Source organism: Ixodes scapularis, unplaced genomic scaffold (assembly GCF_016920785.2).
Source record: "Ixodes scapularis isolate PalLabHiFi unplaced genomic scaffold, ASM1692078v2 PGA_scaffold4__175_contigs__length_147842914, whole genome shotgun sequence".
NCBI classification, from domain to species: Eukaryota; Metazoa; Arthropoda; class Arachnida; order Ixodida; family Ixodidae; genus Ixodes; species Ixodes scapularis.
The window spans coordinates 91367346-91511524 of record NW_024609879.1 but is presented as its reverse complement, the minus strand read 5'-3'; the positions used below and the strand labels follow the sequence as shown (position 1 = coordinate 91511524).

At 47.5% G+C, this 144179-nt stretch overlaps 3 protein-coding genes across 4 annotated transcripts in view; 1 reads left to right on the top strand and 2 right to left on the bottom strand.

Annotated features, from left to right (window-relative positions):
- Positions 1-8540, bottom strand: part of LOC120844933 — a 23333-nt gene extending 14793 nt beyond the window's left edge. For both annotated transcript variants that reach the window (XM_040216954.1, XM_040216955.1), the window contains exon 1: positions 8364-8540. In XM_040216954.1, coding sequence (XP_040072888.1) covers positions 8364-8414 — 51 coding nt within the window. In that variant the 5' untranslated portion in view covers positions 8415-8540. The remainder of the gene's footprint in view (positions 1-8363) is intronic.
- Positions 8541-43068: 34528 nt separating this feature from the next.
- LOC8043147 (AT-rich interactive domain-containing protein 2) lies at positions 43069-126910 on the bottom strand. Its single transcript, XM_029983890.4, is given in 20 exon segments — positions 43069-44351; positions 45988-46079; positions 46516-46701; positions 49569-49707; positions 54713-55834; positions 57393-58273; positions 60332-60484; positions 60486-60589; positions 65385-65527; positions 68694-69121; positions 70432-70785; positions 70909-70990; positions 71597-71673; positions 73708-73790; positions 76113-76235; positions 76952-77170; positions 79549-79700; positions 125433-125530; positions 126095-126188; positions 126338-126910. Coding segments are annotated over 20 exon segments (4734 nt in total). The 5' UTR covers positions 126427-126910; the 3' UTR covers positions 43069-44236.
- Positions 126911-127505: 595 nt separating this feature from the next.
- On the top strand, positions 127506-130628 carry LOC8043144 (protein GUCD1). The gene has a single exon (XM_002416060.4). The coding sequence runs from the start codon at positions 127672-127674 to the stop codon at positions 128365-128367; it is 696 nt and encodes a 231-aa protein (XP_002416105.2). The 5' UTR covers positions 127506-127671; the 3' UTR covers positions 128368-130628.
- The last annotated feature ends 13551 nt before the right edge of the window (positions 130629-144179 follow it).

Genomic DNA, 144179 nt, shown 5'->3' with positions numbered 1-144179 from the left:
AGCTGGACCGAGTTGCCGCCGGACACTGACACAATCCTAGCTCGTGCCCACTTCACGCTGAGAGTATATATACGTGCGCAAAAAAATGCAGACAGGGATAATTGGTGCAGCCCTTTTGAAAAGGGTCTGTTAACCATGAAAAATCAGTGAGTGCGCAGGCGAGCTGGTGGATACTGATCATAATGTACACTCTCAAGAAAAAAGGGTGTCAAAAGGTGTATTCTTACGCCCTTTGTCCCATATAATACACCCCCAAACTTCAATTCGACGTACAGTGCCCTACAGTCAAACAGACGGCGCGAAATTTTACGAGGGGCTTGATAGCCGTGTGGTACAACTTATTAAAATATCTAATGTACGTTTTACTGAAAACAAGAAAAACATTCGGGGTTTTCTCGGCCCTACTGTAAAAACCCGGTGTTTTCTTTATGTGGTCTTTGATACGTACTTTAGCTATTTAAAATATTGTACCACACGGCTATCAAGCCCCTCGTAAAATTTCGGGCCGTCTGTTCGACTGTAGTGCGCTGTACGTCGAATTGAAATTTTGGGGTGTATTATATGGGACAAAGGGTGTAACGATACATTTTTTGACACCCTTTTTTCTGGAGAGTGTAGAATACCCGAGACCGTGGTAAAAGCTGGGAAACTTGGTCGAAGAAAAAAGACAGGGGAAAAGAACATCTTGAGACGGTATTTTCCCCCGTTATAGAGGGGGCTCACGCGGTATCCAAGCGTGCGAAGCCTCATAGACGCAGCGCTTCGGCGTGCCAAGGAAGCTTTGATCACGCCGCGAGAACAGCGAAACTTGCTTTCGACAAGTCGTGCTTTTCTTCCTGGGCCACTGCGCTTCCGTAAAAATTTTCACGTACTCTGAACGGCAAGTCGTACGGTTTACACAGGGTGTTAAAAAACTAGTTCGGCGAATGAGAACGAACGAGTAGAAAACGTGTCTTTAGCCCGCTGCCTCCTTATCTTCAACGCTAGCAAAAAAAATAAAAATAAAACGGCATGCAAGATGGCCGTCCGGTGGCTTCGCTCGCGCTGCAGCGACCAAGCGGGGATGCGCGATCTAGCAATTGTCGTAGAGATCAGTGGCCGAGAGACTAAGGGGACATTTCGTGGCCACGCCTACTTCCGTTACACTTCGCTCCATCTATGGAGAATACGGACACGCCGCCTCCTGCCCCTTATAACCTCCTTTGGGAAAAGGTGTATGGCGAAAGTTTTGCGGTAGTTGCGAGATCAAAGTTACATACTGCCTACGAAAAGTGGTCATTTATAACATCAACAGAAGGTTTTCGAGACAAGAGAAAAAAGAAATATGCGCGAAAAAAAGATGGCCGAGGCTACATCCACGCGCGGGGACGTAGCCAAGTCGGGAGGAGATAAGGCTCCATCAACGAGGTAGAGGGGCTTAGAGTGATAAACCAGAAGTTCCGAAGTGGCACCCCCCCGGTTGCCGCCATGTTTTACGCAAATGTGACCACTCGTCACGTGACCTCACAAGAGCCGTGACGTCACAGGTAAGATGGCAGCACCCAGAGCTGGCGGATGCGAGTTTGTTCGGTGCGCGGCAGCCGTGATGTGCAGCTGCTTTCCGACGACTTCGGGCTTTTTCGTGCTCGCTGACGCAGGTATATTGTGAAAATATGAAGGAATGAGACTTTATACCCTGTTTGCTCAAGATCGCTCTGGATCATATGGATATTAACACCTGTGAGACAGCATCAGCCGTATCGCCGTACCGGTGCTCGGATTCCGGGATGTGTTCGAGGATCGATAGAACTTTGAGTGCTTTTAGCATGAAATTTTCGCGTTTTCTTAGCTTTGTTTGAACATTGAAATGTCTATGAATCGACGCGAAAGGTATACGTCGCGTTAGGGCCTAGGAGAAGTTGTTTCAGGCCTGCGTCACCGAATAACCATAGCAACTTTTAGCGAGGAAGCTCCTGCGCCCTTTGTGCTAATCGGCGATTCTACATTCGATCGCCTTTCTTCCCTTTTTGGTGAGTGCGAAGTGCACACTTATTTTCAGCTACGAGGATGACGTTTTATTGAGTGTGGGGATGAATAAATCGTTGCAGGCACCGGCTTCAAAGCTATTCGACTTGCAATAACAACTGTTTTGGTGTATGCATAGATTAACTCACCTTTTCCTCTTTCGCAGGATTTATTGCAGCAATACTTTTTTTCATAAAAACTGCATTGTATTAGTCAGTCAATTATTTACTTGGTCTAATTACCTGGATAAGATGATTCACATTTGTGTTCATCCCTTGCCTGAAGAGCAGTCTTGTTGAAAAATGTTGACCATTCCTTTCGGTCTCTTCAATAGCCTTTTTTTGAAAAGTGTGGGTTCTCTATACTTCGTATCATTGTAACCTGGAAAAGGACAACCGCCACAGCCCCCTCGAGCCAATCAGATAGACAGAGCGAAGGTGTGTGACAAATCTGTGCAGACGAGCACTCTGAATGACATGTTGTCATGTGCCTCTCTCCAACGTGCATATTGGCTCACCGAGACTGTAGCCTTTGCTGTTTGCCAAATTGTGATGAAACAAATTACAGTAGCTACTACTCTAATTACCCTAGGCTTTCATACTTTGGTCATTTGTTCGACAAGAATGTTACGTCCACCATCACTGTGAACTCGGCTCAGCGCCCATTGGACTCGAATGCTGCATTAGCATTTGACGTGAACTGGGGCCCATTTGTGTGCTTTACGCCGAAAAAAAATGGCAACAGTTGTGTTGCTTGATGGGTTTCTGCAAAGGGTCTACGTATAGGAAGTGTCCTGCTACATAACAATGCATCAACACATACGATTAAAGTACGTGCTCAGAGGTGTGTTCAGGAAAAGTGGAATGAGTGCAACCCAATGCAACAAGTCTGCCAGTCTGATATGTCCCATCAATTAATATTGAAGGGTCAGAGATGCGAGTGTCCTCAAAAGGACCTGCGCGTGTGGTGAACACAATTCTTGGTGTATAAACTCTCAAGGCATAAAGGCAAGCGGAAATAGGTTTATCTGGTTAGTGTATCAAATGTTTATTTCCACTGCATTACATAATTATTGATTCTTAGTTAATGGTTCTAGAACGAATTCTTTCTGCGACAGTCTCCTGTCAGGCGTTCAATCGTAATACCTGTGGACCTTGTTGTGGGATGACGCTCCTGGCACGTCTGTGTTCAGTTTGGTCGAGTAGCAACTTTGACCGACTGATGTAATCTTGTAATCCTACGTCATGTGCGCCTACTGACATCTGATGCACTGAAGCTGCAGGGCTGGCTTCTAATCCGCGAAATTTTCCTGGTAGTTTTCTGCATCAATGCAGCAAGCTCGGGCATGTATTGGTTATATGGCTGTGCCTTTTGCTGTACCGTTGACTTGATAGCTGGCAACAATGTTTGCTATCCAAGCCATTTCACTTCCATTTCGTAATGGAGATTTATTGTGCATCCCACGACCACTGCAACTTGTGCAAGTCTTATGTGGCAAAGTGAAGTCTCGTGATGCTTGCAGTCCACTTTTGAGAGAAACCAACCATTCTATTTCTTAAGGTCACTGAGCGGCATTCTCCCTCAAAGTTGGAAATTGTGTGCTTCATGGCGTGGACACAGATAATTAGTGCCAGCGAATTATTAGGTATTGTCCTTGGGCGACAACCGACACCAGATCAACTCTCCTTGCATTGCCGCTCACCTGCTTTGTCGTGCTTACCTCCCGTCCAGATGAAGTAGATCACGAGCTTCGGGGTAATGTCGGCACCAGGGACAAAAACCGCCGAAGATAATCCTCAATCTTCCCCGGACGCTCGTCAAGACGCGGTCGAGGGTCGTTCGGCACGAACCCTTGCAAGCCAATTCATTGGTACGGGCACCTCCAGTAGACAAGGTCGGCCTCATGCAGTGGTAGCAGAGTGGTTTTCGGTGGGCCATTCGAAGTACCTCCGTCTTCCTCGGTGTACTTTGTTCAGCGCGGACCTACACTGGTTCTTCTCGATATCGAAAATGCTTCGGCATTGGGGTATTTCATTGAATTGGCATTGAATAATAACAGGTAGCCGGTGGTGGTCGTTGTGACTTTGTGGCATAAGTCGCCCTCGTTTTGTCAAATGCTGCTTCGCTCGAAGAAGTCTCCAGTTGAAATGCCTGTCAAACTTCTGAAAAAATCTCGGCGATCAAAATTAAAGCCGGGCAACTGATGGCAGGAACTAGCTTCTTTATCTCCTCCCGGACACCGTTGTGAATGATGTCACGGATGCCTGGGGGGCTGGCGTCGAAGTTGCAACTTGACGACTTGAGTGTCGCAACGCTGGGGAGTTTTTAATAGTGACGTGCTCGGGCCTGCAGTGTGCATTCAATGTTGGAAGCTGTATTGATATGAACCCTTCGACTGTTGTCGTGGGGTTGCGGACAAGGCTTCTGAAGGTGTCCCTCACATGAAGACCATGGGATTCTTAGCTTCTTGTCTTCTGTAGCATCAGGGTTGGCGTGGGTGCTCGATCAGAAGCAAAACATCCTCCACGAAGGTGGTGACGCTCTCGTTGGGGCCGTGTCCTGGACAGAATCAGGAATTCGGCTCTCTCTTGTCAATGTTGGCTGATGAACATGCACTTCAGCTCGGTCTTGCAAACTTACCACGACGTTAAGGAGGATTCGCGGTTCTCAAACCAGTGCCTCACAGTTTCTTCCACGAGAAGTATAGGTTCTGCAGGAGCTGGTTGTCCATCTACCCACTGTGGCGGGCGACATGGTCATATTGTTCAATCCAGCCCTCGACGTCTTGTGCACCTTACGTGAAAGGGCATCGGAGTGCGAGGTGCGACGGGCGTGCAAACGATGGTGGGAGCAAACGTGGTTAGCTGCGACAGGGTTGTCATTGTTGGCTTAGTCAGCTTCGGTTTTTCTGGCAAAAGACCTGATTCCGTTGGTTCTTGCTGGTAGCAGCGCCTGGCTTGGATTTCAAGTTCTTCGTGGTGTATTTCCGAGTTTCGCCCTTGTAGTACTCGCTCGTATTGCAATTTTGCTGCCGGGCTCGGGATAGGACTTGGTTCACGGCTCGCCGGGGGTTTAAGACTCGGGATAATGTGCCACCCGTGTCTTGTTACCGGGCAACTCGGCTGAGGAGCCGCCAGAGTAGACACAGAGTGAAGGGCTATGGGTAAAGTGTGCAGCACCTCCACGAGAACATACAATGACAGCTGAGCATGACCTAGAACTTTCCAGAATAGTAAATATTGATAGAAAATAGGACTGGAGCAAGCATCCGAGACAATATAACAAAACAGACAGAAAAGAGTCTATCCTGACCACTAAAGAAGCTGCACTGCTTTAGTGGCATTCTGTCTGAATAAATCCTCTCCTTCGGGGTCTGGCGACTGCCGTGGACGAGATGAACTGAAATCGATGTGAGACCACTTTTCTGGTAATGAGCCGCTGCAGACTGCCGTCGCAAAGCGGCGTGAATGGGTGGACTGGGTAGGTAACGCGCGCGATGAAATGTCCACACAGCTTGCAATTCGCGTAACGAGTGTTGAAACTTTGGTGTCGACGAAACGTGCGACAGACCAGCGGACTCAATACCAACTGCAACACCTGTGCTCAGTGAAGGTGCAAGTCTACGCCAGAACATTTTAGTAGGCAGCACAGCATCACCTAAAGCACGGCGCAGGAACTACCAGCTTGAAGGCAGCTCTTAGGCGCGCCGCACACCTGTGCTCCGTAAAAGAGCACGTCTACGCCGAAACAATTTGGGAAGCAGCACAGTATCACTTAGCACGACACGGGAACTAAAAGCGGCAAGGCAGCTCTCCGGTGCACCGCACAACCAAAGTGAGCCTTGGGGCATTTGAACGAAGCGACACCACGATTGCACACTGCCAAGCACGACTCGCGCAATTTCCGTCGCTAAACTGTGTATCCAAATATATTGCACAAGCTTTACTGCAGATCTCGAAAGTTCCGACGGTCAACGAGAGCACAGAAACGTCGCCTTAAATTTTATCCTAGCGGTATTCGAATCAATCCGAGGTGCGAGCAACGTAGGGCAGATTGTCTCTTCCGTGGCAATATCGCCGTCGGTCACCAGCGAAATGCACACCGTTCCTCCGTATTTTCACCTTGTACCTACGTCAGACACCACGCTGAACTCTGAAGTCGCTGTCGACCGGCCTCATATGACGGCTTCTGCGCCTGAAATCAACTCGCCGAGACGAACGACAACCAACAAAGCATCCGACAAGCTCCGGCACAGCTGGGGCCAGCCGCTTCATGGGCGCTACCATCTTTCCTGTGACGTCACGCATTTGGTTTGGTCATGTGACGAGTGGTCAAATTTGCGTACAATGGCAGCCGCCTTATGGGGGTCACTTTCGAGTGCAGACCGGAACCCCGGTTTATCGCTCTAAGCCCCTCTACCTCGTTGGGCTCCATCCACGCAAAAGGTCACGTGACTTATAATTTAAAGACATAATTTGTTTTTATTTACATATTATGCTTTTTTACAAGTAAATATAGGATCTAAAAATAAAGAGGTTACTTTTTATTGTTGTTTTAAAGTTAATATATCACGTGACCTTACAAATTCTTAGACAATTTATCAATGTTTCACTGTTTTGTAACACTGATAGGAAATATCATGCATCATAAAAATAGTATCCGTAGATGTCTTTATATTTATGCTGTCCAGGAGTCACACACACGTGTGGGCAGCGTGCGTGCCATCCGTGCGTGTGGGCGTGCAGCCTCCAGCCATGTGGTGTGGGCTTGGTTGGCTTGGCGCGGCTGCGGCCTCTGGGGCCTTCGTCCATGTGCACATCGCTGCTGAGGCGAGGCGGCGAGGCTTCGCCGTGTATGTGATTGGCTTAATTCGTTTAAGGCGTTGTAGTGTGAGCTTATGTGCATCGAAGGGGACAAGTGCGAGCACACGCTTCGTATGTTCTTGACTTGCGCGCACGCTCGCTATCTCACAAAGATTGTGCGAGAAAGGAAAGCATGCATTAGACTCAGTAATAACGAACCTATTGAGAGCATTCAATCGAGAAAACTGGGTAAAAGACTCCAGAAACAGTTTATTTCATGACAAATGAAACAGTAGCCGATGCACAGATGCCACTCGTCCACGAGATCACCGATGGACACGAAGCCCTTCTTGCGGCAGAACTCCTGCAGGAGCCAGTTCACTTCTCTGTGCCGATCATTCTACGCCTGGATCACTGCACTCTGCCTACGCTGACACTCCTACGAAAAGAACCTGTTCTCCCAACTCGGAAGAAAAAGCGATCTGCGTCGTCGGATTGCGTTCCTAGATCTGAGCGGCCAGCCGACGGTACTCGTATGCGCAGGCACAAACGCTGGTGTTGTTTGTGCCAAAATCGAGCAGGGCGTCAGACACTTTGAGAAGCAAAGCCTTGATCCTAATGTTACTAAACACCCGCACTTCGACAGTCACCCGGTTATTCGGTGTGAAATACTGGGACAAGTATTTCACCATCGAATCCCCGGCAACCAAAACTCGAGGCATATCAGAAGCGCGACCGTGTGAATACACAAAGTTTCCTTGACCAAGAAAAAAAAAAAAAAAAAAACCACTTCAGATAAACCCGCTTGGGGAAGACCAGGCAGGAACAGCAGTCCGCGCACAGCAGGAACGCAAGGAGCAATGGCGACCGAGCAAAAGGCAAAACAATGGGAGACAAGACCGTAGGTTGATTGCTGCGTGGACGGAGAGAAGACGAAAAAAGAACTGCTTCCGTCCACGCAAAAAAGTGACGTGGGCGCCGGAAGTGACGTAGTGCGTGGATGGAGCCTTATCTCCTCCCGACATGGCTACATCCCCGCGCGTGGATGTAGACACTCCCAAAAAGGCCATAGGAAATACGTGGGACTGCCAAGTGCTCCACGGCTACACGATAGGTGGCGCGATAGGTGAAAAAGAAAGAGTTTGGTCAACGGGCGTGGCCTGCTTAACAGCTCGTGAATTACTATCGTATACTACGTAACTAGGTCGTTTTAGAGCAACGCACAAAATTTTAGCGCACGCTAGCGCTAAATTTAGCGCTTGCGTTAGCGCACGCTATGCAAGAGTTTTAGATTAGCGTTTTTCTGCCGCAACGCAAAAGACCAAGCATCTCGCGCTTGCAACGCCACCAAGATAGTAACAATTTTTTTTTTTTTTTTCACAGACGAAATGTTGTAACTTGAGAAAAAAACAAGTTTTTTGGTGCGAGTAACATTTTAGATTTGTTTAAACAACGGCCGCCTTGCCGGTCGTGGTTTAAACATGAGAATCTGACGTGAGCGGTCGTTTGGTTGTGTCCGCTTGCGTCGCCTCGGCAAAAGAGGTCTCGTATACTGACCTTCGCACACCATACCTTCGCCGAGAAATGTTCGTGCGTCACAAGCATCATGTTGCCGGTGATCGTTGCCCACCTTACTGGATTTTCCAAACCAAGTGCAATATCGTCCCGTATTGAAAATCGCAGTCGTGAGGATGCCGCCGAAGTCGCCTTCACGACACCGCCAAAGTGGCCGCAGCTATTGGGCCCTGGGAGTCGCCATTGTTTAACTGTGCTCGTCTTGGCTTTAGCCAACTCCTCATCACCAATCCTCCTTCGAGGAGCGTACAGACTCTTTGCGTACGCACGCAATTTTCAAAAAGCAGCGTACGCTAAAACTGCGCACACAAAGCACAAAGCGTGGTTAGCGTTCGGCGCGTGCGCAGTGGCGACGACGCTTTGCGTACGCAAAGTTTTAGTGTGAGCTATACTAAAACTCCCGACTGACACGTCACACGAACGCCATGACCACGCCCCAGTTTGCCATCTTCGAGCCCAGCCGACGTCGAGGAGCAGGACGTAGGTGCTTGGCTCTCGGTTTGCTTCGATGTGCAGTCTCCGGCGATATGAAAGACCCACTGGGAGCGCGTGGCCGAGGCGATGGCTGGCGGGGGCGCTGCGAGCGCTCCGGGCATTTCCATTCTGCTTCGAGGGGAGGACGCTCACTCAAGCTCAGCACAAACTGATAGGAGCGCGCTTTAGCTGAGCCCCGAGTGAGCGTCCTCCCCTTGAAGCAGAATGGAACTGCCCGGAACGCTCGCAGCGCCCCCGCCAACCACCACCTCGGCCACGCGCTCCCAGTGGGTCTTTCATATTGCCGGAGACTGTACGATTGCATTGTTCTGTTTTAAGTCAGCCGTTAGCGGTACTTATGCTGTCTCGTGTTTGTTCAGGAAATACGGTAGGTTAGGCTCCCGGTTACCTTGTCCATTCTCCCTTCGTACGTGCGGCGACGCGAGACCGCTCATACGCATCGCGTATGCCCGGGGCCCGGTGCGGCGAGCAAATTTAGATATCCTCAAATTTCGTAAATTGCTTCTCTTTTGCTTTTTCTTTCTTTTTTTTTTTTTTTTTTTTTTTTTTGCTTGTTTTTTTGGGCGGGGCACGACGACATTTTTTAATTCGCAGCTGACGAACTTTGGTCCGATTTTCGGGTCAGCGAGCACAGACAGGTCAGTACTTTACAGAATGCCATCGACACACGGGATCTTCTGGACTGCAGCCGTACTTTCTAAGGAAATTGTCCATTATATTGTAAAATTAGCTAAAGCCGAAACGTTCGTTTTACGAAATTTTATTTTTTAAGAGCATTTCTTGTCCACCATGCGTGAGCGTGTCAAGATTGCTTGCTCGAAGCGATACTCCTAACATGGGGTGATCGAGCCCTGCATGCCTTGTGCGATCCTCAACCCCGCCATTTAATCAGTGAGAAAGCGATCCTGTCGTCTAACATCATCATCGAAGAAGCCGGAAGGTTTCGAAATAAACTTCGAGCGGCCCAGCGTTAGGCAACTACTACCCGCGAATAGTAAGCTACCTCGTTTTGATTCCACAGATTAATATGCGATTGATTGGCCGTTTCTAGCAGTGCTGAGTACCCGAGTGCCTTACCGTATTACTATATAGAAATAAAAGGAACAAAAAAAACAGCTTTTTTAAGGGCTTGAATTGAGCTAGTTGGTACAATCGTTGTATTGGTCAGCTTGAACCTGTGAATAGAGACGAAGAATTAAAATGAGAGGAGAAGACATCAGCTCACTGTCAACTTGCTTTAGTGAAGAAACTTTGAATAGGAAAATGATACGTAAAAAAGAAAAAAAGACGAAGTTACTTCACTAAAGCAACTTGATAGTCAGCTGGTGTCTTTTCTCCTTTTAATTCTTTCTCTTTCTACACAAGTTCAAGCTGAACAATACGAAGCTTTTTTATACATAAAATAACATTTATTGGAAATAATCAAATGAAGTTTCAATTCATTTTGATTTGGGAAGGAAGACGGGTAAAATAAGCTGCACAGCGTATGTCATGTAGGATGTCTTTCGCTGAGAATAGTCTCACTATGGTCTGGACCACGGCAAGATCAGCATCATATAACTTTATAAGCAAGCAGCTAGTTAAAAAGCATGTGTCCCTCGAGATCAAAATTACTTATCACCATTTAAAAACCCACACGCTTATGTTCGCAACTGTCACGACAGCTCCATCTTATAAATAAACCTTTCACGCCAAAACAAGCCTTCTTACGTCTTAAAGTTTAGAGCCTGCCGAGGGCGGTTACCTGACTTTATCAACTTTATATTTTGACGTTATGTTTCCATCCGCAACCTTACGGTTGCGGTTGGATCATTCAACGACACAACAGACCGTTTTCTAACCAAAAAACTAAGAAATATATGGCACATATCTACTCAATCGCGTTGCACATGGTAAACTGTCTAGCATCGCAAACGTTTAGCAACACTCTGAGTTTCCAGACGCCTACGTTCACGGCGCCCTTCATCAGACAGTTTAACGCGTACCACGTGTACACTTCATAGTTGTTCCTAGAATAAAGCAATATACTATCGCTAATCGGGCTGATAAACATGGCGATCATGAAGAGCCTTCTATACTCTCGAGCTACTCTCCCTCCTCTCACTCCTCCTCGCCTAACCCTCCGGTCACATGACCTTTCCCGTTAACCAATAAGCGTCGAGCATCACTCTTCCTTTCCCACCCGGCAACCAATCAGTGTCGAGCCTCGCGGCGACGCTTTTATCCAGGCTTCAATTGTATCTGGGCTTCACGAAATGCCGAACACCTAGCCAAAGAACGTTTTCCGTTAAAACTAAGGTCGGTACACAAAACATGTTGCCCTGCACGTTCGCACGGCGTCCGCCGTTGCTAGGCAGTTGCTAGGCGCGACGTCACTTCTGTGTGAGGAGCCAAGAGGTCACCGAGGGCAATTGAGGAGTTTCAGCGAATATAGGGGGCGCTCCGATCGATCCAACATGGCGGACAAGAGGGGGATAGATTTGCGACGCCCGTAGACCGGTAACGTATAAGTAAAGCAAAGCGTGTCGTTCTCTGTTTGTTGCCGTGTGCGAGACGATCATCGTTTCAACCAAGACCCACCGTGATGCTACAGAGGAAGTGTTCAAGCCAGTCGAAGGCAAGAAATCTTGCCATAGTCAAGAAATGTGTGCAAGTGTTCGACGTGAGCTCTCACGCTGGTGCAACTGTCGTCAAGTTGAACCGAATGTACGCGGGTCCAAAGAAAGGTATACATATCAACAATGTTCGCGCGTTGAAACTATGACGCGTACTTTATCTAAAACTAAACTTATCGGTCTGCGGCTACTAACATTTTCGTTGATGTTGCTTAGATGATGTAACCATTCAGGCCTCGCATTAAAAGGTGTTGCGAACTCTTCGGTTGTTCTAGCTAATTGTGCTAAAAAGCGGTTGGATGGAAAGTATGACAACTACAGCATACAAGGGACGATTGAGGTCTTTATCCTGCGTTCTATGTATCGAAACATCGGTATCCTTGGTGTTATATTGCGATCAGCTGGTCGCCGATCGTCCTGTTCGAAACATCGGTATCCTTGGTGTTATAATGCGATCAGCTGGTCGCCGATCGTCCTGTTTTTACGCATAATGTAAACAAGCCCCGGAAGCGCCAATCTCATTTCAATGTGCTTGTGCACCCCTACAAGCCTCATTGTGGATCTTGTGCAAAGCCTTATTGTAATAGCAATAGTCTCTTCGGTCATTCGAGTTGTATGTGCCACGGTGATATCTGCTGTGTGTGATCTACTGATAAACAAGTCTGTATTAAATGCGAGAAGGAGAACGAAGGTAAAGCTTTTTTAACTGTTTTCTTTTTACAGAACAGGGCAAAGCTTCTAAAACAAGAGCAACCAAAGCCGATATTTGAGTGTGCTCAAGAATGAATGGCAAAAGGTGCTTATGCTAAGTGGTAGATGTACGCAGTTGATTTTCTGTTTGCCTCTGCATTGTAAATTGGAAGATATGTATCAGCAGAAAACACGTGTTCTTTTGAAAATGTCTTTTATCAGGGCAAAAATAGGTTTTCATACACAACCGAAGAGTTTCTCAACACCATTTAATGCGAGGCCTGAACGTTTACATCATCTAAGCAACGTCAACAAAAATGTTTGTGGCCGCAGACCGATAAATTGAGGTTATAGATAAGTATGCACCATAGTTTCAGCCTCAAACACGCAACATTGTTGATATGTACCTTTCTTGGTGACAACCGCACTAACGTGAGAGTGCCCACGTCGTCGAACACTTGCACACATATGTTGACTATGGTATGGCAAGATTTCTTGCTTGAAGTGAAGATCATCTCGCTACGGCTAGCCACAACCACCCACCGCAGCGATGCATAGGCGTCGGAGGGGCGCAACGCAGTCAGTTGCCGTCACCCGACGCTGCTCGTTTGGCATTCACGGCTTTCCGCCCAGGTGCTTCGTTTGTACTTGGCACCGAGTGTTATTTTCTGTGCTTGTGTGCTCAGTGGCTGGATATAAGCCCCAAGAGCAGTTCTTCAGGCTCAATGGCGTTCGCCGAAGAACTTCTGAAAAAAATGCCACCCAGGAAAAAGAGCACAAAGACGCAATGCACCAGCTTGGCGGACTATGCACTGGGCGCGGAAGTCGGGCCCTGCGGATTATACACCAAATGCAAACTATCCAAAGAAAACAAAAACATTTTTAGGCTCAAATTTGCTTCTGCGGACTATACGCATGGACACTGGTGCCTGTTATTATGCATTGTATATTCACTGCTGTTTCTTGTGGCTTGAGACTGCCTTCCTGTAATGATGCAGAGGGGTCCACTGAACCTTGAAATAAAGATATTTAAGCACATCTAGATGCAATGTCCCTTGAAGCCAGATGGTTAGGGAAAAGGTGTGCCATTACCTAATTTGCCAACAGCACACTAATGGTCACAATTAAAACTCACCGAGTCAATGGGCAGTTCTCCACCACAATATTTATTGCCGTGTAATCACCAATTTGATCCATCAAAAATATTGAGGCAGTAGCCTATAGCACATCCATTCTGGATCTGCAAAGCTTATGCTGTAGACATGCATCATCACATGAGCATGTTTCTTATCAATCTTAAGGGCACAGCTAGGGTAAGTCCTATACTCGCCATGCATTTGAGGCCATGTTGAGGAACATTTTTCTCGGTGACTACTAGGAGTATTCCTGTCATATATATATCATTTTGTTCGAAATATTGTGTTTTATCCACTGAACTAGAATTATTTGAACCAATCTAGAATAAGTTTTTTTTAATATTTTTTTATTCTAGTACTGAAATTTTAGTTCTTTTCATGTATTAAAAACTTTGTAACTCAAAAAGTGCTAGGTGCACATTTTTAATTTTAGTTCAGTATTTTTGAACACCCATGTATGTGGTAGGAATAAAAAATCAACCCTCTATAATGTCACATTAAGGAAAAAATGGTACCTATGTACCAAAAAACACTGTTTTGAGATAATTGAGTTTAAAGTAAAAAAACTGGTGAATAACGAATTTCTATTGGCACCAACTGCCTCAGAGTCATTTTTTCAATAGCCGCCAGCTTGAAAGGCATTGCTAAAGTCATGTCTTCGCCTTTAGGCGTATCGCCTGGCTTGCCGGGCCTCTTTTGTGACCTGCCATGTCGCTTGGTCCGTAAAGTATATTAGAGTGACGTCAACTTCCCTCAACCACTTGATGGTGTTCCACACAGGGTTCTATCCACAAAACTTCAAAACATTGGCTTCTGCAATGCTGCCACCATTGAATAAAGGAACAGCATTCAATGGCGTTATTTTGTCGTTACGAAAACACAAACGCTTGAATGTACACACGGTGCACACCTGGGAAAAACGTGCACAGCGTCTCGTGATTGTCTTGGTTGAAAAAAAAGCTATGCAATAGTTGCGAAATAATTTTTTTGAGATTATCTGGTACTGGACAAGCTTTTAGGTATTGTGTCGATTTTGTTTTGTTGGAGAATTCACCGATAAACAGGGAGTGTATCCCAAAAGGAGGCGTGGTCACCTGCTACTTGCTTTCGGAAGAAGGGATTTTCAGCCCGAAATATAGCTTTCTAGAAACACTGGGACAATGGAAAATGTGCAGAAAGAACTAAACTTTTCAAATTGCGAAAAAAACTAAAATCGATTTTTTTTTCCAATTTTACCTTACCCTGTGGCCTTAAACGTAAAACGCTAGTTATGTAACGAAATTCTAATATCATCACATTTTTAGCAAATTGAATGGTCCCACCTGTCACAGTGTTAGCTTTGGAAGTAAACCAATTCACAATACCACCAGTGGCATATATCGTGCCAAGCACAAGTGCCGCATGTGGCACAAATGTCCTAGCTAGGGAAGCAAACTTAATCGATCGTGTTGATTAAAACACTTAAGTACGGGAGAAATTATCAATCAAAGAAGGTCACTCGAAAGGGAAGTTTTCTCGCTGAACGAATATGACTTTTTATTGGGTTTTCCGCAATGTAAGGCCGAAGATATTCACTCCGTAATCGGCACAGAGGCATTTGCTTAGCAGTCGGTCGTGCGTGCTAAAAACATCAAAAACAAAGGTGGATTGGAAACGCGATAGATTCGCCTTTGCACGGAGTATTTACACTCAAAATCGTGTCAACATAAATCGACTATGGCCCACCTTGCTAGCAGGAATCTTAAAATATATCCGTGTAGTCGTCACACCCGCGCACCAACCGAAAGCGTTGCTGGCGTTGCTGCAAGCCCCTCCGCCGTCAACTTTGAGTCGCTGTTGAGTCTGAAGAACTGCTCTATGAGGTTCATATCCAGCCACTGAGTGACTGAGCACATACACAAGCACAGGAAATAATATTCCGTTCCAAGTACAAGCGAAGAACCCGGGGCGGAAAGCCCTGAATGCCAAACGACCTACGTCGGGCGACGGCGACTGACTGCGTAGTACACAGGTTGCGCGTTGCGCTTCTTCGACGCCTGCATCGCTGCGGCGGGTGGTCGTAGCTAGTCGTAGCAGATGTTGTCACCTCTGTTGCTCGTACCGGAACACTAGAGCCGCGTAATATTGTTGCTGTCGAAGTTTATAAGCCTACGTTCGCGGCCAACGCATTCACACAAAGCCAACGCCCAGCGAACCTATCCCCCTCGTTCTCATTCGGCGACCGGCCGCCAGGGCGGTGACACCGTCGCTGAAACTCCTCAATAGATGACCAAGCTCTTCCCCTATCTATGGCTCTGGTTTCGTTGGAAGAGATTTTAAGAACTTTTCAAGGCACACAGTTCTAAGCAGTCGCAAGTGTGTGAGAAGTATCCCACCGGTGGCAGGGCGCCTCTAGCGCGCCTATTTCACTGGGCGATCGGGATCGAGACGGAACTCGTCGATTTGGATCAGCTCCCACTCCAGATCTCGATCCTGATTCGACCGGAAGCCAGCCTGGCCAGCCCTCGGTGCGCACACGTGACTTCCTTTCTCGCCGGGAATCTCGCATCTCGCCTCGGAAGAATTCGTAATGGCTGCTCGCGAAGTGGCGCCCGCTTTACTGCTGCGCTGCTGGTTGATGACAGTTCGTCGTCAAGTTGCTCGAGCAGCTCCTCCAGCAGCAGCGGCTTGAGTAGCACGACGACGAGGATTGCCTGTATGTCACGCATAAATTCGACTGCCTTTTCGGACTTCCGCAGAAGAGGCTGAAGATCGTGACATGCTTGGACACCGTTCACCAGTATTCCAATGAAGAGGCAAGTGGGCTACGCTGATGCACGTCGCTTATCGACACGCATCTTTCACATCATGATTACCTCCGCTCGTGAATTGAACGCGTACTTTTCTTGGCAATGCAGTGGAAAGTACGTCCCGCGTCCCCTCTCCCATTTTGAGTGTACGAAGGCTCTCCTCCTCTCCCCGGAAATGGGGGAGGAAGAGAGCCTGCGTACACTAGAAATGGGAGAGCGGGCGCGGGACGTACCTTCCACTGCATTGCCAAGAAAAGTTGTCGCGGAGTATAGTTAGTGTCGCGATCGCGAAACCTGTTCTTCGACATTAGGGACCGCAGGAATGGGATTCCCGGGAAGGTGAATGACGGGAAGGCATCCGCCGATCCCGGAGGAGTGGTCATGTTCCACTAGGGATTCGGAGGCGGAGCGACTCCGTTCGGATCCCGTGCTCCATCTCGGATCTGGTCTACTGATCCCTCCGCGCTCCAAAACGACCAGTGGGATTCGCCATAACATGCACGTGCATCCAAATGCTGCAGAGCTTCACAGCCTAACGCTGCGTCTGAAACACCCCCAAATAATGTATGTTGTACCCATTGGTTTAGTTCTCAACTTCCCCACTAGAGGCGCGACGGTTGGATCTACTCCCCAAAGGGGTCTCAGACCCCCCGTCGAATTTCGGGGGGGGGGGGGGGGGAAGGGGGGGGGGGCGGGGGGGGCGGGGGGGGAGGGGGGGGGGAGGGGGAGGTGTGAGATCCCGGCCCCGAAACTCCACTGACTTTAAACACTGGTCGTGAATATGGGCGATGCTGTTTAGAAAGTGCACAAACGTTACAATATTATGTGACCAGACTAAAAAAAAAACAAGGGACATTAGTGAACGGAACTAATATGTTTGCGGTTATTACACGTGTCGGCTAAGACCCCGGATGCCCGAAGCGCGCGATAGTTTGTACTTACTAAAGTGGTCGTCACACGCTGAAAAGGACGCGTTCGCGTCCCTGGTACGGCAGAGACCGATAGCGAAACACAGAGCAGCAAGCGCCAGTTGCAACGTCCGTGCCTGCATGTTTCACTTTCTGAAATGGGCTGTTGGTTTCCGGCTCCTTCGCGTCAATTCCGCTGGATGGTGGCGCCTCCTCTGGAAATGCATAGAGAGCCTTGATTAAAGAGGGGGTCCATCTCGAATTATGGGCAGCGATTGTAATTTAACGGCGGACGCCTCCCGCGTCGATTGGTCGGAAGTGCGCATGCGCAGCGTTTTCACGTGGCGATAGGGAAAGCAGGCGGAAGGGATAAAGGATTGGGGGGGGGGGGGGGGGGGCGCTGGTTTTTAATGGCGAGGATGGAAAAATGGAGGAAAAAAGGATTGCCGTCAAAAAGAGGAGGTTACACCTTTCGTGGAAATTATCCAAGGAAAATGGAGTGAAGTAAAACTTACTATAGTCGGTGACAATTTAAGAATAAAGTGGAAGCTCCTCCCGATTCTCTCCCCTTTGGCAGAGCGAACGCTGGAGAAGAGGCGAACTCCTCTCCAGCGTTCGCTCTGCTAAAGTGAAAAGAGTTATGAGGAGCTTCCACTTTAACCTGTCAACGACTAGAGCACAGCTGTGGACAGGCGGGACAGAGGAAAATTGGAACCCCCTCCCGCGTTGCTCCGGTTCACAGTCTCTCAAATCGGTTTTTCGGGGCGCCCGGTGTTGGCGTAGCACCGACTAGATTTCACCAGAGGAAATTCGGCGACTCCTTCGCCGGAAAAAAAGAGGCGGGAATTTTTTTTTTTTTTTTGCCCGATTTTTCAAAGGTTATTCCGGCGATATCCTGTCTGTTGATAGTTACAGAACCGCAGAGGAAAAGCGAATTGGCTTAGAAAGGCGAAGGGAGGTATAATGTTTTTAGTTTCTAGACCAGGTGGCGCAAGCTACCATCCATCCAAACGGAGACGCTCGCAGACAATCAGCGCGTTTGTCACTGATCGAGCAGTTGGAAACACTCTGCTATCCAGGCACACTAGAGTTGCGAATAAGGCAGCCTGACCTCGTTCGATTAATAACGGCTATTTTATTATTTGATCAGCCAGCAGGCGATAGTCTGCGTGAAAAATGGTGCGTTCGGGTGCCATCATCCGCGTGTTCGCTTGAATATGCCCGTTTCCTCAAGCTGCTATAACTCATTAGGACTCCTGGGGATCTTGTCAGCTGCACCGAGAACCGATGACAATGTACAGAAGCGCTTTGAAGCAATCGAATTAAGAAGATATCGCAGCTCTCTAGGCATTATGCATTTCTATTAGAAATATTTTGGTCCGACCTCTCAGCGACCACCGGACGAATTGACTTCAGAGTGGTCTTTTAAAAATATAATAACAACGCAATTTGCAACGCGGTGAGATATTTCCCAGTTTTGGGGCTAGAGATTTTCTCTGGGAGCTTGAATTCACTGAACCTACCTCCTTTTTCAACCTGCCATCCATGATCACGTTTGAAGAAAACAGAGGCACTAAAACCTATTCTGACACAACGTTGCGGAAGCTAATTTCTTTCTTGACATACCTCCAGCAAGATCTTCGTTCCATGTATTTCAGTGATGAAATAGGAGGATCATGTTTGCACTCCTGTGAAAGCCTAAAAATTGCTTTCTCCTAGAGTTTACCTAGAGTTTACGGGAGCCAAAGTTACGCGTTCATCCCCGTAGCGCCGTCTTTCCTGCACAGCATGTTGATCCTGCTCCTCACGTGACTGAATTCGGCTATTAGCGGCGCTCAAAAGCAGGGGTGCGTACGGCGGGGCGTGTGCAACGTCTACTTCCCTGCGCGGCCTTTGATCCGGCTCCTCACGTGATCGAATCTCGGCGAATAGCAGCGCGGCGGCACGTGGAAAAGACGCGCAACTCTGACTCATTATTACCTATCTCCTGGCGCCGTCTGTGAACAACCTTTCATAGTTATTCCACAATCGAGGACATGTGGAGCGAAGTACTGTTTGCATGATCCCGTTTCTTTCGGTCGTGTTGAAGGTTTAGAAGTGCGTGCTTCGCATATTTTTTTTTCTTCTTCTGTATATGTGTTTTTCTTTTTGGTTAGAGATATGGGCAAAGCTGCGAGTTGGGACTCAAACCGAAAAATATAACGTTTCGTTTACGGTTACGGTATACCGTTTCCTGTTGATATCGGTTTCGTTTCGGTTTATTACGGTTTTAATTTTCACGGCTTTGGTTACCGGTTACACGTTCCTAAAAACCGCCTTTTTGTAGCGTGAGCTACACTGGCCGAGGTTGAGCAGTTTCGCGTGGCTCCCAAAGAGCCCTGCTGCGCAAGCGCGAGGAGCTGTGACATCATACAGCGCACAGCTGGCGCGCCGGAGCCGCCGTCGCCGCGCGCGCCAGGCCGGTCTGCGCATTCCAGAGGAGTGACGTCATATCCGCGGCAGACGCACCGGCGCCGCCGCTTGCCCAGCTGTGCGCCTCCGTTGCGCAGTAGCCAAGTCTGACACTGCACCGGAGCCGCTTGATAGCGCCTCTCATTTTGTGCGCTTAAGCTCACGCTACGTATATCCTGGCATAGCCGAGCTAAGCCACCCCAATTTTTTTTTCGGTTTCTGGAATATTTTTTTTTATTATTATTGAAATGATAGACAGACGTTTTATCATAGACGGTTTAAAGTAGTCCCAGATATCCAACGACGGGACATTCACAATAACATGAACTCAAAAACGTCTCATTATACCGCCCAAGTCACGAACCGAGTGCGCGAGAGCGTCACGCGCTGGCACATTCAGGGCAACAATGGATGTCTTCACCCTCAGAAAGACAGACATGTAGGCACTCTAGAGCAAGATAAACGGAGAATTCGAAGCGCGCTACCGCTATCTGAACCTCCTCTCCTGTGCATCTCTCCGGCCTCCCACCCTTTTCACCGTTTGCGTCTGGCCAAATACTTTACTAGGGGGAATACACTCCACTTCGCTCAATTGCATTAGACAGAACGCCAAAAGCACCGAATCCAGCCCTGACAGAAAAAAAGATCCGCGCCGAGTCTTTTTTTTTTTTTTTTTTTTTTTGCCAGATGAGCTATTATCAACATCAGTCGCAGACATTTCACGGCTACGCGCTATGCTACGCCGGCGGTTGATGCGCCAGTGCAAGCCAGTGTCTCGAGGTGTGATACAACGCCAAATGTGTTACGTGATATTTTCGTTTGATACTTCTTCGAAACGATGCCCACGATATACCCCGGCCGAGTTTCAGCAAACATTAGTTTAGTTTAGGATTTCGAATTTGGCTTTGTTATTTTCTGTATTGCGCATATGTTATTTCAGTGATGTGCGCCACTAGTATACGGTGCAGTTTTGGCATTCGTATCCTCTAAACGAGGAAACACTATTGTTCTTTCTTTTAAGGCGCTACCGGCTGTTGGTCAGCAAAGCATTTTGTCTTTAGTCCGTAGTTTTTAGTCTTTATTCGCAACTTTCACGACCTATAGGGGGAGCGCTGGGACCTATCAAAATGGCTGTCCTCTGGATGATCGTCGTAGAACGGCGGTACGAGGCGGGGTCTGCGAAGCGTAAATAATCGTAGTTTTGCGTTATACGAGCAGCCTTGCTTCATTTATTCACGCCAGGAATGTTTAGGCAAGCACCTTCATTGGAAACCGATCATCAAGGAGCTAGGGAGCGTGATTCTCACACCGTGGTACCACCATGACTGAAAGTTGCGAATTTATTTGGCTCTGGAGAGCCGCGGCACCGCGGAAAGGCAGCAAGCAGTCTGTACTATGGAGTCCCGCGGTGCCGCGTCTAGTGGACACGATAATGTGATGATTTTATACATGCATGATGACGACGACATGGATTGTTGGTATTGGGGAGGGTGGCAGTCCGATTCGCACAAGTCCAGACTTCGTGGAGGTGGGTTGAGCGGGTCAGCAGCGAGCCATGGGGATCTGGCACCAGAGTGTCGAACCGAAATTTTTATCGGTTCGGTTCGGGTTCGGGTTCAGGGCTTTCGGTTCAGTTCCGGTTCAGCTCCGGGGAGTAAAAAATAACGGTTCAAACCGGTTCGAACCGGTTCAAACCGGTTTGAACCGCTAAATTGAAAATTTGTTTTCCGCGGTTTTTTGCAATATGCACTATTTCCGCCGTGAAACGAGTAACTGTATAGTGGTTTATCGTTCGTACAATCTACTTTTATTTTCAGGTACCAAAAATAAGAAATTGCGTTATTTATTTTGACACAACAGTAAAATAGAATCTAGATTAACATAAAGAAATGTCGTGTTTATACGACTGAGCATTCATCTGTTTACCTCAGTTACATATATTTTACCTTGATCGAAAGGTAGTCACGAAGTACAGTAGGCCACCTAAAATACCCGTGATTGGTACAGCTTTGCATCGCAGGATTAAAAGCTGAATCGTTATTGTGTTCTTGAACTAGGGAATTAATTGCAGTGCCTAAAATCATGGAATGGGTATCTCGTCGCCGTAAATATCATAAAATATACTTTACAAAATACGTTTTACAATATACCGGGAGCGGCCGTAAGGAGCAACATATTTTGCACGCCTTGCAACATTTGAATTCCAAGCGGACATATCTGAAATTGGGCGCGCGGACGTAGTTTTTAAGAAGTTGTATCTCCAATTTGTTTCTTTAGAGCTCAATTTTAAGGTCGTGAAGTATTAAAAATAAAGCAAAATCGGAGACCGTGCATTTCCTGTGTCCTATACCAGCCTGTTTGTCGTCTGCACACTTGTTTCTGAGGTCACTCCCAGGTCACTTGCTGAACGCAACAACGCCGAAACTCAATAGCAGAAGCTGGCGATGAGCAAGATAATCGCGATAATTAATACTTTTAACGAAATATATAAACAATGTCTACTTGCGAGCAATCTCACAAACCAGTGCGAAGACGATGAACATCCGGTACAGGGCATAGGAAATGCACGATCGCCATTTTTGCTCTATTTATAATACTTTACTATAACCTTAGCTCTAAAAAAAAAAATCAACACTTTTCGCGAGATTAGGTTCGTATGCCCAATTTCAAGTATGTCCGTTTTGAATTTGAATTTCGCAAGGCGTGCCAAATGTGTTAGTTCATTGGCCGCACCCTGTATATGATGACGACGCGACTGAGCTAAAAGCAGTTGAAATATTTATGACGAACGCATGCATTTGTAGTCACTCTGAATCAGTGACATACCTTTTATAAAAACGGTGACAATCACAACACTCGTTTTCCTAACTAACACCCTTTACACTCAGCGTCGTGATGCAGGCGAAGAATCATGCCGATAAAAGGGATCCGAAATGGTGCACTATCATTTATACGCAGCTTCGCACTCAGGTCGAATCTGGCCTAAAATAGTGCGTACTCAAGTGAACATTTTTCTTATGCAGTATAAAGTGGCATAGCCGGGGTTTTGAGGTTTGTTCTTGAGTAGATGCCAGGTGAATTACATTTGAAAATAACAATCGCACTTGCTAATTGATATTTTATTTATTTATTTATTTATTACATACTGCAGGCCTTGATTAGGACCTTGCAGGTGTGGGGTACATTTCCAAAAGATGTAATTAATAAAAAAGGACACATTTCAATATTTCAAATATCGTTTTACATAACGAACAGTAAAAAGAATAGCAATGACTGTCGGAATAAACGATGAACGTACCGATCTAAAAGACGCATATATATATATATATATATATATATATATATATATATATATATATGAAAGGCACATTTGAAAATTTCAATCGTCATTTTACATAACTAGCAGTAAGGAGAATAGCAAAGACTGTGATAATATGCAATCAACGCTCGAATTAAAAAATGTGACAGAAAATATAAATATAAACTTCAGTTGCCAGTCAGCGTTGTGTTCGGTCACTTGTCGTTCTTGTCCCTTGTTTTTTGTGTGTGTGTGTTTTTTTTTTTTGCGCTGTTTCCAAGCTTGTATGATTTAGTGCTTTATTGAAGTCAGGGAGATAAAAACATTATAGGGCAGTGTGTTCAAATTAGATATAGTGCGTGGAAAAAATGACAACTTGAAAATGTTAGTTCGAGCAAACATAAGCTGGAGAGAAAACTCATGGTGGTTCCTTGAACAAAATAGTATTTTATACTCTACTCGACATGACAGCCCTGACGTTCTGCGTGCGTAATCGTCATAGTTCCGTCACGCTTCCCTGTTGACTTTGTTTTTGTCTTGCCCAAAGACGCATAAAATTGCTGTTCATGACATAAAGGAGGCAATAACAGATTTCTATATGTTTGGCAAGTTAGATATGGTGTGAGGAACACAGTAACGCTATTGCAAAAATCGCTTCGGGTCTATCGAGGATAAAAATGCAAAACAGATTTGCAGGGCATCTTTCAGATAATTTGCGGGTGAATTTACTAATGATATATATCTTCAAGGTGATCGACCTTTCATTTATGTTGTGAAACCTTCAGTCAGTAATTAAATATAGTTTTATTATCATCAATAAATGTGACTGTATTAAGTTCACATAACCGAACATAATGGATTGACGGGCTCGTTAGTTGTTGACAGACGTAATCAAAGAGCAGCGCATAGAAGACGAAATAAACCTTTTAGTTGCAAGTTAGCGCTGGTCCTGTGTTTTACTTCTCTGTCCCGTCTTTTATGCGGTACTCTTTTACCATGTCACACAACTGCTTGAGACCGACACGGAAGGACAATATTCGAATACACCGGCGGTTGAGGGCTGTGGCAACATTTTTTTTTTATTTCGCCGTTTGGAAGTGTGAAACATCGGATCGCCGGATATGCATAATAGGACTTTGTGCTAATATAATAGTTCTGAAGTGAAATACGCGAAATGGGAAGAAAGAGAACGAAAATAAATGGTAATCTTAAAAAGAATATGATGCACGACGCATTAACGCAAAAACAATTGTAGAGACGTAATGATATATCCATTACGCATAAATAGCCCAAAGGACAGACGAAGATTCTTATATCACTAACTTAAATTACATTTGGCCATCAGTTTGCATAAACTTGAAACTTCGGGAAATACCGCCTCGGGAGGTTAATGTTACATTCGGCCTTGACGTGCACTTGTTTTTGGCACTCACTTAACAACTTTGTGCTTTCAGTCATGCGCTTTAACATTTTGTTTGCCTATTATCTGCTTTTGCTAGTTTTGCGAACATCGCATTTCATAAGGAAACTGAACTGTTTAACATGGTTTGCATGTGACGTCATCGCACTATGCTGGTGGTATTAATAGACCTTTCCGGAAATATGTGGCGCCCCCATTGTGTGCTTGACGCATTGTGACGTTCCGATGTATGGCACGTGAGATTAATCAGGAGGTAGGGACGAAGTTGACGTTGGTTTAATGTTCTGTGGTTTAATAACACAGAGAAGGCAGAAGGAAAGCAAAACGGAGAATGCGATGAGCTCTTTTTGTGTTCGCAATATTTTTTGGGCGTTCTAAGCTCCTAATTATAAGAGAATGAACCGCGTCGCTACTAAAATATACGAATCGTTCAAGCCGGCACGAGCGTATATCGGAACAGCCCCACAATTCTCACTGCAGCGGAATCGTATGGGATTTTCCGGAAGGCTCTATTGCAATTGCTCTTAGTCAGAAAATAAAAACAGGTAATGCAAAATGCACGCTGCAGAAGGTTTACTTTGAGTGCAAGCCATGTATTTGAGAGACACAAATTATTCTTGCTTGGAGCAGCGTCGTGATGAACGGCGCGAGAACCTGGCACCACGAAATCGCGCTTTTTGGTTAGAGTATCTTTTGCAAAGATGCTTTTTTCCGGGTCCACGCTTTCTTGTCTATGCCGAAAATGCGGAGCAGAGAAACCGTTACAACACAGTACGCTCTTAAAAGTACCCCCCCCCCCCCCCCCCCCCGGCCCCATCTTTTTTTTTTTCTTAGTTTTTTTGTTGCTCCTTTAGAGACTACTTTTTCTTACTGAGGGACTCCCTACTCCGTTTGTGGGTGTTAATTCGGCTTATTAGGATAATTTTCCATCGCTTTTATTTTGCACCCAAAAGTTAACAAACTACGGAGATGGTCGAAGCTTGGGGGAAAATGTCCCTCCGAGGCCACTAGAATCTTTCTTTTCCGATATCCCTCTCGTACACAGTTGTAATTCTATATAACATATGATTAATTAATAATAAATTTCGTAAATGCTTCACGGGGACAACTATCTGAGGCAGTTGAGGAACAACGAAAACATGTTTGGGTGTCTCAGTGATGTATAGGCGTAAAATAGGTCGTGCAACAATTTTTGTACTTTCAGTAAATACCAAAAAGAGCTAATCCCTCACTTTGATAACTTGAATAAATAGTAATACCGATGAGACGCAGAAAAAATCAAGGAAAGAAACGATACCCCCCCCCCCCCCCCCCTCACCTCGCAATTCGAACAAGCGGTCGCGTGAACGGACGCTAATAAGAGTAAGGGGTGAGCTTCAGACATTGTTAAGGTTCTACTATTCTCATCTTTAATTGACCACGACCCATTACGCGAGAGTTTGGTGATGCTGTCTGTCATAAACCCGAGCACTCGACTCCGGCTCATGACAAGCGAGTACGCTAGGGTGCAACATGACTTGCGGTGCGAAGTCGTGATGTCATGTGACGTCACGATGTCAACAACGCCAATAAATCTCGTGACGTTCTAAATTTAAATCAATTTGACAAAGTGAGTCACATGAAGTCACTGGGCCAAGTGACGTGACATCACTTGACAGCATGTCTTGACACTAGGGTGCCTTGAGCGCGCTTTTGACTGGTGTGTTTAGAGTCCCATCTCTCTTAACAGCAGTCCCAAAGTGTTACCAAATGACGTCATAAAAGCTTGAGTATTCTGCTGTCGAATGACGCGATTCTGGCGGCTCGTCGAAGGAATGCTGGCGAAAAGCACAAGCGAACGCGAGTGTCGTGGTCGTCATGGCGTCCCAACTTCTGGCTGCCGAAGCTACCGTGAACTGCCGCACTGGAGAGCGACCTGCAGCAGAATAGGCGTCTGCCACATCAACCACCGCTGCTGGGACACCGCCAAGATCGCGACCGGCGACTGCACTACACTTCTATGATGTCATCAAGCGGACATTGAGGGACCACTTTTTTTGGCGCGGTAAACACACCAGTCGGAGACGCGTTCCAATCATTGTACATGACACTAGGCACGTCAAGTGACCACGTGACACATGATTAATCCTACTTCCAAAACAAAAGCGCTACGAGAACCCATAATTTCTCACAGGTAGCAGTTCTTAATATGACGATTTGATCAATATATATAGAAATTCAGCTGCCAATTTCTTATTCTCGAATATTTGTTTTGTGATACTAACAAAAAAAAATTGCGTGAACCGTTTTGAACCGGTTACCGTTATATTTTTTTTCGGTTCAGTTCCGGTTCAGTTCCAAGATGGCGGCAAAGATTTCGGTTCGGTTCAGTTCCGGTTCGGCTAAAAATAACGGTTCGGTTCCGGTTTTCGGTTCGGTTCGGTTCCGGTTCGACACCCTGTCTGGCACGCTGTTCGATCGGTGCATGAATGAGCCCCAGGAACATGATGGCGCTGTTGCTCACTGGGGTCCACTGGGGTCGAAGCATCAGGCTCCAAGGAGGTAGCCCAGTCAAAGTAGAAGCTGTCGCTTCCGAGGAACCAGGGGCCCTATGTTGCGCTTTTTGGACTCCCACGGCGACTGGGGAGAAGGAAGTGACGTCAACAACGCAGCAAACGCAGATTGTATGTTGATTCTTTCTCACCAATCCACATCCAATCTGCGCTTGCTGCCTTGTTGACGTCGCTTCCTTCTCCGTAGTCGCCGTGGGAGTCCAAAAAGCGCAACATAGGGCCCCAGGGCCACATCTTGCGGCCGCGGCTGCGACCAAGAGGGATTTTTCTGTCACGTGACCAGCTCAATGGGGACAAAGAAGTACCTAGCGTCCCTGCCTAATGGCGGAAAAATCCGTATCGCTTCAAGCACAAAAGCCTAATTTCGCTCGCAGAAACTGACTGGAAGGACTTTCAACTGGAGTCCGATTGACGGCACCTTTATACTGTATACGAGTGGCAGGTAAAGTTACGGGTAAAGGTAGGGTAAATATGAGCCAAAATAAAGAAAAAAACATGCGAGATAAAAGCGGTTGCAGTATATTTATATGCCTCCGCCTGCGCCGGCTCTTTTTGTCTCGTACGATATGCGACCTGTGTGAGCACGAAGTGTGCTGTGGCCTTGGAGCCGTGAGATTCGATCTGCGAAAAAGCGGATCGAGCCCGGGAAAAGCGACGGTGGCGGGCCATGTCTGTGCTGGAGAAGCCTTCGCAAGAAGTGTGCGTGTGCGTGTGTGGCTGGCCTCATGAAGCTGCCCGCTAGCCCACCGTGGAATCCACTGGTACCACCCTCTTCGGACAACGCAAGGGAAGAGGCCGTAACTCCCGTCCCGGACGGTGACAGATTAGACACTCTTTCCACCCGCTAGTTCCTCAGTATTGCAATCTGGTTGGTAGTGATTCAGGATTTTAGGAGTTCGGTTTTCAATTGTCTAGTAATTGTTTTTCTTGCGTGTATTCGCTAGGTATATTGGCATTTTTCCGTCAGCGCACCGGCTGGGTAAAGTGCTAAGATATATTTATTGCCACGTTTCGATACCTGTGAACCCCATTATATTATTTCTCTTTCTAATTAAATGATCGTTTTAATTAAACTCGCGTTGTTTAAAAACTTGTGTTACGTTTTCTTTATTGGGAAGGCCTCACCGCGGTGTAGGTCGATCGTCTGGTTAGCAGATCTTTCTTCCTTTTCTGTTTATAGTGAACCACGAACTTGTGCGCGTGTGACGGCTTACGGCACTCGGTGGCGGCGCTGGCTGATTCTCACCAAGAGCGTTCTAATTGCAAATAAACATCTGCAGGTTTTTGCACTCTATGACCCTCTCAGAATTTTATAAAAATATTTCCCCAGACCGATAACTCTCTCGCCCCCCTCAACCTAGTCACAGATCATGACTTTCTGATCGCGGATGAGGCGTCGCAAGATATCCTGTTGGAACGACTTGAGTAGCTCCCAAGCGCACACATGGCTTTTGCTTCCGACACTGAACCGCTTACACTACATAAATCCCCTCTAAATCTGCCTTGATTTGCACTTATTCGCCATTGTTTTTCAAGAAATACACTGTTTTCGTTTCAGCCAGGTACTAATACTAAAGTACTAACTTTAAATGGTTACAGAATGAACATCTAGCGAGCCGAGTATAACACCCTAATAAAGATCGTACCCGCTGCAACGTTCAGTTTTTATTGGCATTATCAGCCATATCAGCAATGAAACCAAGTTCCGGTGTTATTTTTAGAGTGCTTCATGGTGCTTGGGCATTAATATGACAAAGTACAGATACTGTGGCATGCGTCGCTCGTGTACCACTTGTCCACTGACAACCCCCAAAATTTTTTTTTTCCATTTTTGTTAGGCGATTTATTATGGAGTCGGAACACTACCCAATTGATATTTTGCTACAGAGTCAGGTATTTTTTTAATAAAGCCAAAAAACGCAACTGCTCGAAAACAAAACCAAAACTCCCGCACCGCACAAGAAGTAAAGAGGATAGAGTGAGTGGCGGAAGTCACGTGGTTACATCCAACCGTGGAGGTTATTTTTTTTTTTTTTCGTTTTTTCCCCGCACGTAGCAGACGAAATGAGTTCGTTCGCCGTGCGATTCCTTTGCAGGTATGTTTGTTCCGCTCGCTGTTTTGTACTTCAAGATGAGTTGTTTTGTACATTTAAGTGTTGGCAATTATAGTGAGTGCCAGGGTGCCTGGAACATTCTAAATGCGCGGGTCGTCCAGATTTTCGTAACTGGTGCGAGTTGCAACAATAAAAAATTCTCTAGCTAGTGCTGCGCGTCTTGGTCGTCTCGGTTCTTTGTTGGTCTATACCAAAATGTAATCGACAAAAAAAAAGCTGCTGAAGCTCTGTAGTTTTTCACTTATTACGTCCAAGCTGATTACTTTTTTTTTGTGATTATATTTTTATTACGTTACTAGAGCCTCGCACACTAACTCCCGAGTGTGCGATGCAAAATTAAAATGAGATACCCAGAAACCCGTTGCAGGTGCCCTGAGGTCGCTGACGCAAATCTTGAGGAATGTATTTGGAAAAGTATTTGGAGGAGACCAAATACATTGGGTTGTATTTGTATCTTGTACTTAAATGCTTTTTTTTTGGAAATGTAATTAGATTTGTAATTAAATACATTTTTGACGAAGTATTTTGTATTTGTATTTTGATACATATTTGCATGTATCTTGCCCATCCCTGTACGGGATGAATATCAATTCTTTTGATCGGTCCAAAATTTCTCTTTCGAAGGAAGACAGAATTCGCCGGCACCGTGAACGACAGTTCTGAAGTACAGGGTCGAACGGCCGTCGTCCGCTGCCATCCGCTAGTTCCACCACTGTAGTCCCACGATACGCGAAACGACGCCATGTTGAGAATGAACGCACAAATTCTTCCGGTTGTCTGTGCTACCTTGTTTTTCAATCAACGTGTTTGCAGCTTTTTGAAAGCCACAAAAATTGAGTTTCATATTTTTTTTTCTATGTTTAATATTGACTGTGTGCCTTCAATGACCCACGACTTTGATTAAATTTGGTGGTCGCGTCGAAACCTTAGAAAACGCCCGTGACCACGAGAAAGAGAGTGAGCGAGACTCGAACCGGCCAGTTCTTGATCGGCGGTTTTCGGGCGGAAAGAAACCGAATTTCGAGCCGCAAATTCTTTTCTGGGTAGTTGGGCTATCATATGTCACGTACAACTAAAAACATCAGCGGTAATTGATGCGACCACGACCTGGTTACACGTTTATTTTATTGTTTTTAAAACAAAATAATGCAACATCTCTTTGCATATTTGTGATTACCGGTCATCAAGGACCCATCGAGTAAAATTTAAAGATAATCCAGAATGATTATTTTTTTTAATTGCCGCACAAAAATCGCGAAATTTTGACTTTTTTTTACAGAACTTCCTGGCGCAATCCAGAAAAAGCTTTCAACTGTATATGGCTAATTAATTTGCTAAAAGTTCACAAGGAATGAAACACTCGACACAAAAAGTTTCAGCTTTAAAACATAAATTTAAAGCGACTTAAAAATTCACCGAAAAGTGCCTCATTATGTAAGATTTGCTCCAGAAGCCAAGTTTGGCATTTTATTTCTCTTGAAATGTAGGCTCATATAAGTTAACTTTAACTATTTACGGCAGAAAAGTATGCTTGAAGTAAACGTAAAAATTTTGACAATGTAGAAAGATGTATTCTTCATTTTTCCGGCCTTCAAAGTTGCGTCATCGCGCAGTTGGGAAAAGCGTTTTTTCAACCTCCTCTCGAATCCGATTTTTCTTACGAATACAAGGAAGTATCTTGCAAAAGTAAGGTCTGTCCCGCTGTGCAGTGATGTGATTGGCATAAGCCCTTTCGGAGCACCTTTCAGAGCAGCCAAAACAGTGTTTCGGGGCAGAAAAGGTGTTTTTTGGAGCAGATATTCTCAGAAAAATATAAATATTCGTTCTAAGTGCTGGACAAACGAAGGGTGCTTTGCTCGCTGCAATAAACAAATTGCGGCCAAGTTAGACCACCTGGGAGTCTTTCAACGTGTAACTGAAATACCAATGACCTGACAGATTTTACAATGCTTATATTAAATGATACATATATATGTACCCGTCATAAATAAATATGAACCAAACTGCACATATTAAACCTTATTTGAAAATGACCAGCTTAGTAGTAAATATCACAGCATTAAGTTGACCAGTTATATAAGGAAGCAGTGCGAAACACGTAACTACTGCAGTGCAATGCGAAATTGTACACAAGACAAAGGTGCATTACGACTAGCGGGTGCTTTTCTTTTTGCTTTTCGAAACTTTCAGCAAGGCTGCTGCAAGCCTCGCTTTGCCTTTGGCTAGTAATGAATGTCCACTAGCAATGCCTCCAAAGAGACATTGAGACATCCCACAAGTGTATACATACATTGCTGAAGCCATTGCCGAGCAATTCCGAGAAACCGCTTGCCATCGTTTTACTGGATCCCGGCGTGCCAGATTTTCGTCAAAAGTAAGCAAACGTAAAACAATGAATTGCAAGCGTCCCAGAAGGGAAGTTGTTTTACGTCTGCAAGCTTGCGGCAACTTCCGCAAGCTTGCAGCTGTACGTGACTCGTCGCGCGATCGGAGAGGGCTGTTCGATCGAAACGAAAACCATGACTCTCCGCTCCGTCACCAACTGGTTTCCAAAATTGTATGCAAAATGTAACTGTCCAGCATATATACGACAAATAAACGGTCTAGCGGCACGTGCTTGCGAGCCCGGCTAAACACAGAAGCTAAACACGCAGGAAACAAGAACCTGAGCGCATCGATGCACGACATCGCGAGCCATGGGGTTAAAAAGTTCTTGCAGCGCTTTGTGCAACAACTGAACTCGAGACAAACAAGCGCGCTGTGCGGGTTCAGCGTGCAGACATTGCCTTCTTTGATTTAGCTCTCAACTTTCTTTTGTGGCATATTTTTTTACTTACCGGGGTCCCTCTCGAAAGGAAGCCCACCGAGAGAAACCTAAACAATCAATACTTCGACACAGTAGACTGAGTTAAAGAAAGATTTTTGTAGTAGAGTATGATTTAAACAAGAACAGGAATGTTGGTGAACATGCGGGGGTCCTTACGTTACAGTTTAGAAAGAGCCATATCTGCAGCGACTTAGGGACGGCAACACCCGACGTCGGGCGACCACGGCGACTGGCTGACAGGGGCCAAATATAGTTTTCCCACGGCCTTTGTTTTCAGGAGCGAGTGCTTCAGCTCATAAAGTAACTCGCGCCGCGCAAAAACATGGTTTCGTTTCTCAGCATGACGGCTGGAGTCGATATACACCAAATCAAGCATTTAAAAGAATGTTGCAGATCTAAAAATTAAATTTGATTGTACTAAGATAGGCAATTACGTAAAAAAAAAAAAGATATCTACACTTCTGTTTTGTAGACTCAAAAAACGTCAGAATGATAACGAGTCCTGGCGCGTCAACAGCACGCTTACATCGGAGCGTACGCACAAGCCAGCGTCTACAGTTGTAAAAAAATTTAAAAAGCCGGCGAGACAAGACCCATGAGACGACGAGAGCGCCAAACGAGAGACGGCGGGAAAAACCATGTAAGACAGTGGACGATTGGTGCAGAGTACTTTCTGTCGGGCGCCCGCTCGCTCAATTACGGCCCTCAATTTAGTTTCGGTTTTGAAATGCAACTGAAATTGGTCCTTTGGCGTAGGCTTGGCGCAGATCACCCATATTTCGACAAAATGTAGCAGCATGTAGCAAGGTTAGGCCCTTGGCGCAATTAGGCGCAGCAATCACATCACTGCGTTGTGTGGACAGGTTTGGCTACATCGTATAAAAATTAAATTGAAAACAAAAAAATAGGCATGACACCACTAGGACCGTCCTTATCTGAACACACACCCCTAGAGAAGGGGACCAAGGGGGTTGTCGTCAAATATTTCAGACACAGCCGATCCTCGGCAAAAATCTGTCGTGATAAGCGAAATCTAGGCTCTCTATATCTTTTCTTTTTAAACGTATAATCCAAAGGCCGATTTTTGACCGATCGTTCTTTCAGAGCGAAATCCAGTCCACGTATTCGCCCATAACACGGTGGAAGAAATACATTTAGGTGATGACTCTGTCTCGCGCGGCGACCACATTATGTTCGGCGCACCGAGCGCGCTTCACTTTCACGGGGATAGATGGCGCGCATGGGCGCTGCCATCTTGGAATCACGTGACGCGGCAGCCATCAGGTTGTTTCAACTTGCTGTTCCGCTCTCCCCTCCGCGCCTTGGCGGATGCGTAGTATTCGTGTTTTTCGTCTCGTTTCACCGCGCTTTCTTGCCTTACTTCGGAAACTGTAGTCCAATACGTCTACTCGACAACTAAGACATCATGAGGGTTCAAAGGGCCTTATGACAACTGAGGTTTGTTTACTAATAGTAGCGGAACAGTTTCAGTAAGAAGCGCGTATATTCATATCACGCATTTTGGACCGGAAGGAGCGCAAGGAGATTATCTGTATTTCCTGAAAGTATCGTTCTTTGTATTCATAATATATTGAAAATAGTTTCTTTTGGTTATTTGAGGAAACTCGCGGAGGAGACAGACAACGAACGTTTAACTTGTATTTTATCTGCGGTTACAAGTAATGGTACGCCAACATCAGGCGATTTGTTTGTTCATAATATCACACCTACATGTGGATGTGGTTCTCATTCCTTTTTTGCGACGTAAATATTCGGTTGGTCGGTTTACTTATGAACTTAATGAAATTGTACACCGTGCTCGCTCCCATTTCGACAGTCATTTAAGTGATTTATTGGTTATATTTAGATAACCAGTGCCATCCACATAATTCATTTTAACACAAAGGTTGGGACTTCCCGCCTAAGAAACTGCCACAGACACTTAACAATAGGGGGGTTTAGAGTAGCATACACTAAGAAATAACGTCGTTTCTATTTGGAAATCCAAAACGCGGTTTGGGTTCGGCGCATGCGCAATAATAACGTCGCTTTTTTTTTTTTTTTTTGCGCACGCTGGTTTAATATTTGCCAGTATCTGGAAACCGCAATATTTGACGCAAAAAAAAAAAAAAAAGACGTCAGCATAGCAATTACTTGAGTCCAGGATTGTCGATGGCGAATAGAGGTTCTCTTTTGGTGGCTGCCGACCCCGAAATTTACAAAGCGAATCTGTTCAAACAAATAAATGTTTGTTCACACAGGTCCATGAAGTGGTGCCAAGCGCTTGAATTCAGCCAAACTTTCCGATGTATTTCTCCTCCTGCGCCCTTTAATTTTAATTGGCCAATTTTACGGGAGACAAATGGCAGCTTTAATTTGACGGGCCTGTCACTTGTATCATATCTTGAGTAAGCAAATATTCATATAAAAATAATTTATTTCCTAGGGCCAATATCGCGAAATGCTGCTAATGAGTTCTTTAGCGGGGTTGATAATTTAACAAATTTCCTACTCGGCCTCTTAAAACATGCTCGAGTACTGAATTAAAAAAGGGCCTGAGACGATACTACTTGTTGATATCAATTGTCTGCGTCATCACACGGTACGTTTTTAGTCTGCGAAGTTCACTAAAGGTTGGGTGCCCACGAAAACCAAAGAGTGAGTAGTAAATTCGCGAGTTCAACTTTTCTGGTCGATTCAGCACAATGCTAATCAAGCAGTCGATATGCTTCTTTACATTCACGTGTTAGTCTCTTCAATAGTTTGCTTTCCTGGAAACTGGTGTCATCGGTTACGGCCGTAGACGATGGTAATCTTCCCTGTACATCAGTCAGGCGTTTCGCAACCGACCATAATCAAATCATCAAATAAGTTGGCAAAAAAAAAAAAAGCCCGCAATTTAGGCTAAAATACACCTCGTAGTCCTCAAAGTGGTTCAGTACCACTGTTTCATTGGTTTTATGCTGCAATAAAAGTAATCGTATCACAAAATTAAGCAAAAACAACGTAAAACAGCAACATAGCCGCGTTGACGTTGCAACCGAAACCAATAAAATTGAAGCAACCTAATGGCGCCGAGCGCAGCAGCGCCCTCTATCTGCCAGTGAGGCAACTGCTAAAATGGAAAGGTCTCAAGTGGGCTCATTTTCGTCTTCTGCGAATGAAAAAGGAAGTAGCGGTGACGTCAGAACCCCGAGCCCTGATTGGCTGATCGCGACCCCCTATCTTGGCGTCGTCTGCTCCTTTGCAACGTCGTCTGCGTCTTCTTACCTTTCCTGCGACTTTCGGAAGTCCAGCGAGCTCGACTTCGCCTTTCAGAGGGGGCAGACGAAATAACTCGAGCGGTACGTTGTTTTTGTCTAACAACTAGCCGACGCGCATCAAGGAGGAAAGTCAAAGGACTCAATGGGCGCGTTCAGTAACGGCCCCGGAGTCAAGGAGTCACTGACTCCTTCCACTGGACGGCCAAAAGTCACTTCCGGTGCACGTAACTCCGGGGCTTCGGAGTCAAGCTCCGAAGCACCGAGTCCGGAGACGGTGCACGTAGAGTCAAAGGAGCTAAAATGACGTCATTTCCTGACTGGTGACGATTTCCGGCGCTAAAAGCCTAAAAGAGAACAAAAACAAACAAAATGGCGGGATAAGCTGCTTCGGTTCTGTCGCGGGTGTGCAGTTTGCTCGCTTTTGTTAATGAAAAGTGCTCAAGGTAAGACGAATAACGCGTCCGAATTTCTTTTTGAGGTAAGGCTCCTTCGGAAAATGCATTGGACCGTATTTTGCTTGGTTTGAATATGCTAATAAACAACGTAAACGTTCATTTGACGCCGTGTCTTGATCGCCGTTGCACGGAAACTCGGTAATATTGACGATAGTCCTGTCCGCGCTCAACAGAGCAAGGCAGGGTATGACCGCGACTTTGGAAGCCGGTTGGACACTCACGCAGAGCATGATACCGATTAATGTTTTGTTTGCGTAGCTAAATCGGGGTGCACGTTGGCTCAGGCTCGCTTCGGCCGACAAAACCTTGAACGCCGAGCGCGGCCGAACTTCCCGTGTGCATACGAGTTCGTTACGAAGGGCAGAACAAACGTATGGCCGTATAAAAGTATCGCAACCGGCGGCGTAGATTCGCTGAGCTCTGTATTTTGCGTGTGCTGACGACGTTTTTTGTCGGCTTTTATAACAGTAGCTGCCTTTGCACCGCCAAGCGAAGGGCTCGATCGCGTTGCATCGCTTCGAACAGCAGCGCTGATGTGTACAATCACCCGTTTTTTCTGCAACGACCTTGTAAAGACTTCAATACTGGCGTCAAATAAAAGCGATCGTGCTCGCCATCGTCTGCTTCCAGTTCGGAGACCGTCTGGCACAGGGGAGGAAGCGGAAATTGCGTAGAAGCAGGTTTGGAGCAGCGTGTTTTTTTGCCGTTCAGTAGGCGCTCCGATGACTCCGACTCGAATCACTCCGTTCGGAGGCAAGGGAGGCGCTACTGAACGCGCCCAATGGTGAGGTGTCTCGAGGCGCCGAGGTTTGTTTGCTAAGAACCGAGAGTGAGGGTGGTTAGTGTCCGCAAGTTCCCTCCCAAATACTTTTTCCCTTCTTTCGTGTGCGGCGAGACTTCTCACTCTTTAACGCGTCGGCGGGTTGGCGCAGTTAACGTCGTCTGCTTTACGTCTGCTAGTCAAAGCGATGGCTGCTTTACCTTTCCTGCGACTGTCGGAGATTCACCGCTTTTTTACCGGCGAGAGTCGCCGTTGCCTCGGAAAACAAGGAGATGACAAGAGGAAGAGATTGACCTCTTAATCTAAAATTGAGGTCAGCGATCAAAGTATAAGACGGGAAGGGTTCACAAGGGTCGCGCGGGCATATTCCATTCAGCACGCCAGCCGGTCGTGGGCAGACGGTCGCCGAGTCGGAGTGCCTGCTAGGCCTATCTGCCGTGCTCGCTTGGTCGTTGTCGGTGGAATCGTGGCCGTTGGAGCTTTTCCCGGGTGTTTGTGGATCCAGCGTTCTTGTTCCTCGTGGTCTGTTGCAAGCCCTTTTTTTTACTTTTTTTCTTGCTGCTTGAAGTCGGGACGCGTGAGAAGCGCATGTAGAAAAATAAACGTCCGTTGGTCGTCGCGACCGCGACGCTGTCGGCCATGCTGATTTGATTAAGACAGCTTCGGAGCTGTTGTAGGATTTCGTCGTAACCTGCGCAAAACTTACGAAAATTTCGTTTCGTGAATGCGAATTTGTTCTCGAGTTTTGTCTTACGCCTATTTTTGGCGTAAGATCGTTTTGTGAACCTGGCTTCTGCACTTTCGAAAGTCGCAAGAAATGTAAGACAGACGCAGACGACGTTGCAAAGGAGCAGACGACGCCCAGATAGGGGGTCGCGATCAGCCAATCAGGGCTCGGCGTTTTGACGTCACCGCTACCAACTGCGCAAGGAGCAGACGAACTTGCCCTCCGCATAGAGGGGCTTGTGAAGAAAATTATGAATTCTTTACTCGGTCCCTGTGTACTGTGTAGCGAAATGATGGATTTATGTTGGCGCACTGGCAGCGATTGCCTTTCCCCCGTGCGGTTCCTGCTTTTTTCTTTTCAAACGAGAACATTTTGATGATTACTCAACGTGACGAAAATACTCGTATAGACCTTTTCATTTCAGTAGTTGCCTGACCGGCGGGTAGAGGGCGCTGGCGCACTCGCCGCCATTATGGCGCGCTCACACTGAAAGCGGATCCGCGCGTTCTCAACCGCAAAGCGGCTAGGATCGAGCGGTTGGAGCGCGTTTTTGCCAACCGCTTCGGGACCGATTTCTCCCAACCGCTTTCACGAACCGCAAAGCGGCAACCAATCACAACGCGACGCTGACGTGACGTCAGTGACTTTCGAAACAAGATGGCACCTGTCGCTGGTGAGGCGTCCAAGGCGCTGTAGTCTTAGCTTTCGACAAATCAACGGAGAAACTTGATGTTCACGCCCGTCACTTGAATCCGCCGCGAAAAGAAATGACTCGTAATTTTAGCGGGTTTCGCACCGGTGATTTGGTTCGGGTAAGAGTTTATTATTCCGGGTGCCACAGCCCAAGCTCGCTGCCTTGTTAATCTCTGCCAGTAGAACGTCGGAACCCACCCCTGATCGACTGAGATGTCAGCTTTTCTACCCACTAGGATAGTCGCGTGAACTATTGAAAGCTTTTGACACCGTGCATGACCACCACGAAGACCGATAAAGACGTCGTGAACTTGATTGCGTAGCCAACGCATTACCGCGGAGGGGGCAGGGTATCTGTGCTAGCTCGACCTGTAACGTTTACTACTAATAAAATAAATAAAGGGAACCCACACAAGGAATAAAGTGTACGTACCAGACAATGCAGAGGTAATCCATACGGCGTTTATTTGAGATTAATGCCAAACAAACAGTAGACTCGATCGACGAGCGAGTGACGAGAGGAGAGTCCGCCACCAACGAAGCAACGACCGGCTAGCACCGAACACATTCCCCCGCACCACGGTCCACCCTACCGCTCACAACTTCGAAAATGATAAGAGCGAACAACGAAGGGAGAAAACTGGCCCTCTATCCCGAGAACAAGGTCAGCTATTCATGCGGGAAGGGTCCACTTCGAAGAAAAGGTCGGGGGCATCCTGTTCTGAGTCAGCAAGGCGCGCCTAGCTGGGCTTTGCTTTATGGACGAAGTCGAAGGAATCACAGGCGAGTTTGGCGGGTCCATGCTTCTTCTTTCCTTGCGTGAACTCGTGATGCGCACGAACACCCCGAAGAAAAATATTCCGAGTGCCAAAAAAGGCAAAAAAGCAAAAGTTTGGCTTTGGATCTTGAATTAAAGTGGATTTTGGATTGTAAAACAGGGTTGCCAAACGTAAGTCTCACAAGATCACGCGTGATCGCCGAGAAACCGCCAACCGCCTCTCGGTGTGTCTGAACCATAGAGATCATATACTAAATCTAGAGGAAAAGGTCCGCCATTTTCCCATACATTCTGGCTGCCGCAAGCGGCGGATCATGCAGGCAGACCCTCTGGGTCCCAAACACGGTTACATCATCAGAGCAGTTTCGTGAACTTCAACAATCCACGAACTTACCGGTGGAAAGATACTCGCGTTCTTTTCGAAGGTTTCTTTTTGCATAGCGCGCAGATGTACGGCCTCGCGTTAACGCTAAACTAAACCATATACCCGGCTTCGCTGGTGGGGCGCGGCTGGGTGCGGTTGAGGAATACGAAACTGCGCAACCACCAGATTTCCGAGATTTCGACAGAAGGGAAGTTAATGCAGCGTAATGACTTTATTACTTTTTATAAACGTTAGAATAGCTCAGAATTTAGTTTACAACGTTAAATTATCACTGTTTATATTGCTGAGAGTTTTCACTCTTCGTGTTTACCATGGCAACGTTGCTTTCTTTCTCTCGTGTTCTGTCGCTCTCTTTTGCGATCGTTCACTCGGGACCCAGGATGTCGGCGCACGGGATTTGCCACTCCTCCTCACCCACCTTTACACCCCTGGTCTGAACGGGGTCGCTCGCAAACCGCATCCGCGACCGCTTCGCGAACGCGGATCCGCTTCCAGTGTGAATGCGCCATTAGGTTGCTTCAATTTGGTCGGTTTCGGTTTCAACATGAACGCGATTATGATGCTGTTTTATGTTACTTTCGATTAATTTTGCGATATAAATTTCTTTCTTGTAGCACACAGCGAATGAAACAATAGTACTGAGCCACTTGGCAAACCACGAAGGGGTTTCGAGCCTAATTTGAGATATTTTTTTACGAACACTATGTGCGTCCGATTCCGTCCATCGTAAACTCGGGCGAGGTTCGGCGGTGAAACAACTGCGCTGATGCACAGGGAGGAGTACCATTGTCCACGGTCGTACCCGCAAACAATTTCCAGAAAAAAAAAAAAAAAAAAAAAAAAGAGCAGGACAAGTTCTGCCTGCAGCGTGCGCTCGTTGCCTGCAGCCGTGCCTTGGCTGTGCGTGCACCGAGCGGTACGGAAGGTAGATAGCTCGCGCTCAAGTCAGATATTGAACTGATCATCTTATATTGCAACAGACTATATTGCATCACTGCTTAGTGAAAGAGCAGGTCGACAACATGATCAACAATCTGCTGAATCACCAAAAACAGATGAACTGACGAGTTTACTGTTCGATGTTTGGTTTCCGTACACCAACATTTTCCAACTTCGAGACTGGAAACGTCTTTTATAATGACTAAAAAAGTTTAATATAATCACGTAGATAATATAAAAAAGTGATATTGTTTCTGCCTGTTTTATTTAAAGAAATTAAGCGCTCGAGAAATATTTTGATAGACCAGCGTAGGCTGACTAGAAGATGTCTTTAACTAAAGCACTCATTAACAGCATTTCAAAATATTGGCCTTATGAAATAAACTTTTTGTTATATGGACATTTGCTTACGACGTTCTCAAGGTATAAATTTGGTGAAATAAATAAATGCAAGACTTCAAATAAAGTCTGATATTCATCTTCTATAAAATTTACCGAATGAAATTGAAGAGTGCAAAAGAAATGATCTCCGATAAGTTTGGCTGAAGTCGAACGCCAGGCGCCACCCAATGGACCTGTGTAGAAAGCTGTTCACTGATTTGAAACGATGCGCTTTGCACATTTTGACGTCGCCAGCTACTGAAAGTAACTCCCTATTCGCCGTCGACAACCGGCTGCACTCAGGTGATTTTCATGCAGAAGGATCGTTTACAGCGTCACATTCTGTGAATCATAGGCACTATCAAGTTGTCTGTGACAGTTACTTACGCGGAGAGTCCAAATATATGTGGTGAAATAAATTAATTCAAACTGCATGGTTATATTAAAAAATGACTTAAGCAACTGAAAGACTATGGACATGGGACCAAGCACGATATACTATTCCGTGGAATTCATAGATGTACCGATAAAGTGAATGCTTATATCACACACGCGATTAAGAACGTAAAATATATATAGGTGTGATATTGCAAACAGACAAGTTGCGTACTGTTAGGGTACCATTATTTATAGCATAAAAAATAATTCGTACAGGTGTAGGCCTTTAGCGACCATGAGTGGAAGTCTGAAATAATCAATAAAAACGTGCTCTCCTGCCGCAATACACGCAGTAGTTGAGGGTAGTACTGCCGGCTGACTCAACTGCTATTTAAGTAACGGAAAAAAGATATGCTAGTTTATCATTTACAGAAATAGAACAACAGAGAGCTCTAGGCTGATTTTGGAGTGGCCATAACTATTCTAAAAACGCGAACCACTTCACAACGGCAGCCACGAGCGAGAGTTCGATGTTCCGTACAGCCCGCCAATACAGCTCAAAGATGGAGAACGGCAACCTCCCGGTTTGTCGTCTGCTAGAGGAGTCGGGCGCGTGCCCTCTCTCTCGTTTTACCCCGCCGAACTTCCCGGATGTATGGAGAGGGCGCTGCGGTCGAACAAAATGGTGCCGCCCAGAGAGCGCTAAATGGAATGGTCTATAGCAACGGCTTGTTTGGAGCGGCGACGTCCCACTTATGGGGACAATTTTTGCTAGGGGGAGCGTTGTCCATCTAAACCGTCCCCCCCGACTTCAGCTCTTGTGGCGTCGTCGCATCCTACCTCCATGCGTAAAATCGATGCGAGCGTTAGTGACTAGCCACGCTGGATGGCCGCGGCCTGCAGCGCCATTTATTTCGTGGAGATCTGCCTAGTCACACTAAAGGCTCGTTTCGTAGACACGCGATTATACTAAGCAACACCCGATACTTCGCGATTATACTAATTATTGATTTTTTAGCAGCCTCTACCAGCCATAAATTTAAACGACCCAACCCCATTTAACATTTCTGCGATAGAATAATATAGACGCTTCCGCCAATTTTGCGAGGAAATTGCACGCCAACCATTCGACAGATACCTAAAACTCTAATACCAGACACGAACTGCAGTGTGTCAATAAGCAAGTCTAAGCACCAACTTGAACTTTGCTTAGACAATTCTCGCTTTCAACAGATCGGCTGTGTGATTGATAAGAGCAGCTCGAGCTGAACGCGACGGCTTCTACTGCCCAAAGCCGATTGGTTAAAACAACTTAGTAGAGTTTGTAATAAAATAAATAATAAACAGATGCAACTGCGTCAAATGTGGACTAGTGCTAGAATTTGCACTATTTTTCCTGATTTTATTGGTGCTCCTCTTAGGACGGCATTCATAGTGGTACACAGCCGGCTCAAGCTTGTGGTTGTCACAGTTGAAGCCGACTCAACTGCGGACAGATACTCAACTCTCGGCACACGGCTGTAAAGTATTCCGAGCACAGGTGAGACTGGTTCGTGGGACACTAGTTCTCTCTGCAGACGGCTCGCACAAAATTATCTTGACGTGCCTCACACCCACCGTCCCAGGGGAGGGCATTTTTTTCCAACAAGGGTAAAAAAGCGAAGCTTTTTCTTGCACTGTTCATGCAGTCTACCGCGGAGCACAGATTGCTACCAACCGCAAAAGAAACCTTCAACCTTGAAGCTTTAAAAAAATCGTATCAATCACTGGTTCGCGACTTTCCAAGTCGCTAGTTTGCTTTTTTGCGGCAGTCAAACCCGAATAGGAAAACTTAGGGATTTCTCAATGCCGCCAGAAGAGTGTCGCCCCTGGAACTTAAGCAACCGGCATACTTTTAAAATTCAGCAACTCCATGAAAAAATATTTTTTATAAAACATTTTGTCTAGCAGTTGGGAAAGGGTTATTGATATGGTTTGCCAATATCCAGCCAAACGTAACACTATAAAGAAATCGGTGGCGCTCCCCTTGAAGAGTGCTTCTCCCTAACACAATACTTCCTTCCAATCCAGTCACTAGTCATTCAGAGCCCCCCATCCCCCATGAACCGTGCACATTGACAAACCACGCCCAGTGTGGATTATAAAACAGACAGGAAAACATAGCTCCCTTGCAAGAATTGGCACACACCAAAGCAAAACACAAGTTGGGATAACTATGCAACTGATGCTCGTCACCTGTGACTGTAAGCAGCGAGCACCCAGCAAAAAGCCTGCATAATGTTACGTGCACCAAAGCCTCCCAGTTCACAGGACTGAGATAAGACCATTGCAGCACTGCTCTTTTGTCCAAGCTCTGGAGGTATCTCAATGGACAAAGGACACAGAACAAACCCTTTAAGAGAACCTTGCTCACCAGATCCTCACTTTGTCACTGGTTGTGTATGTTCACACCAGACACTACCACCACCTCACTAACTACAATAAAAAAAAGTTACCGTAGTACCTATCAACCAAAACTGCAAAAGTTTTCCCCGACTGTGATGCCCGCTAAAAAAAAAGCACGTCCCGACCAAAAAAAAAGCATAGACTCGAATGGACAGAGACGCCAAGCGGAGATGGCCAAAAACATTTTTATTAACCAATTTTCTTCCTTTTTGTGTATAAATTTGTCATCACCATGTATGTATATATACAGAAATATATGTGTGTGGCAATAATAATACAATAATATCCTTAACTGCAATATAGCGTGGATTCGTGCATCGGGAATCTCTTTGTTCCTCTCACAGAAGCAAGATTACAAAAAAAAAATCACTAAAAAAGGAACCAAGGAGGGCTTGGAGTTCCCCTCTCCACCACGAGGGGGGGGGGAGGGCAGAGGGCGCCGGTGAACGGGATCGTGGTGAGAGCGGTGCATTCATAGACTCTAGGTACTTTACAAAGCTGCGTAGGTTCGCTTTGACCACTGCCCGCAAGACCGCGCCCGCGGAGCTTTTTTTTTTTTCTTCTTCATTCGCTATGCTACAATATTTATAAGGACGAGGTGACATCCTGCCATGCGTCGCTGCTGTGTTCGGCGTTTCGCTGTTGTTGCGGCGGCACGGATCGAACGAACACGTTTAAACTCCCTCCAAAAAAAAAAAAAAGACGAGTGTGACGAGGAAAGAAATGCACAGAGATGAGGAAGGAGGGAGGGAGGGAGGGAGGTGGGGGGGCTCCACGGAAACTATGCTGAAAATGAAGTTAACGAGATAAATACTTAAATAAAAAGACGAGGAAACAAAAACGGAAAAAATGGGGTGGGTGGGGGGGAGGGGGCGGCGGTGGCATTCCAAGTCTCTCGGACAGTTTGCACGCGCAGACGCGCAGCACATACACAAACACGGGGGCGTCCTCGCACGACCCTTCCCGAGGGCCGCTGCGCTGGCGACATTCGCGTCGACGCTCCTCGAATTTTAAAAACCGACCGACAACAATGTGGATGGAAGAAAAAAAAACAAAAAAAAACAACGGCGGTGCGTGCAGTTTGATATGCTGCCATCGTTCGCGTGGGTGACGAGGGGGTTTTCCGTTTTTTTTGTTTTGTTTCTCCACGAGTCCGGCGACGACGACGAGGCACGAAGGGGAAGATTCCGACGGCTGCCGCCGGCGGTGACGCGTGGTCCGCGCGGGGTGCACTTTGCTGGCTGGCTTCCGACGGCTGCTCCAGCAGTTCACTGGCTGCGGCTTCGACCGCGGTCTCTGTACAGGGCGGGAGACACGGGTGGCGGCGCACCTCGCTCAGTCTGGGCTGGGCACCCGCGACATCTCGCGCAAGCACTGGGCGATAGTCCGCGATGACTCCAGCGGCGACATGGCCACCGTCGAGAGCTGCTGTTCGTACCGCCGCAGGTAGCTGCAAAGGCCGTGCAAGCGTCGTTAGAGCGACCAATCGGACGGAGAGGTGCGACGCCTCTGTCCATCCATTTCGTGAACGGTCGCGAACAAATCGTGTCATGCCGCAGCCTGTTGCGAGATTCGCAGATGCCGACATTCGATCATATGAGTTTGCAATTCTTGACAGTGCTGTGCTCAGTGGAGTTGCTGAAAGCCAGATCTCGATGGCTGCTAATCTCGCAACATGCCGACACTTGTTGCAAGCAGTTCCTCCTACTGCCAACGTGACGCACATGCTTGCGCAGTTCTATGCTGCGTGCTGCCGCGGTTTCATTGGCTCCGTCTACGACCATACTATCCTTTCCGAATGCTGTTATCGAAGCGATTCCTGATAATTTCTTCCATCGTTCTAAGCACCTCTGCCTAGGACACTGCTTGCAATGACCACTTGTACGCAAAGTGTGAGGAATTTAAACCAACTTCATTGAAAAGAATGCCAGCGACAAAATGAATGAGCTATTGTACACCTAACTTCCAACAAGACTTTGTTTTTAGCAGGCTGTACACACACTGTAATATTCAACATAGCACATGTTTCATGTTGGAAGCCTGAACACAGTGTAACCATTGTGCCATAAAGATCTCTTATCGTACTAAACATGCGAGGAAGAAAATAATTGTTTTCTTCGACTTGGACAGAAAAAAAAATAATTTTATGTGAGGCTTATCACGTGTAAGTGCCACTTCACTACTAGGTAGCTTTCAAAGGTGTGCTTGACTACCTTGGTTTAAAACATCATGACAAAACTACAAAGTAAATATGAGACAGACGACAGCACTGCACTGCCCTTTGCTTGACTCTACAGCAAATCATCCCAATAGCACAGTAAACGTACAAGGAGAACGAAACCTTGGATGCCTGAAGAAGCCAAGTCCCTTAGCAAAAACTCCGACTGCAATTCGGACGCTTCCGCAATGTTTCTTTTAATGTTTCCCACGTTAGCTTTCGTCACCTTGTTTAGGCATGTTTCCTTTCCCATCAAGTTGTGGTGAGTATGCAATGTTCTACAGCAGGGGTTCTCAAACTTTTTGGCCTCGCGAAACCTCAGGAAGCCTCAAAAACTGCCGCGGAACCCCCGCCCCTCCTTATTTGCCGACCGAGAAGCAACAGATGTGCAATTGTAGGCAATTTTGCTTGTGTTGCTTCCCATATACCCCCACCATATCAATGGCGATGTCAGCAAAAAGTGAGATGAAGGCGCTTTGCATGGTCCTGCCGCACGCGCAGCCTGCGGCAGGGGGGGGGGGGAAGGGGAGGGGGGCAGAGGGGAGGGGGGTTGCAATTTGGGTGCTCGCGGAACCCATGAGACCATCTCGTGGAACCCCTGTGTTCCGCGGAACCCAGTTTAAGAACCCCTGCTCTACAGACACGGAACTCCTTCTGTAAGGTGGCTTCACATTCCACCGTCATTAACAAAATTTAAGCATTGCTCTGCGGTCTTGATAGAATAATTGACAAGATCGGAGTTGCCCAACGCCCAATTAGGTGAGATGGTAGGTCGGCAAGTGACCTATCTTCCCGGATGCTACCAGTGCACCCCAGTAAGAAAGAGCAATGCCAACAACGCCGCTTTTGCGGGGTGTGGCCAACTCACCGTCGTGCCAGGGAGGAGTGAGTGGCGAGATTCCGGATGATGAGGGCAGAGGTGAGGCGAATGCTCTTGGCCAATGCCGACTCTTTCTCGTCCTGCAAACGCAGAATTGCCCGTTACCACTGCACTACAAGTCACCCCGCAAAAAGGGCACCACTGATGCAACCAAAAAGAAAGCCACGAGACCTGAGAACAGATAGCTATTTCCAGAATCCACCAGGAAAAGAAAGAGCGAGAGAAAAAATTCCGAAGACACCTAAGCACTTCTTATGAGTTGCGAATGCGAAAGCGTAAATGTCGTTCTTCCACTCCCTATATTCGTCTGTTGCGGCCACCAGCCGCAACAGACGAACTAAGGAGGTTGCGGCCAGTAACCGAGTGCGCGCTCTCGTGAAGCGGCCAGTGCACGAGGCAATGAGCGGCTTTGAGCGCGCGTGCTGGAGGCAGGGCACATACCCACTGTCAGCAACTATGGGCACGTGCCCAGAGATCGGGAAAGTGCGGAGAGAGCCCCGAAATGCGGCGACTCACCGAGGCGTCCCTGTGGCTGTAGTAGGCGAGGGCGTGCCTGCGGATGGCCAGGAAGGCCGCATCCGGGGCGTAGCCCGGGTGTGGGGGCGGCTGAGCCGGGGGAGGCAGCGACGCCTTGCCGAACTGGGAGATCTGCTGCCGACGCACCGCCTGGATCTGCAGCACCTGCTCGTTGCAGTGCCGGTCCTGGAGGGGAGGGGGAGAGAGACGAGACGCCTGGGTGAGCCGGCGGCATTGAAGTCGCGGAACGCATTTTTGTTGGCGGAGGTGGCGAAAGAGCGCAAACTCCGTTTTGCTTGACGACGAGCTGCAGGGGTTACTACGAGCCGTCGAAGCCGATCCACTTGCCGCAAGTGTCGCCCGACCTTTGGGAGAGGTGGAGCGACGCACGAGGTGCGTGGTCACGCGAGACAGTTGCGGTACTGGATTGCCCAAGATGACTTTCAGCGTCCACTGCGGTCCGTCGTGAGGTGAAATGGGGTATAGCTGGCCGAGTTGATGCGCAAAATGAAACAATGCAAAAAAAAAGACAAGCACGAGGAGAAGGTACACAAACGCGGCACTGACCGTCTACCGTTATTTTCTTTCAGAGCGAAAGACATAAAGAAGGTGCAGAGAAAATTGGACAGGGCATCCCTTTTTCAAATTGTTCTGTACAACACTGTCGAAGAAATGTGCCCGTTTGATTAATAAGCGAAAATTTGCTGTCGGAAGAAGTAACCGATTTCATACCGACGCAAATGTCGGGTAATGAAGTTTAAACCACGACCCACCTACACACTGCTTTCCAAGCCGTCACTTAGAACATCACAGTCGCTCCGAAACAGCTCGCAGCCTGTCGTGCTCTACCCTACGCGGGAGCTTTTCTGCTGCTGTAAGTGTGCGGTAGACCCTCTCCAAGGTAGTCTATCTTCTCAGGAAGCATTATTATTTTCCCCCTACCATTAAAAGCACACTTTAATCTTGCCGCACCTCGTCCATATCTCCGCTACCTGTATCTTCACTACAGAGAGGCTCTGACGATTTCACACCTTGTTCGGGGCCTTCTCATGCCCCTGGTCATGCGAATTAAAAAAAAATGGCAAGACACTACCGCCATGTCGCCTGGTACGCGTCTTCCACTAGTGTGCTCGCAGCTTCCCTCAAGGCGGTCCCTCGATTTTCGCCACGAAGCCGTAGAAGCCTCGTGCCGTCGCCGGCTGTCCTGGCAGCGCCGCAGCAGACGCGGTGAATGTGGCAGACGTCTGTTCTGCTGCAGGTCACTCTACAGCACGACGGTCCACGGAAGCTTCGGCAGCCGGGAGTTGGGACTCCGCGATGACGGCAACAATTACGTTCGCGCGTACGTTTTGCCGGGACCTCCAGTGCCGGCCAGCAGGATCGCGACACCCCACGACAGAACGCGACTACTTTTCGGATGTCGTTTGTTGCCACTTTGGGAACGCTGCGAAGGTATGGGCTGTACCAAAAATATTTTCCACTCTAAAAATAAACTACAGTATAGACCACTTACAACGTAACCGCTTATAGTGCAGGACCGGGTATAATGCAGCTTTTTTAAACCACCGGTTCGCCTCCCATAGAACTCCATGTAATTACATACCGCTTAAAATGCAGGCGCGCAAAGGGAAATACCGGTTATAGTGCAGTTTCTGGAACAGCCCGCCGACCGCGCCGGCGCAGCGAGCACGCTTCCCTGTGCGACACTAGATAAGGGCGTTAGCCGCGAGCGGCACTCATGGGGCAAGGAGGTTGCTCGAAGAAGCGGGAAGAAGCAAAGAGAGGCTTCAGTTGCCATAGCGACGAAGGGACGCACGCACGTGTCACGTGCGTGCGTCCCTTTGCTGCGCTGGAAACAACGCAACGACAGACCAATCGCAGGTCGAAGAAAAGTGTTCGCGCGCGTTGCATGCCGGTCGCGGGCCGGCTTCTTCTGTCGGCAAACATGGCATCGGTTGTGATCGTCGACGTAGACGGCGTGGTGGAAGCTCATCGTTCCGCGTAAAAGCGCTATCCTTGACTGTGAATTTTCGTTGTCTGTCGCTATGATAACCCAGCACGTACTAGAAGGGAAGATCCAACAACTCATACGGCGTTGTCGTGGTGGCACTCTCAAGACAGAAAAAACGCCCGTGTCGTCGTGTTTGTTTACTTCGACTGCAGTGGACCTAAGCATTTGTGTCCTCGAACATCGCCCGGATTTCTTATTTGGAGAATTTCATGCCTGTGCTCAAGTAGAAGGTATTACTGGCGCGTACCGTATAAAGGATGCGAATTTTCACGCGTTTTCATCACTGGAGAAAAGTTATTAGGGTTAGCAATCATGAATGCTCGCAACGTCCGTCCGCAACCCGCGACACCGTTAAAAGGCTGCACCAGGCAAAAGTCGCTTATTTCTTTCAAAATGTGTGACACACTTGAGAGAGAAGTGTACTAGTCTGGTGAAATAAAGACTTTCCTCAAACTAAGCTTTATTTTTTATCTAACATAAAATAAATTATTTTTCAAAGGTAGGCTGTCTCATGGCATGTATTTTGGCCTGAAAAATTGGATGTTTTGGTTATAGTGCGGTACTGCTCATAGTGCGGATTTTCGCGACTCCCGCGACATACGTTATATGCGGTCTACACTGTATACGCCAAAGACCGCTCATCCTTCGCCCAGATGTAACGCTCCTGGTCCGAACCAAACGCCAAGGTTTCAGAACTTGCCAATATGCACTCCGAGAGTTGGCGCCGGTTACCGAGAACAGCCCCCATTTTCCCACTGAAATTTTTAGAAAATCGCTAGTCACTTTTGAATAAGACGATGGTTAGATCCAAAACTCTGCCATCTCGTTGGGACCTCTAGCGCTACATTTAGGCAGAGGACGAGCGTTTAGCGACAGATACTTTATCCTCACACACCCACACACACAAAAAAAAAAAATCTTTTTTTTTTTTAAAGTTTGTTTTACGGGGGCACCAGACACATTGGTGTCCCGGGCACCATGCCGTCACCCGAGACGCCGGCAGGACCAACACCAGCCGTGGCGACCCTCCGCGCCTCCTCACCTGCAGGTGGGTGAAGAGGGAGAGGCGGCGGCGCTTCATGTCGTCGCACGCCTCCCACTGGCAGTTCAGGTCCCCTTCTCCTTCAGGGATGTGCACCTTGCAGGCGTGGTAGAACACCGCACTCGGCGTGGAGAACGTCCTGCACAACACGCCGCGCCACATCCCAGTCAGTGCCCCATGTCAGAGACCCTTGCCCCTGCCACAATTACGTCTGCTCACACACGCTTGTGACAGATTGCAACCGAGAATCTTAAAACCTCTCGCAACCTCTTACCGACGAAAAAACCGGCTGGCACCACTTGTCGGGCAGTCGCGGGACACTTGGCATTTCCACACTTTTCGCATTTTTGTGCGCATCATGCTTTCTTTCTTGGCTCGGGAAACTTATGACATGTTATTAACGACCATTTCTCGCAGATGGTGCCTGCATTTTATTTTGCAAATACAGCAAAACCTTTGCTCTATCGAAATGCAGTTCCAGTCACCTCATAGATGAGCCAGAGTGTCCTATCGTCACAAGAAATTGAAAGAACTCAATCGTAAGCAAACGCAAGTGTGTGGATGGGCCTTAGCTCCGAGCAAACAATGAAGGCAGTCAAACCTAATAAAAAGAACATGAAAAAAAAATTTTTTTTCCTTTTTTTTTAATTGTTGGAATAGTAAACGTGGACAATATAGACGTGTTTGAAAAAAGTGCTTATCCCAACTGCATATTAAAAGTTAGCCAACTCTGTGATTACAATTTTATTTAAGTTATGTGTACTGGCATTGCATCTCACGCCAAACATGCAACTCTGCAGCAAAAAATTTATTGTGCCACGACTTGACACCATACTCTATACTCTGTCCCACTGAAACCATGCAGTACAGCCAAAGCTACAGGGGAAAGAGTGTATCCCGACCTGTTCAAGAGGGAAAGGAGGAACAGGGGAATCCCAGCCCTTCTCTCCCATTTTTCCTTTCCCTCTTCTTGAACAGATTGGCATACACTCTCTCCCCTGTAGCTTCGGCTGCGCTGTAGGGTTTTAGTGAGACGGAGTATAGTGTATTGCGTACGAATCATTATTTTAGGGCGAGTCAAAGACACCCCGAGGCTTCAAGGGTATTGCTTTTCAAACCCTTATTGCTAGTTGCACGTTAGAGAACAAATACACTTAATGGACCCTTTTCCAGTAAGCCTCCGACACGCGTACACCCTCTGCCCTGGCCTCGCTTCCCGCTGTCACCATTTTCAGAGGACATAGTCCCCCATGACCGACACTGTCCGAACCCATCTTTAATTGTATTTAGTCCTTTTTGACATCCCTTCTTAGAGTGTCGGTAGCCTGGGGTGTAAAGAAGCAATAAAAATCGATACCACGGCCACAATGCCAATTTGTTTTGATGGGTGGAGGATACTTGGCTGCCCTTCGTTTGTAGTTTGCAGTCAACCCCCCCCTTCCCCCCCCCCCCCCCCCCCCCCCCAAATGGTGCTCGTTACTCAAAAAACATCCATTCGGACTAACTTTGTCGTTTCACGTGACTTTGTGGAACTGGGCGCAGAGCGAGGCCTCCCAAAATTGAACCCTAGATCGGAAAATTCACTACTCCGAAGCATACACAGCCTCGATGAAAGTTTCATCACCACATTTCTGCTTTTTCAGACGTCGTGTTTTGAGCACACACGGCTGTGTTTTGAGATGTCTTTGTGTTGTCCCTTTTTCTTTTCCTTATTTTCTTTCTCCCTTTGTCTCGAGGTTTTATAAGTATCACCATTCACCAGCTACTCTGCACCATTACGCTTATTCCGAATTTCGCATTGTTCCGGCAGCCAAATTTAAAAAAAAAAAAAAAGACAGCACCCAAAAGAAACCACTTCAAAGCACGAAAATAGATCTGCAACTCTAAAGACATGACAGATACCCCGTGCTCCTGTTTCAATACTGACAAACATTCCACCAGTTTTCACTAGATACATCTTAGTAAAAAGTTGCTTGCACCTCTCAGATGCAACCCAGCTAAGTGACTTTAGTGCCGAGTTATTCGCTTACTACACCTGCACTGAAAATGCGATTTTCAGACCTCGTGAAACGTTTTGACGTCGTTCCTTCTAGCAATTGTCCGCATTTTTAACGTATCTTAAGCCTTGCATACATGAATGTCTAAAGCATACCCCACTGTGTTCCTCAGAGTGCCCTCTCCCCAAGCACCCAAATTTTCCCAATTGACCCAGCCCCAAGTGTTTCCCAAGTTTAAGCAGTATTTTGAAATGTGTTACTCATGCACCGATACATAAATACGAGCTAAACGCAACCTATTTTGTGGTTTATTGTTAACAAAAGTGTGTTTGCCTATGTAACTGCTTAAAGGGGCGATGCAAAACATTTAACTTCAAAAGAATTACTGTAAAATATTGCGGAAGCGTCCACATTGTTCAAGCACCCGCCATTAAAGAGGTGGTGCAACAAAATCCGGACTTCAGTCAAAGATTTCTGGAAGTTGTCCTCTGACACTTCTGAAGTAAAGAGCAGAAAACAGATTTCCCCTGCGTGTCCTAGTTGTTGCGTAAAAAAAAAAAGAGAAATATTGGCATTTCGGGCACCCCTCAACTCATTCCCAGTCTTCGGGGTCACACCTGGTCACACCCCTAGTGACGTCATTCGGAGTGCCGTGTGGGTTCCCCTCCCGTGTGCTATCTCAGAGGACGCTTCCTCTCCCTCTCTCTGCTGACATTAGCGGGCGTTAGGCTGCAGCTTAGAGCCGAGCGAGGTCACGTAATCTTTTCGCCGTAGTTCCTTCGGCTGCCACTTGGGGCTGCTGGTGAGGGAAAAAGCTCGACTTTTGTTTTGCGATTATGCAGCGGAATCGTGACATTTTTAATGAAGGAGGTGTTTTCTCTATCCTCCGGGACACGATAAACAACGTAAAAATGACGAGATGCAAATTTTTTTAATCATAAAATCGTTGCACCGCCCCTTTAACATTTCCAGAACTTGGGAATTCTACAAATTATACGTCAAGCGCCCGATTTAACCAATCAAGTGCCCATGTCTAGATTAACGCAGTTTTCAGTGAAAGTGGGGTAGGTGCTCCCCAGGTGTTTTACGGTAGCACTTTGATTTTTACATTGTTTATCTTACCGAAAGGGATGCAGAAACTGCATTGTTCTTTCAAAATATTGCAATTCCATTGCACAACAGCAAAGCAAAGAGCGGCAATATTTTGCGATATGCAGCCACGAGGCAACCATTAAAACTAAAGCATGACGCCAACCTGGGTATGTTGTAAGTTGGCAAGATGTGCAGTAGTGTGATTAACCTACGCCGTTTTGGAGCACCTTCTGGAGCAGCCAAAACAGAGTTTTGGAGCAGCAAAACTGGCTTTTGGAGCAACTAAGACAGTGTTTCGGAGCAGCGCAAGTGGCTTTTGGAACAGATATCCTTAGAAAAAAAAAAAAGGATATTCATTTTAAGTGGTGCACACACAAAGGACACATTGCTCGCCGCAATCAACCAATTATTGTCAAGTGGAGATGGCTGTTCGATCGAAACCCATGCCACTCCACTCTGTCTCCAACTAATTCCCAAAATTGTATGCAAAATGTAACTGTCCAACATACGACAAAATAAAAAAAAAAAGTCCAGTCCAAAAAACTGCCAGGTCGGCAGGCGAGGCACAAACTAAACACAGGAAAAAAAAAAAGAATGTGAGTGCATCGATGAAAGACATCGCAAGCCAGGGTCAGAAAGTTCTTGGAGCGTTTTGTGCAACGACTGAACTCGAGACAAATAAGCATGCTGTGCGGGTTCAGCATGCAGACGTTGCCTTCTCTGCTTTAGCTCACTTCTCTCCACCAACATCTTTCATGGCTGATTTTTCACATACCGGGGTATGTCTCGTAAGAAAGCCCACCGAGAGAAACTGAGGTAATCAATACTTTGACATAGCAGTCTTCGAGCTAAAGGGATGTTTGTAGTAGCGTACTAAACAAGAACAGGATTGTTGATGAATATGCGGCAGTCTTACGTTTCAGTTTAGAAAGTGCCATAACTGCAGTGACGTCGGGACGGCAACATCGGACGTCGCGCGACCAAGGTGGCTGGCAGGCACGGACCAAATATAGTTTGACCACGGCCATTGCTTTTAAGCGCGAGTGCTTCAGCCCATAAAGTAACCCCCGCCGCGCAAAAAAAATGGTTTCGTTTCACAGCATGACGCCATGGCTGGTACCCAAATCGCTAGCGTCGGAGCGTCCGCACACGCCCACGTCTATCATTGAATTTTTTTTTTTTTTTTTTAAAGACGAGAGACGAGAGACGGCGGGAAAAACCATGCAAGACCGGATGAACGGTTGATGCAGGATACTTTGTGTCGGACGGCTGCTTGCACCACCGAGCTATGTGTGCTCAATTACGATACTCAGTTTAGTTTCGTATTTCAAAGACGACCAAAATTGGTCCTTTGGCGCAGGCTTGGCGCAGATTACCCATATTTTGGCAAAATGTAGCAGGATTTAGCAGGCTTAGCACTTTGGCGCAGTTTGGCGCAGCAAATCACATCACTGGATGTGCCATTATGTGTTCAATTTAAGGCTATCTTTTATGAATATTGTTGTTTCAACATCAGTTATTGCATCAAAAACCTCATATCCACAATTTAAAAAAAAAAAAAAACTAATGCAGGCAGGCAAAATCTGTTTTCAGTTCTTTACTTCAAGCGTGACAGGGAACTCCCACAATTATTTGACCGAAGTCCAAAAATTGTTGCACGGCCACATTGAATGTAACAATGCCGAACAGGCCGGGCATTCCTCAGTCATCGTTCGAAGCAGATAGGCGTTCCTCGTGACCAAGAAGTTGCAGAATCTCTGATCCAAAACGACGCAGCACAAAACACACTGCAAGACCTGCACACTCCGAATATTTCATGAAGACTCATTCCCCGACATACACTCGCAGCTCTCCCCTTTGTTCCAAAACCTCCCCAACATTTCTGGGCCTTTCCTACCAAGTGACAAAGGCCTAATAGTTCTGCGTAGCCACTCAGCCGCACGCCGCCCTTCCCTTCCCCCTTTCTTCTTCCCCTTTTCTTCCCTTCCCTCCCCTCCATCCTCCCCCCTCCCCCCCGTTGAGGCAAGCAAACAAAAGCGGAACAGTTACGCTTACCGCTCGCAGCCTTTCCACTCGCAGTTGTACACCAGCTTGGCGGGCTTGTGGTGGTGATGATGGTGATGGTGGTGGTGATGAAGCGCCGCCGCCTTCTTCTCCGCCTCCACGGAAGGCCTGGATGCTGCCGTTGTCGTCGGCGCAACTTTTGCCTCGGTTGCGTCCGACGACCCAGTCGTTGCCGCACTCGGCACCACAGTCACGATGGTCGGTGCCGGCGACGCCGACGGTGTCGACACGGTCACCCTCGCGCCGGTTGGAGAGTCCGTCGTGCTCAAGAGCTTTACCAAGTTCGGCTGCGGTAGCGACTGCGCGCCGCTCGTCGCCGCTTGAACCACCTGAACCGTCGGCGTTGTTGTCGTCTGCTGCGCGACTGGCGCCACCTGCCGCACCACCGTCGTCTGAAGCACCGAGCCGGCACCCGCTGCCAACTGCCGCTGTTCACCCGCTGCCTGGAATGTCACCTGCTGGCCGTCGTCGAGCCGCAGCCGCTTTGCGCAACCGCTGTCCCCTTCTTCCGCAGCGGAGGCGGGCCGCTTCGTCGCACCACTGAGATTCGCACCGTCCGTCCCCACGATGCCCGCCACCGCCTCTACGTTCGACCGAGAGATCGCCTTCGACGCGCTCTCCACCGACCCCACGATGTCCGAAATCGGCGACAGGTCGGACGACGTCACCACCTTCGCAGCCACCGCGCACGTGCCGTTGGTCACCACCACACTCACTCCCGATGAGGGCGGCGCCGAGCTCACGGGAACGGTCGGCGCGTCCACGCACTGCAGCATCTCTTCGTCGACTCCTCCGTTCTGCAGGGACGGGTCTTTCGACAGCGGCACCTTGCCCTTGTCGAGGAGCCCGTTGAGGAGGGGTGAGCTCTTGTAGACCACTTCGGGCGGCTTCTGAGGGTCTGCGGCCACAACGGGTTCCTCCACCGGGTGCTTGACCGCTGCAGGGTCATTGGCGTCACCACCCGCAAGGCTTCCGTTCTCGCCCACATGATTGTGCGCGATGCGATCCGAGGGCGGCGGCGGCTCGGTGGCCGGCTTGCTCTCCGGAAGTGTCACCTCCAGCGCGATGTCCCGCTGGAAGCCGTTGGGACGGGCACACACCAGCACGGGACCCCTGCAAGGGAACTTGTTGCTCACTTGTCTACCGACAAATTCTATAAATTGTCTACCACAAATTTCTCGCCTGCCGCGCGCTGTCGTCGGCAACATTTTGCGGCTTTCACTACTCGCATTCCGAGATTCTAGGGGCCCACAATGGCTGGGCGACACTCCTCCTCTCCATCTCGTAGCCTTGCGGCTCATTCAAAGGCACTCCGCAACTGTCCAAAAGCTTTTTTTTTTTTTGCGTCGTGTTGAGGGCAAGAGGAAAAAGAAACAATGCGATCGCCTTCCCCTGGCCCCATGCACCTACCATATTTACACGATTGGCAGTCAACCCCTACACAAAGCTCAACAGCAACAAAAAGAAAAGAGATATGGGAGCACCTTTTACACTGGACACGTGAGAACGATGGGGCGTCTCTTTCGAATGGCCTCCAACGAATGCTCGATGCCTTCTGACATGCTTTGGCTGTGAATGCACGTGCGAGGCGCGCGAGATGCCCAAGCGTTATGGAAACTAGGGAGCTCACGCTGGAGGCGGGACTGAAGCTGCTCCCCGTCGTTCTCACTTTGTCTACGACTACAGACCGATTCGTCCGCACTGGTGCTGTCGTTCCCGTCGTCACCGTGGCTACGTTCTCCAAGCACGTTGTCATCTGACAAAATCTTGCACTTCACAAATGACCACATCAACCGCATCTTTCCCGCTCGCTCGGTGATCGCGTCGCACGTCACGGGTAGGGACTGATTGCACACTTTTGCAGCGTGGGTTGTAGGCCTGACCTAACTCCGGAAGGCATCCCAACCTACGCAGACTTTGGCCCGCAGTAGCCTCTTCGTTTGCTGTCACAGTTAAAATCCTGCGCTGTTGCAGACGCCACTGGAGCACCACCCGCTCCGGTGAGTCAAACTTGCATCCAGTAGCACAGGTGTTGGTTGCTTCTGGATGAAGAATGGCCATAAGCGAGCACCGAAAAACTAAACTGCTCGAATCACGCATGTTAATACAGAGAAACGTAGTTGGCGCTCAAGCGTGATCTCGACACTCAATCAAACAGTGCGTGACCATGGATATCGCGAAAAACTGAGAAAAGAAGCAGCAGGGAGTAAACCTGTTCCAGCAGCCATTCCGGAGTAGCTCTTACATGAATTGCCGCCAACCAAGAGTCGGGCGCACAGTGTGGCGTTCACCGCCGTACATTTCGGCTAATTTGCGAATTGCCATCAATAGTACTCATTTGCGCAAATAACGAAGAAAAAAGAACTCGTAAAATAAGCGCACAGAATGCTGCAACGCTACAGGTACAACCGGCTGAACACGTAACAAGTCAAGGTGTTCTTAATATCACAATTTTTTTTGTTTTTTGTCAGTGGTGGAATGCTTTATTTCAATTATAAATCGATTTTCACTAATTGAAAAATGGGTTGACCTACATTTGTGCAAATACGGTAGCTACCGTCCGCATGGAAACGCAAGAGTGCCTTTAGCAACGAGCTGCGAAAGTCACCGAAACTTTGGGGTCTCCGGGACCCGCAAGACATTACGGCAGTGCAGGGCCTGCAACACCCACCTGGTGCCACCGGCAGCCAGCGCCTGTCCCCTGGCCAGGAGGGCGGCGCTAATGGCGCCCCCGGCCATGGGCATCATCTTGCCCTGCTGCGGCCGCACCACCAGCATCCCCGTCGTGATGCCCGTCGCCGTGTTGGGCACCATCACGATCGTGGCGCCCGTCGGCAGCGTGGTGCCCGAAGCCATGGCCGAAGCCACGCTCGAGGCCAGGCTCGAGGTCATCGTCGACACCATCGTCGACACCACACTCGGGGACTGGCACAGGCCCGATGCCAGGCTCGAAACCAGCACCTGGTTCTGAGCCTGCACCTGCTGCACCAGCGTCGGAGCCGAAGCCGGGGCCGAAGTCAAGCTCGAGACGAGGGCCGGCGTCGAGGTCGTCGCCAGCAGCGTCATGGGGAGGGTGGAGGTCGGCGCTGCCGTCGGCGGCAAAGCCGACGAGAAAGACGGCGGGAGGGAAGCGGCCGCGACAGATTCCGAGACCTGCGGAGCCGCGGCTGAAGCCGGAGTCGACGTCGGCACGGAAACCGGCGCCACAACCGAGGCCACGGTGGGGACCGAGACGACCAGCGGAGCGCCGAAGGCCTGGTGGGTCTGGATCGGGGCGGGGTTGGACACGGCGGTTGGGGTGGCCGCAAAGAGCGCCGGAGCCGAAGCCGCGGCCGAAGCCGGCCCCGGCGCGTGGACTGAGGTCACGACCGGCGCGACGGCCGCCGGATTGGGCTCCCTGCGGACGACTTCGACCTGGCGGGCCTGCGGCACGGCACTGTTGGCCAAGACGGGTGTCCCTGCAGTCGCCGGTGTCATGTCCACGTCTGCAGCCGCTTGTTGCTGCTGCTGCTGTTGCTGCTGCTGTTGTTGTCGCTGAAGATTGCGGGACACCTGGGAGCGAGAAAAGGGACCCACTCATTGCTTACCTCCCGCGACGGGCTCCCTCAATCTTGTTGCGTGGCTGGTGCCTGGAGCGCAACTCCCACTCCCGCGTTTACTGCAACCTAAAATGTTGTCTCTCAATTTCTGCCCAACGACGTGGCGGAAGTGTCACGTTGTCACTTAGCGCGATCCTGCAGGCAGCGTAGCAGCGGAGGTGAATGATACCGGTGCCCATTCTGCTGTGGATCATTCGCAACAAGACGGTCCACGGAAGCTTCTGCAGCGACGGGCTGGGACGCCGCGACAACAGCGACTCCCATAGCATGAGCTCCTTTTTTATCCCCCGGAACAACTACGAGCAGTTGCTGGAATCGCAACATCCGACAATGGAACATGACGGCTCTGCGATGGCGTTGTTTTGCAACTTTCGGTCCACTTTTGATGCGCGGCTGGTACACAACGCTGGTTCAGATGCGTTCCAGGCACCCTAGTTAAAGGGGCCGCAAAACAATTTTGAGGTGCCTTCAGCAGAGTGCATGCTTTCGTTTGTCCGTTTCAATTTTACAATTGTAAAACGTAAGAAAATTACGACGTACAGTGGAATCTCTTTGATACGATTCAACATAATACGTCTTTCGGTACAATACAATTTTTTGTTTCATTTGCGGCCAACATCCCATGAGAGCAGTGTATTTTGATACAGACAATACAACCATATTTTTGCTTGAAATCGGAAAATACGACTCTGAAAGCGGGTTCTCGCGGACATTTAAGAAAATTATGCCTCTACATTCCAGTACACATACAGGAATCATAAGCTCGAATCACATTCTAACTAGCCACAAACGGCCCGCTGCGCAGCCACAGCAGGAGAGTAACAGTTAACGCTGGAATGCTCCAACATGGCGCCCCCAGTCGGGCGTTGCTGTTCGCCATCAAGCAGAAAGTAGCGCACCCTGGTTTCATGTGGCTAGGTGTGCGTTGCGCCCGGTAAGTAGCGTTGGCGGTGATGGCCGCTTCTAGCGCAATTTTCGTGTCTCCGCGCATTTTCTCAGTGTCTCGCTTTGCCTGTTTGTTCCCTGGTGCCCCCTATTCACAGCTTTCGTGGTATCGTTAACCACCGTGACAATGTCAAGGATATGCAAGCTGCTGTCTCTAAAAGTAATAAATAGACGTAATCTGCAAGGTCGGCAAAGACCCGAAGAAGAAACGCATAGACCTGGCACGCGAACTGGGCATCGTAGGCAAGCGGGAAGAAATCCGCAACAGGGTGAAAGTCTTCGGCGCAAGTGTCAAGCAAACGAGAGGTGCGCAGCATGCACAGATGGAAGAGATCCTCCTGGGTTGGTTTAAAGAAGTATGAGCAGCAGGTGTGAACGCCGACGGTAAAGTTCTCCTCGAGAGGGCCGATCAGATCGCGAGCTAACCAACCAAATTCTGGATCTTTCTTTTTTTTTTTTCTTTTTTAACTTTCAAAAGACTTTGTTTATCGATACTGAAAAGAAGAATACCCAAACCGAAGTGTCGAAATATTTGAAGGCTGGGGAATAAAAACAAGTTTCTCACTGGGTATGCATATTTTAAATTTTTGAGCTCATTTTGGATAATACGATTTTTGGGTAGTAAGTTTTATTTTTCGGTTCCTGTGAAATCGTATCAACGAGATTCCACCGTAATAGGGAAAAAAAGACGAGGGTACATGTGGTTTACAGGTGATAATGTGCCACCAAACGCAACACTTTCATAAAAAAAAAAAAAAAAATGTCTGAACTTGGAAGACACGTGACACTATTTATATTCAAGTAGCGGGTTCTTTTTAACATTATTTTTAAACATTAGAAGTAGGGTGGAACGTTCCATTATTTCAACAACAGGGACGTCATTTGCATGTTGCGGTATTTTATAGGCTGCGACACGGGAGCCATAATATTTTCATATTTTGGGTTCACTGTACAATTCATTTCTTGGTGGAGCACTCGCTCGTGGCACGTGGCTCAGGCATTAACGGCTGTCAGCGCTAGTAAGAAACACGAATTTCATTTGGGAGCTTCAGGTCGGCAAGGTCACCTTGTTGGCCAACAGGCTCTTGATGAGGTTGCTCGATCCGCCGGGGCTAGACGTCGTGGCGGTGGCGGGGGTGGCCGGGCTGGCAGGTGCCACGGGGGTGGCCACGGCAGGGGAGGGGGGCGGGGAGGACCCCTGCGCCGTCCCCGTGGGGGGGGGTGAGCGACCTTAGAGGCGCAGACAGCTGCGCCTTCAGGATCGGGCTGTGGCTCGACACCACACCCCCACCGGCCACGGGGGAACGCAGCGATGCTCCTGCAGCTGTACGTCCAGAGAGGCCGCCGTTAGTCGCCCGCTCAAACACCAGTTGAATAGTCCAATGTTAATTGTGCGTCGATTAAAACAGTAGGAATAAGTTGCCTCCGTGACTCATTTTTACTTACTCCTATACTCTGTTTTACGATAATCTGGCAAGCTGTGGAGGCCTCCCAACCCAACAAGAGCATCGAAGTGAGGCACGCGACGCCCCGTGATGGCAGCGTTTGTGTCGCTGCGCCACATGCAAGACCCGGAGGAACCGGTTGTTGTTTGCTGGCCAAGAGTGGTCTGCTCCAAAACCGACCAACTTTTCTCTTTGAGAACACTTCAGGAGACAACCATACGCCCGAATTACCTGCAAATCTGTGGCGGGTACTAATACCAGGGCCAAGTTTTGAGCGGAATCGGTCGGTTATGAGACTGTGATCATTCAAACATTGATCAAAAGCCCCCGTTGTTCTAGGAAAAGGGTTGATCCAAAATAAGTATCTTTGAGGAGTAATGTGTCTTCGTCTTTCTTCCGTGTTGTGCAGCGTAGTGTCGATAGAGATGCAATTGGGCAAGTTCAACTGCTGTTAAAAGGAGCCTAGAACTACTTTTTGTCGTGGACGGCACTGTTGTTGTGTCGGTAACAAGGCTTCCGTGGCCGCGACTATGGAGTGTTGTTGCGTGCCTTGCTCCAATGCCCTTACTGGGTCATGGGGGCCGCAGCCTGCACAGTCCACCAAGCTATTGTGAAATGGTGTACAGTCAAACCCACTTATAACGGTCCCACATATAACGACCTACCGGCTTTCAGAAAATATACAAACTCGAGGCCCTACCCATTAAAGGGGTACGGAAACAAAAATTGAAATATTGAAATTTCGTTCGGAAATGAATCAAGCATGACGGGTACTAACCGTAAATGATAATTACACGTTTTTATTTTGAACGTCTTGATATATTTTTTGTTCCAAACGGTGCGCTCGAGCACACGCTCGAAGAGAAGCGAACGGAGTGCGCGATGCGCCATGGGATATCCGGCGCAAACAAAAACAGAAAGAAAAGATTTCCCACGTTCGTGGAGTAGCAAGGCAGGCGTGGTTACGAGCTTTGCCCTTGGTGGCGTTGTCAGCGTTGTGGCGGTGTCAATAGCGTCAGCGCGTTACAACCGAGCCATTCGAAGTACCCGTGGGGTAACGAGCGTGTGGCTGGCCCAAGGAGCACGTAGCTTCCACAACACTGTCAGCTTAGGGCTGAACGGGGTGGGAAAGCAACTTTTGTTCGAGTTTTGAGCGACGGGCTAATCTTCTAGAGGGAGAGTGCCTGTGTCCGGTTGCACAAACTAGGGTCCGAGAAAGAGGGGAGTCCTTCCTTTCCGCCTTTTTGGACCGTTTGGCACAATGCGCGACTTGTGAGTTGAGGAGGAAAGCTAAGAGGGAAAATGTTGAAATGCCAAAGAGCGGCGCTGATCCGAAGGAATCTGCTACGTCACGACTACGTAGCAGATTCCACAACGTTGCTAGACTACCTCCCAAATAGGCTCCGCATGCATCCGCCAGGTGCACATTGAAAGATTGTTCATTTAGCTTCAAAATTAGTTTTCTTGTGCCTTTCAACGGAAGACTGGTGTTTGTGAGGTTAGGGTGCAACATGCAACACATTCAAGCTAGAAAATGAGCACTGGAATTTCGTTTCCCTATCCCTTTAAAACTGGTCCAGATAAAACAACCGTTTTTCAAAGCATCATACTGTTACAACGAACACAAAGTCCGCGGAAGCAAAACAAAACTCCCGCACGCGCAAAAAGAAAAAGATAAAAACAGCTACATTCCCAGCCGCGGCACTGGGAGATGCTCAAGGTCATTTCCACGGCTGCGTCGCAGGGGGAAAACAAAACTACAAAAGCAAAAACACCCTCCCGGGTTGCGTAGTCTGCCGATTGTGCATGCGCGGGAAGCAGAAGGGGAAAAGAAGGAAGTCAATTCTCACGCCGTGTTACGTTCGTTCGTTCAATGTTTGCAAACTCTGTATTCAAACTCTATGCCCGGTATAAGGTGGCTAGCCCCATCACCATCGTGACCGTTTGTTTACGTTTGGGATTCACGGTTGCCGTGGAGACCGTCGAGAGGGCGGACAGACGGGTAGCAAAAAGAGCCGAGGCCCTCGAGGACACAAAACGAAGACTCGAGGACTGGTGGCGGAAAAATAGTGAAAGCTAAGAAGTGAAATACGGCTAGAGCGGAGCTCGGTCTCTACTCACCCGATACAAAGGGAAGAGACACCACGATCCAATCCAATCCAATCGCCATTTTGCCAGCCACCTGACAAGCTCGCTAAGTGTTTGAAAGACCCTGCCAGAGGCGACGGCCGCGCACTCGTACGTGTGCAGGAAGTGCGGCACTTAAAACGCTTTAGACCAAAGCAAGTTTTAATTACCTCTGTTGACAGCGAAGAACCATCGTCGGACTAGTGTCGGTCGGACTAGTGCACGGTATTTGTTTTCATGTAGGCGTGCGTTTCACAAAATCTGTTCTATGAGGTATGTGGTCAATCTTCATTATTTTACTTGCGTGGTAGAATCGGCAGCAATTTACTTTTGGATTATCTGAAAGCTAAATCAACTAACGTGTTAAAACTGGGGGTGCGCTAGAATTGTGCAAACAGTTTCAGAGTGAAACTATCAATACCAGCTGCATTATCCTTATTTATAATGTTTTAAAGGTAAGTCCAGATATAAGAAACCACTGATAAAAGAACCACTATCGCATTTGCTATAAGTGGGTTTGACTGTATAACGGAGCATCGTCACGACTAAACCACTCATGCCGTGTATATTGGATCTCCGGACAATGTTTTTTTAACCAATCATTTTTTCCACATATTGTCATAGACTGTAATGACCTTCACTCTGACACTGTTTCAAAATGTTCCAATTTCTCATCTGTGTTAATAGCCTTATGTTCAAATTATTGTTGTTTTGCATTGTTTCTATTTTCCTATCCAGCACCGTCAGCAGACAACTACCAGTTGGATTTTGTTCATAATCTCTCTAACTTTAAAAGGTATCCCCCTCCCCTCCCCCCCCCCTCCCTTATGAAATCTTCCGAAATGGGACCTTCGAGGGTTTAATAAATAAATGAATGAATGAATGAATTAATTAATTAATCAACACTTGGCTAGACTCTTCGGAAAAATTGGCAGAGCCTTCCACAATGGCCGGGTCAGAAATCTTCTTCAGATGGATCCAAGTAACGACGACGGGTCATCTGATGTGAAACCCCTGATGGAGCAACCCTGGACACGGTTAGGATTTTGAACGCCAAGGTACAAAACGTTACCCAGAGTAAGTTTGAGTAAGTATTTTTTTTTTTTTCAATTATTATTATTGAGATTACACAACACATTTAACAATGTTACGTCAAGGTACGAAAGAAGACTACCAGCAGGAAGGGTCGTACTGCACCACAAGCACGGTGAGGCGAAAGTAACAGTGTAGTGATCTCAAAACATTACCAGGACCTCATGTGCTTCATATGCCGCGTGCCAATCTACTAGAGTTCGCCGTCAAGCCTGTCCCGGTGGCTGTGCCAGTAGTGCCTCCATGCAAGTCCCCACAATGTACCGTATTTACCCGAATCTAACGTGAACCTTTTTTCCGGGGAAATAGGTCTGAAAATCACATGCGCGCTAGAATCGAGTGCGACCCAAAACTGCGCTACCGTATCACCATCGACATTTCAAAATGGCCGCTCCATTATCGGGTTGCATCACGTGCGATGGGCGAAAGATGCGTGGTACACGACCCCGTCTGCCGTGGTTATCAAGGCTTCAAAGAAATGTGGAATTTCTAACGCTATGGACGGCACCGAAGATGAAATGCTTTGGGTCACTGACAGCGATAAGGAGTCGTCTGACAACGATGACGAGTGATGCGTACCGCCCCACGGGCGCTGCACCGGACCGTTGTCGTGATGACGACCTTGCCGGCCGTTCATTTCGTCGCAAGATTGAAGCATTTGGAATAAACCTTCGTTGTTCCAAGTGAGAGAAAGTTTCATTTCTGTATCCAACCTACAAAATCTGGTGCGCGTAACAATCGAGGTCATCGCATTTTTTTTTTTTTTTCTTCGGACCTTGAAAAATGGGTGCGCGTTAGATTCGAGTAAATACGGTATTGGCAATGTGCGCAGCCAAACATGTTGCTGTGGTTGGCATTCTACAACTGGCCAAAATCTCATTATGACATCTTTAGTCGCAATAATTTGGCTTTCAACCATTAAAAAAGTAACGTTAGGCTCCAGACTTCGACGGCGTTGCTTTCAGAAGGCGATGCACTTTCTACACGGGCCATCAGACCTGCCGTCCGCAACTGATAAGACAGTTGCGAACATAGTAAGCCGTCGCAAGTGGTTCTAGCGCGCTAAATCAGTTTCTACGAAAATCTATTTATGGTCATAACTCAATCTATGAGCTCTAAGCATCCTAAAAAACCAAACATTACATTTGGGCATGGCCAATTTATTTGTTAAAATTGGTACCAAAGACTGATTAACTCAGGAATATTGCAGACACCAGAGGGCGCCATCGGACGAGAAGCAGAGGTGAAGTCTGGTGTCAGTGATGGTTTCGAGGTAATCAATCTTTGGTACCGAATTAATAGAGAAACCGACCACGCATGAATGTAATGTTTGGTTCTTTAGGGTGCTTAGAGCCAGTAGAATCAGAGCTATGACCATAAGTAGATTATCGCAGAAAGTGGTTTAGTGCCCTTTTCAGCCTCCAGTGTGTGACAACGAAAAGAAGGAAGAGCGACCTTGAGTGGTGATGCTGAGGCAGCTGGTGACCTGGATGGGCACGGGCAGCGGGTTGAGCCGCTTGCGCAGCCCATCGTGGTGGAAGCTCATCATGCCGTTGGCATTGTCCACCCGTCGGATGCCCGTCTGGCTGTACACGGCCCTGGGGAGGAGGAGACAACAATGCATCCCCCCTACACACAACCAGACAAGGCTCCATACGCTGCTAGAAAATTCAGGGGTGGAACTCAAGAAATGTACTTGGGAGTAGCCATGCGAGCAGCTGAAACCGCTGCTTTGGAGCAGGTTGGGAGCAGCTCAAATCAGATTTCATTGCACTTCAGCTTGTGTTTTAGACGAGCATGGGAGCAATTTCAATTGTGCTTAGCAGCACAGATGAACATGAGTGGTTAGGAAGCTAGGTAGGTGGGATAACAGTGTAACAGATGTGAAAACTTGAAATGTTGTGAGCCTTAATGACAACCAAAAAGCAAGTACCACATGTTTCTGAAGATAGTGTCCTTGATATTTTCTGAGTGGCTTTCAGCTGCTCAAAATGCAAACCAGCACTGCTTAAAGCACAACCCACACATGCTCGACATAGTAATTATATGCGCGAACCACGTGACAAGCGTAAGCAACGGACGTGCAGTTGCGCAGGGGAACAGGGCAACAAATTTCGAGTTTCTACTATTGTGCAACTCAATGTCGAAGCAGCAGACTACGATTAACGGAGTTATCATATTCGAAGCGATAAGCCGGAGGAAGGTTAAGGTACACCGAGCAGATCTACCGCTTGTGTGAGAGCTGCTGGGGGGCAAGGTTTTGGATCGGACCGCGTTTCAGTTCTATCAAATCATGATTTATCTTGCAGGAACGCGGTTCCAACTTCTAACGATGAAGTACCATAAGGAATCTTTTGCTAATCTGTTTTCAACTGGCCGACGTCCTGAACCTGAGCCGCAGAGCGTTAGGCGACCTGACGCCTAACAACTTGACCTCACCTCGGCCAACTTGCTTAACTGCCTATGGTTAAAGGATACAATCCAGTCGTGGGTGGTGTAGTGCTTGGAATCCGACCCCCAAGTTTTTTCTCGCGCTTCCGACTCGGAATACAGAGGGAAAATAAACAACAAAGGATTGCAAGGCCGACCAAGCTAAACGCGCTCATTGTTGCCAATCGAGTCGATAAAAATTGAAACCAAGACAAAATACAATTTTTTTTGCGCACATTGTGCGATTTGGAGCATAATGGCACGAGGTATTGTGTGTGGCACAGTTCCCACAAAATGGCGTAGGATGGGGCAAACAATTGCGTCTGGCGCAAATGGCACAGCTGTTCCAGCCCTGAAATAGACTTTCCAACAAGAGCTACGGTTCTGGGCCTCTTGGATAAACTAGCTCAGCAGCGGGTTACGCAGTGCGAAGCAGTTGGCGCAAACACGACACATTACTGTACCTCTAAAGGCAGATTTACCTTTGCTGCCCGAGCATGAATGTCTACTTTGCTTTTGCTTGAAACACTGGTTGACCTAGGACAGCCAGTTATTAGTGACAGATTTTCGTGGAGCACGACGCACTTAGCGCGGGCACACAGTCTCCCGTTTTTTTCTTTACCACTTGGTAGGCAAAGTCGACTGTACAGCGTGGTGGAATGTCCACATGTGAGGAAACAAAAGGTATGGGGTGCACGTCGTAGTCATCGACGAAAGCTGCACAGACGCACGACCGCTCCCGTCGGAAATGCTACCAAAAATTTTCCCTGAGTATAGCTTGAGCAGCAAAATTTGTGTTGGACTTTGGTGTGTTAGTAAACTGTGAACACATACTGCACTACATCGTAGATGAGAAATTTAGCTACGCTAGTACAGCACGATGGCTAGCCTGGAGCTTTTAACGAGCAACACGCAGTAGCGGCTACACGAATGCACGCCAGTGCAACCCTCGTCCAGGTTGAAACGAGCTGGGGTTGGGTCTTTGGAGACAAAAACTTCCTAAAACTGCATTCTTTCGAAAACGGCGATGGCTGTTGTTCTTCTGAATTTACCAGGCTTCTAATTTTGTGGATGAATATTGGAGCTATAAATCAATTTTTAATGTCTATGCGGGCTGAATGTGCATTAAAGTTGACTCTAAAACATTGTTTTCACAAAACAGAATTTTTGGACTCGTTGAAAATTTGCAGGAGGGATATCTCAGCACCTACAGGAGTCAGAAATATAACCTTTCTTGAAATCTGTTGCCAGGTGTGTGAAGCATACAATGTTGAGAGCAGACTTTTTTAATATAAGTCTAGAAAATTTTCTATTTGATCTTTTGTTTTATTACTTGTTAGCCATGCATTGAGCACTGAACTTAAATATGTTGTAAAATCACTAATAACAGGTTTATCTTAAATCACTTCCAACATTGTGTTCTCTACACCTCGTAGTATCTGGCCATGTATTAAAAAGGATATTTCGTTGAGCAGTTTTTCCCTATCACTCCTCCAAACAAAGACAGGCAAGTTTTAATCATCTTCAGGACAATTCTGCTGACTGAGGAAATTATATGAAATCAGCATAAAAAGCTGAACAAGCTTGTGCAGTTTCATTAAATTTGGTCATAAAATAAAAAAAAAAAGCTCCAAAACCAGTGTTCCCCCGTAAACGCGGGATCCCCAGGTCTTGCAGAACAAGCTTTCGCTCTACATGCTTCGTCGTATGGTGCGCCGTAGTCTGTCATAGGTTTATGATGGCAAAACAGGCTCCTTCCAAAAAAAACTCTCCATCCTTTCTACTTAACCAGAGCCAACAGTCGGGAGGAGGCGAGTGAAGAGGGGGAAACCACCAATTGGAGAGCTTTGTAAGAAGCTTATCTTGCTGTCCTAAACCCGCAACATAATACAACACCCTCGGACGCCGCAACGGTAAATGGAATGGCGATTTGCGGACGAAGACGTCCGCAATGCCCATTTCTGCCGCCACGCCGCCGGCAGGATCGTAACAGGCGAAAGAGCGACACTTCCACGACGTCGCACGGCGAATCGAGGGACCACTTCCGAGGACACGGTAAATGCACCAATCAAAGACGAATTCCGGGCATCGCAGTCACTCAAATCAAGTTGGGAGACGAAGAGCGTTAGGGTGAAGATGATGGCCGGCATTCCGGGCAAGGACGCATATATTTTTCTTCTACAAGTAAGAGACCACTATCGTCATAAATTTGTGGGGCATTCTAAATGCGGCTGCCGTCTCGCGGTCTTTCACGTCGCTCTCGCTCTCGCAACGTCGCGCTCGTCCCTCCGAGTCGGTCAGCGCTTTCGAGCATTGAACAGGGGGCCCACTCACTTGACGCAGTTGGCGAAGACGGAGGCGCTGATGACGCTCTTGCGGCCCGCCTTGCTGCAGAAGGTGACATACTCTGCGTAAATGTCGTTGCGCGCCACCGAGCAGCCCGGAGGCGCCGGCTCGTACATTGCGCGCACCCACGTGCCCGCAAAGGCCTCAGTGTCCAGCGGGTCGGGGGAGGGGGCCGCCCCCAGGGTCAGCACAGGGGACGGGGAGGGGGCGGCCTCCGGGGGAGGGTGGGGCAGCATGGCCGCCGCCACCCGGGGGTGGGGGGGAGGCGCCGAGGAGGAGGGCCCCGTGACCGGCATGGCGGGGGGCAAGAGGGGGTCCACCGTCTCGATGAGTTTCATCCCCTTCTGGGCCAGGGGCCCGTACGCCAGGGGGTCCAGGGTCAGTAGGGACACCAGGATGCCGATGGATTTGTGCACCTGGAGGCGAGGGGGCGTTCATTAGCCAAGTTTTGGCAGCCTAACAATGTTGTACAGCCGTCAAAAAGGTGAAAACAGCAGCGACAACGTTGTACAGGCCCCGCCATCCGCGCAAGCTTCTGACTTTTCTCGACACCTCGGCGTTTCGTGCACCTCGAGTGCACGTGCGCAGCTCTAGAAAGAGACGCCCCGCCATTCTCACATTGCCAGCGACTATAGTGCTGGATTTAGCATGTCCCTTGACGGAAGCACACACGGGATGCAGAATGTAAACGAGCGCTACGTCTGCAATCGGCTCCCTGTTCAAACACAAGTCCCGGCCGAACGCCTACGCGGCGCTTCTGTCAAATCTGTGTCCCGCAACTGCCCAAATATAAATGACGTGGAAGATCCGGCAAGACGGCCTTGCCACCCGAGGGCTGTTAGTCGGGAAAGGGAGAAGGAACGACGTTACGGCAGAACTTCTTTGTAACGGGGCTAGATTACTCGGGAAAGCTTTTTAGTGTGCCCCAAAACATCCACATCAATCCGCACCTTCCATTAAAAAGAGTCTTTAGTAGAGAGTGCCTTAACTGTACCAGTTTCTTCGTTGTTCCAGGGGTCTAGCCCGATTTCGCCGCTTCTTTCAACGCGCCGTGGGCAGTATTTTAATGCGAGAGCATTAAGTGTCCCATGGAGCGAAGCTGGCGTTGTCTGTAGTCGTCTGTAGTAGAAAAACAGCACCTAAATTCCCATTCACTGCGACGCATCATGTGGCCCCATAGCAACGGTATCATCGTTGATAAGGAGCCAGCCGAACTGCTGACGGTGCAGTGGGAGGGGGGAAACACAGGATTAAGCTGGCCCGACATTAGGCCTGACGTTAGGCCTAACTTTAAGTTTTGAGGTTTAACGTCCTTTACCGGTACCCGCAACTAGGGAAATGATGATGATGAGACGACACATAATTTCAGCACGTGCTGCACCGCGCTTCACGCTCCCGCCGCTGCCTCACCCAGCGGCGCAACAGTCACCAGCAAGCCAGGGCGGCCTGTGCGGCACACCGCCACACTCTCTCTGCCAGCGCTGCAGCCGCTTGTGTTCCTCTCAGCACCGAGAACGCTTTCACATTCACAACTCATAAGAAGTGCTTAGGTACCGTCAGAATTTTTGTTTCATGCCTTCCAGAGTGCCGCAGCCAAAGCACAACAGAAGGCACGGAGTGCATGCTGGGGGCCTAGCGTCAAAAAGAAGCGCCATCCTCACTATCGGTCACCACAGCAGTCTAAATGCCACGTGTTTAAAAGAGTGCAGCCCGATCGGCCCCTCACCAGCAGCAGCCTCTCGCAGGCATCTCGGCCCATCTCGCTGAGCATGTACAGGGCCTCGAGGGCGTAGATGAGCAGCATGAGGTCGTGGACCGTGAGCAGCTCGAAGATGCGCCGGCACAGGGGCGCGTCCAGCTGGGGCAGCAGGGCCCGAGCGTTGCGCTCCTGGCGGCACAGCCGGGCCAGGATGTCCAGGCAGCGCACCACCAGGTAGCGGTCCTGCGACTGCACCCCTTCCCGGGCCAGGCGCAGGAGGGCGCACGACCAGCGCTGACGCTCCCCGGCCTCCTCCTCCTCCTCCTCCCCCCTGACCCCCTCCTCCTCCTCTTCCTCCTCGCTGCCGGGGTACAGCACCAGCTGCGGGAGTCACCCAACGTTCAGCACGAGAGAGCCGTAAACTGTGGCTGCATATGCACCATCTAAACAACTACCTAGAAAACTGCCTAAATTGCCTCCAGCAGAATACAAGAGCCCCCTCACCTTGGATGCCAAGTTTCCTATTGTGTCCAGGGCAACTTGCCGTAGCGACGACCACCTGCTCAGGGCACACAGCATCACAAACCTGAAAACGACCAAAGACGAAAACATTAAAAAGGAAAAAAAAGAGAAGAACACTGTCGGAAAACCAATCAAAGAGAAGTGAATGTGTAGGCCCCGCAACCGACGATGACCCGTGATACGCACGAGACTAGGCACGTGCAATGTGCAAAGCAATTGACCGCGTTGCGCGTTGTGTGTCGAGCATAAAAAAAAATGTTGGGATGAACTACAACCCAACAACTACAAAACAGCCTTCGAGGCAGCTTTTACGCAACGCAGTGACAAAAATCATTCGCACTCTCTGCTCAACTACACCATCTAGTTATCTTCCCTGCTAATTGAGGTTGTTGCTGGCTAGCGCCGCTCAACTTCGCTCAGCGTCTGTCGGCGCTCAAGTAGGACACGACCCAATCGGTCGAAAGAATGTCTACAATCGCACAGCGAAGCCAAGGTCCTCTGCGCAAGTGTATCTCTGCAACGATAGCAAACGTCAATCTCGTTTGTGCGCGTGAATATCGAGACAGCAAAGCGAAGAAAGTTTTTACGCTCACCGACGTCACGTTAGATGACCCTTTAGTAGTGCTCTTGTAAAGAGTCCCTACAAGCGAAGAACAGTGTGAGCACCCACCTGATGAAAGTCCTGTTCCTTGCTAGCACCGAAACGTTGCGCTCCTCAAACGAAAGGTTGTGGAAGATCAACGCAATCTGGGGTCGGACAGCAAAGGAGAGGAGAGAAAGAGCAATTGCTTTGTCAGTAATGCACCTTTGGCTAAATAGCATAAAGAAGCAGTGGCCAGGTGTGGTACTAGCAAAGCTTAGCCAGTAAAAGTTTGTATTCTTGTTGACGGCTTGTCTCGAAATACACAAGTCACCTGTATCGTCGACCCATAGTTCACATTCATCTTACGAAACTTTTACTAAATGCTGATGCATGAAAACACTTGTCTAAAATGGGTGACATGATTATGTTTATTTGAATGCACACACCACAGCATAAAAAAGAAACATAAATTAAAAGGTTAGAGGCAACGAAAGTGCGTGGATAAGCCAGTCTCTCTCTTGAAGACATTGTTAAAAACCCTATAACTAAGGAGATTAACCAAATTTTTCGGAAAAAACTTTTTGTCCACTTGCTCGATATTACAGTAAAATCCTGCGAAAACACCCACTTCGCTCAAGTGCCTACTATTAACTTTTCCCGAACTTGGGAATTCTGCTAATTACGCATTAAGCGCCCAATTTGACCGAACAGGCGCCCCCGTCTAAATGAACTCAGTTTTAAATGAAAGGTAGCTAGGCACTCTCCCGGTATTCTACGGTAGAGCATTATGGTTGTGTCCATCACCATTTGGAAGCGGTGAAAAGGTGTTAAGGAAAGATGCTGGGCGGAGACACTTTTTTTATAGATATATTTGCCCTATGATAATGAAACTTCAGCTAGTTGTAAAGTTTTCTCTTCTCTTTTCAAGACAATTAATAGTCTGAATGTAATTTTATAGTTTTGTGTTCACAGGCAGAAACAACCACATAGGAAGGGTTTTTGATGCAGACACCTAGGCACACTCATTTTTTTTTTATAAGGAGCACGGTGCGATAGCTCATTTTGCTCCCAGTAAAGTGGAGAATGCCAGTATCTAGCCAAGAAATGTAACTTTTTTTTTTTTTTTTTTTTAGAAAATAAAAATGTTAGAAGGCTTTTTTTTTAGAAGCCCTTTAGAAGTTAGTTTGCAAAAATATAGGATATTGCAATTTCAAGTAGAGGTCGGCACCTCCCCCTACCCTTTAAATAATACTTTTTATTATTATTGAAAGACGCTAAGTAACAAAAACTGAGTGCACAAACTGTGAAGACAACCCAAAGTTGCTAAACAATAAAACTGCATTTGAAAGTTTGAAAGATATGTACTCAAATATCGGCTGCAATTACATGAAATATTGCAAGAACATACGTAGGCTGTTCGGGAAACGTCAAGAGTCAATAAACCGTCCCACACTGTATGCTGTGCCTTTTACAGTCCCTACAGCACCATGTGCCGTCAGTCATTGGCTACATTGGCTGTTCCCCCTTACGTCAGCATTTCAGTCATCATAAGGTTTTGGTTGGCAGTTTTCGTGGCAGCGGCATCAACTTTGTTTTCAAAGGCAGTGATTTTCTTTTTTGTAGTGCTGACAATTGTGAACGAAGTATCGATTGTGTAAGGATTGCAACGATTGCACCGTTATGGCGGCTCAGCTTAGCAGGCCGCAGTAAACGTTCCTCCACCGGCGTTCTCCGCTCGCAATAGGGTTTTCTTCTCGAGTTCTAGACGCAAAAATAGCGCGTTTTAGTTTTGCCTATCACAGATCGAATCGGAGAAACGTAGAAAGTACTGCTGTCATGAGCAGCAGGCTTTCAAAGATGGCCGATATTCGCATGAACTTGAGATTTTTCGAGCCACAGCGAGTCGGTCACATACGTATTTTTCCAAACTTCTTGAACAAATATTGTTTCTATTTTTTAACTTGTAAAAGTAGTATGTCCGAGGATAATAAAGCAAGTGAAAACAAAATAATGACTATATAAAAGATAAACTTGATTCTTCGACGGGCATCTCCCATCCATAAACCGAAACAAAATCATTTTTCGACCAACACATGACACAGCACTGGACTGGCGGGACACATGAAAAGTACACTTGCAAAAGGCTGACAGCAAACGAGAAGGAAAAAAAAAGAAAGCATGAAATGAAATGGCCTTACCCTTAACACTCTTTGGCCCTCTATACTTCTTGTTCCAACCTCATAATTTAAGTTAAAAAGCTCGTCGTCGTCGTCTTTGTTACCTGCAAAACAGGGCGGACAGTCAAGCGTGTAAGTAAGAGAAACCCCAAAACATTGATTACCAATGTAACACGAACGGTACAAAAGAAAAGCATTGGCTTCCTCTGTGGACAGCATACAGCAATGCTTACTGCTACGTTGCTGGTAACAACTATCCAATGCAGCGATGCTAGTAATTAAACTTCAGCTCCAACTCAGCTTTGAGCCACGAGCCAATATCACAGTCAAACAAACAGTCCAGCTAAAAAAAATATAACACTCCGAGTAAGTTGCAAAAGTGCTACACCCTGTTCACCACCAAGCTGACACAGTGGTAAAAGCTTGCCAGGCCAATCGGCCGGCTCCCTTTCATTTCCAAACATGCCTTCCGCATCTGGGTGCGAGCAGAAACGCGATCATGTGACCAGAGACTGACGAATGACTGGTCTGAAGAGCACGCAGCTTCCACTGCTCTGCCAGCTTAGCGCAGAGTGCCTCAAGATTGCCGGGCTGGCGATTCTCCCAGAGTAAGGACAACTCTGTTGTCTGCCAGCCAAACCACCATCTTGACTCCCACTCGTACGTAGCCTTTTATGGGCTGTTTACGCAGTTACTGAGCATTACCACTTGCAAAAGTGATGCGGGAACCTTAAGAAGACGTGACGTCACATGTTCCATCAACCATGCACTTGTTTTTGGCGCTCAGTGATGGAAGCGCCATTCAACCTTTTTTGGAGCAGGCAACACTGGTTTGGAGCAGCCACTGACGCCTTTGGAGCAGAGGCCAACATCTTTTAGCACATCACTCAAAAATTAAAACATGATTGTGCCACTGGACGAGTTTATCTATACATGGCTTGCATGCGGCATCATTTGCGGCCATGTCAGTATTTCTGTGCACCACGAGCTTTCAGTTTGCCGTGTCAGTTTCACACCGCAGAAGTTTTAGTTTGAAGAAACCAGCAAGTAGAAATGACTGTCAGAGCCCAGCAATGGTGACACAAGCTCTTTTAATAATAACCGAGGCCTCCTCTTTGATACTGTAGGTACTTAACCTATTTTAATAAAATAAATAGGGCACAAAAGAAACAGAAGAGTAGGTTTCATTTAGAATGGGTATTAAATAAACGGTTGAAAATGAATTGTTGCACAACACTTCAGTTAGGACTTTCCCGCCTCCCCGTTTTACATTCCGTAGTTTATTTCACCTGTAGATACGATTTCTGTAAATAGCCTGCAAAAACCAGCAAGCTTGCTAATGGGTCTACTAATGAAAACACACCCCTCAAGTTTTATAAACATCCAAACTCAAATACTATGCTATGACCTAAGATCAAACGAACTATACAGTGAGAAGTGATGTTGTGAAATATGTATCTGAACCATTTTGCTCTTTTTCAAGTTCTCCAAATAATAACATCGGCCAATAATAAAATATTTTTATTTTTTGCTTTATTTAAGCCCATGTCGGCATGGGTGTGGCGCAATTCTTATAGAAAATGTCATTTTGGCGCAAGATGTGGCAGACCTTCGTTTATGGCACAATTTGGCACAAATGGTGAGGCACTTCCATCACTGAGCTGCATTTAATGATAGTGTAAAAGCAATGTACAGATGACAACATTTGCTGTGCTTCAGTGCATTACCGAGTCGAGGAAGCCTTTAACTGAAATAATTTATCACGATCTCAACGAGTACTTCATAATTTGGAATTTTCAAGGGCACAAGCCAATCCACTGGTCTCATGTACACAAGGTCAACACACTGCGGCTCTTGCCCTCCCAAAGGATATCACCACTGTGGCAAGGTGCAGCCAGTAAGCAACATTGAGGCACTCTAGCTTAGCGGCAAATGAAGCAGTGAATGTGCCCTTACAAATCGACCCAAAAGGCAATAAGAAGTTGAACTAGTTGAAAAAAGTGTAAGCTCCTTAAACTTTGCTGTTTCTGAGTGTGCAAGATGAAAGAAGAAAAAAAAAAGTATTTGTACAGTTGCGAGAAATAAACAATTCAGGTTCAAAGCAATTAAAAAAGTCACTCCAAGTACAACTTCCTGCCGTGACTGCTGACACTATTTATGTATCTTGTTCCTGATGTCACTAGGCTGCACCGCACAACAACTTTTCCCACCTACAAAAATCTCCACAAAGAGATGCTTCTTCGTGGCCAGTCGGCGATATTCAATCAGCGGTGCTCGAAGGCCGTACTAGCGAACGTGCACTGGAGGTACATGCACCTCCCACAAAAGCAAGAACACAAGAAAGTAAGGGCAGCGACAGCCGAGCACAATCTCCGACACAAAAGGAACGCGTCGCACAGTGAGGGGAAAAAATCCGGGGCACCCACCTCTGCCGATATTGAACAGGGCTACGGTGTCGGCATCTAAATTGTCTTCCCAGAACCGCTCCATGCGCCTGCCTTCCACACCCTGCCAGCACTCGAGCAGCGTGGGCCGCAGCGTAGGGTCGTCTGCAAACGGCCGCAAAAGAGAGCTTGCTGAGGCGGATCGCTCAAGCCCCCAAATTCCGTAAAACGACTTTAAATTACGCGTTACCACGGGCCTCGTAACTATCAGGCTGCGGCGAAGCCTCCGTGGTAAATTTAGTACAAATTCTTTACCATTAGTATATTTACATCATCCTCATACTAAATGCTGGTGCAAGTATAACAAGCCTATTGCAACTAACTTCCACGTAAAAAAAAAAAAAGAGGTGGCAAATTGTGTCTAACTCTGCTTGTGAAACCAGAGACATCTTGTAACGAAAAATAATGCCGCACCAAAGTTTTTGTTTGTTAAGGTTACTTTACAAAACAGGAACTGCATGTAACAAAGGTGAAAGTTCTCCCGTCTACCGAGGGGGGGGCCCTTTTGTGGCCACTCCGGCCCTCGACATGCACCGTGCATCTGTCCGACACCTGCTACGCACAAAGGTGGAATTGCCTAGAGCTCGCATGCTCCGATGACTGCTTTTGGGAGGGATCCGGACCGTCGCGTCACAGCAAACGACGCTCCGTTTCCTGTCAGCACTTTTTATCTTACATCCAAGTCCGTGGACCTCGTGGTGAGTTAACACCGGGCTCAGGAGAAAATGAGTTGTAAAGAGCACCCCTTCTACTTTGATCTCCTTGCCAATAAAAATGGACAATGTGAGCGAGAGGCGGGAGCAGGGTGGAGAGGCACCCACCATTGGAGAAGAGCCCCGCCTGTGCGAGGAGGAGGTCGAGGAGGCGGGGCACGCGGTCCAGGCGCAGGGCGTGCCTGCCCTCGTTGGACAGGAGGGTGCACACATTCAGGCTGAGGGCCTCCTCATTGGGCAGGCCGCTTAGCAGGGACAGGCACAGCTTGTTGTACTCCGACGGGGGGCCCAGGCTGGCCGCAAGGCCCAGGGCCAGCCGCTGGCTCTCTGAAAAGGGGGCCAGGTTCAACGGCCAAGAACTGCCTCCCATGGACAACGTTCGTATATCTATCAGTAGACAAGCTCGAGAGAAGAGCGTTGTTCGAAAACGAAACTTCGCTGTTGCCCACACACTGACAGGTACGGGCAGATAGAAATCCTAGCGCCACCAGTGGCACTGTTCGCACGGGCTACAGAGGAAAAAGATTTTTCCAAACAACGCTTTTTTTTTAGCAAATTTCTGCACAAACTTTATGTTCGCCATAAAAACCCCAATAGAATCACTTTCCACCGCAAGCAACATGTGTCCGACGCTCTACCGGTTTTGTCGTTTCCGTCCCTATGGGTTTAGCGTAGTGAGCCCCACCGAGCAGGTGCCCCACGAAGAGGCGCCCAGACGTTTTAGGAGGCTTGGCAACCAACTTCAATCTAGGAACGTTGTCCGCGGCATCCCCAGACTGTCTTGGTCCGCCACTTTCTAGGTAACAAGGCTGCGGTACTGGATTGGCTACGTTCCCTGCTGGAGGGCAGTGCAGGACACTGACAGCGGAGGCTCTTAAATTTCTGAACATCAGACCTATACTCTGGGTCAACGCTTTTGTGCTACATTGTCGGAGCTAGCGTAGCTTCCACTGTGCAGCAGTCTCGCACTGCTGCGAGAGCACATGGCTTTGTCTTTTGCACCTGATTTGCATGTGCACCTAGCGTTGACAGAGTTGCAGCACTGTGGAAGCTAGACTAGCTTTCACCAAGTAGCACAGAACAGTTGACGCTGAGTGTACACCAACGCGCGGGATTCAGGACGCTGAGCTGCGGCAGCGCTGCGATTGCGGTAGGTCAGCCAGGCGGGCGAGGTGTGGGCAAAACAGCGAGAATTTCGCACATGCAACGCAGCAATTTGGCCTGCCACGAAGCTACGTGGCTTTCGGTTGCGCCAAACAGTACTGCAAAAGTTGTGAAATAAGCTTCTACAAGTTAAAGGTGGACGCTGACAGACGCATAAAACAAACAACCTGCGTGGATAAAAAAAAAAAAAAATTTTTCTGCCTCGCACAGACGATTGCTTGTGTGGTTAGCCTTCATTGAAGGTTAGTGCGCAGCTTCCACGGCAATCGTTCTTCCGAGCACTGAGGCACGCCTATGCTAGGGACATCATCTGATCCAAACCACCCGGACTTCATTATTACAGTGTTTGCAAACAAGTTGCTGCCCAAATTTTCTCGGTTGCTCACTACACCCAGGCATCGTAAGGTGCATGGTGATGCCGTCGCAGGCACCGTAAGGTGCTTGCAATGGCATCACTTTGGCTCGTACAAAGCACAACGTGGAGCCTTAAGGCGTCCAGAACTCCCAGTCGCGTACCAGGCTTGTGGCGTAAAAAAGTGCAGTTAAAATTCCAACGCGAACAACTCCCGATCTATTCGCACGCATAGCGCTCAACCAGTTCTTACTAGACTCAAAGTAGTTGTATGCCTCGAGAGACTTGTACGCTGGCACCAGGTCGGCCATAAATTAGCTCGGCGAAAAGACCAGGCAGACGACAACGTGAGCCACCAAGGTTGGCAGCAGCAACCAAGCAGATTTGGCATCGGAGCACTAGCGCTCCTTGCTCACGGCGAAGGTATCCTCGAAGGCGACGCCGTCAACACACAGTTCTTCGCCGTATCGCTGCTGCTCAAGCTCTGGCAGTGAGCGCTGATAGTCCGACATAACAAATAACAGAATGAGACACAAAAAAAAAAGCTAAAAACGCTGCAGTTCAGTTAATGAGCGCACAGCCCGCATCGCAATGGGGAAAATGCGGCGAGAGCGGTAGCTTTTGCCCGCACCCCTCCTTCGCATGCGCAGCTCTCCTGTCGTGTTTGTAAACAGAGTGCGCCTCGTGTCGGTGTGTGAGAGCTTGTAAGCAATTTCACCACCACCGCAGTAAAATCCCCCCCCCCCCTCCCCCAAACCCCATCCAACACTTCCCAAAACGGGAACATAGCAGCAATCTGTAAACTTCTTAACAGAGGTGTTAGCACAAACTGGAAGCTGGACAGTTCAGGGGTGCGAGCTTGCTCATCATGAGAGTGAAAGCTACAGTTAATTCGACTCTCGCGGGGCGAGCCAAGATATTGTTAGCAGGCGATTCGTCCGCCATGGTCACAGACAAGGTGAAAACTGCAGGGAGGAGCTTCGGTTGCCCTGCCTCAAGCACGAGCTTTCTACCTTCAACCACGCTTCGTCTCGTGCATCTCGAGCGCGCGTGCGCGCAGCCAGAGGACGGCAGAAGGCCTTTCGCCGTCTTTGGGCGTCCGAAAGACGCGCCCTGCCATGCTCGTTCCGACAGCGGCTACGAAGCGGCCCGAGTGGGACGCCGCAAGAAAAGGCTTTGTTTCACCCACCGGGGATATCATGCTGTGCACGGTTGTAGAACATGGGCACCTGGACCAGCACCGAGGCGTTGGACTTGCGGTTGCGAGCGTCCGAGCTCGGCTCCCCTTCCTCGTCCGCATCTTCGCCCAGGAAGTGCACCTTCTCAAAGAGGCTCAGGTACCTGCAAAACGGACACACACACTGTATCTTCTACCTTGATTATTGCTTCATAATCACGTTCTAGAATGATCTTACTCCCCTACGACTGTGACCATTGGCCCCAAATTAACACTTTGTGGAAAGCTTACGTATACCGCATTTTTCGGACCAAAGCCCACAGCTGCTGCCTAGCCCGCAATCGAAAAAATTCCCGTACACTGCACACCTTGACAAACGCCTGCTTTGTCGGGTCACAAAGAAGCTGGTAGCATGCACAGATCGACATTAACGTACACTGTTACTCGCAACATTCATCGCATTTCGTCCGAATTGACAATCTAGACAAACAAATCCTTGCATAGTCTGCACCGCGTAAAAATTAAACTTTTAATCGTCTGTAGCCCGTAGAGTCTAGTCCAGAAAATACAGTATTCACTATACACTTATTGGGTACAATGTGTTTTTGAATGCAGCACCAATGTCTTTCATCGGCACACTGCTTGCTCTGCGTTTTCATTCTAAAATTTTCCTTTTCAGCTACAATCACGCGTAACTATTACTCGCGCAATATTCAGGATAGATTCATTCGGGAAAATGTGTTCTTACATACGCCAAACCAATGCACAGGTATTCTTCGCTCGCTCATACAGCAGACTGTTCGTTGTGCAATCTCGACTCTAGAATTTTCACCTGTGACCGGCTGCTTTGGTGCCTGAAATTGCAAATGTTGCTATACGTAGTATTCATTAACGGCCATAGCTGTGCACTCTGCGGTTAAGCGCATGCTGACAGCGACAGTTTGCCAGACCCCTCCCGCACCGTCACAAATGTTGTTCGTGGCGGATGATAAGTTGCTTTACCCCCAGCCTGAGCTGATCATGGCGTGCGAAAACTTTTTAGTGGCTCTGAATGAACGTTGAAAGCAATTCTTATCTACAGGAGTTTTTCTTTTTTTGCCTTACAGATGTTTTAGTAAAGTCGTGAAAACTACACTATTGCAGTCTGTGCTGGTGAGTCATACGGCCAGGGGGAAATAATACAGCGGGCTAATTGTCGCAACAAGCAAAAATAAATAATATTTGTTAATGAAGTTTTTAATTATTGGAAATAAACATATGGTTCCAATTATAATCTTGCAGAGCGTCATCAGAAACTACTTAATCGGTAATTTTCGGAGAAGATTGAGCTCGTGGGATGAGCAGCAGTGCACTAAAGTTATTGATACTGCAACAGGCAGTGAGACACAAGGCTGTTGGTGAGAACACGCTGATGATAAGAGATGGAAAAACCAGATGGGTGCATTATCGCACCAGTAGCATTGCTCCTGATGCACAAGTGGCATCCAATGCGACCGATTTACTATACTAGTCTTCAATGACGCTCTGCAAGTTTCTGATTAACATAATACAGCAATTAACACTGCAGTGATGTGATTGGCCTAAGCCATTTTGGAGCGCCTTTCAGAGCAGCCAAAACAGTGTTTTGGAGCAGCAAATGTGGCCTTAGAGCAACCAAAACAGGTTTTTGGAGCAGCAAAAGTGGCTTTTGGAGCAGCCAAGACAGTGTTTCGAAGCAGCAAAAGGGGCTTTTGGAGCAGATATTTTTAGGAAAATAAAAATATTGGTTTTAAGTGCTGTACAAACAAAGAACAATTTGTGGTTATGATTATAATGCAATTAAATACAAAGGTGCAAGCCAGCTGGACAAGGATGACGAAAATAATCCCTTGAGAAGGGGAACAAGAGGGACGAAGGACAAGAACAAATCTTTTGTGTTGTGTTCTGATGCGACGTGTTGTGACGGAACTTGCTGCTTGTGTTTCTACTGCCGAGCCATCCCACAAGTTTACAGTGCTGTAAAAATTAATGAGCCCTTCAAAAAAAAAACGCTTGCCACCGTTTTACTGGTTCCCAACGTGCCAGATTTCCATCAAAAATAAGCAAACGTAAAACAATAAATTGCAAGCGTCCAGGCTGGTGCCTCTGTCGTGCTATCATGTTCGCAAGCACGTAAGGGCAACTTCGGCAGGCTCGCAGTTGCGCGAGCGGAGACAACGGCTGTTCGATCGAAACCGAAATCATGCCACTCCGCTCCGTCGCCAACTGGTTCCCGAAATTGTCCGCAAAATGTAACTGTCAAGCATATGACAAAAAACAGTCCAGCGGCGCGTGCTTACAAGGCCGGCAAACGAGGTACAAATGCGAAATACACACATGCACACACCAAAAAAAAAAAAAAATCCTTAGCGCATTAATGCAAGACATTGCGAGCCAGGGTCAAAACGTTCCCAGAGCGCTTTCTGCAACAACTGAACTCGAGACAAACAAGCGCACTGTGCGGGTTTAGCGTGCCGACACTGCCTTCTTTGCTTTAGCTCGCTTCTCTTCAACTTTCTGTGGCTGCCAGTTTTTTCATGTACCGGGGTCCCTCTCGAAAGAAAGCCCACTAAGAGAAACCTAGGTAATCAACACTTTGAGTTAGAGAGGAATTTTTGTAATAACGTATGATTTAAACAAAAACCGGAATGCTGATGAACATGCGGCGGTACTTAATTCCTTTCATCTTGGAAAGCACCATATCTTCAGCGACATGGGGACAGCAACACCCGACATCGCACGACCACGGTAACTGGAAGGCAGGGACCGAATATAGTTTTCTCACAGTCGTTGCTTTCAGGAACGAGTGCATCAGCTCACGAAGTAACTCCCGCCGTGCAAAAACTTGGTTTCGGTTCACAACACGACAGCATGGCTGGTACCTGGCACGCTAGACTTAGTTTTGTTTTTGAAAGACGACCGAAATTAGAATTTGGCGCAGCCTTGGTGCAGATTACCCATATTTTGGCAAAATGTATCAGGATGTAGCAGGGTTAGCCCCTTGGCGCAGTATGGCGCAATTGGTGCAGCAATCACATCATTGCATTGTGACAATTAGCCTCGTACATTGTATTCCCCAGTCACGTAACTCACCTGCACAGACTGCATTAGTGTCACCTTCAGCTTTTCTTTTTTTTCTTAACAAATCTGTAAAGCCTAAACAAACACTATAATTGGAATGCATTTACTGGACAAAATGTTTTTATTTCAAACCAGTCAACCCTCAATATCATTCTTATCTGAACCTCCCGAGGGAAGGCAGCAAAAAATATCAAAAGCAAGTTGCCACACTTGAACTGGATAACCAGCAGAGAACACCTCGAAACGATGCCCAAGCCTCAGGCACCAGCACCTCAGAAAAGACAGCAGGACGCACAACACCACTAATTACAATCATAGTTTACTTACTGCAGTACCAAAGACAAACAAATGTAATGCCTTATCTGCTGCACTACCAGAGATAACAAAGTTAATATTTTATCTCCTTCAGTACCAAATTCAAACAAATTTCACAAACAATAAGTTTAAGGGGTGCCACCCACAAATACTTTTGCAAGCCCAACTTTTCAGATCACTTTTGAAACTAACCATCCAAAGCAACATAGGACTAAAACAAACAAACAGGGTTGTATAAAATAAACAGGCATTTATAAAAGCGTGTCTGGGAAGGACAGGTAACACTTCCAGGATACAGGCTTCATCTTTTTAACTGTCTGTTGCACCTCCCCTTCATGCAAATGGTTAGTAATTTTATACAGCACAGCCACCAAATCATGTGTCAGCACTGAATACTCTCAGATACCAAATTTGTGCAAATTAAGAGCCCCCAAAGGCACAAGTTAGCACAGTTTTGCTGTGGGCTACGTCTTGAAGAACAAACATCACGCACCAAGCAGAAAACCAAACCTCGAATGCATCAAAACAGCTGCTGATAGAGCACGGATAAGAATACACGGACATCTGCGCATATTCATGGTACCTCATCAACAAACAGTCTCCAGATCCAAGCAAACAAAGCGACACAAGCAAAGGAAAGAAGGCATAAAATTATGAAACTACAAAACAAAAGATTTGCCCCCCCCCCCCCCCTTTTTCTTTTCCTGCCAGGTGCAAAATAATAGAGTTCAAATATTGAAAGAAAAAAAAAGACAGCCTCCTCTTGAAACACCACCTGTTCAAACTCGCAAGCATAAAAACCGGTAGTTTTCCAGGAAGAGAAAGATAGCCGGTAGAGCAGATTGCCCCGAATGGCGTCGTTTCCTGAGCTGGGTATGTGGATGGTCCTCGCTTAAAGGCCAGGAGGCACCCAGCAAAAGAAGACAAAGATGGGAAGTGATAAAATGATGCAAGCAATAAACATTGCAATAAAAAAAATGTTAAAAAATATTTAATTTTTGCTTTTTAATACAAACATGTTCCTTGGGCAGTAAAATGGATTGCATAGGCCAAAGAGGTGAATTACCAAGCTAATTCACCTCTTTGGCAGATCAGCAGCTCACGGCAATTCTTTTACAACCGCCCGTTTATCCGGAGAACTAGCTTATCTAACCACTCCTTTTCCCAGATGATCGTTGACTGGAACGACCTGCCAGACTTCATCGTATCACATAAAAACTCTAAAGCCTATGGCAGAGAACTAGCAGCCCTTTTTTCTTCATCATAAGGTGGAATTTTAGTAATGCACATATTGTTTCTGGATGTTTTGATGGCGACTGTCTTTCCCAAGGGTAGTTACGCAGAGTTTTACTACATATTTTTACACACCTGAACCGTGTTGTCTCGATAGTGGAAACACCATTAAGATCCCTCCCCCGCCCCCATGTACTGCCCTCCAGGAGGCCTTTAAAGGAGCCTGAATAAACAAATAAATAAATAAATCATTAAATGTCCCATGATGGTGGTGCACATTCAAAGATTTTTTAAATCAAGCGTTTTTGATGTTTCGCTGGTCGTAATCGGTTATATGTTTTATAATTCAAACATATTTCATTGAAGACCATTCAAACAAAAACATGTCTGACATCTGTCTGGCTAGAAAGACGAGACTGACCAACTGAGGCCAAATTCACAAAGAGCTTCGTAGTTTACGACAGCTTAGCTAAGAAGCTTTTAAGTTAAAAACGTCGTAAGAAGAGGAGAAATCGATATTCACAAACGCGTTTTCAAGTGAGAGGAGGAAAGTGACATTGTCGTACGGAAAAACTAGAACTTCCAATGCTGTTGCTATGGTGACGACGTCTTCGGCAACATGAATAACCAATCTGAGAGCTCGGCATGGCTCGGAGCAGTTCGGAGCACGTGAATTTCTAGTAAAAAACATAGGCAGCTTTTCCGCCATCGCTTGTCTAAGGTTCGTGTCCGTGCAGTGATATGCCAACGCTAATATGATTTAAACGCACTCAAATGCTGAGGCCGGTATAACCACCTCTGTTGGCTGCTACGAACTCGGTCGCCACAAAGTCAACACAACTGCCATTAGATAGTTTTGCTGCTGGCTCTTACGTAGGCAATACGCAATAGTAAAACTTGCGCTAAAAACGACCTGCTCGGACCGATTTTAGTTGTGCGTTACGTTTCCGAGTGAACACCTCGCATGATCTTGGTTAAATTTGCTAGAGTCGCAGAATTCCGCCAGCATGCTCCTGAAAACGAATACTGCAAATGAAAACGTGTCCAATCATTTTATTTAAAGTCAAACCAAGCCGCAGCTGCCTCGTCCAGCGTGCTTTTCTGCGGGGTACAGAGGCTACGAGTACGGGTGCGTAGCCAAATTCGATCACGGAGCCTCCGTCACTAGTCCCGTGGAAATGCCACCGTTCATCAATGCTATCGCGGAATGAAATCCATGACCTACTGAAGTCCAGTGCGTAGCGAGAACTTCGGCGATTTTTTGAAGAGTCGTTCGTTCGTCGACGATGAACTGAGCGAATAGGGGGCATTAACTGGACGCCATATTTGAGGGTGCTGTTGAGAGCGCAAGCTCAGAATGAGCTCACATTAATAGGCTGCTAAGACCGGCAATCCTGACGGTGCGGAATACACGTTACAAAAGAACTGTGGAAGCTTGTCATCCGCACGCGCTCAGCATTTGCGCACACGGCTATGGCCGCCAGTGAATACTCCCTACAGGCCTAGCGTCGAGCAGATCGCAGCATTGACGCACAATTCGAGCGGTGAGCACTTTCACTGTGCACTCTTTCAGCTGCATGGCGATCTGATTCGACCGCGGTACGTCCCGGAAAGAAGTGCCGTGCTGACCACCACGTTATTTCACCGTTCGCGTAACACAGAACGTAGAGAACACCATGACGCCCTTGCTGGGCCAGTCAAGGTAACCGCCATCTTGGAAATGGCACTCTCGTTGGGCCCGAGATCTCTCGAGAGCTTCCCGCAAGGCCCGCTAACCCGCAACGCAACAGCCCCAGCGTTGCGTGCGCACGCAATACGCTAGTCCTTCTACTGCGTTCTGAGCAGGCGCACTCACGACCCGCAATTTCCTTGCGTACGCAAAGCTATAGCGTACGGTCCACTAAAACTGTCTATCGTTGCTAAAAGAAGACGGCCCGTGCCAGTCGTTTGCAAAGTGGTGTAGATAGAAACAAATCGCTGCGGCGTTTTTTTGCGGCCTCGGAGATGCAGGTACGAGGCAAAGTTAAAAAAGATATGTTTGAACTACGAGAGTGTCAGCAAGAGCCACGTAAATACCTGTTCACACTCAGAGCGGATGTGCACATTTGGTCGAAGTGCTGGATTCACGCTGTTAGACCGCGCCTTGGTAAGCGCATCGGGACCGATCTTTTACGACTCCTACGATTGCAATTCGATACTGACGTGACACACGGCAAAGAGGTTGGGCCGGCATCGCTGTTATAGTTCGACAGTGACGTACGGTTGAGTCAGAATAAAAATGGCATATGAATAACAAAGTGCACATACCGTGTTGCGAAGGTAATCCATAAAACTGTTATAGTTCAACAGTGACGTATCGCCGTGTCAGAATAAAAATGGCATATGAATAACAAAGTGTACATATTGTGCTGCGAAGGTAATCCATACGGTGTTTATTTAGGCTCTATATCACACAAAACAAGGAGATAGAATCGATGAGAGTCCCTTTTCGACGACAGCGCGTTCGTCACCTCGGAAAACAAGGAGATGACAAGGGGAAGAGATTGACCTCTTAATCAAAAATTGAGTTCAGCAATCAAACCATTGGTACGGGAAGGGTTCACAAGGGTTGCACGGGCATATTACACTCAGCAAGCCAGCCGGTCGTGGGCAGACGGTCTTCGCCAAGGACCGTCTGAGCAGGTTGGAGTGCCTGCTAGGCCTATATTCTGCCGACCTTGCTTGGTCGTTGGGATCGTTGCCGATGTAACTTTTCCTGGGTGCTTGTGGATCCAGCGTTCATGTTCGTCATAGTCAGTTTCAAGTACTTTTCTTTTCTCTTGCTACTTGAAGTCAAGACACGCAAGAAGAGCGCGTAGAAAAATAAATGTCCGTTGGGCCATGTTGATTTGATAGCAAAAAAGTGCATAAGACAGCTCCGGAGCTGTCGTAGGATTCCATCGCAGCCTGCACAAAAGTTACAATAATTTTGTTTCATGAATACAAATTTGTTCTTACGTTTTGTTGTAAGCACATTTTTGGCATACAATCGTTTCGTGAATCTGGCCTCTGGTTTATGGCTCCAACTAATAGTAATGAATATGTGCCTCAGGTACCCATCTCAGCAATATTCCGGGTTCCTGCATTGCCATGGCCATCATGCCATGCAGGCCTCGCCTTCTAGGTGGTGTGCCTCGACACACCAACTCTCAGTCGGCAAACAACTTTCAAACACACAAAAAGCTAAATTTCGATGAAGTTAATGCAAGGGCACAGGCAAGCTGGTCAGGAATCAACATTTTTTACACTGGAGAGTGGAGATTCGTGTTGTCCTGCACCTGTTTCCCCACTCTCCAGCTTCAAAAATGCCAGGTTTCGAGACGCAAATATCTTTTGTGTGTAGTTAGGTTTCGTACGTCGCATTTCGATAAAATGAGCAGTCCTGCATTCGTCCGCAGTACGGACACAGCGATAGCTGCGACACGTCGTGCCTAAGTCATCAAGCATCCGCATCGCATTCCTGCACCGTGGGGTGCATGAACAAAAGCATTAGAAACAAAATGGGCATCTAGCCATTTTGTTCCAAACACTTCCTTCTTTTTCTTTTTTTGGTCCGGAGCAGTCTACCGGTACGAGCTCTTGGCATTTTGCTATCGGCTCTATCTTTGCGTTTTTCCAGGGCGGTGAAGGAAGTAGCATTTCACCTTTTGTAGCAGGTTCTGTGGCAGGCAAAATATCGGTTTGGATTTGCCACTGACGCTTTTGGAGCAGATGATAACATTTGCTAGCAGATCGCTTGAAAATGAAAAAGTGATTCTATTGCTAAACGAGTTTGTCTTTGATAATGATTGTGGGTTCCACTTTTGATACTGGAGCCTATTACACATTACCTTTCGTGATAATAGATTGGGCACAAAACAAACACAGACCCTCCTTTTTAGAAATGGGGCTCTGCCCACTCTCTCCCTTCCCACTTTGATAACCGGTAGTTTATTTAACTTGTAAATATGATTTCTCTAAGAGGCCTGTAAAAACCAGCCCATCTGCTAGCATGCTTACTAATAAAAATGTGTCCCCCAAGTTTTATGAACCTACCAAGCTCAACTGTAGTACTTTAAACTACAAAAACCACCAACACTGCTTTTTAGCAGAGTTGGAACCAGAGCAAAGTAACAGTTTGCTGCGCTTTCTATCGACAGCTGCACAAGAACAACCTGGACTACCATTCTGATTCTAATATAGACCCATGGTGGTGGTGGTCTGTTTTTCTCTTTCTCGGCGCAGTTTCTTTTTATATATGAGACCAACTTACCACGAAGACCAGACAAGGAAGACTTGTAATAGTGTTGAGCCTAATTTCCGAGCCTATCATACTAACCAAGGCGCTCACCCATGTCAGTTGCTAGCACTTCGGCGCAAAAGGGGTGAAGCTTAAAGCACGCGTGCTGACATAAGCTGGTAAAGGTTGACGCAAGCAGCGCAAGTACGGCGTGACTGTAGCATGTGGCAGACATGATAATGAAGCTGTCTCATAGGGAGTAAAAGACCTCGGTTCTGTATTAACCCAGTAGCTGCCATCCCTTTCAGGTCCCAACATTGTCTACAAATCAGACGATGACGAGGAAAGCGAGGTTGTTGAGCAATCTCTATACTTCACTTCATTTTAAGTCAAAGGGCAGCCGACGCTACTATGAGCCAATGGGACCGATCAAACAGCACCAAAAGCACCACATCCTGGATTCGCAATCTTTCTGTGTGTTCTTTCATCAGTTAAATCAATTAAGTGCAATGAATGGTCAGTGACTTGCACTTCAAGTTTGTGTGTTTGCAGCTGTATGTCTTTGAACATTCGACTGTGCTCTGACCTGAGGCAAAACAAACTATACGGTGAGCAGAGATACTGCGAAATAAATATTTGTACACTTTTCCTTTCCTTTTACTTTCCCGAATATTAAAACCGACCACCAATAAAACATTTTTATCTCCTTCGTTTTAAGCCCACCGGCGCAGGCGTGGTGCAATTCTTCGCAAAAATGGCATTTCTGTGCAAGATGGAGCAGACCACCTCCATCACTGCCAGAGAATGCTAGCAGTCGGCGTCCGGAATTTCGCGGGAGGCGGGCGATCTTTTTCGAGAATTTCGCAACACTGACAACGGACACCCCACGCCCTAATACGCCAACTATAACATCAGCAGCTACAGTGAATGTCATTTCCAGTGGTGGGAAGAGCCCCCAACAGCTATCGCAACGCAAATTTAGCATGCGCTACCGCGGGCAACCGCGGACCCGGTAAGGCTGCTGGCGCGCGCCGAGGAGCATGCCTCCAAGTCACAGCAAGAGCTCACGGCAGCCAGCGTCCGATTCGGAGGATTCGCCTTCGACCGGAACGTGTTTCTTACCCCCCACGACGCTCGCGCCGCGTCAACGCTCGTCCGTCATCCTCAGCGGACGGAAACGAGCCGGTCGATATCCAAAATGGCCGCCCGTCCCGTGCCCTCCCCCCGCCAGAGAAATTAACGGCCATCCGTGCCCTCGATACACCGGTAGATAACGGCCGCGGCGCTCCTCCTCCGAGCCCTTCATTTCTGCCAGTTCATATGTTTTCGTCGATCGTTACCTCAGTCAAGGCGAAAGAGAACCTGATCGATCAAACATGCCTCGCCCTCGCCCACGTCGTCTCGCGCACGCAAGCACGGCAGAATCCAGCTCCAAAAGCGAAACCAGGGAAACATCGAGTTAGCAGACGACAAACGGCGCTAGCTAGTGTTGCCAACTGAGCATTCGGGTTTCGCCAAGAGCGGAGAAATCGCGAATCTATGCTGAGTAAACACGGCTTCGGATCGGACCGCTCGATAGCGGGGGAAAAGGCGGAGATGATTCATGGTCGCGGTGATTTCGTGAGTGGAATGAAGACTCGCTTGTGTTTCCTGCCCCTGTGAAACTTTCACACTACACTGTCTAATCTAATAATTTGTGCTATTAAAAAAAATTGTTTTGTTTTCTTTTATTTTAGAACCACAAACAAATTGTATGGTGTACAGCGGAAATCCAAAGACGCCCCTTTATGGTGTTTCCCGACTCCTCTTTGGGTTGTGTCCCGACTCCCTAAAAGGGTAAAGCAACAAATTAACTCCACCTAGTTAAAAAAAAAAAAAAGCGTTTAAGATTCTTGGGTTAAAAAGCATCCCACGAGCGTGGCATGGCTCCAGAAACCGTCTGATGCTACAACGGGAACTCCCCGATATAAAGTACACTAGAGGTTCGGCTGGCGCTAGTGTGCTATCGCAAATAAAAGCAAACAGCCGACCAGAGTAAAACTGACTTCCGGTTATGCATTCCTACGGGGTTTAGGCGGGTGCGCTTTTTCTCCGCGCTTGATTATAAGAGCAAATATTACGAACAATCCTAACGTAACAAGTAGCTCGGAACATTTCTCAATCACGAAGACAAAATGATTGGTCAGCCAGTGCTGAAGGCATCGGCGCTTTTTTGCAGGAGGAATGGGCGTGCCAAACGAACGAAGGGCATCTCAAAGATCAAAAGAGTCGGCAGGAACTGCGCAGTACCACTGGATCTGTAACTATCCTTTAGATGTAGACGGGAGAAACGAAGTAAAGGCCAAGTAATTACAGACCGATCCACAATAAACAAGTTCCGTTTTGCTCTCTCCGCGGCGCCTAGGTGCGAAGACACTCGTTCTGGCGTTCAAAACGTCAGCCGCGCGCTCGAACGTTTGAAAATAGGCGGAAGCCAGAGAGGAACTGTGCCCAGCGTAAAAAGAAAAAAAAAAAAAAAAAAGAATCACAGCTTGCGTCCGTGATTTTTTACGTTGTGCTTGTTTTAACCACTCGTAAAGTTACACGACGGGGTCAGGGCTGGCCTATTAACAGTATACTAGCGTTCAATTGTTGTTTCGCTTAGATTCGTCGCTCGTCGTTACACCCCTGCCGCGCGACATAGGTTTGGGCACGCAGTAAAGCGAAGTTAAACATCGTTCACTGATGAGGAAAATAAAAAAAGCTCTATACTGAATTGCACTTTCACAACGAGGTTCTCCCTCAAAATCCTCTTGTTCCACGCGGTGCTCAGCGATTCATGGCTGGGCACCGCGTGGTGGAAAGAAAAGGCTCGATGAAAATGGATGGATTGCGCTCGCAAGAGGGCGAAAACCTGACATTCTTCGATGCCCCCCCGTACACTTGGTACGGGCAGAAACACCGTGGTGCGAGTGGCGTCTGACAACCAGTTTCCCTCGAGAGCGGCGCGTCCCCCGGTCGCTCACAATCGAACCGCGGCGCCCTTGAGCTGCAACGGAGGCCACGGGCTACCGGTGTTCCGCAGCCTAATAATGCGAAATGTTTATTCAGCTACGTAATCCCGGGAGCGGAAGCAGCGCAGCTTGATCGATCCCAAGGATACCGCCGCCGTGGGCGGACCCTCGGGTTAAGGAAGGAGAACTTCGAGGAAGTCCTTTCATTCTCTTCGTACAGGCGAAAGCTCGGAGAAGAAAGAGAGCAGTGACGAGGAAGAACGTTGCGAACTTTCGTCCAACTCAATATTCGACGAACCTTCGAACGTTTGGCAAACCTTCGACAAAAGTTCCGACTTCTCGAACAGCTGCCCAACTTCTACAAAACGTTCGGAACATCGGGGGAAATTATTTATACAATAGCCCGCTTCAAATTCTAAAGAACAAACCATGTTTTATGCAACAAGAAAAACATATTTTACTTGCTTCCTTAAAAAAATTGCACAAAACGATGCCCGCTTGCCTTTTTTTTTTTTTTTTTCTCGCATGTTACATAACATTTATATTTTTGTCGAACTTTAGTCAGACATCGAATTCGATGTGTGACCAAGTCAAAAGCCGGCAACAACAAATAAAACCGACAAAAAGTTTCGCACAACTCCACAGGCATAACGTTAACGAAGCAACCAGACACATAAAAACAAATACAAGAGAGGGGGGGGGGGGGGGGGGGGGGCGGCGCAAATACGAGCTTCGAGAAGGTCGATTATGATTTATAATGAACAGTCCGGAGACTGACAACCCAGCGTTGTACCGAGTAAACGTGTACTCGCAACCAGAAGACCAACTCGAAGCAGTGGACATGGACACTTGTCCTTCTTGCCCATCCACTCCGTGTTCGTCGTCTGTGAACCAACTGGCGCAGCAAACAAGTCTTGCAGTGTTGTACGGAGCGGTGTTGTTCCTTTCAGGAGGAACGCTCCCCATTCCATCCTCGTATAGGTGGAACTAGAACGAGAACTCGTTACGTATTCGAGGAAACAAAAAAAACAAAACAAAAAAAACGGCGTTACCGTTTCTGGAGGAACGCGTACGACGCCGCTGACAACACACACAACAAAGACAACGCAACCGACCGTCTCAAGGACTCAAACTCGGCTGCTATCGAGACCTTGTTCCGATTGCACTCTCCCGAGTGTGCGTGTGTTGCTCTAAGTAGCGTCTCGTGTTTTCGGACAAATCCGATAAAATCCGAAGAACGCTCGCCGGTAAAAATGTCTTCGTTCCAGACTTATCCGAAAAACTCTGAATTTGGAGGTTGCGACGGCAAAAAAGAACCCAAGAAAAGGAACAGGTTCACCGGTCATAGGGAAAGCCCTTCCCAGATTCCTTCCAAATTTAAATATACTCACAAAAAAAAAAAGGGTAACCGTTAAAGCTATATAACTCTTAGATTTCATAGGAGGGAGAAAGCAAGCTTCCCAACGTCTACGTCAATGAGTTCAGGGATTTTAATATGGCCTTTTCGAACATCGTCCTGGGACAGTTAGAATATTAGCAATGGCAAAGGCGCGAATGTCTTGTGGTACACGTGAGTTCTTATACATCTAGAGCAGGGTTACACTTACCGGTTAATACAAAACGCAATTTCCGGGCCTATAGTACGCGGGGGGAATTTGGGGTACAAAATAAGTTTCTGCTTAGATAGTCACGTGCATAGTCCGCACCTGGTGCTTAGTCGACACGAAAATCTTCTCATACACTTTGACAAGTGTCTGCTTTCTTAGCTCACAAAGGAGCTCGTATTACACACAACTCATCATTGACATACTCTTTCATTCACTAAATCCGTCAGGTCGTAATGAGCGATTTCGAAAAACAAAATTCATGTAAACTCCGCACAGCCTAAATTTTTAACACGTACAGTTCGCGGACTATAGCCCGCAAAAATACGGTATGTTTATGTCCAATCTTGAAAAATTGGGAATCTAACAAAAATGAACTCTGATCAATTCCAAACTTTAGGCACAAAGCACCCTCCGAATTTCACGAGAAATAAACTCAGAAAAAAAAATGGAATCCTACTTGTAAAGCCCCGAAAAAAATATACGTACAGGCTCAGGGGAGTGCGTTTTCGTCACCTATCACCACACCGCAAATTTTAAATTTGCGATTAAGTCGGATGGCCCTTTTTTAAATTTAGCGAAAGCCAGCGCAGTTTGGCGGAACTCGAGACGGCGGTTGGCAACAACCCCGCTTCCAGCAACCGGAAGAGGACACTCCTCCCCTCCGCAGACCCGGAAGTGACGTCAACCGGCTCCGATCGATTCCTACCGGGCTGAATTTGTGGCACGACAAGCGAGCGAACAAGAACGACTTAGGAACGGTAATGGCAGGCCCCGGGCAGAAGCGAAAACAAAATATATTTCAAATGACGTTGCTATGAATATAAAAAATACCACGATCGCTTCCTTTCCGAGCTGGAGTTTAATTAAGAAATCCGACCCAACGAGCCTGCTCACATTAGAAGCGATGGCATGTTCGCCATTTTAGAACATGCGGCGTTAAATTAGTTTTTGGGCTTTGAGGCTACAGTCAAGTGGTTTTCAACAGCCTTTTACCCATTCTCTCCACCAACTCTACTCTCTCGTTGAAAATTATATTCTGAGTAGTAGTAACATTTCGATTGATCCACGCTACTACGTCCCCCCCCCCCCCCCCCCTTTCTTTTCCCCTTTCTAGCCACCATAGCGCTACGGCCTCATTTTCTAGGAGGTGCTGCAAAACGCTCGAAGGTGTATATATTTATAACGAAAATCGGCGAATGTTATTCCGTGTTTATTTATTTTAACGTCGAGGTATTTCGGCTGTCTGTTTCGAACCGACGCTGAAAGAAAAAAAAAAAAGTAAATATCAGTGAAAAGCAATAATAAAAAATTCAGTTTGTAAAAAAAAAAAAAGAAAAAGAGGATTTGGAGAAAAAAAAAAACAGTCCTAGCTGGAGCATTTTTAACCGATTTCGGTTTTAACCGATTTCGTGTTTTTGACGCCGGCGAATCCTCAGCGGTAGTTTTCGGTCTCAACCGACTTTGCATTTCTGACGGACAAACGCTTATCAACGCTTTTCTTTTTTTCGGTTAAAAAGTAGAATTACGGCTGATAACATAACGTAGCAACCAATATTAATGGGCGAAATATTTCCGGGGCCGACGCTGCGCAAAATTCGCGAAATATCCAGCCCTCGAGTATAAAGTAGGATCGCAATATATATTTATACGGTGAGGCCTTTCCGAGCTGTTCCAGGATCGTAGAGGTACGCCCAAATAAAAAAACAAAAACAAAAGACACTTTCCAAAACGCCGCATAATCCGCAAAAACAGAAACAAAAAACTGCATTAACGCGAGACCAAACTCCTCAAACGTCGTAAAAAAAATAAAATAAAACGGACGTAATATACGGATTCATCTGTAAGCCTGGAAATGCAAGCGTAAAATCTCTAGCTTTGCGCGCACACACACACAACCTAAATCAAACGTAATCACGGGGCTAGCTAACATGAAACGTCTACAGCAAGTACAAGCGCTTTTCAAGCACGCCTACACTACCTCGAGGCAGACTGTGCCGACCTGACGCTGCACGCAACGCAACTCTCTCTAACGTCAAGCACTGCAGTTGCGCCGTCGTCGCCTCACTTCTGCCCAACTTGGTTTCCGCGCACGCGCATTGCCACGCGCCTTGTGTGGACAAACGCCGGCTTCTTCGTACGCAAGTGCGGCCGGGTTGCCGCTGGTGTTTACAGTCTGCGCCAAATTGGCTACTTTCGAGTCTGTCTGACGACAAGAAATGGAGTTTGGCTCCCCGGCTTCCTCGGCAAATGAACCTCCATTACGCAAGGTCTGGTAGCATTGCTTCACCTTGAGTACAAGTGCACACAGCCATATCTTTTTTTTTTTTTTTTTTTTTTTTTAGTACAGAGATTAATTTTTACACTTTTTATGACGTATGTATTTCCTAGAAATACGGCTGCGACATATTTGGCGCGAAAATATATGAACTGGCTAATCTTGACTTGTGTTTTGGACGCTTCATTTTTGGATACTTCATCAGAACTACTTTTTCTTCACGACATTATCGTATTTCCATTTTCGATCCTGACTGTGTTTTTCTAATCGAAAAACTCCGTTGCCAACAATGAAAAAAAGACGCAAGCGGCAGCCAGGAATTCCCTGTTTGAACTAAAAGAATTGCTTCCCAACCGATTACAAGCAGTCTCGTGGTGCCGGACGAATATTTTGGAAGCTGGCAGCAGCACGAAACAAACGCTCGGCATACTCCATCTTTCGACTGTGCCTGGTCGACCTGCAAAGCCTGCCTCGCCACTCACGTCACGGCACTTTGAAAAGCGCGAGTACATCTGAACGTTGGATTTGGCACCATTTTCATTGGCCTATTTCACCATAACTATTCTGAATTTCGCGATAGTAAATAGCGTGACGGAAAGGGATTCGGAAAATCGCGGGACTAATCAATCAGCGTCGAAATCGTGACGTCATGGTACATTCAGTTGATGTCGTCAGTGGACGCAACGTCCTCATATATCGTGTACTCATCTCCTTCGCCGAGAAACGTTCGCGCGTCGCAACCAGCCAAGTTGCCGGCGATCGTTGCCCACCTCGCTCGGTCTTCCAACCCGTTCGTGACGCGCAGCTTCCGTACAAGCGCAATGTCGTCCCGTATTGAAAATCGCAGTCGCGAGGATGCCGCCGACGTCGCCCTTATACGACGACCGCCAAAGCGACCGCAGCCGCCGTCCTGGAAGCCGCCTTTTTTTTCTAACCGCGCTCGCAATTCGGTTTAGCCCACTTCTGGCGCATCACGAAAGGAGCGCAAAAACTTTCCGTACGCGTGCGATTTCCGTAAAATACCGTACGCTAAAACAGGGCATACAAAGCGCGGCTAGCGTTCGGCGCACGCGCATTGGCGACGACGCTATTCTTTGCGTACGCTATGCTAGAAGTCCCGATTCTGTCGCACTCCTCAAAAAATCGTCGGTGGCCAATGTCCTATAAATAAATCGAAGAAATAAATCAACGAGCGACGTGACATTTGGGCGAACAGGAAGCCCGTGCTCTTCCTAGACTCGCTTCCCTCCGCGAGCCAACTAAAAATCGCGTAGCCCGTCCCCCTTCCCTCGCAGCGTTAACCACCCCAGCGAGGGTGAACTTGCGGCGGAAGAAAACAGGTAGCAGCGTCGTCCCTGCCGGCACGCGGAAAAACGCATCCCCCCCCTGAGCGAACCCGTTACTTTCCCGCCCCAACGGACGACGCCCCCCCAAGCAGGGCATCCTCCTCTCCCGAGGGGAGCGACCCGACGTCACGGGGCAGCATCATCGATGACGACATCCTGACGTCACGGGGAAGTCCCCCCACGCCCCCTCGAGCCAGACACAACGCCCTTCCCCCACCACGTCTCAAGGTCACGGGTTCGTCTTTTCCCTCTCCCGGCCTCCCTCCTCCACCGCCCATTGACCTCCATCTTTCGGACCGGGTCGCCTCCTCTCCCTCGAACAGCCCAACCACTGACGCAGGGAGACTGCCGATGCGCCAGAGCATGGAATCCATCCTCACCCCCTTTTTCGCCATTTTCTCCCGTCAGTTTGTCAGCGACAACAGCAAAAAAAAATAATCGGTGCTTTGTCCGTATCGTTCGCCTATCGTCTTGACCGGGATCTGAGCAGATAAGACCACCAGATACAGTCAAGATATGGACAAAAAGACAGCTTCTGCGGTCGCGCTACCCGATTCACTGGACACTCACGTTCACTTCGCAGAAATGCCATTTCTATACGATCAGTCTAATTTTGACGCACACGTCAAAATAAACAAAAAGTTGGGGCGCAAACAAGCTGGTGAAGGTTTAACATATTGGACAATACCCCGAGACTGGAGGGGAAAATAAATAAATTTCAGTTTTTGAGTCCGTGTTGTGTTGCCAGTAATCTGAAGCTTTGTCTAAAATCATGATTGCTTGCCAGTAATCTGAAGCTTCATCTAAAATTGAAGAAACTGCTTTTCCGTTTTCCAAAATGTTTAAAAAAAAATTTAAAAAAAAACAGTACGCGACAGAGCAATGCGATATCACCTGAGCTTCGCAACACCAAATCTGAAGCTGTAAAAGTCGCTTCTCTCTTTTTTTTTTTTTGAGTTGTGACGGTCCGCAGTTGCATATTTTCTGCACTAAGCACCAAGATGGCGGCGTCCCCTAGCAGATCGGGGGAACGGCGTGCCAATACTCTAAGCATAGCTCGTTTAGTGGCTCTAATGAAGTCGAAGCTAGAGGTATAAGTGTGCTTGCGCATTTCGAGCGCTCAACCTAGAGCTGTGCACGCACTCTCTTCAATTCTGAAATGCCACAGAAAGGTGTCCGCGAGTATGATGCGCTTCAACGCCCCACCAGGCCAATTCCACGAGCACCCCCCCGGGTGCGACCCGACGCGTGCTACAACGCCGGAACCTCCCGCGTTCCAGTGTTGCCAGATGGTCCCACCAAAATACCGCCAAACGACTGGGAGGTATAGCCCAAATATAGTCAAAGCCGTAAAAAAATAGAGCCCAAATATAGCCAAGACTAAAACAATGAATTTTAAGCCCTATATTGACAATTTACCACGCTCATACAACACATGTTACAATTCCTGTTTCAACCCACAGATGCACCACTTTTTGTGTACAATATGTTACTTGAGAACTTTTCAAGAAAAACTTCCAAAGGATGAATATCCGTACAAAACTGGCCCTTCCTTCGTAGGTTCTCAGAAGTACAAAACACACAAAGACAGCTTTATTGTGAAGCCCGGGAGATATGATCATACAATAAAAGAACAAAATACAGAAGCAGAACAGTCATAACCTTGGGTGTTTCAAACCAGAACCCCAATATCTCAGTTCCTTACTATTATCCCCCCCCCCCCCCCCCCCGTCTCTTTTTCTTTGTGAAAAATATTAGTGTCACCCATTCATGTTCACGTTATTTCTGATTGTGTTGTCCTTTCTTGTGGTGGGCAACGACTGGAAGGTAGTCAATTGTTTAGCGGTAAAACAGCCGATTTCTCATTTTTACAAACCTGGGTGCATAAGGATTCTCACAATGGGCACCGAAGCAGCATTTGGAAAGTTCAGTCTACATCCGGGCAGAGCCATATGCGTCCGGGTTGAATGCGCGCTACCGGGCCTGTGGTAATAGTGCAATATGCTTGGTTTGCTCCACTGCGCTGTAGGGAGACCGATTGAACGCTACAAGCATTGCTTCACTACGCAATGTGAAAACCCCGAAGTTTGTAGAAGTTTGAAGCCTTTCCCCTTCCTCTCCCTCCCTCGACTAGCCAAAAGAGAAACTTTTTTGTTTCGAAACGGATTAAAAGTTTGAAAATTAACTAGCCGAACCTCAAAGTTCGGCGTCGAACCTGAGGTTCGACAAAAGTTCGCCGCGTTCTTAGAATTAGCCCAAAATAGCCACATAGCCAACCACGAAAGTCTGACGCCAACTAGAAAAAAATGTAGCCCAATTTGGTTATATGTAGCTTAATCTGGCAACACTGCCGCGTTCACACGCATTAGCAGCGACGCGCTACGTCATCATTTTTGATCATCGCTGAAAATGCAATCTTCTCTTCCCAGCACATAGGCCTAAAGCCCCTCGATGTGTTTGCCTTTGCGACAAATGCGCCAGTGCACAAGGTCCGTCTCTCGAGCGACGCTTGGAAGCGAATGGCGGCGAAGAACTCGCTCGTGGCAAATGTCCCGCGCATTTCCGCAACAATGGCTGGCGGCACTTGTGAAAAACGCCTTTATCAAGTTGCTTTACTTAAGCTATGTCCTCCTGTTGAAGCAGAGAACCTGCAAAGTCCGATGAACCCGTGCCATCAAGCGTATATGATCGCAAGTATTCTACACAAACCTATGTGGCCCGCGTACAGGGTGCGGCCGTAATGGGGTATTCACAGGAGGGAGAAATACCGGGGATTTCTTCCCAGCACGCGCATCCCACGACGAAAACGCCAGGCTTTGCCATGTGCAAAAGCCTCGCGTTTTCATCTCGTGATGCGCGCGTGCCAGGGAGAAATCCCCGGGATTTCTCCTGGCACGCGTTGCAAGATTTCGCACGCCTTGCAAGATTCGAATTCCAGGCGTACATACTTGCAGTTGGACACGCGAACGTAATTTCGCAAAAAGTTTGTCCTTTTTTTTTTTTTTTTTTCTTTTTTAAGTTTAACTTGAAGGTAGTGCAATATCCAAAACCAAGCATAAGCAGGGACCGCGTACTTCCCATTCCCAAGTCCTGCACCAGCCCGCTGGTCGTCTGCACACCGGTGTATAAGCTCGCTCCCGAGTGACTCGCTGAACGCAAAAACGCGAAGAACCAATAGGTGGTATTTCACTGCCGGCCACCGCCGAGTTCGCCGCTGCTGAGCACGTGCTGACGACAGGCTTCCACAACGCTTCCGACACGCAGATTGCACACCATCGAGATTGTCGTCTTTGGGGGGAGACCCTAACTAAGAACTCATCCCGACCGTGCGCCGTGAGCAGTCACCTCGAATATGGCGTCCAGCGAATACTCCCTATACAGCAGAAGCTGGCGACGAGCAGGACAATCGCGATAGTTCCTACTTTGAACGAAATACACGAACATTGACCACCTGGGAGGGAGCGCACACACCGATGTGCAGACGACCAACCTTAAAAAAAAAAAAGAAATGCTCGGCCTCCGATTTTCCATTATTTTTAATATTTCACTACCTCAAATTTAAGCTCTAAAAAAAAAAAAAAAAATGGTTATAAAACTTTTTGCGAAACTACGTTCGCGTGCCCGTTTTCAGGTACGCACGTTTCGAATTTTGCGAGGCGGGCCAAGTGCGTTCGGTCCTTCGGGCCGTACCCTGCACAAGGCTGCTCGCACACCAACACAGATACGCGTGCACGAAAGATAAGGGCGACAGGATATGGCGTTCTCAGCCGCCGACCCTCGTTGGCCTTTTTCTTGCCCATCCCTTTCTTGGGCAGATTGTTCGGACAACGCCGATGCCCGATACTCCGCTGACACCTTATCGTTATCAGAGGTATCGGAACGATCGACGAAAACTCTCTACTCAAACTGCTTTAGAGAAAAAGAGAGGGAGACAAGGTTAGGGAGTTTTAGCGAGTCGTTTTTCAAGCACACGGTTCCAAAATCACGAACGGTACAGCTGGTCCGTTCCGTGAAACCGTACGTCGAATTTGACATACTTTAGCGAATCGTGAAAGTGGCGCGACCGTGTAAACGATGATGATGATCGTGCTAATGGTGGCGCCATCTTCTAGTAAATTTGTGAAACATTATGCTCGGTGGCGGACACCGTGGTGGCGGCTCGTGTTTCCGGTAAACAAGACGGCCGACGTAACATTTGCCGGTCGGAATTTCAAGAACTGCGAAGCTAGAGTACAAAGTGTCTGAACGACCGTGAAGGTATGTAGTGTGTCTCCGTCACCTTGAATTTGAACGATCGTTCACGTTCTGTGCCGTCGAACCAAATCATTTAGTCTGCTCGCGGTCGGCACGGCAGCTAGTCTGCCAGCAGATCGCAAAAATTTACTAGCATGCGCAGTTTACAGCATTCACGATCGCTTACCATTGTAAGCAGTCCTCGAAATGATTTGGTTTAAGCTCTCAAATGGAGCAGACTAACAGGACGGCAAATCGCCTCCCGCTGTCCTAAGCCTAACGCTCGGCTGGGTCGGCGAAGGCGGTCGCAGAACCGACCGCCATCTTTTTTTCACTCGAGTCGTGAACGGTGCTGGCTGCGTTGCGGCGACGATTCCAGCGGCCGGAATGGGAGAAACGAACGAGAAGAGCCTTCCAACTCCCCGAACGACTCGCGCGCGCATGCGCAGTGGCGTCGCGGATGCGTTCGAGGGCGAACCGTTCGTGTGGAAACGACCTGCTAAAACTCCCTATTAAACCGCCTCGCGGACGGTTCAATGCGGGTTTGCCCACGGGTGAACTCAAAATAAAGCTGAAGATGAGGGCTTCTTATAAATAGGGAGTTTTCGAAGACTGCGTTTCCCCCTCCGCTAAGTCCTCCGCAACGTAGAAGACGCTACTGCGCCTGCGCGCCGATGGCCTTGACTGTAGAGTTCCGGCTATCATAGCGGGTTCCGGAGATCGTTGCGGGACGGCGAAAACGTTCTCTCCCTATTGAAGCTCTGGTTTCTCGCGTGCAAGTGAGCTCTCGGCCGACTTGAGCCTTCAGCCGCATCACTAGGTAATCACGTTTTTCGAATTCTATCGGATTTATCTGAAAACGCGGAGCCCTCGTTATGAGCTACGTGTGCTAACGAAGGCTGACGACGTCCGACGGGAGCAAGAGAGGCGTTGAGCGCAATCGCGCCTACACGAAGCCACGTGCGCAGGCACGAACAGGATCCACGGTAGTTTCTCCGCGGCATCATGGGCACGCACGCGCCGCACTCACACCATACCCACGGACGCAACGCCTTACATCAAGTCAAATGAAGGCTTCGTCCCGCTCTCTCCCTCTTTCTCGAGAGTGAGAGAGAGAGAGTGGGAAGGGAAAGAGAGGCAAGGTCGGACGCGAATCAAAACTTGCGAAAGGACCGCAAACCGGCGACACGGGGCAAACCGGTTCTCAATTTCTGGCCTAATGATGGAAGACCGATACGAGTGCCAAGGCTCAACCCTCCACTTTAAAAAAAAAAAAAAAAAAAAAACTGTAATTTCGCGCAATTATACATCCATCCGAATAACCGAGGCCCGGCAGCAGTCAATTCCCGTTTCGGGCACCTGGCACAAACAGTTTGAGGAAATGGTTCTCGCGTTCAAGCTGTTCACATTCGAGCCAATGTGAAGTATCTCCCAAACGTGCGCGTTCTCGAAACAGAGGAGGCAGCCGAGACAGTAAAGACGGCGTGTTCCGGAGCCACTACGCTCGGTGTCGACTATCTTGCGCTACGTTGTCGACGCTTCAACGCTCTCAAAGCTACTTGGGCGAGCGAATGAGAAAGAGGAAGCCACGTAGTTTCGCACCGGCACACGCCTGGACACCGCGGCAGAAAATAGTTGACGCCGAGTAGAATGTAGTAACGAGCGAAGCCTGGATCCATACGGCTCAGTACGTCTTTCGAAACTTGCATCCAGCTCTGGCAAACCTCCTGGCAATGGTGCAGAGAAATGTCCCGACCACCGTTAAATCCTTCAAGGTTCCATCCAGCGTATCAGAAGCCTCCCGAGATCCATCATCAGTCATTCAGAAAAATTCCGGATCAATCACCAGTCAAAAAAAAAAAAAAAACATTCCGGGTAGGCCACCAGCCAATCTGAAACATCTGCAGTTCATCATCTGGCCATGAGAAATTGACGGCCCACGCGAGACTCCCCAAGTCCATATCCAGCCAATCACAAGCAAGGGATATGAGAAGCTTCCTCACATCCAGCCCCCAAGAAGTCAATCAAGTCCATCTCAAGCCGCAACAAATTCCTCCCGTCCGTACTTCGCCCATGAGAAATTCACCGTTCGTATTCAGCCAATAGGGAGTTTGAGCAGATCGTCCCCGCGTTCCACTGCACAGGAGCAGCCTCGGGGAGCTTCAGGAGGTCGTCCCAACAACTCCGATAACGACGCCCCACAACAATGCGATGAGTGCGCAGAGGCGCTGGCGGAGTATCGGAGAGTATTATAGGAGTTACCGGAGCGACCTTGCCGTATTAGCGGATCTTCCGACGGTAAAGAAGATACTTCCAAGGGCGTCCCGATGTCCGGAATACCGTGCTATCGTAGAGCGTTACCGGTCGAACAAAATAATACGCCGACCCGGGCTCACTTCACCTCGACTACAACGGCCGTTGGAGGTTAACCGGGACTAATATTCGAGCAAAGCGTGTGGAACAAGTCAACGGGTCAATGGACCTGAATAGATAAATGAATGGAGCAGAACCCTTTTCATTGGGCGGCGGCTTGCGCCCCCTATCTGCTCTTTCTCGCGTGAGTTGAAACATGGTGCCACCAGTGCGCACATATCCCCCAACCACTTCAGCTTCTGAACTAGACGGCGGGTTTCGCAGTATTTGCGAAGTCAAATATACACGCTATCTTCTGGGAATGGCCACTTTAGCACAGCCAGACTTAATTCACTCTTTCGATGAAAGAAGGATACGAAGAAAATTTGGAAATATACGTGAACCGAAAGTGTGCCGGAGTTACCCCAAAAGGCGGCCCCACTAAATTCGTAGCAAAAAAAAAAAAATAAATAAATAAATAACTAAAGCTAAAAAAAAAACGCTTTTTTTTAAGCTTTATGTAACGACTTTAGTCTGATCTGAGGCCGCTCAGACAAGCGCCAAACTGTCGACACCATTCGTACTCTCTTGTACACTCCCTTTTCCGCGACGTGGGTTGTTCCCCGTGCCTGCAATCTTCCCGAAATTTCAGTCAGGGTTACCTTCCTCCTCTTTCGCCTGGAATTTGATTATCTACCGCTGCTCCCCTGCGGGCTCTTCGCGACTCCAGTTAACTATAGGTGGCGGTTATAGTGAGGGTCGGAGGTGCGTGCCGCTGATGAGCCTGTCTACTGTGCTGGTTTCACTGAGAGACACAAATTATTTCTGGCTATACGAGGAAGCTAAGGTGTTATGAGCGCAGGTCACCTCTTTATTCTGAAAACAAAAACGGTGTTTAGAGTTATATTTACACCAGAAGGCGAAACCGAAACTAACCTCTATTTCGGATTCTTTCATAACTCAAGATCTGTCTCACAACGCAATTATTTAGTTAAGGTTGTTCACAGAGACTTTATTTTGTGAAATACATGTTCAACTCGGGCACTTCAAAAAATTTGCCAGATTTCAGTGTCCCTTTACGATAAAATCAGTGCCGATATTTGCGCGTTCTCGCTGCATATTGTCATGTGAAATAATGAACTGCGGGCCTTTTAATCGGTTCTGTCCTTTAACACTATTCCCAGTACAAGAGTAACAGAAAAATTCCAATTTTTTTACACTATGTCCACAAAACATACATTAATAAACGTTGTTCTCAGTACAACAACCCAAAGACGGGATCTGAGTCAGACAGGAAGGGGGGGGGGGGGGGGGGGAGAAAGAAAGAGAGAGAGAGAGAGTGTGAGTGTGTGTGTGTGTGTGTCTGTGTGTGCGTGCGTGCGTGTGTGTGTCTGTGTGTGTGTGTGCGTGCGTGCGTGCGTGCGTGCGTGCGTGCGTGCGTGCGTGCGTGCGTTTAGATATAGCAACGCGTGACGCATAAATCTTTATATGCATCCCGTGTTTGACTGTCTGTCTATCTTGATAACGATGTCAGAGTTTTTCATATGCTAAAAAGTAAAACAAAAGTCACATCATTCTGAAAAGACTTTTATGGTTAAACGGCGTATTTTTGGGATCGTGGCGTTAATTGCGGGCATAAATTGCCGCGATTTGTAATAATAATAATATTAAAATTCTGACATTTAAATACGCAATTTTTCAGGCTCTAATATAATTCGTAGCTTATCAATCTAATTTCAAACGCGCGAACAAGTACGACAATCAAAAGTGTGCTAATTATCATCACTGGTGCCAAATGCAGCATTTTAATTGCCAAGTTATAAAATAAAAATAGTCTAAGATGAATAAAGACCTTCTCGCTAAGCGAGAAATCCGTGTAAACTACATTCATTGTGGGTAAAGCATATTTTGCTATCAAAGTCGCGACTTTTGACAATCGGCAAGAGCTACAAAGTCGCCTCCAAAATCCTTCCAGACCAAATGCCCAAAAAAAAAAAAAATAATAAATAAAAATAAAAAATATATTTTTATTTACCAACCTTTTTATTACATGTATTTACTTTCGTTCTTTTTTTTTTTTTTTTTTTTTTTTTCGCCGTCGTTTTGTTATTCTCAGCCTTTCCAGTTCGAAGGAACCCCTACCTGCTTGAACGTCTGCTCACTGCAGCAGGTTTCGTTGGCGATAGAAGCCGGTGAAACAGTTGCGAGTTTTAGTATTGCGTATACGAGCGAACGCAAGCGCTGTGTGTTTGCGTCAGCGCGGAGCCCAAAACTGCGGTCTTGGATGGCGCATGGCGATGAGGCGCACGCACCAACCGTGAGGCACGCAACTCTAACCCAAAAAGCACAGCGCCTGCGTTCTCTTCTATATGCAATACTACAACTGTTTCGTACGGTACAATCTCATATAGACTGCAGCACTACGTTGGGACGGTGAAGAGTGTTGTTTGCGTTCGGAAATGACACTTGCCGTGCACTAATCGCGAGCTGTTCCGCCGTGCCCGCTGAGCAGGAGAATCGGGGGACCCTCACTAGAGCGGTTCCCGATTCCGCCGCGGGAGGGCGAGCAACCAGCTGGAGACGCGAATACCGACACGTGCCGCGTGCGCCAAACACGTCATTCCGGGCAAGAGAGTTTCAAGAACGGGGGATCACTATAACGTCCTCCGAGAGTTTCGTCGTGAACGGATCTTGCATATTGGGACAAACTCGCGCTCCGCTTCACGGGGCCATGTCTCGATCCCGACGTCCAGTAATGACCACGGCCAGCAACGAAGAAAACACACAGGACGCCACTTCCAACGATATACCAAAGACAACTTCTCATTCTTCCAACCAAAACACTGCGCTTCAGAATTTTATTTTGTCACAACTAATCCAAAGTGTTAACGAAATGTGGTCCAAGCGCTCAAATGTATTCACCGTTTTTTTTTTTTTTTTTTTTTTTTTTTTTGTGTGTGTGTGTGTGTGTGTGTGTGTGTGTGTGTGTGTGTGTGTGTGTAGTGTTAACGAACCCAATGCTGCTATTTTTGAATTTTTTAGGTGTACATGCCTCGAGTTGTAAATTTTCACGTTATTTCTTATTTGCGATGAATCGGTGACTAGCTTTCGGCCATAAATTCACTTCAAGCGATTGCCCGTATTATTTCGTTTATAAATAATAAAATCTAAAAATAAGGTGCGACACGATTAACTCGGCTTAGCCAACTGCACTTTAGCGAGGCCGATTCGACGAACACATCGGCTAGAGCGGGACTGTCTCGGTTTCATCCTACCCGGGAAGACACGCAGCGTGCATGGATAGATGATATAAACGGCTAAACCCAATAGTCTGAATCAGGCGGCAACTTGCGCCACCTAGCCATTTTTTTTTTTTACAGCAAATATTTTACATCGAATGGTTCAAAACTGCTACTGGTAACTCCTTTCTTTAAACCCTTTCAATGTGTTTATTTTCATTTTCTTTTTTTTTTTTTTTTACTGTTTTAATTTACTCTTTTCTCGATCCGTCGGCCTTGAGAATTAATGAATAAATAAATCGAGCCTAACGGAAAAACTGACCAAGCGGGTGGAGGTCTTCGCTAGAGAGAGGGAAGGACGCCTCCTAGGAAACATCGGCCAACTCGGAACCAGCCTCGTTCTCGAGGAGAACAGACACGGGCACGAGTGCGTGCGTGGGGTCTTCCCCTTCTTTCGCACAACTCTTTCTCTCGGGTGCTGAGAGCCCCCCGGTTGGGCGTGTGGTCGGAACGTCCAACGAGACCAAATGTCTGTCGAGCCAACACGTTTCAACGGGTCAGCTGGCACGCGTGGCAAAATGCCCGCAGAGTCCAAACGTCCACCGAAACAAAAATATCCAACGATCCAGATCCTGTCAGCTCCGTACGAGTTGCAGTGGCCTAGATTTAGTGTCGGCGTGCTCGCGGTTCTGTTGGTAATCCTTCGCTGAACGTCGCGGTACACCTCTCTGCTGCGTAAATAAATAAAGAAAAAAAAAATCAAATAGCTATTGAGGCACGTTGAGATCCAACACGACTACCGACGCCAGACCTTGGGTCATTGAGAGGATGTTCGAGGCATTCAAAGTCAGATACGTGCAAGTTATCACAAGGTACATTTTACCATGAACGCGTGCGCAAATACTACCGATAGTATTGTCGATCATATCAACTGTGGAAGTCAAATCTACCCAGCGATAGTGAAAAAACTATCGATAGTACGTACTCTCGATAGCCGACTAGCGAAAAACGATGGCTATGGCGAAACTATCCAGAGGCAACTATAGTTGAGTTATCGATGGATTCGACACTATTTTACCAAGTGGCGTCGAGTGTCCGTCCCGGAAATGTCGTGAAGCTCATTGGAAAAACGCATCCGCAATTATTGGGGATTCCCACATAACTATCGAGGAACGAATACTTGAAACGATAAAACAGAAGACGGAGAGGGAAAAACAGGACTTCTTTGAAAAAAAAAAAAAAAAAGTCCCGTTTCCGTCCCCGTCCTCCATGTTCTTCCTTTCGAGTATTCGTACCTATTCACAGACACACTGTCTGCTTTTCAATTACTATCGAGGAAAAATCTAAACCCTATTGAAGGACATTGTGAAAACGGCAGAAATCATCTTTTAAAAGAGAGTATTGACAATAAACTATCGAAAAACGAATGATTGTAAATTATTGGAAAACTATAAATAAGATAGCGAGAATGAAATCGCCATACATTTCTTAATAGGTTGTCAAAGTTGTTTTGCCGGCATAGATTACTTTCCAGGAGTTCTTTGCACTTTATTATTATTATTTTTTAATGACAGAGTTTAATTAGGAAAATAAAATCGTCCTTGTTGCACCTAATGATTAAACCACGCGTCGAAGAAATCCGAAACCCCGCTTGAATGTAATACTGGTGATCAAATACGAAAGTTTGGGGACATGCCTTTACACAAATAAAAATACGTGTGGCGGCTGTTGTTTTTTTGTTTGTTTTTTTTTCGATTAAGCAAGTTCCGTGAATTGTATGAAAATGTATGTTTCCTTTCCTTTCGATTTCCACATTTTCCCCAGAACCCCGCCTTTGTCTGCCTGCACTTATCCCCTGTCGTCTCTTTGGACATTCTTCTGTTTTGTGACATGTTTATAGAGGCTCGGGAGAGAGTCCGACTTTTTTTCCGTTCTGTACACCGCGACGACAAAGTCATTACAGGCGGACAACTTCCTGCGGCACTTGAGAAGTGGAGAGTGCGCGTGGGCAACTTTTGAACGGCGCTCAAGGTTATCAGTTTGACAAAGCTCCACGAAAGAGCCGCGTTCGAAATCGGTTCTTCTCTGCAGCCTGCACGCGAGCAGGACCGGGCGGATAGCGTTCCCCGGCGCCACCGGCGTCAACGCCTCCACGGACAACGCGCTGCCGGCCATAGTTGGGTCCGTCGCTGCTGTACGCGTTCGGTTATCATAATGTACGGTAGAGGTTCGGCTGGTGCGCTGCTACAAATTAAAACAGGCAGCAGCCGTTCGAAAACAGACCTTCGGTAATGCATTTCTACAGAAAAAAAAGCCGGTGCAGTCTTTTTGTTTTCTGCGTTGGATTATAAGAGCAAACATTACGAATAATTATGGCGTAGTAAATAGCTTGGGACACTCTTAATCGTTTAAATGCAAATATTGGTCAGTTATGGTGTTTTTCTTTCAAATGCATGGCCTTAAACGGTGCTGAAACAGCTTCATACGTGCATTCACGTGCACTATTCGAGTTAACAAAGCGCCGGCGGTTCTTTTTTTTCTTTTTTTTTTTTTTAATTTACGATTTATGCGGACAAACCACGTGTGTAGGGAAACCGAGAGAGAAGGCAAGAACTTCGCAGTAACGCTGGATCAGTAACTCCCCGCGTACGTACACGGTCCCGATCAAGTCCGATTTGCAATAAATAGATATCGCTTTATCCTAAACACTCGTGCACATGTGCGAAGGTGCCTGTTCTGCGTTCAAAACCATCACCCGCACGCCCCAAGTCTTTGAAAATAGGCAGAAGCCAGAAAACAGGTGCCGATAAAAGCTACCCGGCAGAGGAAAGAGTCAACAGAGACATTTTCATAGCCCGAGTACTTTACCTTCTTAACGTTTTCGACGCTTTTAATCGCTCGTATAGATGCGCGACGGGCCATTTTCACACGTGTGTGTCAGGACTTGCATATTAGCAATATAAGCGTCGCCGGAATGCTGGCGAACTTTGAATATACTGTAGATTCGTTTCGACCGTTATTTCGCTTAGATTCGACGTTTGGTGCTTACAGACATTCTGTGAACGCAGGTTTGGGCCTGAAATATAGCGACCTTAACATCGCTCACTTATAAATAAAAATGATGTAAGTATGGAAATCACACCTTTACACAATGTCAATGAAGGAACATAGAATTCGGTACGACTCAAACAACAAAAGTGATCAACGTTATTTTCCGGCAAAGAGGCCAAACGCACGCGCGCTTTTCCATAGGAATACGCAGGAGCACAGACAAGTGTAGACTGGGGATTGTGGAAGTCGCGTGGACATAACGCCAGTTGAACCCCTAGCGTACATTACAGTAACTATGGCTGCGCGCGAGCCTACAGTGAGCTTCCACAACGTGCATTGCACACCACTAAGATTGTCGTTCTTCAGAGAAGATAATTGTGTGGGATCATTCTTAGCCTGTAACATATATAGATGCTTTACAGCAGCTGTGAATGGGCGCCGCCATAACCGACCTCAAGTTTTTGTTTCCTCTTATTTTTATCACTTGCCTCCATCCCTACCACAGTAGGGCAGGTTATTGCAATTTCAGATTCGACAGTGTCCTTCTCCCCAGAGTTTGCCTCTGAGGAGGCTCGCCAAAGCCCTCTTCATATCTCGGTAAGACAGGAGAAGGTCGGCAATGGCGGCTGTAATTTGGCACACACAAAAAACAAAAAGAAAAAAAAATAAACGTCAAAGATTTCGTTTCTTTTTTTTTTTTTTGTAAATTGTGTGTGCATGATTGTTTTCTTGCTTTTTTTACATATACAGGGTGTTTTTTTTTAAGCTTAACAGATTTATTTTAAAAAATCCGTGAAAGTTACACTTATGTCACTTGTGGAGGTGAGTTATACGGCCAGGGGGACATACAATAGGGGGCTAATCGTAACAATCAGTCGACTAATTAACTAAAATTCGTTAATTAACTTTTTAATTAATGAAAATAGACATATGGTTCCAATTAGAAACTTGCTCAGCGTCATCGAAAACCACTAAATCAGTTATTTTCAGCAAAGACTTTGAGCGGGTGAGAAGCGTAGTAGTGCACTAAAGTTACCACTCGTGGAGCAGGTACAAAGCTAGCGGTTGCGATAAGGCGCCCGCGCGAGTTTTCCGTCTCGTATCAAGCCCTAGCCTTGTACCTGCTCCACGAGTGGTAACTTTAGTACAATACTACGCTTCTCAAGCGCCGAAAGACTTTCTGAAAATGACTGATTCAGTGGTTTTCGATGACACTGAGCAAGTTTCTAATTGGAACCATATGTCTATTTTCATTAATTAAAAAAGTTAATTAACGAATTTTAATTAATTAGCCGACTGATCGTTACGATTAGCCCCCTATAATATATCCCCCTGGCCGTATAACTCACCTCCACAAGCGGCATAAGTGCTTCCACGGCTTTTTTTAAAACAAATCTGTTAAGCTTAAAAGAACACCCGGTATATGGCCACTCCTGTGCATGTTCTAGATAGAGGCTCACAGTATCGGTAAATAAAAAAAATAAATGAAAAGGGCGAACCCCAGATTCAACCAAATCAAACCGAAAAACAAAAATTTGAGCAGTTTTGCGTTAATTCACGTTAGAGTCACAACGGTAGCTGCGACAAGTGACGGCGAAGTCGTTGACCATCGGCGTTGCGTTCGGGCACCTTGGGGCTGCCTGTGACAAAAGCAAGCGGAACAAAATAGACACGTTTTGTTCCAAACGTGTTCTTTCTCTCTTTTTTTTTTTCTTTTTTTTCAGGGCACTTGAGAGCGCGTTTCCCGGCACGACCTTTTGGCAGTGACAGCAATACAGCTGTAATGGACCTTTTCCATATACCGACGGGACCAGGTGGTGGCTGCACGAACCAAAAATCGAGGAAGTGACCTACCTGCGCTACCAATCGATAATGGGAGCTACGCTACCAGTTTCTTCGCTCTCTGAGCAGCGGCGCCTGCCCAACGCGACTTTAAAAAGGGGCATCCCTGGCGTCCACCCAAACGTCGTGTTTTCCTTTCCGTCGACGTTCTTTTTTTGTGTAACACAATTATATAAATGCTGCAGTTACGTGTTCTACTCGCTGATATACAGCCTCCTTCCGAATTTCCTCGATTTTTCGTTCCGACTTCCGCCGCTTGGCATCGGGCGCTCGCGCGTGCGCAGAACGCTTCTCGGAAAAGGTCCATTTTGTTATAATTTTTTTTTACGCGAGCAGTGGGCATTGAGTATTACAAAAACACCTCGTAACATTGGGTACTAAAAAAAAAAAAAGTTTAGAGGGAGTTATTAACGCTGCGGCGTAGCTCGGCGGTAACGTCCTCCGCTTCACGCACGCGGCAGACACAGGTGGGATTCCCGCGGGCAGCGGGCAATCTTTTTCGAGGACTCGCAACGTCGACGGCGGACGCCACGCATCGCCAACTACGACAACGGACGTCATCATTTCCAGTGTGGGGACACGCTCGTAGCAACTATCGCCGTAAAAAAAGAAAAGGAATCAAAGGCGACCGTCAAGCCTGCTGCCGAGCGTCAAAGACCGAAGAGGGCCAGCCCGGAGCACGTAGAACAAGACGAGGAGGAAGTGTGCCCGGCGTGGCACGCACACCGACGACCTTGCTTCCCTCTTCCTCTTTCCAAGACGTTCTCCTCCCACCCAATCGGCAACGGGATGCCACATCTCGTTTGCACGCGGACGCCCACACCGCTCGCTCGCCCCCCCCCCCTCCCCCAAGGCTTCAAAAAAGAGCCCTGGTTTCGGGAGCTAGGCGGGAACCGCGATCTGACCCGGCTATCGACACGCAGCGGGAGACGGACCTATTGTCTCCATTTCCACGGCTACGTCGCCAACAATAACAGCAAGCGGGCCTCCGAGTCCATACCTTTTCCACCAACATCGCATCATCATCGTCTAAGCGTGATCCCGTCACGAAAGATCTCCACGCTTTTGCGGGCCGGCGCATAATTGCGTATTATTTCACTGCGCAATACAAGTTATTACTCGTCGACCGAGCGCCTCCCTTCCCGCGCACTCAGCTTAGAGGGTGAGATCTCCCTCGCTCCACTCGCCTCTGACAGATTTTTTTTTTTTTTTTTTTTTGAACGGCGACAGGTAGGTATTGAGTAAAAGGTAGCAGCAGCAGCAGAGCCGCGGCCCGCTCCACAAGGAAAGAAGCATTTGCGCCAACGAGCATGACGAGAGAAGCGGTGGGTTTAAGTCACCGGGAGAGCGACAAACGAAAAAAAAAAAATAATAATAAACGCAAAAGCAAAATTATTCTTAAGAAAAAAACACTAACAAAAGCGAAAACATACTCGATCGGGAAAAGACGAGCGTAGGCCACCGTTCGTGCCTCACTCAGTTCATACCTTTTCTTCTTTTTTTTCTTTCTAATAAGCAATGACCGTCTCGACCGCCTCTTTTCGAACGGAATACGTCGAAGCAAACAGAAAACTAGATGCGAACAAATGTGGAAACTGTATCACAGTATCCGCCGACGCGCAAAAAACGCAGCTCGCGCAATTTAAAAAAAAAAAAAAAAAAAAAAAAAAAAAAAAGCACGCAAGTTGGGCAATGAACTCCACAATGATAAACCCGAGGTTGGGAACAAATAAAAAAATGGACGACAAGACGGGTCGCCTCATAGCACAGCTACTGTGTTCGTACGGGCGGGGTCGTTCGTTCCTTTTGCTTTTCTTATTACTATCATTATTATGCGTTTCCAACCTCGGGATTATCATTATAGAATCAGGCCTCCAGTCAGTGCCACGCCCCTACAACACGGACGTCCCGGTGACTCGTGGCCCGAACTACGGTGAGAGGACCTCTCACCGTAGTTAAAAAAAACACTAAACATAGGGGGAAAAACAAAAAAAAACATTTGTTTCGTTATTTGGTTACGACAGATGTCTCAAAATGAATGTTCGTCGAAAAGAAAAATGTTCGCCTAATGTTTATGTTACAATACGAATTTGTCGATTTGCGGCCGAAAGCGTACCCGTGTGGGATGATGATAGCGTTTTACCCATGTATATTCCGGGCGTTCAATGCCCCTGCCAAGCACGCGCGCTCCTGCAGTGCAAGCGGGCCACATGCTCACGCTTGTAGCATCGGCTGTCAAGCTGGAACCGAGTATTGACGAAAAATTGGTGTATGTACGTTTATACGGCCTGAAGTTAGTCTGCCTCAACATGCGACTTGTCTGATGAGCAATTTAGCCAGAGCAGTATGACCGCTAGCCTAGGGTCTTTAACGTGTACCACGCAGTACTGATACGCGACCGCACGCCGGTGCGGTGTTCATCCAGATCGAAACACGCAGGGGTGGGAATTGGACCCAGGATCGCTGGGTTCTGCAGCGCGTGCTTTCGCTCCCCGTGCTCCGAGCTGGTGTGCGCTAGACCACTCGGCCACCGAGTGTCTCGAATATCTCATCGACGGAAATCAAAGGAATGTAAGAACTTCAATTCTGACGGCATTTGGCAGCGTTGTTGTTAGAGCGCAATCATTTCAAGCTTCCATCGTGGAAGCTTGAAATCATTTAGACGAACTTTCATTTTAGATATAGATAGGAAAATTTGTTTCCCCATGTTTAGTGTTTCTTGTTGTTTTTTTCGGGAGTTTTAGTAAACGGTTCTGATAATGCGATACCCGATAATAAAGAGACCAAGCAAGTGCAAAGGCGATGGGGGAGTATCGGGTACATTTAACGTCTACTAAAACTCCCCAGTAAACGGTGCTGCCTGGATGGACTCTCAAACCGAATAATGCGCTAAACTTTCTATGGTCGGCAACGAGTGAAGAGGCAGCGTCTCTTTGGCAGGGCGAATGCTGGAGGGCTGTGCCTCGACACTCGATAGAGCGAACAATACGTCCGTTAGTACATGAGGCTCGTGAAAGGCTCTTGAAACATTTTACCGGGGCCAAGGACCGACAATGCCCACCGGGACCAAAGACCGTTGTTGATACGATCTCGAGCTCTCGCATATAAATGTCGATCAAGTCTTTGCTCGAGACCAAAACGTGGGCGATCGACGAGACATTAGGCGAATAAAAAGTGGGCGTGAAACAAACAGGGTGCGGATTCGTCGAGCACTGATGCCGCCACGATGACGAGCACATACGAAACGTCGTTGACGTCGACAACCCGGGAGAATACTCGTTTCTCATTCTTCGCTCTCTCTCTCTCTCTCTCCTTTATAGCCTCCCCTCTCTCTCTCTCTCGGGGCAGCAACCATAAAGAGCCCCGTGTTGGCACAGTGAAGACGCATCCCAGCCACAGCACAGTACCACATCCCTGTGGGGGGTGGAACGCCAGAGACCGACAGAGACCCTCCTCGCCCGCAACAAAGCTAGAGGGGAAGAGACAAAGAGAGTGCCGCTGACCCTGAAATTCCGGCACCGCCACCCCCGTCCGGTTGCCAATAGCAACGCCTCGCCCTTGCCACCACCCCTCCCCCAAAACGACCAACAACAACAACAAAAAGTATATCGCGACCCGAACCGCCCGAGCCGAGAGGAGGGAACATTGGGGGAAAAAACGAATGCAAGAGAAAAGGCCGGTCAGGGGAGGGGAAAAAGGAAGTCAACGACCCAGCCCTCCTCCTCAGCTCGTTCTGCCGGCAGCGGGCGGGCAGGCAAGCAGCGTGCCATGTGCGATTCACGGGTCACGTGGCAATACGCGTGTCGTGCTGCACGACGACGGCTTCCTCTCTCAACTCCCCGCTGGATGGGCGTTCGTTACTGCGGCAGAGCGTGCTTCGCCGCTTTCGGACAGGTAAAACACGTCTGGAATTGAAAACCACTTCATGGTTGTTTTTGTACTGTCAGGGGCAGCCAATCAGCCGAATGGGGCATCGGATTTTGTACAGATCGTGGTGTCTAGCCCCCCACCCCTGCTCGTTTCGATCTGGATGAGCATCGTGCCGGCGTGTCGATGTGTATCACTAGCGATTAATGCGCGTTAAAGACCCCAGGCTAGCGGTGGTACCGCACTGGATAAATTATCATTTACCGTGGGCAGACAAACGCCCGCTGCGTGAACAATTAACATTTTTTACCCATTTTATTCTTAGCCCGAGACTGAGGCAGGAAAAGAGGAAAGTTTCAAAGTAGAAGAAAAATGAACAGTCTCGGGCTAAGAACTTTGAAACTTTCCTCTTTTCCTGCCTCAGTCTCGGGCTAAGAACAAAATGGTTAACATCCACCAGCTCGCCTGCGCAATCACTACATTTATCATTAACTTTTTTTTGTAATTCTTATTATTATAGAAATCTGTACGTCTATTTTTGGTTACCCAGATAAGTATCCCTCCAACAGTTTCTTCCCGCGCTAACAATTTCACCCCAAGAGACAAGGACCCTAACGCTAGCCTGATGAAACCCGGCGGATCTGCGCAATTTATTTGTATACCTGCCTACTCTTTCCCTCCTTCCTGTCGTTGTGCAAAGGACACCCCCCGTGAAATACGCTTGCGGGTCAAAACTGCACCAAAGGGATAGCTTCTCGGGAAAAGTAGGGAGAATACCTAGGCATGTCGCGCATGGCACTATTCGTCCGCCCAGCCGGTCGCTTTTTTTTTTCTGCTATTTTAAACAAGATATTTTTTCAGCCCTTATATTTTTTCTTCAAAGAGACGATTTGGTTAAGTAGAGGACATGTTTCTATATACAATTGCACTCGTGTCAAGAAGCGAATTTGTCGTGGGACGGAGATCGGCAGAATGCGACGAAAATCTCAACATGACCGGTTTTCTTCTTTTTTTTTTAAGTTTTTGAAGCTTTCGTTATGGTGCGTTTAACTTTACGCTTGCGAATTCGCGGGCGAATCCGCACCCGAGGTGAGTGGATTTCGGAGCCGGGAGGGCGAAATTCGCTCTTCGGTGGTAGAAAATCTGGATCGTTCCGAGACCCATATCCGGATTTTCCGACGACGACGAGTAAATATACGTCACCCGGCTCCAAACTCCGCTCGCCGCCGGCGCGGATCTGCCAGCGAAACCCCAAGTGTAAACAACGTAAACGCATCCATTGGCTCGATGCCGCCTTCAGGCTGGCTCCCCAAGTGACACTAACAAAACAAGTCTCTACTTAGCAGACGCGACATTTCCTAAGTCTAAAATAAAAACAGGAAAAAGCTGCAATTTAAAACACACACACAGAAGCGCACTGTCGACAAAAGAGTCGGAGTTTGATTACACTCCAAAAAGTAGAACACAGACGCATTATTTATTTCTGAAGACCACCGGGGAAAGAAAGAAACGCGATCCAAAAGAGATAAAGCCTGCGTGCAGTTGCGAAGCGTCGCAGCTAACACCGCAACTGCTTCCGTGTCTGTATTTCAGAAAAGGCTCACTGCGCAACTTCTATCTTTTTCTGTTTATTTTTTTTTTTTTAATATTGATTTCGGTTATAAGAAATTCTCTAGGCTGTTATAGTGCGCACCAGTGCGTGAGAAAACATGTGCAATTGGTAGTCCTTAAAAGTTGTCTAAAGTATTCCCCCCCCCCCCCTTTATTTAAAGGGGCGTAAGGTGGGGGGGGGAGGGGGCTAAAATACGGAGAGTTCTGGATCCGTGAGGTAGATTCGCCACATTATGGACACTGGTCCACGCTGTAAACGAGAAATTTAGCCGGTGCACCGCTAGCCTCGTACTCACTATTCGCACAGTGAGAAAAAAAAAAAAAGCAACCAGCTTTCCGTCTACCGCCTAATCATTCCAAGAGCTCGGTGCTCTGCGTCCCCGCACCGCTCTCGACTCCTCCTCCTCTCCCCCTGTTTCTGGCCGTATATCCTCCTCGGTGAAACGTCGGCACCGACCAAGCAGAGGCGAGCCACACGAAGTCTCTCGCCACGGCCCGCCCGCCATAGCCGCGTGTTCCCATTCAAGCTGCGCCGTTCGAAGCGGAAGCCACAACAAAGGCAAACACACACAACGATCGACCGCTCTCCCCCATTCATCGCTGCTGCGAGCCCGGAGGCGACGGGGGCCTCGTCGACGTTGCCGCTTCCGACGGCAAAAAAAAAAAAAAAAACGAATTAAGAAAAAAGACGGCGTCAAAGGACGGCCCGCTCTACGAGGCGACATCTCCCAACGCCAAAACAGGTTTCGCCTTTTTTTCTTTTTGTTTTTCCGAGCTGCCAATTATTATTATTGTCGAAGCCGCGTCGACGAGGAGACAAAAGCGACGGAACGACCGTGTCTTTGGGATCCTCGAAAACATCGGTCAACGACGTACCGAGACAGGTTTTCGGAGCGTGGTCAAGGGGGCGACCTTTTGGCCCAAAGTAACGACTGTAATAATAATTTAAAAAATGAATAAAGACGTCGCGTCAATCGCGAAACAAGCTCAAAAAAAAAAAAAAATCTAGGTTATTTTAAAGACTGCTGATCCCTTATACCTCGTTAACTTTTTAAGAAAATCGCTCTGAATCGTAATATCTGCCACGAGACGCAAGAAGTTGGAAGGCGTTATCACGGTAAGCGAATACGAATGTCGTCCGGTTTTCGGCTATATAATATTATTCTCCTCGAACACCATAACTAATTCAGGTCATCTTCTTTTTTTTTTTTTTTTTTTTTTTTCTTCTTCTTCTTTCCCGAAAACTATCAGTGAATCTAACCAACTTTCTTCAGTGGTTCCGGAAATGATGGACGACGTAACTTCTTTTTCGCCGAATTGTGAGATGTTCTTTGTTGTTTTCCAGTGTCCTTAGTCTGTGCTCCTCTTGAGTGTACGTATGTGGCTTTCCGAAAAAGTCACTTTTCTTCCCTTGTTATGCATATATTGTATGGATGCATCCCTCCACCATAATGCCGTCAGGCGCTATTGGTAAATGGATAAATAAATAAAAACAACATGCGCATTTATATTGTGCTCTCGTGGTTTCCACTACACTCCCAAACAAAAGTACAAGACTCGTTTAGGAAGGACTTTTGCTAGCAGCTAAAGCAAAAAAACCTTTTGAAGAGCACAAAAAAACAAACAAAAAAAAAACAGGTTTTACCCGTTTAAAGTAAATGCACGTGGCAATTTGCCCGAGGGTAAGACAGCCTTACTGTAGCGGCGAGGTAAAGCGTGGATTGGTGAAAACCAATAACATAATTTTTTTAAAAAAGTCAGTGACGTTAATTATTATTTTGAAGGGACATTGCCAGGGTATTTAAGCTCGCCATGATTGTTATTTGTACATGACATATGAGAGCCCAATTACCCTCAACAGAATTTTCGGCTGGAAATTCGTCCTCTCTTCGCCCGAAAACCGCCGATCGAGAGCCGGCCAGTTTGAGTCGCGCTCGACTCTCTTCTCCGTGGTCACGTGCCGTTTTCTATGGTTTAGACACAAACAGCAAAGAAAATCAATCAAAGTCGCGGGTCAGTGAAGGCACACTCAATACTTAAAATTGACAAAAATAAATATGAAAGAAAATTTTTCTGGCTTCTAAAAAGCTGCAAGTACGTCCATTGGAAGAAAAAAAGAAGTTGCACAGCCACGTGACTTCGGCAAATCGCCGCCGTGCTGTTCATTCCTGAATCTCAAAAGACGCGGATCGAGGGAGCGATATTTCGGCAGAGTTCGCCGCCGTCAGCAGAACTCCTGACCGCCGCTCTCACGTTCCTTCCCCCCGAAGCTGCTAAAAAAGACACCGCGTTCGCCGCAAACACGACGACGACAATCGTCTGCCGGCACGTTTGCTTGTACATGTTGCAGACGCTGTTACCACGACCAATCTGACCGTCACACAAGAAACAAACACGCACCCGAGTGAACGTAGCTCGTGACCCGCGTGCCTTTAGAGCGCAGCCAGCAACATGTCAACATCGCAAATCATCACCGTCATTGTCATCATCATCATAACCCCCCCTCCCCAACACACACCCACGCGATCAGAACGACTCCTTCGGGCACGCGGCCGACGTGGCTTCGGGAATAGCACGAAAGCGCGGGAAAGCCCTCCTCCAGCCGAACCCCCCTCTCCCACCGATACGGAGCTGCTCTGGCTGCTCCGACACCGCAGGCAGGTAAACCAGTGACGCAACCCCTTCCCTCCGCGACCGGGAAAGTGAAAGCACAGCTGATCCGCACGCTTTCCCAGCCCAGATACTGTTTACAAACACCCGCCGTTACGCGGCACCCTTCCCTCTCCCCCCACCCGTTATCTCCTTTCCCTTTTCGGGGCTTCCGCCCTCCTCTCCCACCGGGTAACACGGCTAACAAAAGCAGCAGACGGCGTACCGTAGTAGCAGACGACGGTTGACCCCGGCCGACCCAGTGACGCAGACTACCGACGCGAAAGCGCGCGCGCTGGTGAGCGTGTTCTCTCGAAACGATGAATCCCTCCCGAACGGGATTGATTAATGAGAGAAATTACGCCGATATACTCGTTTCTCGATATCTCCTTCGTTTTACTCGAAACTAAGTTCCGGGGTAACGTTCTACCGGTCGAGAATGAGATCTACGCAAAATAGTGCCTTCAACGGGCGGAAGAACACGAATTCGTGCACACGCACCCGAAGATTTGTCCCATGTATCCAGTTCCCAAAATGTACCAAACGGTTAAGTGCTATCTTCGTGACCAGGAAACAACCGACCTCTCACAACTTCCCGAAACTAAGGGTAACGACTGTATGAGTGAGCTCCATCCACTGCAGTTACTGGTATTAGTTGCTCTCCATAATGTACCCATTATTTTTTTATAAAACATCCATCTCAGTCTTTTTTGTCGCCTTCCTTTTACCCCTGTAGCTTACCGGCGCACTCAAATTCGTCATGTAAGGGCCAATGGCAAAGCCCACTGCCTCAACCCGTATAAAATGTTCAGACTGGCACGGTACCTTTGCATTAAACTGAATCAACGAACTCACAACATGAAGCATGACAAGCACCGACCAGGACCCGAACGCAGGACCAAAGAAAATCGCAAAAAGCAGACTCCAGTATGGACGGGTTATCGGGTAATCAATCTGTAATAGCTGGTGTCATATGTTACTAGCAGCAATGGGTAACTTTAGTTGAAAATTCCTGATCCTCGGCTGGGATGGGCTTCACCCAGACTGGGTGGGTAGCATTTGGCAAGCATCTTTGAATTCTTCTGCTATGCCCTTCAAAAACAGTGGTGTTGCTGGAAATGTGTTGTGCCGTGCTCGCCCTTGCACCTCACCTTGTATTTGTGAGCAAAATGTTCCAACGAACCATAACTTGGCAGACACTATTTCCCCGACTGATTTGGACATTTTTACTGCGCTCGTCAAGCAGCATGCCACCGGGGCAACACTGCTGCTTGGTGCAAGAGTGTTGCACCAAACACTGGTAAATCATCCTTAGATCCACAAAAACATTCTACTTTTGTGCTAACCCTTGTGCCCACAGTGCTGAAGACAGCAGTCACCTTAAAAGCTGGTAGTCTAAATACATTGCCAGTTTATTTTGTCACACCCCAATGTCTCACACTAACTGCAAAGACAAACTTTTGGTGAAGGACATAAGTGGTAAGTTGCATGAAAGGTAAGTGAAACAAGCAATGCTCGCTCCTAATGCTATTGATAAAATGCTTGCTGATGCACAGTAGGAATATAATATAAAATAAACATGAGATCTATGTGTTTTTATGTCGAAAAAGCAGACACCGACAGTGTGCAACTGCCCTGTCCAACAAGAAAGAACCACTGTTTCTGCCATGTGCATTATGTCTTGAGGCTGGTACTTATAGGCCCGACACCCAACAGGAGTTATTCAAGGTCTAATGGCACAACAACAATGTGGTTTCTTATACTGAAATTCAACAAAAACAAGCACAGGAGTCTGTAATCTGCTCGACTGAAGAGGAGACTGAATCTTTTCAAAAACGTCCAAACCCATTTTCCATAAGGAAATGCACGCAACACTCGATTAATGTAAAATTAAGCCGGAAAGCTCTCGACGTGATCGCATCTAGAGAAACCACTGCCTCGGAAACTAGTTGCAGATGCCCGAGAAGAATCCACAAACCAACTCATGCACATGCTTTTTTTTTTGTCTAGAAAGTCGGTGAGCAATTTCATTCTTCGTTTTTACAGAATCGCCCATGCAAAGCTAATTCGGCAACTTTCAAAAGAAGCCCTTACGCAAGCTTGCTTCCCACCATCCAGTTCCCAGCTTAAGTCAAACAGAATGGCAAAGGCAATGCACTACCTTCTAGGTGCAAGCCACAACACAGACAGCAATGCCACCCTCGGTTAAGAACCCAAACTAAGACTGTTCCCAGTTATGCTCGAAATTTCACTAAAGCTTGTTTCATTTGATGTACAAGCAAAGCTGAAGCTCCAAGAATGTTGCCCTGAACAATGCTTGCACTGCACAATCGCACACGCTTAAAGCTCGTTCTAGTTTCGGCTACGCTCACACTAAAGGTGAAATGGAGTTTAATGGTCAGTGAGCCCAGCACAGGTCCCAACAATACGGCAAAGAGCCATCAGATGTCCTACAGGCTGCAATACCCCAGCAGCAGGAGGCTCACTCAAGTCGAGATGGCAAGGAAGTGTCCCATGGAAGAGGTCCATTTGCATGTTTCTTCTAACGAATGCCATCTGGAAACATTGATTTTTGTACGCAGCCTTTAAAGATCTACAAGCCGAGACTAAATTCACGGTCAGGCTAAGATCGTCCATGGTAACAGAAGGACCGATGGCTGGGCCCTTAGCTCCTAACAGATTTGACCCAAGCGCAGGGGTTTGGAGACGAGAACAAATGAGAAGGGCATTACAACAACAAAAAACGAGGTTAGGGGATCCGCGGAAAAGATCTAGGCAAGTGTGAAATTGCACATAAAGTTAATGGGTTATATGGGCTGACAGGGAATAAAGCTTGGGGTGAAACTTTAGGAGGGGGAGGGGGGGGGGGGGGGGCAGAAAAGATTTTAGATTAGGTGGCAAAAGCTACCATTCAAAATGAAGGGTACAGCCACTAGCATCAGTCCATCTATCTATCTGAATGCTTAAAAGGCGCGACTGAACCTGTTGGTTGGACCTTGGAGGAGAAATTTTTAATGAAACCTTCCATAAGGAAAGCCCTCACTAAAGCAAATACACCTGTGGCAGACTCTCCAAACTTCATACATCCTGTTGTTACTGGAGAAAAACAAAGCCAAACTTCTTCCATCCCCGATCGACCCTGACTCAACAATATTCCATCTCACTAGCGGGGTGCAGCATTTTCCCAGGCATAAGATGGTGGCTTTGCTGAGGTTTACATTTCCACAAGTACCCGCGCAAGGAAACCAACCTCTAAAGCCACACGTGTGTGCTGAGGCTTCTGGCAAAGCCGTACGGAATTCTTGAGAAATATAGCTCGCACCCAAAACTCATTCTAAGCTACAATCTTGAGCAACAAAAACACCTTAGAACAGTAGTTAGCGTTCCGATAGTACACTCCGTCCAGAAGAATTTCTGTCACCAATCCAAACTCAGAGCTTCCTCAAAGGATCTTATAACCCTTGCCCAGACTTTGAGGAGAGAAATCGGCTGATATAAATTATACCCCTACTCCCTTCAGCTTGTTCCTCATACAGAAAAGGTACCTTGTATGTCTTACCATCCCCCCATGGACCACTCGGAGACCAATTTAACACACGACGTGGAGGGAGTCGCACAAAAACTTGTCATCAGCCAACAGCGGAGCACGACTTAAAGGAAACGGTCACCAACATTCACGAAAATGAGAAGACTGCCAACTTGAACTGTACCAAGCACAATCTTTTCACCTTCGACAATAACATCATGTCTGGCAAGCTTTGAGCACCCATGCACAGTAGAGACACCACAAGAATCAGTGGGCTTGTGCAGCAAAAGAGGGGAGCTGAAAAGACGTCCCTGTAATAGAAGCGTAAAAATCTGGGCGAGTTGGTGATGAATCAGAACGAGAATACATTCTGATGCAGCTCGGAACGAGAAAGCCAGTGCCTTGTCGGGCGGCGGAGAAAAGCTCACCGGAGAAAAGCTCACCGGAGATAAGCTCACCGGAGAAAAGCTCACCGGAGAAAAGCTCACCGCAAAACCGCCATATGCGGAGAAAAGCTCACCGGCCTTTGATCGGATGCGGAGAAAAACTCGCCGATTTTCTTTTTTAACTTAGAGTATTCTGTGTCAAACGCGTCAATTTAACACGATTCTCATTCGTCACTCATTAAAAATATATCCCCTTTTTGTAATATTCTCGAAGTTCATTAGGTATAATTACTAATTCCTCCGAAATTAGTAATCACCCATTTTGTATATTATTGAAGCCGCAAGTATAAAATCTGAATATTGTACACCGGTAAAAAATGCAATTTATATACAGCTGAAAGTGCGCCGTCGGTAGCTCTGTCAGATAAAGAGGTTTGTTCTTTGCGAGCTCATATGAGTAGTGGTGTGTGAACCGTTTCAGCTCCAAATATTGTGTAGTGCCTAATAGATAAGTAGGTATTTGCTGACGTAATCAGTGTCGGCTACGCTGTTTCCTCTTTGTTAATTTCACTAACAAAGCTTTAGTTACGTGAACAGCTTCGTCCTGTCGTGTTTGTTGTCTTCACTCCGTCGTCGTCGTTTGAGCGGTTTTCAACATGTATAACGTTTACCAAGTCGCCCAATTTGCGATATTAATTGGCTATATTACAGAAGACTAATTCTTATATAGGTCACGAGAAAAAACGTGCCAGTGTGCAGCTCTGAAGGTCATCGGTGGCTCGCCGTAGAAGGGCACTATCACACAAAGGCAAGGTATGGAAACACCAGCACGAACGGCTACAAAACGTGCATGTCCGTGGAAGAAAGATGCCTCGATTTCCTACTGACTGTTTTATCCAGTTTTCAAAGGTTAACAAAAGCTTCAAAGAGAATTTCAGGCACCGCGTTGTTGCGCATGCACTTTCGGATTTTCGCCATTTAGAATTTTGATTTTTAGGTTTTAGGCATGGCATTATTATGTTTTCGAACTTTTTCCTATTCTTCAAGTTCATTAAGTTTTCAGTTCGTTTTTCGTTGCCTAAAGATTAAGCCACAGAAAACACTCGCCTGCAATTATTAAATTGGTGGCAATATACACAATAAGCTTACCAAATATTACAAGAAAAGACACTTTCTTTTCTAAAAAGCTGATGAATTTTAATGATAACAAATTGATATATGTTTAGCATGATCCAACAGCTTCCATATAAAATGAAGAAAAAAAATCGGTGAGCTTTTCTTCGCATACGCTTAATTGCCGGTGAGCTTTTCTCCGCATCTGCCGGTTTCGCGGTGAGCTTTTCTCCGGTGAGCTTATCTCCGGTGAGCTTCTCTCCGGTGAGCTTTTCTCTGGGATTCGCCTTGTCTGTGTGTATACTCCTCTACTGGTCCACCGTTTGTTTGCGCTGTATTCTCGTTCCCCGTAATACTTGCCCTGTCAGACGTCCTACGGCCACTTGTGACCCTGCACGATTGATATCAAAGCAGGAAGAAAGCATTTCTCCGATGCAATCGAACTAGACAGCTTTGCTAGCAAGCGTACCAGGCTATTCAGCGAACGGACCCCAAAGCGCTGCAGTCCCTTACACACTATCATCTTGCAAAAAAGCTACAACAAGAGTAAAAAAAGAAAAAAAAATGTTACAAAAATGAAAATCACACCAAAACCAGCAACGCTCCAACCAGCTGGCCGTCGATTTTCGCGAGTTTGAATGGAACGACGTAACACGTGCTTTTCGTATTCTTGACTTGTTTTTCTTTTTATGAGCACGTTTTTGCGCGCGCTCACGTTGTGGCTTCTTTTTTACCCGATAACCAAAGAAAAAAAAAAAGAACATAGGCAATATCTTATATCATTATTTTGCTTTAAACAAAATTGTATTCAGGTGTGTAGTATGGCATCCTTCCCCAGCTCCAACCTGAACTGAACTGCCAGAAAAAAAAGAAAAAAAAAAAGCAACGTCCCAAAACTCACCGAACGTAGACTTGTCTGAGGGCCAGCGACGCGTTGACACAAGCTCTGGGAAAGTTGAGCTTGTCCAAGATGTAATCCCACTTGAGCAGATCGTTCACCTAACACGCAAACAAAGATTTTTTTCAGGCTCGTGGACAAAACAAACAAACAGAACCACTCGGTCCCCCAGAAAGCGCCCGTCTCCATCCAAAGTTGTCTGCCAGCGACTTGCGACGCAGCAGATTTCAACGATGCGGGAGGTTGAACACCATCCACGTTAGTCCTAGCTCACTGGACCGCCTTTGTTTCTCGCAAACGAGCTTAATTCGGGGCCAGAACCCCCGCCCGCGGTGTGTCAACGACGCCGACGATCGGGCGCGAGCGACCGCACGACGGACCAGGTGTCGAATGACCCTCCCCCGGGCACCGAAGTACCGCCGACGACCCAGCGATTCCCCCCCTCCACCCCCCCACACCAACCCGACCGAACATCCTTCGACGGCAGTCGAATTTTTCCAAGACCCCCAAAACATCGCGAACGAACCCCGAGAAAAGAAAAAAAGGCCCCGCACGCCGAGGACGTGCAAAGGGGGCCGAGCAACCGGTCCCAAACCTGGGTGACCGCGAATTTTTGGAGGTAAATTCAAACGAACGCCCGTAGGAAAAGACCCCTCCGCTCTCACCTTCTGCCAACCGCCGAGCCCCGTCACGGCGTTGTAGAGCGCGAACAAGTCCACTTCTCGGCCGTTTATCCGTGGCGCGTGCTTGAATGGACTCCTGCGGGAACACCGCACGAGCTCGTCACACTTCTTCCCGGGCCCAAACCGACAAAACAAACGCTTCGCGAGCGAGCAGCTCGGACCTCGGAAGAGACGGCCACAATGGCTGAGAGAGCGCGGCGCAGGGGCGCACTCGAAACAACTCACCCGCGCGACTCGTGGAACTTCTGCAGCTCCAGCGTGAAGGAGGACGAGTCCTTGGTGTACCCGCCGGGCTCCTTGTGCAGCCTCTCCATGCTTTCGCGGGGCCCGGGTTCACCTGACGATCATCAGTCACGGTAGGGGCAGCGCTGGCCCAGATCGCAGCTAAGCCTAGTCCCAGCCGCGCCAAGCCCCGCTGGCCCAGCGGCTGTTTGCACAGGGGCCTGTTCGGTCGTCGCCGCTGCCGTGCACGGCGTTCGGTTCACATCCTGGGTTCCTCGCGGCACATATCCCAAGCGGCGCGCATCGAGGAACCACTATCAACACAGCACACCGGAGCTCGAAAAACGTCACAAGGTTAGGAAACGCTGGAAAAAAGCTATCGATGTCATTACGTTGCCCTCCGCTCCCCTCGCCGCCGTGAGTTCTCCCCCCCTTCCCCTATTGTCTAGTTGGCTCCAAGATGGCCGCCGCTGCAATGCCGTCTGCACGCAGCGGGCATCCCGTGTTTCAACGCGGTGCCCGATTTATTGCAGAATTTGGGCCTTCGAAAGTCCGCGATTGTTTTGCGGGGACGTCTGCGGCGACTTTTTACGTTCTTGTACCGCGACTCAAGACGCGTCGCGGCTGGCGAAAAATCAATCGTGACCAGCCAGCGGCACGCCCGAGCGGCAGCAACTCGTACAGGGTTTAGCTGGTTTAGCGACAGGAGAAAATGCGATACGAACGGCGATATCAAACAATAAAATCGACCCCAAATTAAACATGCCGAACAATTCGCTTTTATTGTTTCACGTCACTTTGTTTGCGGTTGATACAATCCATTTTAAAAACGAGACTGCGCCGTGATCGATATTAGTATTTTTCTATAGCGTGCAACGTGCGGTAGTCTGTCTCGAATCCGAAACCAACACTCCAGCTTGCTGTACGGGTAGCGACATCGGGTGGCTACTATTAACAAACGAAGAATATATTGATTTATACATTTGTGCAGCTGAAACGAGTTCTCTCGCGTGATGCAGACAATGAACGCTTGCGTTTTGTGCAAAGATAGTACTTTGGCGGAGGCGTAAAATAAATATCTAAAAGCTACTAAAGTTGTTAAATTTGTCGATGATGATGATGATGATAGTTATTCGACCTTATGATGCTGCTGCTGCCATCTATGAAGAGAGGTTTATATTAACCTTTTTGTTTCGCTTTTGTTCTTTGTCAGCTTTGTGGCTTTGTCGTAGAGGTTGGTTGCGTTGCTGATAGCTGTGCCCGGCTGTGCCACACCTGTGCTTGCTGTGTTTTGTCGGCGGTGTTCAGCGATGGAGAATCTATCCAAACGGCGCTAGATGGAATCCCGGCGGAGCTCCGTGATCATCCCGCTCCGACATGTGGAGCAAAAGCTATCATGGGACTGTGGCGTCTCTTGCGTGGCCATGCTCTTGGCGACCGACCGAGAACGTCGAGACTTCCTCGCCAACCGGGACCGCATATCGCAGGAAGAAGGCTTCGGCGCGAGCACTTGGACCATAGACCTGTGCTACCTGCTCCGGCGGTACGGCATCGACCACGTCTACACGACGGTCACACTGGGCGTCAACCCCAAATACAAGAACGAGCTCTACTACAAGCTCTCGCTGCTAAGAGACCACCAGCGCGTCGAAGACCGCTTCAGGGAGGCGTCCTCGCGCGGCGTAATCGTCGAGCGCAGGTCGGTGACCCTCCTCGACATCTTAGAACACTTGTCTCGCGGCAGTCCGATAATCGTGCTGGTTGACCAGGGACTCTTGTTCTGCGACGCGTGCCAGGCCAGCAACCGCATCGTCGCCAAGGTGTCCGGCATGCTGGGCAAGTGCTTTCCTTTCCAGGGACACTACGTGGTGCTCTGCGGTTACAGGATGAGCGAGAAGAAACTGCTCTATCGAAACCCGTCCAAGAGCGAACGGCTGTGCAGTGTGCCATTCGACGCCTTCGAGAAAGCGCGGAAGCGTTTCGGAACGGACGAGGACGTCATCTTTGTGCGTAGCAGTCGCGCAGAGCAGTAAGGTAGTTGCGTGCCGGCCAAAAATCGTTTCGCTCCGGTGGAGCTACGATTGGTGATCGTGCAATTGTTGCTGTCTTTGATCCAGTTTTTCGTGTTATTCGAGAGATGGCGGTAGTGCATAAGCCATTTGGTCTACCCTTTGATAGAGAGCCTACATTGGAGAGAGGGTCCATCCCTAACCATGGGAAGCGTTTGCTGCCGAAGTTTGCACCAAGTGCGCATGTGGTTTGTTTTCGCGTGGCGACGAGGAAAACAGGCAGAGACGTTTGCAGATGACCAAAGCTTTCGTCGCCTCCTCTGGAGCAGTTGGAAAATCTGTAATACAGGCTCTCTATCACTTGGTTGGACGTCCTCGAGTCTCTATTCTCGTGGAACTGAAGTAGCCTGGTTCACATATTTGTTTTTAAGTGTGGTTGACCGCATTGCCACCGCTTACGACAAGACAATGCACTGGCGTTTTTTGGGTGTGCCACATTGTGTAGAACTTGGCACTTGCGCTACGCAGGTTGCTTAGACACTGCTTCATCACTGGTCCTAATTTCGTGCCTAACGGCGGCAATTAGTTTTATGAACGCATTGAAGCAGAGAGATCTTTGGTGCAATGTCAAGCCGTCTGTCAAAGCCTCAGCAGAGGCTCCGAACGGAAAAATTGCATGTCTAGGTTACAAAAAAAAAAAAAAAAACTTGTTTTTTTTTTGTGTGTTTTTTTCCAGTTTTGTTGTTTGGGTGGCGGAGACACTGTAGGCTGAGGCTATGGAGGGGGGGGGGGGGGGGGTATTCACTGGATGCCGAATTTGAGGGGATGTTTAGAGCGCATATTCAGAGCGAGCTCACATTAAGGGAATACTTCAACGTAATTTGAAATATTCCCGTTGTGTTCAAAAATAGGTTGAATGTAATCCACAATATCCGTAAAAGACAATCGCACGTTTGTATTTTGAGCCTGGTGGCTGTATTTTTCGTTATAAGGAGCCCACTCTGGCAAGCGCTCAAAGAAAGCCCAGCGGAGACCACGTGAGATCCAACACTATCGTGACGTAGGTCGTCTCGGGACGAGCAAAGCTATGGCGAGGCTGACATCGAGAGGATGGCCTAGTCGTTCAAGCCACCGAAGCGGCTGCTTTTGTACGAATTTTGAGTGACGGGTTAATCTTCTGTAATCTTGTAGGGGGACAATAGCGGCTTCTGCGACACACAAAAGGCCTTCTCGGGAAGAGGGGAGTTCCTCCTTCCCCTCTTCTTTCGTCCTGGCCGGAGGCAAGACAACCTCCGTCACTAGCTGTCAAGGTTCCTAGACGAGCATTACAAACGAGGAGTTAGCGACATCCACCAGGTGCTCTTTGCTTAACATTTAATTTGTTTTAAAATTCCTTTTCGAAACTTTTTTAACAAGATATTGGTATGTTCGATGTGATACGGCTCTTCTGAACACATAAAGACCAAAATATGAGCGCCGAAATTTCGTTGTAGTATCCCTTTAATAGTCTGCTAAGACTGGCAATCTTGATGGTGCGGAACGCACATTGCTAAATACTCCCTTTACTCTTGCGCACGCCGATGGGACTTTTTCTGGTCGAGCGTTCGCCGTGCCGTGTGTCCTCACATATTTTACACAGTGGTATAGACTGGAACGAATTGCTGTATTTGAGAGATGAAATCTATGCACTATCTATGAGAAATGACTACTAATAATATTGTCAGAATTATATCCAGCCCAAAGCAAAAGAATGATGCATAAATAAATTGGACATGGCAGGTCAGAAATGTTCCAGGGCTACTGGATAAATGGCACCAGTGTGCTCTCTTGTAAGCGGTTGTAATGCAGTTAATTACACTCAAGTGCAAGTGTGTGAACCAGACTTCAATTATCTATTGACTTCTTTCACAGGACGAGTTCTTGCAGCCTAGCCAAGAGGGGAAAAAAAGGAGCTCTTTGAGTATAACAAGAGAATAATGTAGCTAACATTTACTCTGGAAAATATGCAATGTGTGGACCCAAGTTTTGGGAAAACATGATAGGGGACGAGGCAAAACAACATTTACTGTCTAGATGGAAATTTTCAGGTTGTGGTGATTATTCCCTATTGGCCTTTCATAGGCAGGCCAAAGTTTGTTGCCCTGGAAGGCCATGCCACTGTTTACATGGGGCTTCATAAGCAGATATTTGATGTTATGTTGTGTGACAAGTCCTCTAGGACATGAAACAGTGATGTTATTGTTCTCAATGTGGTTAAGAGGAAAGAAAGGACATTATCGTTGCCACCTCTCTGACAAGTCTTGTCTTTGACTAATGATAAATTCCCTCTGCATAACTATTTTTTTTTTTTTTGGGGGGGGGGGGGGTAATTTTGTTTGTTTTTAAAGCTCTTGTGTGAATCAGGTTTCAGGCGGCTCCAGAGCTGACTTGTTTGAAACAGTATACTGGAAAATTACCCAATTTTCCTCAGGTCCTAGATTTTGTGACTTCAGAAATATTGCCAAAAAGTCATTGTGTGAATATATCACCCCATAGTTATAAATACATAGCACACTCTTCTGCTTTTGTAAAATATTTTTCAAATTTGCAGTTCACAAAATTTTAAAAATATTGAGCATGTGAAAATAAGGCTGTTTACGGTAGTGAGATTTAGTAGATAGATCCAATTCCTCCGATGACGGTACCTGGTAACTATATGATTTATACACAAAGGCATTGGTGGAATATCGGGTATGGTTATAAGAGGTATCAGAACAATATCTACTAAAACTCCCTAATAAGTTTGTCTCTTATTTAGGACAGACCGAGAACAAGCACTGCCAAAGCTATCACTCGAGTGGACAGCAAGTGAAGAGTGCATCTCATGTACCCGAGTCGTTGCAGTATTTTAAGTTGAAACTTTTAAATAAGACCGGCCGATTTTATTTAAGTGTATCAGCGAGCAACGTTTGTTCTCTATTGCTCTAATGGTACACGATTTTGTAGTGCACAAGAGGTGTAGAATTAGATATGCATACAATTATTAATTTATCGACAATTTGCACCACTGCCTGAAGCAGGGGCTGCAAATTGTCGATAAATCAATAAATGTTTTCGTATCTAATTCTGCACCTCTCGTGCGAACAACACGGCACCGTTTCGCACGGGAGACAAGAGATGGCGCAAGCGGTCGCGACCAGAGGTCGGCATTTTAGGTTGCCCTCACTCACCCTCACCCTCACAGCCACACTCACCTAAGCCCCTCACTCACCCTCACCCTCACAGCTACACTCACCTTCAGCCCCTCACTCACACTCACCTTCAGCCCTTCACTCACCCTCACTGAACCTCACGGCCCTCACGCACTCACCGCCCTCACGCCCATCACCGCCCTCACGGCCCTCACGCACTCATAGCCCTCACGCCACTCACCGCCCTCACGGCCCTCACCGCCCTCACGGCCCTCACGCCACTCACCGCCCTCACGCCACTCACACCCCTCACGCCCCTCACGCACTCATGACCATCACGCCACTCAGGCCAGCTTCAGATGGGGCGATTTCGCCCAGAAACTTTACGTCGCAACACCAGCAACACGGGCCGCCCGCGATCGCACGCAGCAACCAATTGCTGCAATTTGCCATCGTCATCATAAAATTTTATTTTTCTTGCACTATTTAGACACAATTACGCGTTAGAAACGTGTTTTTATGCATTTAAACCTCGTTAAGAAGGCTAATGCACCTTTCTGAAACAGTTTATTTCCAAAAAACGATCGAGTTCAAACCAGAACCAAGTCTTTCGGTGTCATAATCACCGGCACGAGGTATCACGTGAAAATTTTGCGTCCCTGATTGGATGCAGCCGCTTCAGACGTATTCGAATTGCTCCGAGTTGCTTGCTTATTTCGAGCCGGACCCGATCTCAGCAATTCGTGTCGATCTAGGGAAAGCTGGAGAACAACCCGCCATTAGCACCAAAATTGCTGAGAAAGATGCTCGATCTGAAGGGGTCTCACGCACTCACCGCCCTCATTGCCCTCACCACCCTCACCACCCTCACGCACTCATAGCCCTCACGCCACTCACCGCCCTCACGCCAATCACCGCCCTCACCGCCCTCACGGCCCTCACCGCCCTCACCGCCCTCACCGCCCTCACCGCCCTCACCGCCCTCACGGCCCTCACGGCCCTCACTCACCCTCACACTCATGAATTTTCCTGGTTCAGAAACTCACTCACCCTCACCTCACCTGTGAGGATGAGGGTGAGTGAGGGCCCTCATGAGTGAGGTTTGCCAAGGTATGCTCCCCACACATACACACGTACACACACTCAAAAACAAGTTGGTACGCCACTTCCACCTGGTATAATGTTGTTCAACAATAAAAAGAGTAGATGTATTTAGAACGACAATTAAACGTTTAATGAGTCGAAATTGCGCCGATGCATACATAAAGAGAAAAGGGCCGCGCATCTTGCAGCGGCGACGGAAGGGTGAATGACCCGAAGCGGCGCGTCATCACTACTTTCATATACACGTACAGAATCAATGAAATGACGATCCGGGCCGATCTCGATTCGAACCCCATTCCTTTGTGTGACAGTCCGCATCCGTTGCCAACACCGTCGCGCACGCGGCAATAGCATATACTTCGTTTGACTTTTAAGTCCAGACGCTGCCCACTCCGCGAGCTGATGGCACGGGACGTTTTGAAATCGACAGAGTTTTCAACTGCCGACAAAATATAAAATTTAAGGCCGCCAACTATAAGGAGGTGCTATTTCAAAATCTTAAGCTTCTGCCCTCTTCGTGCAGTGTAACACCGAGTCGGATATTTTAATACGCCCTTCTTCCGATTTTTTTTTCTGTTTGTGTGCAAGACGATTGGGATAATTAATTTACTGCAAACACATAGTATGTGATTAAATATTACCCCTGACATCTTAATGTTTAGTTCACGAGAACATTCATCCCTTTATAAATTGGGTATTCATCGTTGTTCTCCTGCTCCTTTAAAAAAAAATCGTTTTGTTATGATGACATATCATTAAATATTAGCGAGTATATACTTAAACACTTTTTATAATAATTTTGAATTACCGTAACACAAACCAGCTGTTTTGTTTGCTAGTTTATTGATGTCCGTAGCAGCTAAACACCGGAAATGACCGTAAAAGTGTAAACGAGAACGAATTCCCACCTTATTTGGCGAAATAATCTCAAGAAACCAAAAAAAAAAAAAAAAATTTAGGAAAATAAAGTGTATCTGGCACTATAGATTCTTCTAATTTACTGCAGTCGTATGGCCAATCTTCCACTTTCTTTATCGTTAAATAGTGCTCGTTTGAACGTCGTTGTTTGTAAAAACATTGCGTTAGGTACCTCAGAAATATATTTTTCTACAGGTGTAATACACATCTTAGACACTACAAAATATGGCATAATATTAGGTATGAATTTTGTTAAATTATACAATCATAACGAGTTTTTTTATATACCCCTTGATAAACTGTACATTTCGATTACAACACCGGCGACCGGTTGATGTACTGGTATACCATCGCACATTCGGCGAACAAGCCGAAGAGCACCCACCAAACTCAAATTTCACCTCTTTATCCATGTAGAGAATTTAATCCTTTGTGCCCATTCCCCATAGCCGGAGCGCAAGTGTCGTCACTGTTTCTTGCACAGGGGTTGCGATGATGTCAGGATGCCGAGCTCTTATTGGATGATTGAAAAACATAGTGGGTAGACCTCAAGACATCGAGCATTGAGGTCTACCCACTATCCTTCCAATGAAAGCCAATCAGAGCTCAGGGTCCTTCTGACGTCACCACAACTCATGCGCGTGAGGCGGACGACTTGCTCTCCGCCGACCGTTTTGATAGTGTAAAGCACACGCGGATACCCCCTATCCGCCCAGAAGCTAAAAGAAAGGAGTGAAAGGGAGCAGGCGTGACATCAGAACGTCGAGCTCTCTTTCGAATGATCAGGGAATAAACCTTACGCAGACAAAAAACAACAACAACGACAACGTTTTACGTGTTTGCTGCTTCAGAAAGCGGGACGTCGGCGTGCGCCGTGTGGCTTTCGCGTTGGGACGCGTTCGACGAGTGCAGTGGAGACAAAGGCAGCTAGCTAGCTGTAGGCATAGCCTCCTCTATACTCGCAAAGCCTGGCAGTTCGACGACGGGGTCATAAAGTGCCCGGTCGCAGATTTGGAGCGTGAGGATCTGGTAGAGCACAGAGCATCAAAAAGCCATTTCTCGGGGAACCTGGACGTCAGCGCGCAGCTTTGGCAGCGGCGACGACCCGAAACACACTTGTTCGCTCGGGAGAAGTGTGTTTCTGCGTCTCGCCGCAGCGGGGCGCCAGTCACGTGGCTCTCCTCTCGTTCGGTGTCTGCCGCTCCACCTTTCCATTTCGGCGGCCGCTTCGGGTGGCTATCTGCCAGGCTTTGTCAGTATATACACCAACTCATGTTTACAAACAAACCGGAGCGCCCCTAGCGGACGCCATGGCGCCGCATATGCGCGGTAGATGGTGGGCAAGAAACCCTCCGTCGCCCATAAACAAGCCATTGAATTGCGTTGTTGTCGGCGTTGGTGGGAGTCCCCGTGCTCTTTTTCATGTAGAAATTGTTGATTCTACATCCTCCTAACAATGTCTGACTACTTGAGCGGCTTCGGCAAAATTAACGAGGCAAAACTTTGCGTGAATAATGTAACGTGCGGCGATTCATTTCACGTGGACGCCGCAGAATGGGCGCTAAAGCCTGACTCCCACGATGAGATTCTGCTCGCTATTTTCAGACGCGACGTCGCTCGGGCTGCAAAAGCGTGGACCGTATACCTGAGATGGTGGACGTCGATACTGAAAACCGCAAGTAGGATCGGGAATAATAAGTAGGTGATGGCCACTGGTAGCAATGATCAACATCATCTTGTATCTACTGTTTACACTTAGCCTACTTACCCAACCAACCTTCAAAAGTCTTTTGAGGCCTGCACTTAATTCTTATTGCAATTACCGGGTCAACGTTTGGTTTACGGGCCGCTGTCGTTTGAACGAGCTGACGACAAAAAGCAGACACGTTTGAAAGAGCAGACGACAGTTTGAACGCATGCGCAATGGAGTACGGGCAAGAAGCACCGCGTCCCGCGTCAACAAACCATTGGAATGTCACGTTGTCGGCGTCTGTGTGAGTCTGCACACTCTTTTCCGCGTTGGAGTTGTCGATTCTACGTATCGCCTGAGCGAAATTATCAAGGCTCGTTACGCCGCTAAATTTTGCGTAACTAATTTGACGCGCGGCGATTCATTCGCATGAACGGCGCAGAATGGACGCCAAAACCATGATGAGATTCTTCTAGCTAATTTCGGTCGCAACGTCGCTCGTGCTGCAAAAGTGTGGAAGGTAGCGGCGATGATCGACGTCGATACTGAAAATCGGAAGCGAGAACAGACCAAGCGTAACAAGTCGGTGATGGCCACTGGTACCAATGATCAACATCTTGTATCTACTATTTACACCGAGCCTACTTAAGTCTTTTGAGGCCTGCAATTACTTCTTATTGGAATCACCCGGTCAAATTTTGGTCTACGGGCCGCTTTTTTTTTTTTTTTTTTAAACAAGCAGACGACAAAAAGCAGTTGGAAAGAGCAGACGAAAATTCGAACGATCAGGCGGCCGTGTAAATTTGAAGACGCACTGAACCCGTGGGGGGTCCGGACAACTTGGCGTTTTTCTCTCGTTCACGTTGGAACAAAGAAAATATATCTGGCGAGCACAAAGTGTTGCCCTCATAAACAATCGTAGTTCCACAGCGCCTGGTTTGCCCTTTTCACGGCTACTATCCACGTTCTCGGACGAACGGAGGGGGCAGAAACACATGAAAACTGATCTTCAAACCTTTCCAGACCCTCTTGGTACAGCCCCCCCTTGCAGCATTTTGACGAGAAGGCAGGTCTGGTTTCTTCCAAAGGAACACAGGAATGCATGTTTCGCACGGCGACTTCTGCCCACTACCCCAGACCGGAAGTGCGCCCGACGCGCCACCACCGCGGCGTGACGTAGGAGAGTTGAGTTCTTGTATAGGGTCCTTGCACTGACGTCACATCGCACACAATTGAACACCAAGTAAAAGGAGGAGAGAGAAGCTGCTTTTGTAAGAATATTGAGTGACAGGTTAATCTTCTATAATCTTCTGGGGGAGAATGGGGACGCCTGTGCAAATACGGGAGGCACAAAGGAAGATCCTGATAAGAGGGGAGCTTCCCTCTTCCCCTTTTCTCTGGAGGGCATCGGAAATGACGTCTTGTGCAAGGAGCCTATAGGCTCCTTGCACATGACGTCATTTCCGATACCCTCCAGAGAAGAGGGGGAGAAGGAGCTCCCCTCTTATCAGGACCCTCCTTTGTGCCTTCCGGATTTGCACAGGCGTCGCTATTCTCCTCCCAGAAGATTATAGAAGATTAACCCGTCACTCAAAATTCTTACAAAAGCAGCTTCCCTCTCCTCCTTTTTCTTGGTGTGCAAATGTGTGCGATGTGACGTCAATGCAAGGAGCCTATAGGAGGCCATGCTTTCGGTCTACCCCCTAAGCGTTCCAACCAGAGCTCGGTGTTCTGACGTTCCCGCCCTTTCTCGCGTCTCCTCCTTCAACGGCAGGGAGGTGTTTTAGTCGTCCCGCCTCCAGTGCGGGCTTTCCACGTTCGATAACACTTGGGCGTCTCGTGAGCATCGAGCGGGCACGCGCAGCCAGAGCACGACGGAAGGCAACAAGCTCGTGCTGGAATTTGGGAAATAGGAACAATTGAGGCCCTGCCGCTCGAAGGTCGTGCTTTTGCCAGCTGGCATTGCTCCCTATGCGCAAAAACAAAAATGTCAAAGCTCTGAGAAAAAAAAAAAAAAAATATCCTACTGACCTACGGCGTGTGAATATTCTTCGCTTCAAACTTTCTTATTTTTTCATATTTCTTGCAGTATATCGAATTTTATTGCGCTGCCACGGCAACCTTCGTGTTTCCGGTGTTTTTTTTTTTTATACCTAGTGGCTTAAAATAAACCAAAATATTGAGTTTTTGTTTTTGTGAGTTACATTCACAGGGAAAATATGAACAAATCGTGTTCCACTCGAATCAACAAAGAAATATCGCGCAATACTTGTAAGCAGCTTGGTGTGGCGCTATGGAACCTCGGAAACAAACCCACCAAGAAGTTAATGCGAAACAAACAATTCACTCGTAGCGCTAAAAAAAAAAAAAAAAAAAAAAAAAAAAAAACTAAAAGATAATCGGCAATTAATTCTTAACAACCCCCTCCCCCCCCCCCTCTTTTTTTTTTTTTTTTTTCTTCTCCTGTTCATCACCAGATACCAGAAAAAAAATATAGGAGGTGGGAGCGGCCTGAGATCAAGAAGAACAAAAGGGAGGACGCTGTCGCGGATCGCTTTCCTGGCGCTGAGAAAAAATGCATGAAAAAAAAAAGGAAAGTGCAAAAAGAAGAAACAAAAACAAAAATGAAAAAGAACCAAAGAGGGAAATAGAAAAGCGTAAAGAAGCTAAGGTACTAATTGTGCCGAAGGTTTCCAGTTACCGTAATTACGTCGTCTGGAGATCGGAACGGCGGCGGCGACGCCGACGACAATGATGATAGCTGTGGCACTATACGCTCCGCAGGGCGCAGCGCTAGACGCTCCATTTTTGTTATTTTTGACGACCTTGCTGACGTAACACTAACATTCTCTCTTTTCTTTTTACGCCCTAGGTTTAAGGTTTTTGCGAAGCGATAATGTCGGCACCAGACTTCGCTTTCGTCTAGATTCCTGTCTACGCAGCCGACTTGTGTGTCAGTATGGTCGCACTGTTTGTATACACCATGCACAGGAAAGCACACGCGTCATTCGCTGCGGACACGCTGCAAAGGTGTACCTGCGGACACCCCTATGGCACACGTTCGAAGCCGATTTGCATCGCACATATGCATGCTTTCGAATATGTCTGCAAACCGTTTATATATGACCAATGGGGACGGCAGCGTCCTACGAGAAAGAAACGTGCCTCAGTCAATGTCTATAGCCTGGGGGGAATCCCGGAGAAAAGCTCACAGGAGAAAAGCTCACCGGAGAAAAGCTCACCGGAGAAAAGCTCACCGCAAAACCGGCGGATGCGGAGAAAAGCTCACCTGCCATTGAGCGTCTGCGCAGAAAAAGTTCACCGATATTTTTTCTTCTTTTTATATGGAGGCTGTTGGATCGTTTGTAACATATATCAATTTATTATCATTAAAATTCGTCAGCTTTGTAGAAAAGAAAATGTCCTCTTTTGTAATATTTGTTAAGCTTAATGGGTATATTGCTCCCAAATTAATAATTGCGGGCCAGTGTTTTTTGCGGCTTACTCTCTAGGCAACGAAAGCCTAACTAAAATCTTTATGAACTTGAAGAACAGGAAAAAGAAAAAAAAAATGTAATGATGACTGCCTAAAACCTCAAATCAAAGGTGTAAATGCCGAAAATCCAAAAGTGCACGCGCAACACCGCGGTGCCTGAAATTCTCTTTGAAGCTTAACATTTAAAAACAGGATAAAACAGTCAGTAGGATATCGAGGCTTCTTTCTTCCACGGACATGCACGCTTTCTAACCGTTCGTGCTCGTGTTTCCACACGTTCCCTTTGTGTGATAGTGTCCTTTTACGGTGCGCCACCCATGACCTTCAGAGGTGCACACTGTCTCCGTTGTTATTCGTGAGCTATATAAGAACTAGTCATTTGTAAGGTAGGTAGCGAATTGGGCGAGTTGGTAAACGTTATACATGATGAAAACCGCTCAAACGACGACGACGGAGTGACGACAACAAACTCGACACGACGAAGCTGTTTTCGCAACTAAAGTTTCGTTAGTGAAATTAGCAGAAAGAAAACAGCGTAGCGGACACTGATTACAACGACAAACACCTACTTATCTATTAGGAAGTACACAATATTTGGACCTCAAGCGATTCACAGACCGCTATTCATATTAGCTCGCAGAAAAACAAACCTCTTTATCTGACAGAGCTACCGACGGCGCACCCTCAGCTGTCAATAAATTGTTGCTTTTTTTACCGGTGTACGATGTTCTGATTTTATACTTGCGGCTTCATTAATTTACAGACTGGGTGATTACTAATTTTTGAGGAATTAGTAAATATGCCCAATGAACCTCAATAATATTAAAAAAACGAGGACATATTTTTAATGAAGTGATGAATTCGAATTGTGTTAAATTGCCACCCTTTACGCAGAATCAAGTTAAGCTAAAAAAATATCGGTGAGCTTTTCTCCGCATCTGCCGGTTTTACGGTGAGCTTTTCTCCGGTGAGCTTATCTCCGGTGAGCTTTTCTCCGGTGAGCTTTTCTCCGCCGCCCGACTTCGGGGGGGGGGGGGGGGGGGGGGGGGTCGCTGGCCGAGTGGTTTAGCGTGCACCAGCCCGGAGCACGCGGGGCGAAAGCTCGCGCTGCAGAACCCAGGGTTTGTGGGCGCAATCCCCACCCCTGCCTGTGCCGATCTGGATGAGCATCGTGCCGGCGTGCGGTACTGCGTGGTGCCACACGCAGTAGTGATAGTGACTTTTAACTTTTTGTTTTATTTTGCAGAAGAAAGATGAGGAACTGTTTTATCAGTGGTTCTGCTTAGTCCGTTATTTCGTGTCTAGCTTCCAACTTCGGACCAAGTAAAATCAACAGGGTAAACACGTTCATCGCTTTTCGAGAATATATATATATATATATATATAGAAGAAGAAAAGAACCCTTGGTGAAAACAGCAACAACGGACGATATAATCTTCGACGTTTCAGCCGGAGTACGGCCTTCGTCAGGAAGACGAAGGCCGGACTCCGGCCGAAACGTCGAAGATTAAATCGTCCGTTGTTGCGGTTTTCACCAAGGGTTCTTTTCTTCTTCTATACCCACGCCTTCGGCCACCCGCCACCATGCCCGTTATATATATATATATATATCAGCACCGGTTGGTCGTCTACCAAGTTAAGCGAATTCGAAACTAAACAGTACACAGAGAGCTGGTCGACACAGAGAGCTGGTCGGAAATTGAGTCCGCCGAAACCAGTGACCGGGATGGTCTAATCGGTTAAGGCGTCGCCCCGGACAGGCGAAGGTTGCGGGTTCGATCCCCGCTCCTGGCCCGATATTTCGCCAGCTCTCTTTCCCTTTCCCTAACTTTAATGCAATAAATTCAATAATCACCTTCCCCCCTCTTCGTTCACTATATTACTACGGCTGCACTTGTCAATCTTTACTCATTCCCCATTATATAGATTAACTCAACTCTCCGACGTCACGCCGATGCGGTGGTGCTGCTGTCGGCACTGCGCATGCGCAGGTGCTTCGCCTCCGGCGAATCTGGTTTCTGCGCGCGCGCAGCGCCCTCACCCGGTGGGCAAACGCGGGTTTGTTTGTAAACAGTGTGTTGGTCTATATATATATATATATATATATATATAGACCAACACACATATATATATATATATATATATATATATATATATATATATATATATATGTGTGTGTGTACAATATGGGGGGGATTCATATACGTATATTAAATAAGAAATGCAAGAATGCTTCACTGCTGGACACCTGAAACGGCACGTTTCTTATCCGAATAATATCCCGTAATGGTGAACAATTTAAAGGGGCGGTAACTCAAATAAAAAATTCAGAGTTATGAAGGCAGCCGTGAGCCATCAGAGTGATGAGGTTTATAAAACAGAATATTATGGTCATCAAAGTCAAATCCTTTCGTAAAATCATTGGCCACACCAACCACCATCTTGTACACCCGATATATTGTGATACGTGCTTTTTTTTAACTAAAGAAAAACTAATTTTTGTTAAACGGCGCTATCTGAAACCCAATTTAGAAGGCGATATAGAATCATACTTAATTGCAAAATATATAACAGTTACTGGGTTGCATTTTCGGTGTTTTTGGAAAATAGAGGAAGGATTGGGGTTTGGTCGACAATGGCTGAAAACGTTTTATTAATTATTTTATATAAAACAGATGCATTCCTTTTACAACAGAGGGCAAAAAAAAAAAAAGATGTATAAAAGAAGACACGTGCGACAGATGAGCGCTAACTCACAACTGGTCGTTTATATATAGAGTTCGTAAACAGGAAGTTACCAGAACGCAGCCCGCTCGTGCGCAAAACCAGTTCGTTTAATCTAAAATAATGAAGCCCCATTCACAAAACGAAGGAAAAGGAACGGGAAAAAGTACTAGTCATATATACAGCTCAGCTCACAAACACATCTTGGGACAGAATATAAAAAAAAAAAAAAAACGCGTTCAGCATGCGTCAGAACGATACGGCTGTACACACATTTGAGTTCGACTGTGCCGACTGTACTGTGATCTCCCTAACCACTGGCGCGCTGGCGCCATCTATCGATTTGCACTAGGACCCTTCATACCTGCCCACGTAATTTATATCTCTTTTACGCATAACGACGTGGGCTTGAAATAATTTTGATAATTTTATAGAAGACTATCTTAGATTAATAGGTGCATAGATTTGCTGTCGCAAATACTGCGAAAAATCGGTCTAGTTATGAGCAGGTTTAAAGCTTTCAAGGTCTGCCCGATGGATGGCGCCAGTCTCTGTGGTTACAGAAAAATTACCAACACACTCAACACCGTCAAACACAGACGTGTAGACCGGCCTTAAGAAGGATGACTGCATAAATATTTTATAACGGAAAGCTCATGTGAAGACTGCGGCACATTCAGTCAGCGGCTCAGTCCGTGCACCGCTATACATCGCATTAGGAAACACTCCCGACACACATACACATACTAAAAAGGAGAAACATGAAGAAACGTAGGTTATGTACACTACAAGTATTTCATGAACGTGCTTTACTGTGAATATTTCTCCGTCATCACGGCCGAAACTGGAGCTGTTTTTAATAGACCATTTGCAGTCTCTCCCAAGCGCCCCGGCGCGCGCGCGAGGAATCTTGGGATCGGTGTTCTGTCGGCCCCCGTCGTCTGGCTGCTCTCCGTTGGAATCGCATCACCTCGCCCTAGACATACTTTTCATCTTCGTTGTTTATACTTAATAATCCTCTTTTTTATCTACTCCAGTGTATTTTTCTTGTTCATAAGTGTATCTATTTCGTTCAGCGCTTTGTATTTCTTCTGTATATTACGTGTTTTTGTGCATATTCCATCGTTTTCGACGCGGCCGTCGACGGACACCACGCCGCTTCGTTCGCCGCTCCCGGGGTGAGTACTGACTGTTGCCGTTACGCTCTATCCCGCTCCTAGGCCGTTCATTTAACTCGTGTGCGGTCGCGAGAGAGCAGTTTCGAACATCACTACAAATGTCACCGCTGTAAGCAGAGAAATAAAGTAGTCATCACGAAGCGAAGGCCGACATGCCTTCGCTTCGTGATGCGCTCGCCCTGTGAAATGTGAGCGTGGGATATCGAGTACTGCTTGCGTGCTCAACATTCGGGACGGTGCTTTGTCGTTGCGATCTTTTTGCCCTTCGGACGCTTGCGAAGCTGTACCAGCGGTCGGCGTGCCTCGGCAGCGCTCGTCAACAACCGTCCGCGCAGCATCACATCCTTCGCGTTCGGTTCTTCGTCGCGGCGGGAGAAGGGGTTCTGACTGCGTTTTATGCATAGTATGGGGGAGATTCCATTGTTTATCGAAATTACAGTTCAGCTAGCGCGCTCACTGTGGTGAGGCAAGATTGCCCCTGCGAACCGCGCTAACACAGCGTCCCGCGAGTGCATATCTTTATTGATCATCCCGTTTTCACGCAAGCGCGTGCATATGAAATGCTAGACACTTTTTAGTGGCTCTGCGAACTGCTTCTTTTGGACGAACACTGACGCATTGAAAGCTGGAGTGTCTTTGCCACTCCTGTACAACACTTCACGGTCGTGCCAGCAGCTTTATGCTGCTGGCACGAAACGGATTATGGTCAAAACGCGTTCTTCGTATTCAGAGCTGCACTATATCATGGACACTGACAGGGCAGCAGCAACAAGCAGCTCAGTGACACTGGAGATGCTTGTCCCCAATGCCAGTGCGTGGCTTGCTTTCAGAATGCTCCTTCGACTGTGTAATGTTCGAAAGTGCACAAGAAGTTGTAGATTACAAAAGCTGGCATGTTTGCCTAATAGCAAACGCTCTTTTTTTAGCACAAAGTTTACAGCAGGCTTTTTTTGAGGGGTTGTTACCCTAGATGAACTCTTACTTCGCAAGTTTAGGTTAATTCTGTCAAAACAACACCAAACCCATTAAAAAACTGTGTTGGTCAAATTTCCGTCCTCCTTTTAAAACGCTGACTGAGCTGCCTTTTTTTCAGGGAAGGCTATGGCGACACGGGATGTACCAGAGCCGCAAGAGCTACCACTTCCAGCAGGACCTTGGACCAAGCAGCTGAAGGACTTTCCTTCCGCATTCTCGGAAAGCCACATCCAAGGGCATGGCCAAGCAGCTGGAGCACAGAAGCACACAAGTTCTGGCTACAAAATGTTCAAGGCCCACAAAGTGCAGAACATCTTCCTCCACACCACAAGTGCATCAGAGACAATTGTCAAGGCTAACGTGGAGGCTTCCATGACCCTTACGAAGCGATACGCAGTGCATGCTGTGCTCTGCCAAGATGGGCAGGTCAGCAAGGCTTCCTGTTCCTGCAAGGCTGGACAAGGCGGTGTGTGCAAGCATGTGGCAGCACTGCTTTGGCACATGCTAGACCTGATAAGGGAGGGAAGGTCCTACATCCCGGATGCTCTGGCCTGCACTGAGGGAGCAAGGCAGTGGGGCCC

What these genes read in the sequence shown, in the direction of transcription:
- LOC8043144 (XM_002416060.4), top strand. Translation starts at nt 127,672, where the DNA reads ATGGAATCCCGGCGGAGCTCCGTGATCATCCCGCTCCGACATGTGGAG.